Source organism: Tamandua tetradactyla, chromosome 6 (assembly GCF_023851605.1).
Source record: "Tamandua tetradactyla isolate mTamTet1 chromosome 6, mTamTet1.pri, whole genome shotgun sequence".
NCBI classification, from domain to species: Eukaryota; Metazoa; Chordata; class Mammalia; order Pilosa; family Myrmecophagidae; genus Tamandua; species Tamandua tetradactyla.
The window spans coordinates 109,959,782-110,084,060 of record NC_135332.1 but is presented as its reverse complement, the minus strand read 5'-3'; the positions used below and the strand labels follow the sequence as shown (position 1 = coordinate 110,084,060).

Sequence of the window (124,279 nt, the reverse complement as noted above, 5' to 3'; positions counted from 1 at the left end):
CTCTCAGTAAGTCACAGGAGAAGTGAGGGCAGACACTTATTTCTTTCCCTTTGAGAACCCCTTCTTTCTCATTCCACGAGTGAACTTCAGGCACGCTCTTGTGGTGGTTTATTAACGTCACAAACAAAGCATTCTTTGTCTTTATTTGAATTAGCCAAGCAAAAATGTCCTGTACAAGGCAAAACACTTCACCATGGAATATTTAAATTAAAAATAAATTAGTTCCATCCTATATAAATCTCCAGCTGCCATATACAGATAGAGTACATTGGTTATAAATTAAATAAGTTAAAAATAAAGTCTTAGAATACTTTAATGGATATGTTCAGTATAGATCTCCTGTTCCCTAGCTTTGTTCCAGAACCTAAAATCAATATTGTATAAGGCTATTGGATAGTCCACTAAGACTAGCTCTTCATGGAAAGAATACTTGGTGCCCAGGTCTCCAAAAGAACGTTTAGATACAAGGATGGGGTGTTCAGAGTTTAAAACAATGGTTGAAGAACACAGGTCAGCAAGAGGGAAGCCCAGAAACTCAAGACCTTTTATCCTACCTGCCACCCCTCATGCCTTCTTAAGGTTCACCTGGGCTGAAGAAACAGGTAACTTAGCAAAAAGCAACACATGGCCACAGGACAGCTGTCATATGAACAGCGGCTGAGACAGAGACCTATAATATCACTATCCTCTTCTTTCAACCAAGGCATGGCAATTTCTAATAGTTTTAGGTTAATTACACCATGAGGTTTCCAGTTTTATTAAGTGGGTTATATTAATTGAAAGAATTGTACCCCTGAATCAGAAAACAGGACTTCCAAGGCATATGCTGCTAATCCCCTCCCTGGGCAGGCATTGCTAATTGGTCACTGCTCTCTTGTCTCAGATTCCATCTCAACACAGCGCTCCAGGCAGCCTCTACAGATCAATTATGTTTAGTATTTGTGTTTAGAATTATTCTTGCTTTGGTCCTTTTCTATGTTCTGAATTTTGTGTATAGGAGTAGCTGTCACACAGATGTTGAAACCTGACACCTGCGTGAGAGCAGTACCTTCAGACTAGTCATTTAATCTCTTTGAACTAGTATCTGTTAAATGGGTAAGGCCCCCCAACTCAGAGATGTTACAAAGATTGGGGCAATGTATGTAGAGTGTCCAGTTTATGGCTGGCATTTAGTGGGCATTCAATAAATGGTAGCTATTATCATCCTCACTATTATTATTATATAATTGTTTTAAGATTCCTAATATTGACAGTGGAATTGGTAGCAACATTTCCATTGAAAGTAGGAAAGCATAATCTTATAATCTTATATATTAGGTTGAACTATATGAAATTGATATTTGATTGTTTTTGACCTACAAAAGTAGCAATTTCTTCTGGTTCAAACGCATACATAATGATGTTTTTCATTCAATTCCTTTGTGTGTTCCACATTTAGCACACTCTTCCCTTCAAAGGTAGGTTGACCCCAGGGCTATTGTCCCACCAGTCGGTTTGCAAAACCCTCCTCAAATGAGTTGGTGGAATAAGCAAAGCAAGGAGTCTCGTGGAGATGAGGTGGAGGACCTGGTGTCTGGTTCCACTACCTGGTGTCTAGTTACATGACCTCCTTGTGCCTCAGTTTCCCCATCTGCAGATTAGAAATAATTGTGCTTTCTTCAACAGGGACTTGGGGAAGATATGAAGAGATAATGGGTGGGAAAGCACTTTCAAAAGTTAAAGTCATTAAATTGAAGCGAGGAGTTATTATTTCCTCTAGACTATGCTACTTCAGAAAACAACGGCATTCAATATTTATTTTTTAGTTAAGCTTTTCTATAGAAAAACTGCACAGAAAAGAAATAGAGAATTCATGCAATCATGCCAAATGATCATCAAGATAAGTTTAATATCCACACTTTCAGGTGGACATTAGAACTAATAAGTAAATACATCACGCTTTGTCGTTAAAAATCGTACCTCCTCAAGGTGAAATACACGTGATAGCAAGAATATTAAGAACTGCTGGGTCTACAATGCCTCAAACATCTTACACTTACATAGGAAAATCACTCACATTAGAACTCAAGGAAGACAGAGGAATCTCCTTTTGCCTTCCTTGAAGTTCTTTAAAATGGGTTAGGAAAGTTTGATTTTGGTGTGGTTTTGCTTAAATGTAGGGATATAAACCTTATGACCTTCCAAAGTGACTTTCAGACCAGTGGCTTTAGCAATTCTAAGAAGGAACCATTTTATTTTGCCTTCCAAGGAAGTTCCTTTCCTGCGCCCTAAGCCGGGGCAATTTACTACTAGCAAAGCTGGATGTGGCTCAGCCCGATCCTGAAGTCTTCCCACCTTGCTCAGTAGACCTCAGCTGACACCAGACACCCTGGGGAAGATCACCTTTAGTCAGCCTCAAAGGCACTGTTGGTGGCTCCGACGTATTCAGACTTCTTCTTGTGTCTCATCCACATTTTCCGGAGAATGCTGGGGACACCACAGGAAGCACTTCCTGTCAGTGGTAGGGAGGCTTCTGCCCCTTGGGGAAGGGTTGGATACTCTTCCGTCATCTTCTTGAGATGTCTGGATCTAAGGGAAGGCAGAGGTAGGTGGGGAGAACCAGTGTTTTACTGAGCTGGACTTTTAAATTTTGCCCTAGAGAAGAGTGGCCAGAGCTCCTCTGCTCACACAACCTATGCCTAGGCTCTGTGTAGTTGGGGGATCTACATAGGAACCAGCACCCCCACCCCCACCCATGCCATGAGCATTGCATGGGGTGAGGGAAGGAGGAAGCCTGAGCACACTGTCCATAGGATCTCAAGTTCTACTGCTGCCCCCACTTTCAGGGTATGGCCTGCTAAAGGCTCTACTTTACCATCCTCCCGCCTCTTTGCAAACAGTCTTGCTGGAAAGGAAAGATGTGTCTTGAAAGAGCTTTGGGGCCACACAGCCCTGGGATGAATCCTGATTCTCAACTTACTGTGTGACTTTAGGCAAGTTATTTAACCTCTGCCAACCTCAGTTTCCTCATGTGAGAAGTGGGAATAATATCATCTAACTTATAGAGCTTTTGTGAGGAGCAATGAGATAATAAAATCCAAAACATTGTAGGCTCTGAATAGATGTTCATTTATTGAACATTTGGCTTTACTTTTCTTTCAGTATCCGGAGTTAGGAACAAATTGAAATGAGAGTGTCTGAGGACAGAGAAAAAGGAGCCATTGAGAACCCTTTGCCCCTCCTTCCAGGTTGGCACCTCTCCAGGCATGGTGGTATTTTTTCTGGCTTACTCAGCAGGCAGCAACAGCTATTGCCACTCAGAAGATTTTGCTACTGGAACGTAATACAATCCAAATGATTTTTAAAGAACTTTTCTCCAATGAGGTCCTCATAGGTTGAGTGACACATGCATTGGTATTTATGATTCTTTCTAGTTGACTTTCTTTCATTTAAAAGTGATTTACACTGGTCCTTTCCTTCTTTGATCCTCACAGCTTTCAAGCTGTGCACGGGGTTGATATTTAACACCGTGGTCCCTTATACATGCATCTAACACTTTCCCAAGTACACGTTTTCCCAACTACTAAATGGTAAGTTTTTTGCAAAAAAGATAATAATTGGTCCTAAGCTTTTCACACATTAGCTCACTTAATTCTCACGGTAATGTCTCAGGAGAGATACTAGTATTAGCTGTGTGTGAATGTGTGTTTTAATAGATGAAGACACTGAAGCCTAAACAACTTGTCTGAAGTCATGGCAAGTTGGTGGTGGTGCCAGGTCAGAAAGCAGAGCTACCTGAGTCAAGAGCCCACGTTCTGAATCAAATGCGAAACCACCTTTCCGCTACCTGCAGTGTCGAGGATAGCGATTGCGGGTCTAAAAGTACTTATTGAATAAATCCGAGACTCTTGCTTAACGTCTTCTGTCCTAGTTAAATATTGAAGGCTGCGTGGGAAGAGGTTATCTACTCCCGCTCCCCTCACTACTGGTTCTGGACCAGAGTTACTGGCAATACAGAGGTTATACATTTGGTTTGAAAGCATTCTGTTTTGTACGCTTCTTTACCAATGGGCAGCAGTGCTTAACCTAATTCTGAAGAGTTTCTCTAGCCAGCGTGCCTAGGGGAGGCTCTGATTATGTCCCCTGACTACGTTTATCTAATTATCAAAAAACTCCTCCCGAGTGACACTTCTCCAAGTCTGAAAAGCTGCGTTAATGGAGTGGAAACCATCAAAAACACTTCAGCTTAATCCTAGGGAAACAGTTGATGAGGTGCTACAGAGAACCAGAATTATTGCCCTCATTAAAAGGCAATTTACAGCTGGCATGGGTTCTGTCTTAGCATCTTGATAGTCTGCAAACCAGGCCACCTGTTATTCTTCTGCCCCAGGACCAGGACAGCGTGAGAGCCTGGAGGGTGGCGGAGCTGGAGGACCAGCACTTACCCTTTTGTCATAACAGCCCCATTCTCGGAGCCCATGGCTGCCCCCTCCACGATGGCCGGGGCTTTCACTGAAATCCGGGGGACTGGAGGGATCTGTTTTGGCAGAAGAGAGGAAATGGAATGTGATGACGTATCTGCATTCCCAACTCTGGCACTGACCAGAGCCATTTGAAAGGCAGACAACTAAACTGAATAGCAATTAACATAGAGCAAAAGTTCTTACACTTCAGACTCCCCTAGAGGGTTTGTTAAAACAGGTTGCTGGTGGGACCTGAGAATCTGCATTTCTAACAAGTTCCCAGGTGCTGCTGCTGCTGCTGGTCACTGACCTAAAGGACCAGTGACCTAGAGTAAAGGAGGGAGAACAACTCACTCAATCTTACCCAGGAACTTTATCACCACTTACACCACCATGTGTAGTCATCTACTTGTGAAGTTGTGCAGACACATGCTTTGACATATTGCCTAGATTAATACTGTCCCCTCCATTTCCACTGCTGCAACCTTCAAGGGACTGTCCCCTTGGAACTTTTTGTTTCCAACCATGCCTACCAAATTCATCAGGCCACTCTTGCCTTTAGAATTGTAAGGGCTTCCCCACTGTGCACAGACTGAGGCCAGTTGGGCACCCTGCTCAAATTCAGACTCCACCTTATCTGTGCAACTCTGCCTTCTCTGTGTGTATCATCGTCCCAGTGAGGGGTGTTCCCACTGTGCATGACCCCCCAACCCCATCCCACATCTCCCTGAGCACTTGTGCACAGCCCTGTACATCCTCACCCAGGCTTGTCCTATACCATCTGGCTTGAGGCCTCATCTCTCCTTCCCAGAGGCTGTCGTGTTGCCTCCACAGGTCTTAGTGTCTATGGGACATGCTTTGGCATCCCCTCAATTCTATTTATGTTCTCTAGTTGTTTCATATGTTTGTGCAATTTCCCCAGAAAGACTGCAAAAAGCATGGCCAGGATCCGAGACTTGAGTCCTTTGGTGGCTCTCCTAAGCCCTTCCAAAGGAGGTGGGAGGTGCTCAAGAAACACGTTCTGGATTGAAAACTAGGCTGGTCTGACTAGGGCTTAGTCCAGAGGTTGCTGGTCAGTGGACGAACACTATGCTTTGTTCCTCCATACCAAGACCAGTCAAATGCTTACAGTCATCACAGTCCCTGGAATTGCTGGGAACCTCCAGACCAAGGGCACTGTACCCACCTCCTCTGCTCTGGAGCTGGCCACTGTTGTGGGCAGAGCTATTGCGCCACCTGGTGGCCTCTCCAAAGCTCTGCCTCTCCACCGTGCCAACGGCCTGGGCAAGCACGTGCCCAGCCCTCCTTCGCCCTGGAGGAAAGGCCTGTGCTCCCCATCCCTCCCCCTCTCTCCTTAGCCCACTCTCATTCAGTGCATTTCAGCATTGTATCTTATTGGGCTTTGTAGGCTCTGGATTGCTCTCGGGCCCTGCAAAAACAGACCTCTGATGCGTTACATGACCCAGAAGGGAGGGGTCAGTCAGTGAAGCTGTCTCTTCATTAATATTACCTCTCCACTGTAATATGCCCCCATCATCACCTGTCCCATTCCAGGGGCCGCCAAGGGCACTCGGTGGGGGTAGTGAGCTGTCGCCCCCTTCTCTTTAAACTCAGACTTCCTCTGCATGCAGCCTAAGGCAGCTGCTCCATCGCCTGCCTTAACCCTTGTGCAACCACCCAGCCATGCCCACTCTCCCTCCAGTCAGCGCTGGGAAGGAGGCTCCCTTGACAAAGGACATTGTTCCATCTCTGCTGATTTGTGTGGTTTTCCCTGCACAGTGATTAGCACAGCACAGAGATTCCTGAATTAAATTTCCTACCAAGTTCACGAGGGGACACTCAACATCTCCTGTCCAATTTGTTAAAGCAGGATAGGGGTGGGGATGCTAGACAACATAGGAACCAGTTCCTTCTCCCTGAGATGCCCACTGGGTGACACCATCTTCTCCATAAGCCTGTTGGCCTGAAAGCTGAATTTCTGGCAAGAAAAAGGGAAGCACGTGATGGGCCACAAGAACACACAGCAGGGCCAGTTGGTACATTTTAGGAGCTATGAGCCTCCAGTTATGTTTTCCTAAGAATTCTGAAATCCGGAACAAAGGACATTTCATCCCTGTTCGCGGTACAGTAGTAACAGACATGAGGAGAAGTTGAATGCATAATCAGACCATAAACTAATCAGGCTTATTTTACTTACCAAAGATTTTCCATATGCTCGATTCCCACACAGATTTGATGATTTGGGTTCGGAAATCCCTCCTGAGAAGTTGAACAGAGATGAGGTGATTTCTCAGTAGTACTCTGTGTCCTGCCTCCCCGTTTCCACATCAATCATCCCGATAGCCCATCAGTCACAAGCAGGGAATTTCTTAAGGCCTGTGGACCAAGCAGCAAAACCGGGCAGCAGGTTTGGACCACGGGGCAACTGCAGGGACTCACCTGCATCCTGGGCACTCTTCTAGGGGGACTGGAGTAAGGTCTCAAAAGATCCTTGTGAGGATATTTAGTACTGTGTCTGCATACAGCAGGTGTTCAAAGAATGTGCCCTCGCCTCCTCCCTTCCTGGGCTATCCCAAGAGGCACGGGGCAGTAAGCCTTAACAGCTGGCATTAGCTGTTTAATGTGTTGCTCCTGGACAGCCGTCTTTTAGAATGAGTAGAGATGTGGGAAGTGCTATCTCAGGTCCTGGAAGCCTTGAAGTTTATCAGATCAGAGTGCCCAGAGACCGGCACTGTGGAGCACGTCCTTTCCTTTATCTACCATGTTACAGCTCACTTCTGAGTCATTTCAACTCAGAAACCCACAGCATCTATGAATTCAGGTACTGAGCCACGGGGGTGGTAATAGATAGGGGGGAGTCAGCGTCCTACACAGTCCTCTCCCAGGGCAGTGGTTCCAGGCTGAGCCCCCTCCCATCACACTGCAGCACAGAGAAATAAAACACCTCCTCAAGAATATAGCATCTCAATGCTGAGAGTATGAAAAATTATAAGGCTAGCAAGATCAGGCTGTAACGTACAGTGTCCCAGCTTGTGTAACAACTCGAGCAGCTCATAGTTTTGGGTATCCACTGTCTGCCAGGTGCAGAGCTGAGCATAAAGCACATAGCATCTAATGTAATACTCACAGCAACACTGATGGGTAGATAGTATAACAGTCCCCACTTCCCCAATGAGGAAATTGAGGCTTTAGCGATACATAAAAAGTGTGAGGAAGCCAGGCAGGGATGATTTAAGCGATGACAAACTGCCCTCTTTGGTGGTCTTGTAGGGCCAGGGAAGCTTCACTGAGGGACTCCTGACTCTGTCTGGGAGAAAGAGGGTATTTGCCAGGTGAGGAGACCCAGGGAGAATCATCCTGCAGAGAAGAGAAGCTCAGACAAGGACAGGGTGACAGAGTCTAACGGAGCAGTCACAGAATTATACCACAGTGCAGGGCTGCTCTGAGGAACAGAGTGACGGGGGCCACAAGAGCTGGCCAGGGAGAGGTCAGTGGAGGATGGTCTTGGGGACCCTTGGCGTGGTCTGGTGGGTAACGGGAAGCCACGTGACACTTAAAGCCAAGGGATGACGGGGCAGATTTCTACTTCAGAAAGTCCCCTCCTTGAAGAAGGAGGGTAGGCTGGAGGCCGAGGGCCAAGGTAGGCTGCTACAGACAAGAGATGAAGGGAGCCTGAGCCTTCACCCAAGAGGGAAAGACAAGAAATATCTAGGAGCTGATACTGTCTGTGTTTAGCATGTGAGGTGGTGAACTGGGGGGACAGATGGGGATGTTAGGGGAAAATCCCAGGGGCTTCCTGGAATACTGGGCCGTGGCCCCAGCTGAGATCTGTAGAGAGATCTGAACAAGTTGATTTCTGGGGTGCCCGGGAACAGTCTGATGTAGAGGTCCTACATTTTCCACGTTCTCTTAGCTCATTCTCCCAGGCCCAGGGGTGGGGATGCCCTTTTCCAGGCACCTGAGGCTCGGCTGCTTGGCCTCATGGAGAGGATTTCTTAGTCCAGCTCTGCCTTCAGCACCCCTGCGATTTCCATGGTACTTAAGAGCATCTTTCTCCCATGTGAGAAGGCTACAGCCTGCAGGAAAACAAATCTCCAGATCTGAGATCTGCGAATACTGCTTTGTACTTTAAATGTACATCCCTCTGACAGGGCCCTGATGCCCAAGGTCGGTGCTGAGCCTTTGCTTTGAGAGGCGCTGGGGTCTGGCTTGGACCCAGAACTCCTCCCTCTCCTTCCATTCCTTCTAGACTCCATCAGATTCTGGGGAGCGGGAGGAATTGAATCAATGCCCAGCTCAATCTCTCTCTCCTTTATTTTTTTTTAACGTGACTAGCACATCCCCTGCTTGAGTCATGTGTTGAGAACATTTACTGTTCTCATCTCTCAGAATAAAGGGCATTATACATCAGTTAAAGTTTCCATAAATTATCTAGAAAGGAATGAAAGTGACCCTTAAAACTTGACAGCTGGGAGGACAATATTTTCTGGGGGAAACGGTACTTCCTAGCTGGGAAATGACGAGACCTGAGATTTCATCTCGACTCTGTTCCTAATGAGTGGTGTGACCTTGGGTAGGTGGAAGGCTATTATGGTTTCAGTTTCCTTTTCTGTAAGTTGTAAATTGCGGGGCAGAGGGAGGGGGACAGGTTTTTGCAGTAGAGCAATAGTTCTCAAACTTCAGTATGCATCAGAATCACAGGGGCGCTTGTTCAAGCACAGATTGCTGGGCCTCACTCCAGATCTTCTGATTCAGTAAGTGGGGCGGGGCTGAGAATTCACATCTCAGGGAACCACACTTTGAGAACCTCCCCACTGGATCACCTCCAATCCTTGCAGTCATTGTGTTGTTCCTGAACCAGCACCATCCGCATCATCTGGGAGCTTGTTAGAAACATAAAATCTCAGGCTCCTCCCAGCTCTGTTACATAGGATACTGCATTTTAGCAAGATAATCAGGTGATTCTTTTGCACATGAACATTTGAGAAGCATGTTCTAAATTTCCTTTATGATTTTGTAGAGAAGATACATTTTTTTCTCTCTCTTTTTCTCTTTCTACACACATACACACCCACCCACCCACCTATATATAGACACAGAGAAAAAAATCTTTCTCTTCTCAATTTGCATGGCAGATTGTGGTTTTCCTAATGCTTTCACTATATATATATATGCATATGCAATCATTTAACTAGAGAATGTAGTTATGCATTTTGATATGTAGGAACATAAAAACAGGATCAGGGTGTTAGTGATCAAAGAAACCTTAGCAGTCTAGCTCAGTGTCTTGGAAGGAAAAAGAGAAAGAGAAGATGGACAGGTGAACGGACATACTCAATGGAGGCCTATTTCAGCTCTTGTAACAAACAAAACTGTCACTACCCAAAGGGCTTGAGAAGGACACCCCAGACTTTCTATGGGGTCATTTTGGAATTAAAATACAAATATCATTAGGCTGCACGCACAACAGAAATAGACGAAAATGGCAATTAAATGCCATCATAGCCTTTGGTGAGCTAGGCACAAATTCCCGCTTATCTGTTTAGGAAGGAAAGCATTTTTATAAATAGTATATGAGATAAGACTATACTATTCCAAGTTTTCAATACTAATTGTTCCTCAGGTCTTTTAACAGATTGTTGAAATAGCCCTTATTCACATTTTTATCTCTTAATGTATTTTTTTATTAGAGACATTGTAAGCTTATAGAAAATTGTTATTCAAATTAAAAATAAAATTTTAAAATGGCCACTTATGAAGATCCTGTATAATTACACAGATGCATATATTTGTGCACACACATGTCAGTAAAATAACTAATTTAAGCCTCCTTTACTTCATGGGTCATGTCTACAATGGCTAAAGGTTTTTGACTGCCCTAGAGCATAGCAATTTTCATCTCCTCTTGAATACAGCACTGCCTTCCTGTGGAACAATACAGCAGATGAAAGCATCTGTACTCATTCCACATACCCAGAATCGGCCCCTGGAGCTGTGGAATGTTTTATAGGTGGAAGGCATGTAGGTATGGTCCCAGAGTAGGTGTTTTTGCAGTGGCAACAACATTTATTTGGGAAAAGCCTATTCCCCAAGCCACAGGTGCTCTGCTCACCTGGTGTGATTGAAGGCAGCAGGGAGAAAAGGCGGTAAAAAAAAAAACCAACACAAGTTTAATTGGCTTTGAGGGGATAATTGACTTCCTGGGAGGTTTGTGGGAGCTCTTAGCCAGGGCAAACGTACCAGGTCTGGCGGGGGTTTTGGCAGGATGGGGTCCTTGCAGCCGCCCGTTCTGGAGCCGGCCAAACCTGCGGCCCTCGCCATCCCGGCCCAGTGCATGGACGCGGTCGCTGCGAAGTGGGGGCAGCTCTAGGGCCCGGTGAGGGTAGAGGTCCGACTCGATCACCACCTGCAGCCAGGAGGAAGGACACTCAGTTTATCATTGTTGGATCTTGGGACTCATGGCCCAGGCCCAGGAGTAGCTTTCCAGATGGACTTTGTAGTGACAATGAATTTTCGGAATCTTTCCTAGTCTAGTGAATGCTGGGTGCAGTGGGAAAACTTGGGTAGGAAACTGGTCATCAAACAGATGGTTTGCATTAACTTAAGACTGCCCAAAGGTACTGTGGTACCAGAAAGTGAGGGGGCAGTGGTTCCTGGACAGCTGAGCCATCAGGTCAAAAATGGGAGCAAGTCACCTGGTCTCTGGCCTGACATATGGGTTGACAACAGGACAGATTATTTGAAATGAGGACAGCTCTGAAAATCAGGGTCTTACAGTCTCTGGAGCTAAGTGGATGCCCTTTGTCATGCAGAGAACAGCTTTTGAGATGCTTTAGCAGAGGGAGACCACTCAGTTCCAAACCATTTCTCAGACTTTAGAAAGAAGGAGTCTGCTGGCAAAACAAAACAGGTGCAGCCCCTAAGGCTCACATGTCTCCCACACATGTAGAACCTCTGTGTTCACGTGCTGGGGATATTTAGGGGTTTGGTGAGAGAATCCCCATAGGCCATTAGCAGAATGCTAGATGAATGCTGAGGTGTTTTCTGAAGACGCATTTTAGATAATTTGGTTCTGATTACCTGCCGAATGGTTGTTTGGCATAGTACATTCAGGGGAAATACTTTTTTGGGGTCAGGGCCCAAAATGGGCCTTGAAAACTGTAATAAAAATAGCTAAATTGACAAAATAATTTAAATGTCAAAACTCAAGATAAATAGTACTGGCCATTTTATCATAAGGCGGGGAGTTATAAAGAGAATTTAGCAGTTTTCTGGCTCATATCCTGCGTATTTTCATACATACTTAGGACACTGGGGTCATTCATTCGGCATTTTTTCACCCCTGGGAGCTTGTTAGACCCTCCAGAATTGCAGTGAAACTTCACTAAGGTGTGCATTTACCCACATACTTGCTCGCATGTTCCTTCCAGAGATCTGGCGAGGACATTTTCTACCTGGACACACTGAGTGTGCATCTGTGCATGAAGTGGGTCTGTCTCAGCCTTTGCACGTGAGGCTTTCACCACTCTCAGTTAGTCACACATAAGAATTGGGTTAATTTGGGGGGATGCTGAAGTAAGGAAGACTGGACAGGGTGATATTTAAACTCAGTGGAGAAAGATTGGGTCTTCATAAATATCAAAGGACCATTGGGGGAAAGCGAGCTCCTTTCCACTTCTCACACTAAAATGCATACTGGACAGATCAAGGACTTATGTAAAACAAACACTAGAATAGGGCTGAATATAACGTTTGTTAAATATAATGGGGAATAATCCCTATGTACATAGAACTCTTACGAATCAATAAAGATGGAAAACATACAAAAACAGGTCAAAAAATCTGGAACAGATAATTGGTAGAAAAACAGAGGGCCAATAACAATGAAAAGATGCTGAAAAACATTAACAATTAGATAAATGCTAATAAAAAGTAACATTTCCCCCCCCCCTTTAGATTGTCAATATTGAATATGACTCTGTTTGAAGTTCACATCCCATTGTGGACCCTCAGTGCTTTTAGAGGAAAGGGAACTGTCCTCCCCTCGTTGAACGGGGGTGGGGGGCATAGTAAATGCCTGTCAATGGAGATTTGAGTAGCACAGCTGCCTCTTTATTTGTGCAGACACATCTGAGAGAGGCTTCAACTTTTCATGTCTTCCACTGAGTAAAAAAAAAAAAAAAAAAGAGAAGCTATCACTCTTTGCTTCAGTTTACCCCCAATAGTCCTTTGCTTAGAAAATTAATATACACCCAAATGGTCTTATCTAGGTTAGGAGATGAACTCTTCCCAAGTCCATTTCAGAGCCCTGACTCATTCATTCTGCACTTCTGGAGAAGGCCGCCGCATTTAGGAGTGGCCATTGGGACTGAAAGAAAGTTCCAATGCTTGTTGGGTTTTCAGTAACCCTCAGTCCCAGCCGACCGCAGCCCCAGGCAGCCCCCGATCCGCCCCCTGGGGACTGCGAGGTGCAGAGCGCGAGGGCGCCCCAGTTCTGCGCCCGCCCCGGCCCTCCGCTCACCCCTTTCCTTCCTCCTGGCGCTTCGATCTGCCCTGACGTCGCCCAGAACACTGGAATTTCCCAGACTGATGGAGTTTCTGAGTCGTGTTACCCCCAGCCGCCCGGGAATGTGTCTCTCCGGGATTCACCAGGAGAGACCCGAGCTCTCTACTTGACACCTCCTGGGCTCTTTACTGTCGCACTTCCTTCCCAGCTGTTCCTGGTTTTATTTTCATTCTCTCAGTATTCCTCTAAGAGAGGAGCGTGGGGATTGATGCGGTGTGTTGAACCCATTTGGTAGAAGGAGAAGGTGAGGCAGGACCTGAAAGGCTGGGGGTGGGGGTGGGGGTGGGGGAGCGATGGGGAAGAGCCTGCCTTCCTCCAGTGTCCCGTCATCCGGGATAGAGGCAGATGTTCCTTTCTAGGAACAGGAAACCCCCCTCTTCCGACCCCTCCCTGCACTGTGTCTCCCCCAAGGAGGGGAAGAGCCTGGGAGGCTTTAGCCTTTAGTCCAGGGGCAGGATGGAGGAGATTTTCTGGAGTTGAAGGTGAGGCTGTTTCCTTCCCAGGTCAGGGCTGTGTCTTAGCACCAAGTGCCTCTTCAGGGTGGCTTCTCCAGTACCCCCAAGTGTGCCAGTAGCAGGAAAGGAAAGAGGAGAGGGGCCAGCTTTGTACTTGGGTTTCATGTCACACAATAATGGGAGGCTCTGCTTGCCCAGGGCAGTGCATTAGCCCATACCAGGGAATGTTCTGCCGGATGGATGGCTGTGGCCTCCTGACAGTTCGATTTATTTTCTGGTGTAGAGGAGACAGTATGGGCTTGTCGCTGCTGCTTATGGTCTCACAGCAAACTCGTCTGAGAGGAGACTTCTTAGCATCCTGAGTGGGGTCGGGGTGTGTGTGGTGCTGAGGATTGGGGATGGGTGGGTATTCATCGGAAGGGGAAAGGAGGGACAAAGGTGTGATACTGGAATTTTTCTTTTCCATGTTAGCAAACCACCTGCTAAAAGTAGGGGAATGTGCTAGTACAAACAGCTGGACTCCAGTAAACTGATATGCTGCCCTGATGTCTCAGAGAGGCCGAAGGTAGAAACAGCAGAAGACAGAGAGGTAAGCACAAGAGACCCCGGAGGCCACTCACTGACATTTTTGACTTATACATCTGTTTCCCTGGCTAGAGGAAGTTAGAATCCACATAATGAAGAATCTCCATGATTTGGAGCTAAAGAGATCGCCAGAAATCTTCTAGACCAGTCCCCTCATTTACACTCAGGGAAACAGAGGCTGAGCGAGGCTGTGGGTCTTTCTCAATATCACAGAGACCTGGGAGGTATAGAGGCAGAACTTGAACAGTGGTTTCCCAGCTCCCAACTTAGTGCCCTTCTAACACCCAAAGAAGTCCCTATATCCAGATAAAAATTTTCAAGTGCTGACTACTCATTGAGTTTCAGAAAATCAGGATGTCATCAGACAAACACTTCCACCAACAAGGTGGAAATCTGGGGAGAATATTACATATGCAATCTCACATCTCCATCTCCTAATGGCAGCCACATTGCTTTTTATGAAAGGCGGCCGGGAAACACTGTGAAGGCAGCTCCATTAGGCTGAGAGGCTAAAATGACCCACACCTTTCTAAGTCTCTTCTCTTGAGTTACTCTTGTGAGGTTGGTGGGCAGCAGGGTGGTCAGAATGTCAATAAAATTGCCTAATAATAATAATAATAAGGGAGAGGCTGTCTAGATAAGAAACATTGTGTGGCTGTGCCCGGGGTTCAGAAGAAAGTGGGTCAGGTGAAGTCCAGAGAGGGAGGGGGAAGACTCTGACGTAAATGAGAGTTCAGAGGGGAGAGAGAGATGTGCAAAGGAAGGAATCTGACATCCATCTACATGATAGCCCAAGGGGTTGGTACAGGTGCAAATATGAATTTAGGGGCAAAAAGATTGTAAACATTGGCACATTAGCGTAGTCACAAAATATGAACGATTTCCCTAGGCAAGAGAACCAATTTGTCAGACTGCCAATTTAGAGAAGGCAAAAAAGGTGCCCAAATGGAAGCAAAGAACCGGTTGGATGACATAAGAGACCAGAGACAATTCTTTCCTCTTTAGGCCTCACTTTTCCCATTCATAAAATGAGGGGGGGTGGATCTCTCCTCTCTCTTCTGATTTGAATGTTCTGTGCAGCTGGGACCAAGCTTTACAAGTCAAGTGTCTGTGTTAGGCTAACTGCTAGGGGAAATTAGAAATTCAGAGAACTCAAAAAGCCAGAAGGCATTACTAAGCTGTCTCACCTGGAAGAAGATTGAACATTTGAAGATAAGAGCCTAGCTTCTTATTTTTAAATCAAAATCAATTTTTATATGTATTCATAATTTTGAATCATTATTTTTCTCTGAATAAAACTATTTTTGAGGGGAAAAGTCATAGGGCATAAACACAGCAATGTTTCCCCCAAATTTCTACTTCCAGGTGACAAGAGAGTGTGGTTCTAAAGTGCTTACTAAAAGCAGGAGTTCCTTAATGTCAGTGTTTCTTTGTTTTTTGTTTTTTTATGTATAGAATAGTATAAGGGTGCATGGCTAGTTCAGTGGTTAGAATGCCCGCCTTCCATGCGGGAGACCTGGGTTCGATTCCTGGACCATGCACCCCCCGCTAAAAAAAAAATGACTCATAGGATAGTATATTATCCTCAAAATGTTGAAGTAAATTGTATATTCCAGGAGGCTGGGTCCTGGGTCTTGGTGACTTTGCTTATCTCACACTCCCATGGGTTCACATCCATTGCTGAGAGCTATATCCTGTGTTTGGGTTCTGAATCCCCTAGAATCTTTACCCTGGGACCTTATGTAATACTAGAAAGTGTAATGATTTAGTTTGCCAGTTTCAAAGCTTTATACAACCTTGTCCTTGTATAACCAGTTGCTTTTGTATAAGGAGTGATCCAGAGACATGGAGGGGAATGTTATATAAAGTTAGAAATTCAAGGCAAGAATTTTGGTTGGGAACTAAAGATTCCTAGTTTGGAAAAGTGACAGAGTGATGGCTCTAGCCCTCAGCAGCAGCAATCACAAAAAACTAGCAACCTTAGACTAGTGGGAGAACTGGATGTCTAGAGTTATAATCATGCAGTATTCAGAATGTCCAGTTCTCCATTAAAAAATTCAAAGCACACAACGAAACAGGAAAATTTGGTCCATTCAGAGAAAAAAGAAAAAAGAATTGGCCAGAAACCATCCCTGAGGAAGCTCTTACATTGAAGCTGTGAGAGAAGTCTTTAAATCTTAATATGTTCAATGAGCTAAAGGAATCCAGATATAAAGAATTCAAGGAGATGAGGAAGATGTCTGAACAAATCAAAGAAATGGAAATTATAAAAAGGAACCAAACAAATTTTGCAGCTGCTAAGTATAGTAACTGAAATTAAAATCTCATCATATGGTTGTTTCGACAGTAGATTTGAAGGGGCAGAAGAAAGAATCTGTGAACTTGAAAGCAAGACAGTTAAAATGATCTGTGTGAGGATCAGAAAGAAAAAATGATGGAGAAAAATGAACAGAGCTTGAGGGACCTGTGGGACACCATCGAGCATACCAACATACAGTCATTGAAATCCCAGAAGGACAAAAGAGAGAGAAAGGGGCAGAAAAAGAATTTGAAGAAATAATGGCTTAAAAACTTCCCAAATCTTATGAAAGCATGAATATACACATCCAGGAAGCTCAATATATTCCAAGCAGAATAGGCTCTAAGAAAGCCACACCAAAACACAATAGAGCAAAATTGTCAAAATCCAAAGTCAAAGAGAATTTTGGAGCAGCAAGAGAGACGTGACTTGTCATATACAAGAGATCCCAGTAAGATTAACAGTGCATTTCTCATCAGAAATCATGGACGCCAGAAGATTGTGGAATGGCAAAAAGTCCTTAATGAAAAAACAGTCAACAAAGAATTCTATATCTGACAAAACCATCTTTCAAATATGAAGGAGAAATTAAACCACTTACAGATAAATTAAAGCTGAAAGAGCTTATTACCAGAAGACCAGCTCTATGAGAAATGCTAGAGAGTCCTTCAGGTGAAAATAAAAGGACACCAGACAGTAACTTGAAGCTATAAGAAGAAATAAGGAGCACTGATAAAGGTAACTACCTTTGAAGTAAATGTAAAATGCTGTATTATTATACATTTGGTTTGAAACTGTTTTTCCCCTCTGTATGATTTGACAGGCAAACAATATTTTAAATTTATGTTAATAGACATACAATGATAAAAACACAATCTGAGACAATACAAAGGGGGGAAGGAGCTATATAGGAGTAGAGAGTTTGTATACTACTGAAACTACATTTGTACTAGTCAAAATAGGTTATTAGTTTAAGATGTTCACTAAAATTACAAAAATGACCACTAAGAAAATAGCTAAAAAATATAGGGAAAAGAAAAGAATGAAACGAAAATGGTACACTACAAAAGAGCAACTAAATTTTTAAAAAGGACAGAATGGAGTAATTGAGGAATCAAAAACATACAAAAAAACAAATAGCTAAGTGGCAGAAATAAATCCTTCCCTCTCAATTATTTCCCTGAATATCTAGTAGATTAAACTTCCCGTATTGCCAGGCAAAGATTGGCAGATTGCATGCAATGGATTTTTAGATCTTATACCAAAGGCACAAGCAACAAAAGAAAAAAATAGATAAAATGGACTTCATCAAAATTATAAACCTTGGGCCATCAAAGACCTCATCAAGAAAGTGAAAAGATACCTCTATAATGGGAGAAAATATTCGGAAGCCATATATCTGATAAGGGTTTAAATCTAGAATATATAAAGAACTCTTATAACTCAACAACAAAAAGACAAGCAACCCAATTTAAAAAATGGGCCAAGGATATGAATAGATTTCTCCAAGGAAGGTATTCAATTGGTCAATAGGTATATGAAAATATGCTCAATGCCTTAATCAGCCACTAAGGAAATGCAGATTAAGACTACAATGAGATACTACTTCATACCCCTAGGATTGCTGTTACTTAAAAAAATGGAAAATAATAAGTGTGGGAGAGGATGCAGAGAAATAGGAACACTCCCACCTTGTTAGTGGGAGTATAAAATGGTGTAGCCACTGCGGAAAACAGTTTGCTGGATCCTCAGAATTAAACACAGAATTACCATATGTCCCAGTTATTCCACTCCTGGGTATATTATACCCAGAAGAATTGAAAGCAGAGACTTGAACCAATATTTCTACACTAATGTTCATTGCAGCATTATTCACAGTGGGCACATAGAGGAAGCAACCACAGTACCCTCAGCAGCTGAATGGATAAGCAAAATGTGGTCTTTCCATAAATGGAATATTATTCAGCCATCAAAAGAAGGGTGGTACTGGAACATGCTACAACATGGATGAACCCTGAAGACATCACGTTGAGTGAAATAAGCCAGACACAAAAGGACAAATCTATGATTTCTCCTATATGAAATAATTAAAATAAACAGAATTTTAGAGACAGCAGAATAGTGGTTATCTGGGTGGGGGACATGGAAATTATTGCTAAATGGTATGAGTTTTGGTTTGTGATGATGCAACTATTTTGAAATAGTGATGAAAGTACACAGTATTATAACTGTGAATTACAACAAAGAATTGCCTACTTAAAATCGTTAAAATTATGTTAGGTTATGAATATTTTATCACAATTAAAAATAAATTAATTATGGAAAGGAAAAAGTTAAGGCTGGATGGATAGATAGGCAATAAAACAAATAGAAAAATATATTATAGTTACAGAATCTAGGTAGTGGGTATGTGATATCCACTGAACAATCTTTTTAACTTTTCTGCATGTCTGAACATTTTTTTAATTAGTGTTTGGTTATAAAAGGGGGGCAGTCCTAAATTTAAAGAGACCAAGGAGACTTAACAGCCAAGTGTAACATGGGACCTTTATAGGAATTCTGCTTCAAACAAATCAGACATCTTGGGTACAAGTGGGGACATTTGAATATAAAGCAGGGATTAGATGTTAAAGACTAATTACCCTACTGGTGAAAATAGATGTTAATTCATATTTTAAAACTTTAACTTGTATATGAAACTAAAGCAAAAAATGTTTATTTGGTTCAAAATTTATATTTTGACTAGTGCATTTCCTAATATAACTTATATGAACAGTTTAATTGAACACCATAAGTACATGGAACCTTGAGTAGGGCGTGAGATTTTGCAGGTTTGTCCAGAGTGATGTCCCGATAAATCCCAGAGTGGTTTGAACAGTGAATAAAAAAGTATTTGCAAAGTCCCCTTGAGGAAATGGTGAGAAAGAGGGAAATTTCAACTTCCCCATTCGGAGAAGGCCTGATATTGTCGCAAGAAGTGATGATAACAAAATCAATAGGCTGAACCCTCAAACTTGGGGTTTGTTCATGTGAAACTTATCCTCACAAAGGATAGGCTAAGCCTACTTAAAATTAGGCCTACGAGTCACCTCCAGAGAACTTCTTTTGTTGCTCAGATGTGGCCTGTCTTTCAGCCTTTTTAGATCTTATACCAAAGGCACAAGCAACAAAAGAAAAAAATAGATAAAATGGACTTCTCAAAATTATAAACCTTTGTCATCAAAAGACCTCATCAAGAAAGTGAAAAGATACCTTAATTCGGCCAACACGGCAAGCAAACTCACTGCCCTCCCTGTCTCTACATGGAACATGACTTCCAGGGGTGTAAATGTCTCTGGAAATGTGGGACAGAAATCCCAGAATGAGCTGGGATTCAGCATCAAGGGATTGAGAAAACCTTCTCAACTGAAAGGGGGAAGAGAGAGAAAGGAGACAAAATAAAGTGTCAGTGGCTGAGAGATTTCAAATAGAGTTGAGAGGGTATCCTGGAGGTTATTCTTATGCATTATATAGATAACCCCTTTTTAGTTTAAAGTGTATTAGAGAGGCTAGAGGGAAGTGCCTGAAAGTGTAGAGCTGTGTTCCAATAGTCATGTTTCTTTAAGATGATCATATCATGATATGGCATTTGCAAAGTGACTGCATGATTGTGAAACCTTGTTCTGATGCTCCTTTTATCTATGGTATGGGCAGATGAGTAAAAAATATGGATTAAAAATAAATAAATAATAGGGGGAACATATGTTAAAATAAATTGGGTAGAGGGAAATACTAATGGTCAATGAGAGGGAGGGGAAAGCAGTATGGTATGTATGACTTTTTTCTTTTTATTTCTTTTTCTGGATTGGTGTAAATGTTCTGAGAAATGATCATGGTGATGAATATACAACTATGTGATGATATTGTGAGCCACTGATTGCACACCAAGTACGGAATGTTCATATGTTAAGAATGTTCGTGTTGTATGTTGATCGATTTTATTAATAAAAATTTTAAAAAAGAATTATTACCATGCCTTGTGGTTATGTGGGGGACTGTTCTTATTTTTCAGGAATATTTGCAGAAATATTGAAGAGGAAATAGCATATTGTCTGAGACTTGCTTTAAAATACTTCAGATTGAGAAGTAGACAGATAGATGGATAGATAGATGAATTGCTAGATTGATGAATAGAAAGAATGATATGGCATATGTGGCAAAATGTTAAAATGATGGATCTGGATTTCTGGTGAGGGCGGATCAGGCCGTATCGGAGGCCTCTGTATGGGTCTTGTATTATATTTGTAATTATCCTGTAAATTTGAACATATTTCCAAATAAAAAGATTTTTTTAAAAAGCTCTTTTCTTTCTTAATATATAAAAATATTAAAAACTCCTTTAAGAAAGATATACTACTGATAGAAAAGTGGGCAAAAGATATGAGTTAGGAATCTGTAAGACAAAGATATCAAAATGAGTAATAAGTCTATTAAAAGATGAAGAATCACAATTTAAAAATGCCAATTAAAACAATAAGATATTTTCACCTATCAGATTGTCAAAGATTAACAAGATCAGTACCATATAGTATTGACCAGGTGTTCTGAAAAAGGTACTTTAAAACACAGTTGCTAGGAATTTGGCAATGGCGATACAATTTTTTCAGCATTCATATCATCTGACCCAGCATTTTTATATCTACAAGTCGATCCTCAAAAATATTTCCATAAGGGCACAGAAATACATTCAAGAATATTTCTTGCAGCATTATTTGCTACAGAAAAAAAATGGGAAGCCCCACTTATTGATGATTAGGTTAAATAATGGCTCCAGAAAACTTCAGATTTGGTTTGGGTGGATGAATTCTAGTGCTTTCACACATTGACATACTAGCAACCACTTTAAAGAATGAGGTGGATCTATATGTACTAATTGACATGGAAAGGTGCTCAGGATTTACTGTTAAGTGAATAAAGAAAATTACAAAGCAGTGTATATCTGAAAATAAACTATGATAATTATATGTTAGTTTATGGGAACTTTTTACTTAAAAAAAATACCAGCACTGATTGAATGCTCATTATGTATCAGGCTCTAGACCTCGCATCTCAAGTGTGTTAAACCATTTGCTCCTTCCTGTGGTTCTTCACCAGTGCTCTCAATATCCCCAGATTAATGCTAACTTGAGTCCCAGAATAGTTGGGCAACTTACCTAAGATCAGGTAGCTAAAAATTGGAAGAACTAGGATTTAAACCAAGGGAGTTTGACTTTAAAGCCTATATACACTCATACATCAACTTCTCATGATTTTCTATATTATATTTTATGTCTTTGTAATGCTTAAATTTTATAATTAACACAAAATGCATAATGCATACAAACCACCTCTGCAATTTAAAAAGTAATATAAAAATGACAAGTCCCAGCACATTCCAAGGACGTTGGTCTTAAAAATTATTTTTTGAAATGGAGACTAAGCTTTTAAAAATCAAGATACTTGAAAAATCAAAATGGTATTCTATGAAAAGTTGTGATGGTGATAAGTAGGAAGGACCAAGAGGAAACAATTTAGCAGTTGACATTTTAAATAAAGTACAAAGGTGAATTGACAGTTTTTGTATAAAGAAATGTGGCTAGAAAATGAAAAATACAGAGCCTCAGTAGGTTCTAACTAGTTGTAAACTAATTTTAAGGTATTGCACATATTTGTTAAAGTAATAAAACACAATGCAAAAACAAAAAAAGCTGACATTGGTGAGGTCATAGATAGACAGAAAAGCATTGCTGGAATCTCAGAATTTCTAGAGAGCGATTTGGCAATACGTGCTAAAAGTGTAAGCAGAAACCACTTTTTAAAAAAGCACTATTATCTCCTCTGCATCTGACACACTTGCACATGTAGTAGGAATTAAAATATTTGTTGAATTGATGAATGAGTGAATGAAATTTGTTCTTATCCTTTTTTTTTTTTTGTATGCTGTATTACGGGGATCACATTTCATTCTTTTTCCATGTGTGTATCCCATTATTGCAGCACCATCGGTTGAATTTTTGTTTGTTTGGTCTTTTGTTTGTTTGTTTGGAAAGTGCACAGGCCAGGAACCGAATCCAGATCTCCCACATGGCAGGAGAGAATTCTACCACTGAACTACCCTTGCACCCCCTGTTCTTACCCTTTTCTCTGTTAAATCTACTTTGAGGGGGATACATTGAGACATTAACCCAGAAGAAAAAAAATAGTATTTTGTGCAAATAAGTTCATTGAATGCTATTTAAAATAGTGGGGGGAAATGGAACAAATGCCAACAAAAGAACAGCTAGGTCAGGGATGCTATATCCACAGAATGGACTCCATTTAAAAGAAGAAGAAGAAAAGGGTATATAAAATGGGTTTATACTCTTTGCTTGGAAAAAATGGCAGAATAGAGGTCTGCTTTGGGGCTCATTTGGTGTGTGGTTGACATTTGTTAAACATTTCAGGTAAGTGGAGGACTAAAAGTGTGGCAGCCAGCCCATGGGAAATAGACAAGCCTTCTGATTAGTGTCAGATGGGCAGAGAGAGCAAAGAAGCCAGGCATTGCTATTTTAATGAAAGTTTATCAAAGGGGATCAAAACTGAAGTTGCCTTACATTTTTGGTCAGGAGGTGTTGAGAGCTTTTGACTCTTCTTCTGGCTGGACTGGAAGCTGCAAAGAGAGAGAAACAAATGGTTTTATATCAGCTAGTTCCATCTCCCTACCCCATATTATTGACAGCGCCTTCCAACATGAAAAAGTTATCATGGGCATAGCCCAAAAATACCCTTAAAGAGTGTGAGAAAGATGAAAGGTGGTGGTGGAGTTATACAAAGAAGATAGGGTTTACCAAACGAGTATGGTTGCTGAATCATTACAGTGATATTTCTTAGTCTCCAAAATCTTAGGGAAGTTACAAGTAAAACCTAAAAATGTGGAATTGTAACCCATACCAAACTCTGAAATCTGTTCTATAGCTAATTGTGCTGAGCTTTGAAATTTATTACTTTTTTGTATATATATTATTTTTTTACAAAGAAGAAAAAAGTTGATTGTGATGATAAAAAAAAATATTTATTCCTTCTAACCTCCAATGTTCTGGAGCATCTAGAAGGAAAAATCCGAAATGATGGTATGGTAGCCCATAACAAACTCTGGGATCTATCCTGTACCTACTTGTTGAAGAGTGCTTTGAAAACTATTGCTTTTTACTTTCTTTGCTTTGTGTATATGTGTTATATTATGCAATAAAAAATGTTAAAAAAATAATAAAATTAATTAAAAAAAAGAAAGAAATAGTTTTAGAGAAGGCTGTGAGGCTGGGGTTGCTACGGCAACAATTCTTGAGAAGATTGGATTTCTGAGAAGTTCAGGGGCTGGTGTAGAGCTGGGGCATTGAGGAAGGAGTGTGGGATGAAGAGGCCAGGGCCAGTTGCAATTTATGATGTTAGTTGCTTGGGAAATATGTGTACTTTGTTTAAAATGGAGAGACCCAGTCGTCTATTTTCCATATTGTGGCCAGAATGATCTACCTTGAACTGAAATCACACCATGTCGCTGCCCTGCTTAAATTTGCAATAACTTTTTATCACACATCAGATGGAAGCCAGAGAAGAGGTGATGTACAAAGCATGTGCAGGGGCAAGCCCAGTGGCATAGGGCACTGGGTGATAGCTGGGGCCCCCACCTCTGTTTGCTTGGGTGCAAGTCCTGATTTGACCATTTGCCAGTTGTGTGACTTGGAAAAATTCCTCAACCTCTCTAAGTTTCACTCTCCTCATCTTTAAGGCAGGGATAATAATGGCTCCTGCGTGAGAGGGCTGTGGAAGGGATTAAATGAATTATCTTTATCAAACCCTTGGCCCAGTCCCTGGCAAAGAATGAGTTCCCAGGAAGTGGTGGTGATGGGAAGGAAAAGAGGACAGGTCCTGGATAGGGCAGCAGTCAGTTAACATTTCTCTTTCTGGAATGTTCCCTGTTTCCTCCTACTTTTCCATATTCCCCTTGCCACTCCCTCCCAATTGTTGCTAATCCCCAAGGGAAATATTTTGAATGCTGTGGTACTGTTTGCTCCAGAATTAAAGCTACTGTGGTGTACCTCAGGAAATAACTTCTGGTACAACTTGTTGGTAAGACCACAGCTTTTTATCTTTTGTCTTTACTGTGAAGTGCAGTCTTTAAGATCCTTCCCTGAAAGGCTTCTCTCTTCTCTTTCCCTCTAGAAAGTAAAAATATGCACTTATGCTCAGTATCAGATTCAGTCTTTGTCCTGTGCCTTTAAAATACTTAAAGAACACCTTAGCGCTTACTATTATCATATTTCTGTGAGATAAAGATGGCTTGGTTAAAAAATGTAGATATTAGGTTGGACCCCCTATATATATATGTATCAAACCCAATATATGTATGCGTTGGAAAGATAAACAATGGCAACAGCAAATGTAATAACTGCTCAATAATGTTGAGACTTCCTTCGTGCTGGGTATGGCTGACAGCCTATTTTGTCTCATCTCTTTCTTTCTCACAGCTACTCTACATGTTAGGAAGTCTTCATTAGCTCCACTTTACAGATGGAGGTGCTGAGGGGGAGGGGGGGTCCCACAGTTAACGGTGGAGCAAGGACCCGGTGTTTTGCCACCAGGCCATGTTGCCATACTGTTGAGCTGTAGCAAGTGCCCGGAAAATGCTGTCTTTACTGTTCATTACTAGATACAGCTCAACCGCAGCATTTGGTAAAGGGGATACCAGAGAGGATGATAGCTCTTGTTAAATACAATCAAGCCAGAAAATGTTTCTGAACTCAGAATGGGAATGTGGGGGTGTGATGCAGAGTTACCAATCTCTCTCCTGTGCAGCGAATAAAAACACCTGCTAGCACCCCCTTTTCTCACTGAGAGCACTGCTGCTTGATGGCTATGGAGAAAGCAAGATGAGGCAGAGCAAGAAGTGGGAAGAGGTGGACCTCTTCCATTTATAATCTAATGTTAAATTGCAAATACTCTTTTTCTAGAGAACATCTTCCTGAGCAGTGAAATGTGCATACAGACTGACAGACATGTGGTTAGCACCAACAGGTGGCCATGAATAAAAATGGGAAGAAAGGAATATAGGATTGAATGTTTATCTTTCACTGAACATATTCATTGCTTTAAATACAGAGTAAAAATAGACGTTACTTTGTAAGTGGTATATTTAATTTGCTTATTAAGTACCAGGTAATGTTCAAGATGCTTTCTCTATTAACTCATTTATTCCTATAATAACCCTGGAAGATAATGTTTCAGTATGCTAAAGCTGTGGGAATGCAGTATACCAGAAATGGATTGGCTTTTGCAAAGGGATTTATTGGGTTACAGATTTACAATTCTACAGCCATGAAAATGTCCAAATTAAGGCATCAACAAGAGTATATCTTCACTAAAGAAAGACCCACTCCCATGCAGGGTTTCTCTGTCACATGGCGACAACTGCTGGCCCTTTGCTCCCAGGTTTCGCCGCTTTCACTTCCTGGTTCCAGCGGCCTGCTCTCTGAGCTTCTGTCTGTCTCTGAGCATTTCCAGATACCTGCGTCTATGTCAGTGCTGAACTCTTTCCCTCTCTATGAGCTCTCTTAAAGACTCCAGTAAATGAATTAAGACCTACCTTGAATGGGCGGGGTCACGTCTCCATCTAATCAAAGGTCACACCCACAACTGTGTGTGTCACATCTCCATGAGAACGACTTAATCAAAAGGCCACACACACACATGCACAATTGGATGTGTCACATCTCCATGGAAACAACCTAATCAAAATGTCGCACCCTACAATATTGGATCAGGATGAAAAGAATTTGGCTGCCCCCATAAAATTGGATTAGGATTACAAGAAAATGCCTTTTCTGGGGTACATATCAGTTTCAAAGTAGCACAGGTAGATTCTGTTTCTCTCATTTACAGAGGAGGAAACTCAGGCCCAGAGAGGTTAAGTAACTTGTCCAAGGTCACACTATGTGGAAGGGGTGGCAGACTCTTAGTCACTATGCTAAATAAATAAAGCCATAGGACCTTTCTTGAATGATTTCATTCAAGTGAAGTGTGACATTGCTCTTGAATCATATAAGCTTTTAGTTAAAAAGGGCCTTATAGCTTTGACTTTCCCTCCTTTAAAATTTTTTAAATGGAAAAATTATAGACACCAACATTTTCACATTTGCTACCAATTTGTACTCTCTCCATATAAAAGACATAAAAATTCCAGGTGAAGTTGAGAACCCTTTCTATTCTCCCCTAAATCTATTTCCCTCCCTCCCCAGGGCTACCAAGATGACTAATTTTATCTCTATCTTTCAAGCCTGTATTTTCATATTTTTCTGTATGTATGTATCCATAAACAATACATAGTATTGTTTTGTGTTTCCAAATTTACATAAATGCTATCATACATATATAATTCTTCAGTCTTTTTTTTTTCCACTCAACTTTATGCTTTTGAGGTCAATGTCAATACACATAGATCTAGCTCATTCCTGCTGACTACTTTGAATTGTTCTATAGTATGATGACACTACATTTTATCCATTCCCCTCTTTATGGATATTTAGGTTATTGTCAATTTTCCCATTAGAATCAATGTCACTGTAAACTTTGCGTATAAGAGTTTCTTTGGGCTATTTACCCAAATGTGGAACTGCTGAGTCAGAGGGTCGGCTTTGACTCTCCAGGTACATTTAAGAGTGCCCAGAGACAATTCCAAAGCCTGCATGTTGAGCAGACTCCTAGCTCTTTTCCCTCTTTTTTGAATGGCAATAGATGTCTAAAGTTTAATTTATGTTCTGCTGGCTCTTTGTGGCCAGGCTGTCTCTCCCTCCCGCTGAAGCAGTGGCTCTGTCGGAGGCTGACACGAGGGAAGAAAGGAATTGCTTGAATGGGGAGTACAACACCAGCAAACATCCAACCCCCTTCATTCAAGCCTGACAATGAGCACAGGGGCTGAGCCTGAGTCACCGGCTCTCCTGGGAGGCAGGGGCTGCAGGAGAGAGACCCATGCTGGGGAGGGGGCAAGGGGCTGTCCAGTAAACAGATACTTGGCAGTCAACTGAGCCCTCCCCCAGAGATCTTCCTGGGACTTAACACCATGCACAGCTGAGCACAAGGATACTGGTACAGCTGAGATTCTCCTGTGGCACCTTTTTGGTGGGGCTGATTCCAGGTTACGTTTAGGAGGGTGGCTCTGGGGTTCTAGGTAGAAACCAACCCAGGGTCAGGGCTTTATCTGACCACTTCTTTGGACTTCAGGCCGCTGTTGGTAGTATTTCCACATTCATTCCATGGCACAGTTTGTAATTCTGCTTTTGAGCCAGCCGGTTCTCATTTCAGAACTCCCTTGCTCACTGAAGAAGATGAAAAAGTCCATCTAACTGTCCTGGGAATTCAGTTTTAATCTCTGTTCCTGAAACAATGGCTTGCTGTCACTTTCAGTAGGTATATTGCTTTGCTGGTATTGAATTAAGTGAAACAGAGAGTATTTAATTGCCCTCATTTCCCACCCCTGATGGATTGTTACTCAATGACTGATGTTTATCCAAGTACCTCCTTTTCAGGAAAAAAAAAAAAAATCAAATGCCATCAGAACAGAAAGCCCATCGACCTCAGAGAGCTGAGAGTAAAACCTAGTAAAAGAGCATGTGGTTGTTCAGACCCTCCCTGCCTCCAATGCCTCACTGAAGGGACAGTCAAGGGCAGCTGTACTTACCCTTGGAAGGAATCACGGTGGTGAAAACTTCTATATTTTCATCACTGCAGCTGTAAATCTGATGCATGGTTTCTGCCTTCTCTCTCTGAAGTGCCTGGAAACTGGAGGCCTCTCTCTGAACCCCTTGCCGAGAGGGTTCCTAATTCAGTCTGGCTCGGGGAGCATTGTGCAGGTCCACAAAAGACAGGCTGGTGCTGTGATCTCATCTCATTCCAGAGTCTTCACTGCAACATTTTCTAATCCCATCTGTCTTTTTTTTCTAATTTTTTTTTTTTTTTTTTTTTTGTAGTGAATCCTATTATTGCAAACCTTTGGCTGAGCGTGGAGGCTTCAGTCCCCTCCTGTGCTAGGATGTACTTAACATTTTTATTTTGCCGCGTCTGCCGCAGTGAGTTTGGAGGTCTTTTGTGAAATGACGATGAAGTAAAATCGGCTCCCCGGGAGTACCAAGCTGGGCTGGAGGGTTTCACCAAAAAGAAAGCATGAATCTTGGTGTCTGCAATTCCCTACCACAGGAAGGGGCTTTTTTTTTTCCCGCAAGAGAACTGGATATTCAGTAATTTGTCATGTGTTGACTTGGCTTCCTTCAAAGTTTCTATTTTAAACAAAAGGACGGTTTCTCCAAAGCGTTTTGCCTCATGCCAGTACATGACAAGGCTGACATTTCCAGCGAGCTGTGGGTTTAGCATCTTCAGGTATGATACATGGTAACTGGTCATGCTCCAATACCAAAAAGTGCCCAATTTCAAGAAGGTTATGTTTTAAATTATCCTATATCTCATACATGTGTATATTATCCTATGTCCTATTATATATTATACAAGATTCTGTATATATCCTATACATCTTATATTCCTATACATATCCTTTATGCTTATACTATGTAACCTATATATTATCCCATATATACTATATATACACAAAAATATCGTTATGAATAAAACGTATATCATGCCAAACCTATTACCTTTCATTACACCTATACAGCTTTACTTCTTCATGATGATAATTATGTAATAATACTAATAATGATAGTTACCATTTATGAAAAGCTTGCTATGAGCTAGGTAACCTGATATCTCATTTAATGTCTATAACTGCTCAATGAACTAGTTATTATTTTTGCAGTATTACAGGTGAGGACCTGAGTCATAAAGAGATCGAGTAATTTACGCAAAAACAAAATAGCTCGTTTGTGGCAGAATTAGGATTTAATCCCAAACCTGACTCCAAAGCCAACACCCTTAACCACTAAATTGCACTCTTTTCTTCAGCTCCAAAGCTTTCTCAGCTACTTGGAGCCCTAGGTGGACTTAAGCCACAATACCTTAGACTTGGAATTTGAGAACTTGGGGTCCCTTGGAATTTCTATAGTAGACAAATTTGGGGCCCCAATTTACTCATCAAGAAGTTGGGAATATTATACCTATTTCTCTCAGAACTGCACCTGTCACAGAGGATGGTCCTGGGAAGCCAAGTTTGTTCAACCTGAACTTGACCCCTTGGCCACATTTGTTCGGGTCAGTGTGGACACAAACCCGAACCTCTGCCTCTTGGAAACTGAAATTGGGCCTGAGAAACTCTACTCTTGGTCTGGGAGGATACTTGGACAGAGGAAGGTGAGCAGGGGGTTCCAGGGCCAGTGGGGGTGAAGGTGGAGGGGAATCTAACACAAATAAATGGAAACTGGTGGTCTGGAAGGGTCCTGGGCCTGAGTCCACACCCAGTGTAAAGATATTCACCGGGGAACAGGGGAAATACTTTTCACCATGGCCTGCAGTTGGTGGCTCTGCAGCATTTTGCACACTGAAGTGGGAGGGATGGGGTGAGGGGACCGAGGCGGGATTGAGGGGACAGAGACAGAAGAGCAGAAGAGTGTGAAGAGGCAGATAAGGGAGGGAGAGAGTTTTGTCTGTGCTTGATAATTTCCTATTTCCTGGCTTGTCTCTCTCAGGCCTAGCCTCATTCCTTATCTTGGGGTAAGTGAGACACCCCAGTCTCCATCTGATAAAATTCCTTTTGGTTTAAGTTTAAGTAGGTTTCCATCATTTTCAACCACAAAGAGTATTGTCTAAAACACTTCTTTTTGTCTATAAATTTTATAACCTTCACAATGATACAATTTTAGATAATATGAAACTTAGAGGACTATCTAATCCAATAAAAGGCAAGATGAAAAAATTGCGTTAGCAGACTGGAACAGACCTATCAGACGAAATTTAAAAAGCTAAATGTAGGTATCTACCTTTAAATTAAAAAATAAATAAAACAAAACAGCCCAGAGATTGAGAACAGAACTGAGGTGACCTGGTTTAGCAGTAATTTATTTTTTTAAAATCTGGAGTTTCAATTAACCATGTGCTTCATAAGAGGCCATTTTAATGGCAGGGGCTAAAAGACACAACTGTAGTTTCAAGGACCTAGTACTAATCTGAATTTAAGAACTCTCTGAGTTCAGCCAAAAGCCAATCAGGGTTACCAGGGTTTAATCTCAGAGAATCCGACTAGATTAAGTTTTATCTAAGAAAGCTCAAACTTAATCAGCTACATTGTACTATGACTATTGAATGAGCCTGAACCACATAATTCAAAGTGCTAATGCAAGGAAACAAACCCAGAGAAAAGCAGTTCTTAAGAAATCATTTTTACCTGTTTAAAATGTTTTAAAATATAAAAGCAATGAATGCTTATTATAGCGTATTCAAAAATTATAGGTAAAAAGTGAAGCCAATTCTTCCAATCTAATCTCACATCCTAAAAGCAACTGTTTACAGATGAATGGTGTGCCAGTTTGAAGTTGTGTATCCCAGAAAAACCATGTTCTTTAATCCCTGTCAATATTGTTGGGTGGAATCCTTTTCAATAAATTGTTTCCATGGAGATGTGACCCACACAATTGTGGGTGGTACCTTTTGATTAGGTGATTTCCATGGAGATGTGTCTCCACTATTCAAGGTGGAGTTGCTTACTAGAGTCCTTTAAGAGGGAACCATTTTAGAAAAAGCTTTAGAGCTCACATAGCCAGAGACCTTTGGAGATTCAAAAGGAAAACACCTCCGGGGAATTCTTAATGAAACAAGAAGCTAGAAGAGAAAGCTAGCAGACATCACCACGTGCCTTCCCAGTGGACAGAGGTGTTCTGGATGGCATCAGCCTTTCTGGAGTGAAGGTGATCTCCTATAGGTGCCTTAATTTGGACATTTTCATGGCCTTAGAATTGTAAACTTGCAACTTAAAATAAATTCCATTTTTAAAAGCCATTCCTTTTCTGGTATATTGCATTCCAGTAGCTTTAACAAACTGAAACAGGCAGGTATCCTTCCAGATTTTTTCATGCATATTCATACATATATACATGTATATCTATGGGGTTGTTAAAAAACAAAAATGGGGTTACACCACAGACGTGTGCACACACACATATAGTTCTCGTTCTTCTGGTTCCTGTGTGGGAGACCACTGTTTTATGAGAATTTATCTACTCCCTTCCCGGTGGACCTATAGATTACTTACATTTTTTTCCCTATTAGAAGTAATGCTGAAAAATACATCCTTATCTATTTATCTTTATACATATCTTCTAATATTTTTGTAGGCTATATTTCTACTTGTGGGAGTACTGGATTGTGGCATCTGCATGGTAAAAATTGCCTTGTAAAATTCTGCGTCGACACTTCCACCAATAGTGTGTGAGGGCTTACTAGATATTATCAATCTTTTATCTTTTTGCCAAGGATCCTGTTTGGCTTTTGTGCTCTGAGCCCATGTTGACCGTTTATCAGTTAGATGGGGTCCTCCATCCCAGGTACTTTACACTACAATGGGTACTTTTATTTAGGATTTTATATATATAAAAAAGGGGAGCATTTGTTAAGAATGGTTCAGTCCTTATTTTAATAAGGCACCCTCTTTATAATCCACAGGCAACAGTAAGCTGATATTCCTATAAGTCCTGGTGGCAACCCCTGCCCAGGACGAGGCCAGTACAGCCGATTCTTTTCTATCTGGGGTACTCTTCTCCCATCTTCTGATGAGGCTCCTGTTTGCTCCCAGATGTCTATTTACTTCTGCCTTAAAATTTTGTTTCTACACTTACTGAAAGGGTAGTCAATTGATGTGAGGAAAGATCTTCTTTCCCGCATGCTCTGCAAAATGCTTGGTTCCCTCTTTGGCTGATGGGAAGGGCTGTGAGGCTGGGTCTCGCTCTGCTTCTCTTTCTAGTCTGAGAGCTCCAGGGAGCTCTGCTAGCAAAGGTGCTTAGAAGAAGTTCACTCTGGAAGTCATGTTTAGGCTGAAAGCTAAACAGGTTTCTCAGACTGTAATGGGCACGAGAATCACCGTGCTAAAATGCAGATTTCTGTGGCTGTACATTGGGCCTGAGGGGCTGTGTTTCTAATTTGTTGCTGGTCCCAGGACCACACTTGGAAGCTAGGGCAGAGAGTTCACTTAGGGAGACCAGAAGTTCTTAACACATTAAAATGCTAGATCCCACTCTAGACTATTTTAATCTAATGCTCCAGGACCCAGCTTAGATATTTTTAAACACCCCAGTGATGATAATATGCAGCTCGGGTTGAGACACAGATGCAAAGCAGAGTGGTCCCCAGACAGAAGCCTCCATCTTACCTGGGAACTGGGTAGACATGCAAATTCTCAGGCCCTCCTCCCACCTGCCTACCAAACCAGAAATCTGGGGTGGACCCAGCAGTCTTCGGTTTAACAAGCCCTCCAGCGCATGCCGAGAACCTCTGATCAACAAGGAAAACAAGAGGGATCTCGACAGAGCCCTCCCCCAAGATCTGGATCCATGGTTCTTAACCCTGGCATCTCAGCAGACCCACCAAGCATCTTGAGAAACATTTCATGCCTATGCCCAACCCCGGGGTTTCTGATGCTGAAGCTCTGGAGTGGTTCTCAGGAGTACATGGGCTGTGCTGGGGGGATGCTGATTTAGCGGCTGTGCTGGGGAGGTGCAGTTTCTCCACTCCTGCCTGCTGTGGCCTCTGGCTCTCTCTGTAGGGTATTCATGCATTCACCCGATAGTGACTGAACCCTGTCACGTGCCAGACACCACATGGGTGATATTACTGTTGCCCACCTGTGAGGTGCCAGGCACTTTCTACATTAGCTCTATACCCTCCTTGCAAGGTGACTGCCATTTGCAGAAGTGAGTCCCTAAGTCAGAGCAGTCACCTCCCAGAGCACATGGGAGACCCCCAGGCTTTAGCCTCTGAGGAACTACTGTGTTTAATTTCCAGTGACTGCCTTTGTGAAATTGGAGTTCAATTTGTCATTTTAGTAGGCCTAACCTCCTCTCAGTTCCTCTTTGAGAGTGAGAGTGTGTGCTGATCTTTAACTTATGCAAAGTGATGTTCTTTGTGCATAAAAAAGACCCTGATCAGAGGGCAAGTGCTTGAAGTACAGGCTTGCCAAGTAAAATACAGGATACCCAGTTAAATTTTAATTTCAAATAAATGAGGAATAGTTTTTTTTTAAGTATAAGTATGTCCCAAATATTACATGGAATATACTTACACTAAAACTTATTTGTTTACCTGAAATTCAAATCCAATTGGCTAAACCTGGCAACCCTATGGGAGTGGGTTTTCTAAGCATGGTGATGAACATGCCCTACTCTTTGCGGCCAATGATGCTCACACCTAAGAAACTCTTGGCCAGGGCTGAGTGGAAGGAAGAAAGCTCACCTGGTCCCATCAGGCTCTGTAATCACTTAGATGATCAGACAGGGTTGAAATTGTAATAGGATGGCAGGAAAGACCTCATCAAGAGGTCATCTTGAGTAAAGGCCTTAGGGAAGGGAGGAAGTTAATTTGTAAAAATCTGAAGGAAAAGGGACACAGGACACCTAACCTAGGGGTGGGGCTTACAGAGGGCATGGGGAGGCCAGGCAGGTGGGGCGTTATGCGTCAGTTGGGGGAGAGGCTGTGCAAAGGCCCTGGGGTGAGCTGAGACCTAATAATACTTCCAAAAGTTAGAACTTTTCATGTATAGGCACTATGCTATGAACCTTATAGTCACTATTTTATTTTTGCATAAAATAAAATGTTTTATTTTATGTAAAAATTTACATAAAATATTTTTACAGAGGCTGTGTCTTTTAGTAGACATGGTATTGGAATCACCACCTTACATGAGAAAACTGAGACCCAGACCAGCTTAGTGATTGATCTAAAGCAGGGTATTTCAACCTCCACACTAGGACGTTTTTGGCAAGATAATTCTTTTTTTGTGAGGGAATGTCCTGTGCATCGTAGGATTTTTAGCAGCAATCCAGCCTCTGCCCATTAGGGGCCAGTAGCACCCCCCTCAGTTGTAAGAGATAAAAATATCTCCAGACCCCCAGGGGACAAAATCGCCTGGTCTAACATCCTAGAACCGTGGTCTAACATCCTAGAGCCATTAAGATGTCAGCCAAAGCCTCTGCTCCTAAACAGTGCTACAGTTTTTCCCTAGGGAATAGTTCAGGAGGAAGCACAACCTGTCGCATGACGTTTATTTGGAAGAAAATAGTTTGAAAATGAGCTGCCGAGTGTTGGCATGAACAGTTCTCGCCACCTGATTCACTCTTTGGGGCGCTGGCACTGAGCTCCTCGGGCCTGTCCCTAACAGGCATTTACTCAAGTTACTGAATTACAGCTAAGTTAGAGGACAACAGGGTTGCAATGTGGCCACAGCAGAGGGTCTTCCTGCCTGGGAAGGCGATTGGATTTGAACATAGTTCTCAGTCTGTCCTGCTTGGCCTAACTAAGGAGTCCACGACCCCCACCCAGCCTTTGCACTTCCAAGGTGGTGAAGCCCAGACCCAGCCAGCCTCAGCATTTCATTTGTTCTTTTTCTTTTTTCTTTTTCGCTTTTTCTTATTTGAGGTAAAATTTACATAACATGCAATTAACTATTATTTATATATATATATATTTATATGTATACGCACACACACACACAAATCAGTGGCATTTAATATATTCACAATGTTGTATAACCACCATCTCTATCTAGTTTCAAAACTTCAACACTCCCAAAGGAAACTCCATACCCATTCCCCATTTCCTACAGCCCCTGGAAACCATTAATCTGCATCCTGTTCTATGGATTTACCCATTCTGGACATTTCGTATCAATGGAGTCAAACTATATGTGACTTTTGTGTATGGTTTCTTTCTCTTAGCATAATGATTTTGAGGCTCATTCACGTGCTGCTCATTCATTTTTTTCAACAGGTCTTGAACACCTACTATGCATTAAGCACTGGGGATGATAAAACACAAGCTCATGGAGCTTACATTCTACTGAGTGATTCAGATGATAGATAAGTAAAATGTATTAGATAGTGATAGCTTAAAGAAGGAAAAAAAATAAAGTAAGGACAAAAGATGCGAGGGGTAGGATGGAGGGTTGAAATTTTAATAGGATGGCAGGAAAGACCTCATCAAAAAGTGATCTTGAGTAAAAGCCTAAGGAAAGGGAGGAAGTTAATTGGTAAAAATCTGAAGGAAATCATCTTAGGCAAGAGAATAGCAAATGCAAAGGTCCTGAGGCAGGATCTGTTTTTTAATATAGGCATTCATTGCTATAAATTTCCCTCTGAGTTTTACCTTCACTGTATCCCTTAACTTCTGCTATGTCTTTGTTTTCATTTGTGTCTACGTATTTTCTAATTTCCCTTGTAATTTCTTCTTTAACCCATGAGTTGTTTGAGTGTACTATTCAATTTCCACATATTTGTAAAGTTTTCAGTGTTATTCTTGTTATTGATTTACTGATTTTGTTTTTGTTTTCATTTTGGGGTGCACAGTTTGGAAATTGAAACTGTTATTGATTTATAACTTCAGTGTGGTCAGAGGAGTTACTTTTTATGATTTCATTATTTTGAAATTTGTTTAGACTTCTCTTGGACCCTAACATATGGAGAATGATCCTTGTATACATGGAAAGAGTGTGTATCCTGCAATTGTTGGGTGAAAAGCTCTACATATGTTGGTTATATGTAGTTGGTGTATAGTGTTGTTTAGGTCCTCTATTTCTTTATTGATTGTCTGTTTAGATGTCTGATCCAGTGTTGTAAGTGGTGGATTGAAATTTCTAATTATTGTAGAATTGTCTATTTCTTCCTTCAATTCTGTCAATGTTTGTTTCATATAGTTTGTGCTCTGCTGTTATGTGCTTATATGTTTATAATTGTTAAATCTTGTTGAATTGATCCTTTAATTGATATATAATGTCCGTCTTTGCCTCTTATCATAGTGTTTGACTTAAAGTATATTTTGTCTGATATTAATATAACTATTCTTGTTCTCTTCTGATACTATTTACATGAAATATTTTTTTCCATCCTTTCACTTTCAACCTATTTGTATCTATGGATCTAAGATGGGTCTCTTGTGAACCACATCCAATTGGGTCATGTGTCTTTATCCATTCTGCCAATCCTGCCTTTTGACTGGAGAGTTTAATCCATCTATGTTAGAAAAATAACTAATAAGGCAAGATTTACTTCTGCTGTCTTGCTTTTTGTAAGTCTTATACCTTTTCCCCTCCATTACTCCTTCCTTTTTGTTTATATACTCGTATATAATTCTGAATCCCTCATCCTTTCCTTTTGTATATATTTTTAAGATATTTTCTTTATGATTACCATGGGGATTACATTTAGCATACTAATTCCATTACAATTTAGTTTGTGGTGATTCCAGCTTGACTTCAGTAGTTTACACATACACAGAACCTACATTCCTCATCCCTCTCTCTTATGTTATTCTTGTTGCAAATTATATATTTGTGTATTGTGAACCCAATTACAAAGATTTATGTTTGTTTTTATGCATTTGAATTTTAAGTTTTATAAGAAGTAAAAGAAAATTACAAATGAAAAAATGAAATAATATTGGCCTTTAAATTTTTCTTTGTTTCACACTGGAGATCTTTATATATTCATCCAGTATCGAAATTCTGCTAAAGTCTTTTCCTTTCAACATGGAGGATTCCCTTTACCATTTGCTGTAAATGGTAAGATCTAATAGTAATGAACTCAATTTTTGTTTCTCAAAAAATATTTTCGTTTCTTCCTCATTTTTGAAAGACAACTTTATCAGGTATATTACTCTTGGGTAATAGATTTTTATATTTCAGCACTTCAAGTATAACCTCCCACTGCCTTCTGGCATCCATAGTTTCTACTGAGAAATTGGATATGAATCTTATTAAGCATCCCTTACATGTGAAACACAGCTTCTCTCTTGCTATTTTTAAGATTCTATCTTTGTCCTTGGCATTGGGCCATTTGATCATATGTGTCTTGGTATAGATCAGTTTGGGTTCATCCTGCTCAGTGTTTATTAAGCATCTTGGATATGTATATTCAAATATTTCATCAGATTTGGAAATTTTCTGCTACTGCGTCTTCACATATGTTTTCTGATCCCCTTTCTCTCCTCCTTCTGGGAGTCCTAAGATGTGTATATTGGTACCCTTGATCGTGTCCCACTGTTTCTCAGACTCTGTTCATTTTTAAAAAATATGCTTTTCTATTTTTTCTGCTCCTCAACCTGGACAATTTCAGTTACTGATCCTTCTGCCTTCTCCAATCTGTTCTTGAGCCGAGCCTCTCTGCTGAGTTTTTCACATCAGCTATTATACTATTATACTTTTGAGTGCTAGAATTTCCATTTGGTACTTCTTTATTATTGCTGCCTTATTACTGAAGTTCTCATTTTGCTCATACATTCTTTTCCTCATTTTGTTTAGTTTTTTTCCCCCATATTTTCCTTTAGTTCATTGATCCTATTTATGAGAGTTGTTCTAAAATCTTTGATTAGCAATTGCAGAAACTGCACTTCCTCTGGAATATTTTCCATCAGATTCTTTTATTCCTATGACAGGGCCATACTTTTCTATCTCCTTTTATGTTTTAGAATTTTTTTGTTGAAAATAGGACAGGCTGAGTATTATGTTGTGGTCACCCTGGAACTCTACCTCTCCACTCTTCAGTCTGCCTGACTAGGAATAAGAATAAGCACAGAAAAAGGAAAAAAGAAAGGAAGAAAAGAGAGAGGGAGGAAAAAAAGTTAAGAAAAATTCTAACAGAGAAAATGCAAAAAAATGAGGGAAAACAACAACAATAACTAAAAAAAAAAATGATGTGCACTGCCTTTCAAGGGTTTCTTTTTTTCTGTGCCAGTAGGAAGTCAGAAGCCACTGTTTCAAAGCTGAAACCAAATCAGTGCCCCTGCCCACCCCTCAGAGCTCTGCCATACCCAGAAACATAAAACTGAAAAAAGTTAAAAACCAACCAATCAAAAAGAAAAAGAAGTGCACTGGCTCTTGATGTCCCTAGTTTAAGGTCAAAAGATGCTGCTTCTGGTAGAAATTGAGGCTAGCATCTGCGCTGGGCCCTCAGGGATCTGCTAGACTAAACAATACAAGAAAGAGAAAGAAGAAACCCAGGACACTGGGTCTTTACGTTCTAGTAGATGTTGATGAGAAGCCAGAAACAAGGGCTGGGCTAAGGAGAGGGCTTGAAACCATGGCCAGAGTCCATGCTATGCCCTCAGGGGTCTGCCAGACCAGAAACAACCACACACACAGAAGGGATAAAGAACAACACTAGCTCTTTATACCCAGGTGAATGCTGGTGGGAAGCTGGAAACACAACTGCTCAGAGGCCAAAACTGAGGCCAGCTTCCAGGCTAGTCCCTCTGGGATCCCCCAGACCGACTTTGACCTGCAGATCCAACTTTTAGAGGAGGAGGCTTTCTCTCCCAGCCCTGGCCCCTGTTGCCTGCAGCCACAGCTGTTTCTGCAGCTGCTGCCTGGGTGCTGAGCAATGGGGGATGGTCCCCCGGTGGTGCTTCCATTTACAGAAGGTGAACTCTTGGCAACATCTCACTTCCTCTGGCAAGCCTATCGTTCTAAATGTCCATTCTGGTTTCAGGGTTGCCACCTAGTTAACCCCTGTTTCTTTTTCCAGTTCTTTCATTTCTCTAGTGAAGAAAGTATTTTATAAAATGTCCTACTCTGCCATTTTGCACACACCCAAACTGGGCTACTTTTGAGAGAGAAAGTGGTCACTACTGAAAATTATGCTGGGACAACTGGTATAAACTAGGACTATCCCGGATCACTCACTCACTGTGGCAGTGCTGAGGAGGGTTGAAGGTAGAATCTATAGGCTGTAGGTATAAGAGAAAGGGAAGAGCTAAGGATGGCACCAGAAAAATACTGAAAGAGAAAGAAATTTGGGAAGAAGATAGTGTTGCAGGTCAAGTTCCCAGGAAGCAGACTCTGGAGATTAGCTTGCAGGAAGGAAGTTTACTGCAGAGTGCGCCCAGGTCAACACCCGTAGGAAGGTGAAGGAAGCGGAAATGGGCATAGGAAGCTGTTGGCTCACAGTGTGGTCCCAGCGAGGGCCCCCTGCCAGCCCCACAGGGAGCTCTGAGGCTGGGCAGAGTTATCCCAAATTGGGGCAAGGTGGTCAGGTCTCCCGATTGACTTCCTAATGGACTGTCCCTGGAGGGAGGCTGCCCTGGGAAGGAATGTGACCTTGGGCAAGGTAGTTCTCATTCATTCAGGGCAGGTCTGAAGGGGTACCCGGCTATGAGCTGGCAGTCGCGGCACTCTCAGCTTTTGCGAGAAGGGGCACGACCTGGAGAGCATCGGCTATGGTATCCACCACTGATCAGGAACTAAGTTTTGGACCCATGCAGTTTGAGATGGCTACTAGATATTCAAAGGGAGATGTTAAATAATCCTTATCCCTTTCCTGCTGACTCCTGAGGACCAATAGAGCTTCTGGGCTCCATCCCAGCAGCCCTCAATCCATACTACTCCCTGCCTCACACTTTTAAGTTCAAGCCACAGTGAACTTTAGAGCAGCACTATTCCATAGGAATATAATGTAAGCCACCTCCATAATTTAAAATTTTGTAGTACTCACATTTAAAATGTTCAAAGAAATGGGTATGATTAATTTTAATAATACATTTTATTTAACCTAATCTATCTAAAATATTGTTCAATATGTTATCAGTATAAAATCATGAGTGAAACATTTTGTTTCACTCTAAGTCTTTGAAATCTAGTGTTTGTTTGCACTGACACACATTTCAGTTTGCACGTGTAACATTTCAAGGGTTCAAGAGCCGCTTGTGGCCAGTGGCTACCACATTGACCAACACAGGTTTAGAGGTTCTCTGACCTGCCAGATCTCTCTGTTGGTTTCTGAACTTGGCACTCAAAGTTCTCAGCTTCAGTGTCACTTTGGAAGATTCCCAAGATAGGGTTAGTGATCTCAATATGGTGACCCCAGTGCCCGGCACAGTTATGGACACAGTGTAGGCATGCAAATGTCTTCTCTTGAGTAAATCATAGCAACGCTGTTTGTATAGAATTGGGGTGGGGGAGGTGGACGGGCAGGGGCTCTGATTTTCCTTTTTCTCTGACAGCATCAGGATTAATGAAGCTGTACTTGGAGCTGCCAGTTGGGAATCGAGCTGAACTTGAAATGAAGTACCCTGGCTGGCTTTAAGAGGATTTACTCATCAGCAGTGACACTAAACAGGCCTTTCACACAAGGTATTGGCACATCCCTTTGTTTGTTTCCCTTCCAATTGTTCTTTCGTTTTCCATTTCTTTGGCAACAGGCCATAATTAAAGCACCTAAAACTGGGCATCCATGAGAAGAAGCCATGCGATGCCAAAATATGGCAACGGTAGTTATCTTACCCCCTGGAAAATACTAGGTGGGGGGTGGGTCTTTTTAGGCTGTCCAAGCACACTAATCTCCCAGCCTTTGGACTTGGTCTGTGAGTGCTGAGTAGGTCCCTGTAAAACAGTGGGAGGTGTGGCCTGACCTTAATCCTCGGAATATGTGTTCCCTTCTCATTAGGTGGCCATGGCTTGTTAAGTGTTTGCACTGTTACATGGGCATGATTTTTTAAACTTTTCTTTAAGAAAAGATAGCATTAATATGTTAAGAATGCTTGTGTTTGCATGTTGTTATTTATTGTCAATAAAAAAATAAAAAAGAAGAAGAAAAGATAGCATTAAGAAAAAATGCTTACGTTAACCATCGGAAGTTCTCATTTTCCAGTGAACTTTTAAAGTTGTCTTAAAAAACTTTTCATTGTCAATCATTTTAAGCATATGGAAAAGCAAATCTAATAGTATAAAGAAACCCCAGGTACCAGTCACTCAACTTTTGCAATTATCAGCTCATGGCCAGTCTTGTTTCATCTATACCTCTATCCTCCCTTCTCGTTCCATGTTTTGTTTTGTTTTGTGTATGCTGTATGGTGGTGGCCACATTTCATTCTTTTTCCATGTGAGTATCCCATTATTGCAGCACCATTTGTTGAATTTTTGTTTGTTTTTTGGGGGAGGTGCATGGGCCGGGAAGCGAACCCAGGTCTCCCACATGGTGGGCGAGGATTCTACAACTGAGCCACCCTCATACCCCCTCCATTTTGTTTTGAAACAAATTCCCAAGCTTCATATCATTTCATCTGCAAATATCTGAGCATACATCTGAAAGAGTATGTATTTTTTTAAGTTAGAAAATAATGAAGAATGATTTTCGGCTTCTCTTGCTACCTCTCAGGAGGTTTTTCTGGTTGGATCAGACTTGCAAATCAGGCCTCTAAGGCTCAATGTTCTGGTAAAGTCTTGGGTATTTAACGGTTGGCGAGTTAATGACCTGAGCAACCAGAGTTGCTGTTAGCTTTTGATTTATGAGCCACATGTTTGGCTTGTATGACGGATGTCATTAACATCAGGTTTGGCGGGTCCATTCATCTGTCCCTGCACAGCTCTCTTCAGTCATGAACGCACTCAACAGATGGGGAATTTCATGGCCACAAATGGATTTGTTTATCTCCTCATTGTTCTCCTGTCAGCAAGCAGACCAAATCCATTACTCACCAATAAAAAGATCAGCCTGCTGCCAGTTCAGCTGTGAAAGGAGCAGAAGCTATGTTGAGGGGATTTCGAGTTTTAGAAGGGATAAAGAAAGTAATAAAAAGCCACATAAAAATTAAGACCCCAGAGAAGAGTTTGAGTCTCTCATTCTAAAGCTGAAGGTTTTAAGGGATTTAAGAGGAAAGCCTAGTAATTCGATATTTTCTTTAGGATAAACTTGTACTCTAGAGACCCCTGATTATAAATATTGCATAGCTTTTATTGTGTCTTGATGGCTTTATTATCTCATTTCAAAAAATCTCAAGCACTTAAATTGGGGTTAGAAGAAGGAAATGTCAAATTCATAATGGAAAAGCTGCTGAGATGTTAATGGCCTTGTTACTAGCAGGAAGATTTTCTTTTCTGTGGATAAATAGTTGTCTACTCTTTTTAAAGTTTCTCCCCATTGGCCCAGTGTATAGCTCTTTACTACTGATGTGGAAACAGAGGCTCCACACTTCTGTGGACCTACCAGGCTGCCCTCCCAACATTCTCAATGGATCAAACTTTAAAAAGAAGATCCTAGAACTCTTTTTGCTTTTTGCCAGGTTGTTTTTGTAACAGGATATAAAATAGGCAACAGATGGTAGTTTCGATATTTGTTGGTTTAGCCAAGGACCTGGGGCACAAAGATTTTGTATTTTCTCACTCAAAAAGTTTAAGACTTTGGCCAATTAAAAATCAGATTAAGTAGGAAAAAAATCAGACCAGTTGTTTCATTCTTTCATTTTCATTCTATTCTGCAAATACTTATTGGTAACTCGCTGCTACCTATACCAAGCATGATGCTAGGTGATAGGGATTTAGGAATGATCAAGACGAAACCTTTTACCCTCTGTTAACATATTAGAGGGGGAGATAGACAAGAAAATAAATAACTCTTCAGAGTGATACACGTTTATGATACAGAGTGATACATAGAGCCCTCATGGAATGTTAGATGAGTTCAGCGTGGACCTCAAATTAGGGCCCTTTGTCTTCAGTAAGGAGAAGGGTGGTGGAGAGGTAAAAGGACCAAGAAGTGAAATATGGGTAAGTGAGCAAGGAAGTTTGGAAGGCTATTTCAAGGCACGGGAAACTTCCTAAACAAAGCTATGGAGGCTTGAGACAGTTCCCTGGGCCTGGGGCACTGAATGGTCCGAGTGACTGCAGGGAAGGGTCTGTGGGAAGACAGATAGCTGGACAGGCAGGCAGGGGCAAGACAAATGACCCTGTCTGTCTGCTGTAGGAGTGTGCCTTCTCTTGAAGATCTGAGAAGCTGCTGGAGGATTTTAACTAAGGGACACTCATGACTAGACAGTTTGTGTCTTATGAAAACCATCCTGGGAGGTAGAAAGGAGAACGGTTTGGAGAGAGTCAAGAAATGGAGGCCGGGAAACGCGGTCAGGAGGTTACTGCAGTCATCCGCGTGCTAGATGGTGGGTCTGGAGCTGAACCATGTGTGAGTGTGTGTTTGGGAGTGAAGAGGAAGGAAAACTCATTTTGTTAAATGATAAAATTGAAAAATATATAAAGTGCTTAGACTAGAGTCAGTGTTTCCCTCAATAATTGTGCCAGCTGATCAGGCTGGTTGAGCTTAACAGACTTTTCTGAATCTCTTTTGCATACAGTATAATCAGTGTTAGATCTGTTCAAGAAACCAGGATGATTCCGTCCTTTTTTCTTTCCTTCCTCCTGCCTTCTTTCCACTGTCCAGTCAACAAATAATATTGGGTGCTTCTACTATAGGCAAGGCATCTTACCAACTTGGAACTGCTCTTCAAGCACCAAGCTACTCATTTGCTCATCTGTTTCCCCTGCTGGATTATGACCTTCTTAGGCGGAGGGACCATGTCTTATTCGCTTTTGTGTCCCCCAGAATTTGGCACAGAAGTTGGCCTGGGGTGACTGCTATAAATAAGACCTCTGTCTGGATATAAACCACTTGCTACAACCTGCTAGCTGTGTGACCTTGGTCAAATCAAACAACCTCTAAATGTTGGTATTAACATCTGTAAAATGGGAATAATAGTAGAATCTGTCTCATCAACTTGTTTTGAGAAAAGAATGACTTTCTGCATATAAAGCACTCATGGTACCTGGCACATAAAGGTTTGACCATATCATCAATATTAGGTTTACAATAAATGCTATTGAACTAATACCCTAGGACCTAACCTGAGTTTTCTGATTTGCATGTAAATTTGGGCAAGTCATTTTCCCTCATGGAGTCTCTATTTGAAAAGCATTTATCTGACAAATGGAAGTTATAATGTCTGCATGGGTACTTCAATAAGATTGAGAGGTAAATGGAAAAAGGTTGCTTTTCTCCTTGATTACAAAAATAAAACCTAATTCCAGTAAATTATCTAAGCATAAACAGCAGAGAATAATAAAAGCTGCTATGTTATTATAAAATTTTAAAAGCTGACACAGTTTTAACTTGATGAAAAGACTTTACAAAATACCCATAGCTAGCATCATGCTTAAGGTAAAAGACTAAATGCTCTTCCCCTCGGACCAGAAACAAGGCATGATTATCTGCTCTTACCCTCTTATTCAGCATAGTGCTAGAAGTTCCAACTAGTGTCATAAAGCAAGGAAAGGAAATAAAGGACATACTGATTGGAAAGGAAGAAATAAAACTGTTACTCTTTGCATACAAAAGGATTGTGTATGTAGAAAATCCCACAGAATCTCCAAAATAAATAAATAAATAAATAAATAAAATAAAAAACAAAGCCAAACCTCTTGGAACTAATAAGTGAGTCCAATAAGGTTGTAGGATACAAGATCAACATACCAAAATCAATCACATTTCAGTATACAAGCAACAAATGTGGAAGCCTGAACGAAAAGCACAATACCATTGGCAATTTTTCCAAAGAAAATGAAATACTTGGATATAAATCTAATGAAATATGTATAGGATCTATGTCCTGAAAATTACAAAATACTGATGGGAGAAATCAAAGACCTACATAAATGTAGAGATAGGTTGTTGAGGATTGGATGACTCAATATAGTAAAGATGTCGGTTGCTGCTGAATTTTCTGTAAACTTAATGCAATTCCGATCAAATCCCTGCAAACTTTTTTTTTTGTAGACATAGACAAGCTTATTCTAAAATTTCTGGTGGACGGCACAGGGCCTAAGATAGTCACCCACAATTCTGGAAGCTAATGAAGTGGGAAGAAACACTCTGTCCACTGTGGAGGTTTACTATCTCCTTTTAGTAATCAAAACAATATGGTTATGACAGGGGGCTAAAGACATAGGTCAATGGAACAGAACAGAGAGCCCAGGAATAGACCCCCACTGATATGTCCTATTGTATTTTGGCAAAGGTGCAAAAGCAATTCATTGGAAGAAAGAGAATCTTTTCAACAAAATGGTGCTGGAGCAAGCAGACATCTATAGGCAAAAAATAAAAATAAAAAAAAAATAGAACGTCAACCTTGCACATTTTATATAAAAACAAACTCAAAATAGATCATGGATTTAAACATAAAACTAAAACCTTCAGTGAAAACAAGGAAAAATATTGAGGATCTAGGAATAGGAGAATTCTTAGACTTGACAACAAAATTAAGATCTGTAAAAGGAAAAATTGATAAATCGGACTTCATCAAAATTAAAAATTTTTGCTCTGTGAAAGGATGTAAATTCAACCTAACCTACATATTGGGAGGAAATATTTGCAACCCACACATCTGGCAAAAGATTTATATCTAGAATTCATAAAGACCTGTCAAACCCAATAGTAAAAAAGCAAGTAATCCCATTAGAAAACGGGCAAAGACATGAAGAGACATTTCACTGAAGAGGACATACAGGTGGCAAAATAAGTTGGTGAAAGGGTGTCCAACATCATTAACTTCTAGACAACTGTAAATTAAAACCACAATGAGCTATCATTACACCCCTCCTGGAATGGATGAAAGGAAAAATAGCAGTAACACCAAATGATAGCAAGGATATAGAGAAATTGAATCATTCATGCACTGCTGGTGGGAATGTAAAAGGGTCGGCCCCTCTGCAAACAGGCAGTTTCTTAAAAAAAAATAAATAAATGAGTGCTTGCCATATGACCCAAAATCGCATTCTTTGGACATTTATGTCAGAAAAAAAGAAAATGTACATTCACCCCAAAACTTGTACGCAAATGTTCATAGCAGCTTTATTGATAATAGCCCTAAATTGGAAACAACCAAAGTATCCTTCAACTGGTGAATGGCAAAAGAAACAACTGTATGTGCAGACTGTGGGATGCTACTCAGCAATCGAAAGGAAAGAACTATTGGTGCATGTCCCATCTCGGAAGAATCACCTGAGAATTACACTGAGTGAAAAAGCCAGTTCCAGAAGGTCACATGAATCTATACACGCACTAAGTACACCCCACCACACACACACACACAACTGCATATAAAACTGGTGATATCGAAGTCGGATGGGTGGATTGCCTCACGGTCAGAGTCCTGCTTGTGATATTGTCCTGTAATTCTGCAGAACGTCACCATCAGGAGAAACTTGGAGAGGGTATTCAGGATCTCTCTGTGTTATTCTTACAACTGCATGTGAATCTATGGTGATTTCAAAACAAGAAATGTTTGAAAAGATGACAGAGAAAGATTAAAGATGCATTAGTTTATTTATAATTATCTTTTTCACTACTCTATAATTATCAGTCACTACCTAATATAGCATCTCTTGCAAGTAATTGATCAATAACATGGACTTGTCTCTGGCATTCCAGCTCATCCCTGAGGATGACCCTGACGGTTTCTGCCACCTTCCTGGATATGTTCTAAGTTCCAGCATGCTCCAGGCATGGCCCAAAGTTGCCTTTCCGGCCTCAACTTGCCACTCATTGCCTGCCACCTGACACCCCAGCAACCCTGAACTGTTGATAACTCTTTGCACACAACCCTGAGAGTTTATAACTCTTTATCCTGTGCTGATGTTCATATAGTCCCTTCTATCCAGAACGCTTCCCCAACTTCCTTCTTCTCGGCTACCTCCTACTTTCCTTTACGGTTCAACCAAAGAGGAGTCACCTCCTCCAGGAAGTCTTTCATGACTTGGTTGTTTCTTTCCTCAGAGCATAGCTTCATCACCATACATACTGCATCATTTTAAAATGATAACCTTAGCTTAATTATAAATGTATACTCTTAACTTGAAGCCAGCCTTAATTTGGTATTGCATTCAGACATCCAGAAATAATTTTAAAATAATGTGTACCTTTATTGGCATCCCTTGAGAACTTCCAAAGGGAGTTCCATTCATAACACAACAGCCAAACTTTAAAAGCAAAAGAAGACAAAACCTCTCTTCCCTGTTTATGTTTTAATGTCCTGCTTGCCAGCTGCCCCTCCTTCCTCTCCTTCCCCGACGCCCTCTCCTCACTCAGCTGTGGTGCCTCCAGCCTTTTCTTCTTTTTCTTTTTTGCTAGTAGTCACCCCTTTCCAATGTGCATCCTTCAGGTCTGTCCCTCACAGAATATCCCAATTCTGCCTAGGGGAAGCTGGGGAATCAAGATGGCAGAGACAGAATTATTTCTGACAGCCTGGGCTGGGAAGAGGCTATGAATGCACATTCACCTCCACCTTTCCTTCTATCGCACAACTTCCTGCTTTTGAGCCGCTAAGAGAAGGGGCCCCTTGAGTGAATTGGCTGGGTCTTATTTGTCTGCCAGCTCCCACCACAGAGCCGGGCCTAGCGGGCAGTCAATAAAAGTTGAGCCATGTTCCATCTCTCCCTCCCCATAGACAAAGGTACTATCCTTTGTGTTTCTACTCTATTTGCTTTTTTGTTTTTGCTTCAGCTGACCAAAGGGAAACTTTATTGAGGTTTCAAGGCCGTGAAGAGGGGTCCTGATTTGACCTTCTTCTTGGGGCACAGGTTGTTGGTGTGACCGCACTCCTTCTTGCGGCAGTTGACAGCACGGGGGCGCAGACAAGCTGGACCCTCACTGCGGGTGGACTCCTGGGTGAGCTGGTGGAGGGAAGACTCCATGATGCTGCCCCAGAGGCGGAGGGGCAGCGGCAGGGGGGTCTCTTCCTGCATGTTCTAGTCTGCGAGTGTGCGGCCATCCTCTTGGCTGTTTGCCTGCCCAAAGCAGATGCTGCTGGTCAGGTGGGTGTGCTGGTTTGAAAGGATTTAAGTACCCTAGAAAAGCCTTGTTTTAATCCTAATCAATCTTGTGGGAGCAGCTTTTCTTTTCATCCCTATTCAGTAATGTAGGTTGGGATCGTTTGATTAGATTATCTCCACGGAGATGGGACTCGCCCACTTACGGGTATTAAGCTGTCATTAGAGGGAGATGTGACTCCACCCATTCCAAGTGGCCCTAGTGCTTAGTGTACTTTTTAATAGTAACATTGTGGTTGAAGCAAATGCTGTGCCCTTCTTCATGGCTAGAGTCACAAGTAGGCCAGCATCCCCATCTTCCTTGGGTTTTGATGGGCAGAGCCTCTCCAGGCCTTGGAAAGGCCTCAGCCTAAAAAGAAGTGAAAACCACAGAAGCAGGGGCAGAAAGGTTGAGTCTGATATTGAAGGGAAAAGACCTGGCAGCATGTGCCCAGGTACTGGGGGGAGGCACGTGATCTCCTTGTGTTCAGCGCCAATACCGCACTGTCCCACGTTTAGTGCCATGGTACTGTGAAGTCCTGTAGTCGGTGCCGTCACACCTGTCCTACTTCTTCTCACCCAGCTCTCACTCCTGTTGCACACAGGGCAGAGCTAATTCTAGAAGAAACCCCCTAAGCCAGCTGAGTTTGAAATGTAAGAAAATTGCAATTTTCGGGTTTGGGGGTTCTCAAGCATGGTTCCAGGAGCAGCTGCAGCGGCAGCAGCAAGGCCCAGGGACTGGCTTGAAATGCAAGCTCTGAGGGTGGGACGCAGCCACCTGTATCTGACAAGCCCTCCCAAATTAATCTAAAACTTGCTGAAGGTAGAGATTACAGCTCTGGTTCTCTCACCACCTGTATGGGTAGGAAGCTGTCAAATCAAACTCAACCAAACTCGCCCAATAACAGGAATCTCCTGGAGCTCTGGTTAAATACAAAGATTCCCACGCTGGCTGATGGGATCTGAATTTTTCAGGGGTAAGGGGTAGGACCTTTAACTAGCACCCCAGGTAACTCCCGAGGGAGGGGTAGGAAGCCCTTGGTGGCTGGCTGGCAGCATCACCGCGATCTTACAGTCAGCTCCTGGAATGAAAGGCACCCATGCTCCACCTTGGTGAATGGAAGAGAACGAAACTTTACTGAGCACCGACTGTGTACCAGGCAGGTTCTAGACATTTAACCCATCCCATTTCTTGTAGGTATTTATAACAGCCCTATCAAGTAAAGTTTGTGCTCAGAGAAACGAAGCAATTTACTCAAGTTTCCACAGGTGATGAGGCAGAGCTGGGCTTGCCCTGTCCCCTTCCAGGCTAACTCTTCTAATAGACTTTCCCACTGGCCACCAGCTTGGCCAGCCAGATCTCCCATGGACTTGTCAAAAGCTTGCAGAAGCTTCTTCTTCTCTTTCTTCCTCCTTTAATAAAATACCTTCTTGGGGCTGGAGTCCTGGCTCTGTCACTTATATGATATGTAAGTTGGGCAGGTTTTTTTGTTTGTTTGTTTGTGTTTTTGACTGAGTCTTGATTTCCCCATTGGGACCAGAAGGATTATAGCGATGCCTCCCTGATGGTAGGTAAATGAGATCATCCTTGGCCTGGCCAAGGGTTCAAAAACGCTAGCTGTTATTGTTAGTTTGTTATTGCTATAGTAGATGTAGTAGATGCCCAGGTAAATACATCTCTATGTTTCATTAGAGTTGATATTTTTATTTATAATGCATTAATAGTTTGGTTTAAAAAAAATAGTTTTATATGTCATGTCCCTGTAATCATTCCCTATTCTCCCATCACCTACTCAACAGAACCCCTGCCTGCAGAACCCCTATTCCCCTCTTCCTAAATCTATGTTCCTCCAGCCCCTTTGGGAACCTACTTCTTCAAGGTCCAGAGCTATGCACTGAGTGTATAACGGTTAAATGAGATTTTTAAACAATGAAAGCATATTAGCCAGGTGGGCACACCAGCCAGTTGGTACTTTATTGATGTCTCCTTATTTACATGTTGCCTTGCAAACATCCTTTTCTCATGTGCCATGCTTAGTATAAAACTCACCTGGGCCCCCAGTAAAAGCTGCTAAAGTAAAAAGTGGGGCCGATATACACAACGGCAAAGCTTTAAGTGGTTAGAGGAGCGGCTTAGATGGGTAGAAGGGATTTCAGCAGGGGTGGGGCTGGTTCCTTGGTCTCCTCACCTGCTGCCCGGGGTAGCAATCCTTTCAGTCTCAGGCCCCGATGTTTCCAGAGCATCCTTGTAGAAAAGGACATTCATATGTTGCTCACTTGGCTCTTTTTTTCTTGGCCAGCCAAACCGAGGACTATAAATCTATAAATGTTAACAACACAGGTCCATGCGGGGGGGGGGGGGAAATGTGAGAAAAAAAAAGTGTAGGCTTGGTGATTTACAGTTTCATTTAAAAGACAATAATATAAAAACTTAAGTGTCATTATTTTATTTGAAAAATTTAATCTGTTGATGTGAACTGTTAAGATATACTGACTTGAAAGGAAAACAGCAGTTAAATTTGCCGTTCTACACCAATAGTCTAATTTACAGATCATCCACGTGAGCCTTGCTTCATTTCACATTTGCACTAGTATTTATTTTGAAGAGAAGATTGAGGGAGATTGAAGGAGAAGGGGAGCAACACCTGAAATAATAGTGCAAAGTTTATGATTTGACAATATGAATCAAAAGCCATAAAAATGTCCATATTCTAATACAAAAATTTAATTTAGGGGACCTAAACCTAAGAAACTAATTTAAAATATGCAAAAAGCCACATACCTATTATTCATTTATTCATTGCAATATTACTGATAGGAGTGAAAATTTGGAAGCAGTCAATGATCTGTAATAAGGATAAATTACTCAATTACTATTCAATAAACTCTTGTGCAGTGGCTAGTTCTGATACTTTTATTCTTCATGTATGGTATGAGTTAAATGGGCTTTTGTTGGTATAGTTCTAGAAAGTACCTATCAAATATAATGTTATATCTATGGGAAAACTGCATTCAGAATTCCAAATTAAATACTTGTACAAATAGAACTTTGGAACACTGCTATTTATAAAATGAAATACAAAACAAAACAAAAAATAAACAACCATGCACCTTTTAAAAAGAATTATCATGAAGGTTTTGTGGCAACATGGAAGAAACTTAAAATGTAATGCTTTAAGAGAAAATAGCTGAAGATAAGAGATGACACCATCCAAAGAAAAACAGATTGAAAGGAAATGTGTCAAATGATGGCAGCTGTTTGGGTAATGGAATTATGAGTAGTTTTTATCTCCTTTCTCTCATGATTATTTTAATCACTTTCCAGTTCCATAAATTGGAAAACCAATGAAAAGGATTGAGATAAAAAGCCAATATTTAAAGCCAGAGGAAAGAAACAGGTTTATTTGGAAGTTAGCTGTCCTGTACATAGCTTCATAAGGGTTTTCACATGAGACAAAAATCTCAAACAGATAAATGAACAGAAAATATTTCTTTTAAAAAAAGACATCAAACAGTTACTGCCATTTGCAGAAGGGTTGCATTTATTCTGAGAGTGATTTGAGCAGTTGAAAAGACGGTGGAACCCCCCTGCCCCCCACCCTCCCACCCCTGCCCTAGTCCCCAACTCCCAGCCCCCAGCTGCCAGTAATTCAACCCAAGGCTTCAAGAACTGATTCCTGTCCATTCAAAGTGTGGCTTGTCCGTGGAGACTGCCTCCCCGCAGGCCATTGTGATGGTGATTGCAGGGATGCTGGACTGGCCTCCTCAGCGGCTCCCCGAGGACCAGGCACTTCATGGCAGAGTCTGGGCAGCTGTCTGGTTTGGGGCTGCTGGCCACCAGGGACCGGGTAGCATGCACAGTGTTGACCTGGAGGTGAAAAGTCCCCCTTCTCCTACCCGCTCCCCAGAGGCGACAGTTCCTCATTAGGGGTACAGTTTCTAAGGCAAACAACCATTAATCTTTCTTAGGGTTGAAAGGCCAGAAAGGCAATTTTTGGTCTCTTTATTTTGACACTGTACTTGTTCTTATTTTACAAGGGCAGACTGGCTTCATGGACCGCTTGAAAACACCCCAGAGCTGTGTCCACTGCTCCATAAACAATGCCAAGCTCAACAGAGCGCCTTCCTGTGCTCAGAGAAGGGACAAGAGCACAAAATGAGTTGCCTGTTTATTGTGACGCTTGACAATAACTGATAGAAACACGGTTTACTTGGACTATGAAAAAGAATGAGGCAATGTCTATATGAATTGACATTAAGTGAAAGAAAGCAGGTTCTAGAATATGTGTAGTACTATTCCCTTTATGTAAATAACAATTACATATGAATGTGTTCAACCATTCAACATAGGTTACTAAGCACCTACAATGTGCCAAGTACTATTCTACCAGGGTCAGGGGATACAGAAATGAGCAAAATAGAGAAGGCCACTGTCACCATAGACCTTATTGGGGATAGCAACAGACAATAAATAAAACATTAGTATTTTGTATCACAAAATAAATTAGGGATGCACATATATCTTAAGTGACAATGCCACCATATATGATAGTTTCATGAAAGTAGTATTATACAAACTTTTTCAATACTATTCATTAGCTTTTCCTTGCCTCAGCAAGCAAATTAATCCATATAACTGGAGGTATGACTCCTAAGAATTTTTTTATCTTTTAAAGAAAATCAAAAGAAAAATAAGATTTGACTTAAATATGTGCACTTAGTTGTCATCCCTGAAGCATCAAAGTGTGAGAGCTACCTGTGTTTGATGTTTAGAAATGGGCCTAATTTCCTGTTTCAGACTCTTTTAATCTCTGGTAAATCAAGAAACACTTCTTTTGCATATTCTCAAACTGTAAGGACCAAATCAATGGGTATTAAGAAAAAAAAATCAAGGCTTTCTAAGTCTGTTTCTTCATGCTTGGCCTTTGAATCCCTCCTCTACAGAGATATTGTCCATGTGAGCACCACACACGTCTTCTGGTGAGTCACATTTAGGCATCTGGCTACCGTTATGAAAGGCATCAAATATTTGAGAGATGGAGAATGCAGCTTTTGTATTTCATATTACTTTACGTTAGATTTCCCAAACGCACAATCTCACATTAAAGGCAAGGATGTATGCAAGAGCCAGTCATAGCATTTTCCAGCTGGACAGGGCCTTGATTGACTCAATAAACATTCAGACAGGTCATGGGGCTATAGCAGAACCCAGGGCCCCATCCATAGTCTAATGCCCTTTTTGTGATGCCAGAACACCTTGCAGAACATATATATATATATATATATTTTAAAATATGGAACGCTTCACGAATTTGCATGTCATCCTTGTGCAGGGCCATGCTAATCTTCTCTGTATCGTTCCAATTTTAGTACATGTGCTGCCAAAGCGAGCAAAGAACATATTTTAAGAGTCCTATAATTTACCTGGACTTTTTTTTTTTGCTGGGGGAGGGGGGGGGGCGGAGAAATGCATATTCCTCAATGTTTTGCAGTTTTTGCTATGCCAAATGTATTTTAAGACATTCATTAATGACTTTTACTGAAGTTTCCTGAAGGATCTCAGATTGGCATTGAGTTTGTTCTCTGCCTCATTGGTACAGCTTCTGCTCTCTGAATCTATGATTCTTCTGAAAACCCGGAGGGAATTTTAGCTAGATATGGTCTGCGAGAGACAGTTGAAACTGTTGGCACCATCTTATGCTTGCCTTTTGGGCACTTGGTATAAAGATTTTGAATGTTCTATAGGAATTAAAACTATATTTAATGATACCATTTCTAAGTAAGTATATATGTATATATACACACGAAGTTTTTGTGCCTAGACTATTACTAGAAGAACATAAACCAAATTTAAACAGTGGTTATCTTTTGGATACTGCGGCATGAACAATTGTTTTATTTCGTGTTTATCTTCTGTATTACCAGGCTTGGGTACTGAACATATTTTACATATGTAATTAGAGAAAAACCCTAATAAACATTATTTAAAACACTACATAATCTCAACAAAATAAAGACCTTTATAGAGACAAAGGTATGTTGTAAGACATAATGCCTTCCTCATCCAGTTTTTTTAAAAAAATCCTGATATAATTATATATGCAATATTTGTTTATAAGGTTAAAAATTCAGTTCAATTTAAAGCACGAGCAGTCCCCAAGTACAGTGAGATATATACTGCAAAAGCTTGAGCAGGCAAACCTCAGCATGGATACCTCTGTGAGGAAAAATGGGCCATGGAAGTTTCCAAAGGCTGGGAATAACAGGGAGGCGGATTATCCTGCTCCTTGGAGTGTATTTACAAGGTAATGTAAACCTGCTTGGTTTTGAATGAATTTATTCTGAGCATCACAAATATTTTTCCAAAGAGGGAATTACCATGTAGGATGTTGTGTTTGCTTCAAAACAGCAATCTATAGATCAATCCTTTTAATATTTTGCCCCTTTGGATTTACTTTTGATTAGTGTAAAATTTAAAATGGTCAAGTGATATACTTCTCTTTTTCTTCCCCTTTTTGAAAATTAGAAAAATACATGCAAACAATGTAAGCATCTATAAAGTAACAAGTGAAAGTTTTCTCTTAATTCTCCACTGATAACTTTTCATTCTTTGATGCACACCCTTCTGGGTCTTTTGTATACATACACAGACCAACATATTTAAATATAAGTGAAAAAGAAAAAGTCAGACCAAAATCATACACAATTGTTCTGCAACTTGTTTTTTTCCTAGTCAGTAGTCTGTCACAGACCTCTTTATTAACAGCACTAGAGTATTACATTGTTGTATATATTATGATTTAATTACCTATCTACTATTAAGGAATAAACTGTTACAAATTTTCTATTATTAGCAAATTGCTGCCACAAACATTCTTGCATATTTCTTTACATACTTGTGCTAGTACTTCTATAGGATAAATTTCTAAACATGGATTCCTGGGCATGGGTTGTGTGCAGTTACATTTTTGATAGATACTGAGTTTGATAGATACTGAGTTTTTGCCCATTTGATACATGCAGCAGGGGCAGAGTGTTATATGGGTTTGGGCAGGGAGTTTGACCCAGGGGTTTGACACAGCGGGCATTTGATGTTTTATGATATCTTGACTCCAAAGATCAGGGAATCTTCTGCAGGATAAATTTATTTCACATTCAACCTAGTAACAGACGAGTTAATATGTAAGAGATGAGAAGACAGAGCGCTTGCCAGACCAACTCCTATTTCCAGAATTAGGATGATCAGTGGTAATTCTTTCAGTTAAAATTAATACAGTGTCATGGAAGCTTCAAAGAGAGCAGACAGATCCTCTTCTGTCTGAGGACGTGGTGCAAGCTTGGTGACCCTTTCCTGGAAGAGTAAATCAAAGGAGTTACCTGGGGTTTTGAGAAGACAGTTTGTAAATCTTCATATTACATAAATTAACTCGGCCATAAGAAAAAGTGACTTAGTCATAGTCTTACCTTTAAGCATTGTATTTGTCTGCCTGGTGCTACTTGATCCCCAATGGAGAAGCATGTATCAGGTAATGCTTCTCTCTCATGAAGCTTTTAAAAGCCATCACTCCTTGCCTTCTGCCCTTGCAACAGCCTTCTGTCCAAATGTAAGGAACCAAAGCAACCACACACACCTCCAATAATGAGCAGACTAAGTTGGCCTGCAACCTTGGCCAGGCTCTCTGGGTGTGGAGAGCACGGCCCAGACATGTGCTGCCAGGGAAAACAGACCTGGGGGCGTTCTGGACTCTGCAGACCATGCAGTTTGCAACTTGGACTTAAGGTATCCAAAAATGAGACTTCATTAATATATCAAGTTCCAGGCTACCTGCAACAAGTGACTCCTTTAAAAATTATTATTAAATTAACTGAGGCTTTATCTCTACCTTCCCCAACTTATTCAGGGATTGGCCTAATTTCTTCAATGATTATTATTAGTCGAGCCAGAGAAGACAGCCAGCACATCCCACTGCTATTTCTATTCCTGTCAGTAGGAATCTTTATCTTTCTTGGATAGGGGATTAGAAACTATCTACTATCCAGTGTAGTGGAAAGATGACCACCCTGTGTCCAGATTTCTGGGCCTAAAAGAAATTGAGGTAGAGAATGTGCTGTGCTCTGGGTTGCATTTTCATGGGTCTCTCAGTCTGTTTCCTTGTTATCAGCGCTTGCTTGGGAGCCTCTCGGGTAGAAGAGGAAGGTTCCGTGAGGACAGGGGCTTCTCCTTTGCTCGCTGCTCTGTGCCCAGTGTCTACCAGAGTGATTGACACATAGCAGGTGCCCAGTAGTTATTTGCTCAATTCCTGAAGATGGTGGGGATGGAGATATTGGCGTCTCAAGTTCACAAATAGAAAACAGAACCCCGACTTTCCCCTCTGCCTCCCCATCTTGGTCTCTTTATCTCAGAAACGATACCCAGTAACTCAGGCAAAAACCTAGGTGTCATCCTCGATTCCCCTGGCCCTTCATGGGCAATCCATCAGTGAGTCTGTCAGACTTACCTCCAAAATAAGCCCACATCCAACCACTGGTCACCTCCCACTTTACTGCGTGAGACCAAGTCACCACTCTCCTTTGCCTGTCCCTACTTGAACAGCTTCCTTGGTGCTCTCGTGCCACTTTTGCTCCACTCTTATGTGGAGCACTTCATTCTCCCCTCAGCAGGCAGCCAGAGTGATCTTTTTCCATTAGACATCTGATCCTACCATTCCCTTCCTTAACACTCCTCAATGACCTTCCACTTCAGGGAGAAAAAAACTCAAACTTCCTGCGATGGCCTCTAACCTCTGACATGGCCCTGCTCTCGCCCCTGCTCCGACTCTGCCTTCCATTGGTGTTCATCACTTTCAGTCTCATGAACGTGAAGTTGGTCTTGTCCCAGGTCCCATCCCCATGCTGTCCCCTGGCCTGGAATGCTTTCCCCACATCTTCAGCTGGCCAGAGAGGCCTTCCCTAACCAGCTTGACTGCAGATGCCTCCCCACCACCCAGGGACCCAGGGCATGCTCACTCACTATCCAGTGACTTCCTGCCACTAATCATCCTCTGAAATGATCTCCCTTTTATCTTTTTTTTTTCACATGGGCAGGCACCGGGAATTGAACCCGGGTCTCCGGCATGGCAGGTGAGAGCTCTGCCACTGAGCCACCATGGCCCACCCTCTCCTTTATGTCTTATTTAAATATTTGTCTCTCCTCCAGATAGAACATAAGCTCCATGAGGGAGAAAGGACTTTGTCTCTCCATTATATTCTGTACACCACCTGGTATATATAGTAGGTTTCCAAAAATAGGTATTAAGTAAAAGGGTAAATGAACAGAAGGAAGCAAGGACAGATGGACAGAAGGGAAAAGGGTAGGGATCATGAATGGGGGAGGAAAAGGTACGTTTTGAAATCTTAGCAAATCTTTCAGAGACCCTAAAGGATTTTGAAAAACTGTGGCAAGGCAGAAACTGGTTGATGGTATCTGTAGTAGTTAGTTCAGGTGTCAACTTGGCCAGGTGATGGTGCCCAGTTGTTCTGTTATTGTGGGCTTAAATCATCAGCATGTGAAATTTATCTATGGCTGATTACATCTGCAGTTGGCTAAGAGGAGTGCCATCCACAGTGAGGGAGGCTTAAAAGAAGTCAGAAGCGAGAGAAACAGCTCAGTACAGCTCAGTAGTCCAGCAGCCCAGCAGCCCCACACCTTAGCTCAGCTCAGCTCAGCTCAGCACTCAAAGCAACTCAGACTCAGACATTTGGAGATGCAGAAAGGACATGCCCTAGGGAAAGCCATTTGAACCCAGAAGCCGGGAGAGAGGGCCAGCATGTCACCATGTACTTTCCCATGTGACAGACAAACCCAGGTGAAGGTTAGCTGTCTTTTCTCCAAGGAACTGTACATTTGTAACTAAATAAATCCCCTTTATAAAAGTCAGTCTATCTCTGGTGTATTGCATTCTGGTAGCTATTTAGCAAATTAAAACAATAGCCTTTGTATATGCTTGAGGCAGAGCAAAAAACTGAAGTTCAGGTCTGCTGAGGTTGAAGATTATTGCCACACGATTCTTTTTATAACAGGACAGAGTCTCGTCTGACAGCTCACAGGCCCTTGCAGTGACTCAGTTACAATGATCTTTGCTAAAGTAGCTCAGGGCTCTTAGAAGTCCTTCAGGCCAAGCCTGAGCTGTTTCTCTTCACATTTTTAACCCTAGTGAATGGTTAAACAGGGTAAGGACATCAAGTTATGGATTTTTTCCTACACACATCAACTATATCATATAAAAGTAAAACTTCCTCAGATGGCAGTTCAGCAATGTGCTATTATTTATAGACATGTAAGACCGAAAAACAACTGATTAATTTGGACACTGAAATAAATCCAGACAACTACTTTTAGCACATCCATAAAATAACATTTTAACTGGCTTGTCTGCTGGGGAGTGGAAGTGCTCATTTTGGTAGACAGCTCTCCTTGGTAATGAAATATTGATTTGAAATGTAAATGTTTCTTTCCAGAGGTTTTAGAAATCCAGCTTCAAAGATTAATTTATTCTTGTCTGTTCCCTGGCTCTGGCAGTTGGAACCTCTGTACACAGGGGTGCTATTTGCTGCCTTCAGCATGGGCAGTGGTGTTTGATCAGGGATACTGGACTGCCTGTTCTTTCCAGAGAAAACCAATCTCGTGTTGCTGAACATAAAAGAACCTTTATCAAATGTCGACTCTATGAAATCATTTTTTTTCTGGCAATGTTCCTTGCAGGAACTAACATATCCCTCTCACTACCTTAAATTCTGCAGATATGAATAAGTGAAGATTAGTTTACCACATGTGTAAAATTCTGAAGTTGCTATAGTATTCCTGTAAAATGCTCAGTGCTGCAAACCAAACCAAACAACAAAACCCCACATCTTATAGTTCTTTATCTGTAAAATGGACAAGCTTATTTCTAAGATGCTTTCCAAAGTCCTATGAATCTATGAAAACGTACACCCAGGCATGCACAATGCACACATCATATTGACTCCAACTGGAACTAGATCTATGCAGGTTAATTAAAATTAACTCTGTTTTCTTAATCATGAAAACATGACCAAAGGAAAGAAGGGTAGCTAACAAGCTGCATTGTGAAAACAGTTTGAGGAAAACTTGGCTTCGTACTTTATAGACATGCCTTGTATTCAAAAGATTCAGTTTACCTACAACCTTTTATCAAACTAAGACATTAGTTTTGTCTAATTAGATTGGTTTTGCTACCTATAATTTCCCGGCATGACGTATACACTCAGGCATCCAGAATGATATCTAATTAATTTGTGATTTTAGTTGGACGGTCGCAAATGTTAGTCTGAATCTATTGCAGTTGAGAACAGCTTTTGAAAATGAGAGTTGGAGCACAGTAGAATTAAAGTAGTAAACACTTGCCAATTTTTGCCGACGGCAGGAAGATGCATTGACGTCAGCAATTAGATGGCCAAGAATATCATACAATCTTATTGGAAAATCATGGAGTTAGATGAACACATTCTCCTGACCACTTTCCTGGGCTGAAAAAGCAGAGTTTTTCCAAAGTTCCCTTGCAAAATGTACCATGTGCCCGGCCCCATGCTGTAACAGCCAGAGGCTGCATTAAAATTGTGCCAACCACAGGGTCCTGGTGTTCCTGGACAGGCTTTATGCCTTCCCCATCCTTGCTTGAGTCCTATTCAGCCTAAGGAAACTTTTCAAAGAAATTACCATCATTCAGCTCCCTTGGGAAGAAGGAGGAGTAGAGGGCTGCAGGCATGGGGACACAAAACCCACGTTTACTGAGTGTTGAGGGCCTGTGTAACAGGTTCCTACCCTCATGGAACTTACAATCTAGTAGCTTTGGACTAAAGTAACTGTGATGGTCTTTGTGGGTCATGGTTTTTTTTTTTTTGCATATTTAGCACCTTAACTTATAGGTAAGAAGCAAGGGGTTGTGGCTTAGACCAGGGGCTTAGAAAAGGCCCTGCTGGACTCTGAGACCCCTCTGCATCTCATTCATTTATATATCTAGATGCAAGTGCATTGGCTGAGTCTGAATCTAAATCAGGGGTTGCAGACTTGTAGCCCATAGGCCATGTTTGGTTTATACACTAGAAAATCAGGGAATTCAATATAAACATCCAGATGGCTGATTTTTTCTTGAGAATCGGAAGTTCTGTTAACACTGAGACCTAGATTTATGCTTGGCAATAGTAAATGGTAGCTGAACAGCTGCTCACCCAACCAGATGGGTCATGTGCTTTCAAGGTCATGAAGTCCCCAAACTTCCCATGGCCTCACATAACTTTGGTCATTGATAACACCTATCTGGCCCCATGTGAGTTGGTGACCTCAATCTATACAAATATTATCCTATACAAGGGGAGAGGTCTATAGCATTTTTTTTTTAGGTCTATAGCATTTTAAGCACTGTCCAAGTGGGGAAGAAACAGCTCATTCGAGGCCCTTGCTTAAATTGAATGGAGAAGGGAAAAGCACGACTATTTATGGCTAGCTGGACTTGTTACAAGTCTGTTGACACTATTCCAATGTCAGGGAGAGATCCATGAATGCCTTCATCGTGGGAGAAGTGCTTTATCCTCAGAGTTTTACCAGATCACTGCCTGTTCCATTTTGGGTAGGAGAACTAAGTGAGTCACTGGGTGAGTACTTGGGCTGGTCCACAAGCCAAGTGCTCATGGCTCTGAGCGCTCTACTTTATGACGAATTGCAATGAACGGGATCTTGGCCTATTAGGATCTGATGCTACAGCACAAGGATATCTGATGTTAAATCAAGGAGAGCTCCAATGAGGGATAAACTGTCTTCATGAGAACCTTGGGAAGAGGAATTTTAAATCCAATAGCCTTCTAACCAATAAAGGATGGCAGCTCAATGTAAATTAAAGCAGCATTTAAACAAATAAGACTTGAAGTGACATAGATATGTATAAATATACAATCTCTTAAAGTGGTTGAAAAGAGATTTTGTAATAGTCTTAATTTAAAGGGCATGCCAACCCAGGTTGGCATTCTCCTTGGCAACATGTGAAATGAATCCCAGGGATGAGCCTGGCCCTGGCACCGTGGGATCGATAATGCCTTCCTGATCAAAAGGGGGGAAAGAATTATACAACATAAGGTATCAGTGGCTTTATCTGAGATTCTACAAAAGTCCCATGAACTATGATTATGTTCTAGAAACCTACAACCTTCAGATGGGTTCCTAGGCCACATAAGTCCTGAAACCTGGAGGGCCAGCCTCTCCAGAACCTCAACCCCTATCCCATATTATTAACAACCCCTTCCAACATGAAAAAGTTAGAATGGGCATAGTTTAAATGTCCTTAAAGACAGGAGAAAGAACAAAGGAAAAGAGGAGTTATAACAGAGAAGATAGATTTAACAAATGAATATGACTGCTAAATAATTATATTTATATCTCTTTTAATCTCCAGTGTCTTGGAGCAGCTAGAAGGAAAAACCTGAAATTGCAGAACTGTAATCCATACCAAACTCTGAAATCTGTTCCACTACTCCATGCTAAATGTACTTTGAAATGTATTCCTTTTTTGTATATATTTCATAATTAAAAAATAGTAAAAATAAATAAATAATAAAAAGCCATGTCTAGTCTTCGCAAAATAGAACTTTGTAACTCTCTATCTTGGAAAAGAATACCAGTGGCCCTTTTGAAACAGTTTCACATAGTTTTATAGGAGACCCTTAAAAGAACAGACATGGGGAAAAAGGAAATTTTGCCATCACTTGAAATAAATTAGGCTGTTTTGCCTTGAACGTTTATAAAGAGTCCTTTCAGTTGCATCATAAAAGCATCACATAAACCACAGTTTTATGGAAAGACATAAGTGTGAAGGGGCCTTGGCACCTTCCCATTGGGTGGGAAGCCCGTGGAGGACCTCTGGGTTTTCACCCACCTAAAACACACCAAATGGACCATGCAGTTCCTGAAAAGAAATGAAAAGGTTAGCTCTGTGCTTGTGGAGGGGTGTGAGGAACACGCTGTGTCTCTCTTACCTGGGGTAGAGTTCCCTTCACTAAGGCGGGGATGTCGGCCTTGGAGTATCCGATGGCAGCGAGGCCATCATCAACATTCAGGTCGAATAAGAATTTCCGGAGTGTGTCTGCCAAGATAAGCCCAGCATCTTGGATCCTGGCAGTGTGGATGTCGGCTCCTGGAAGACATAAAGCCCCAACTGTGCAGGCAGGAGGGAGCGTCTCTGGGTGCTAGTCACAGTATCAGCAGAATGAACCCACGATGTGCAGATACTGGTCACCTCCCTCACTCCAAGGACAAGGCACCGCCATACCCCACACGGGGGCGGTGGAAATGACCAATCTCCAGAGGACAGAAGGGCCAGGTGGCCATGAAGGCACACAGAGAGCCGGAGAAGTCTGCTGGGGAAGCAAATGTCTCTCTCACCTTTCTAAGGAACTGCCATTTCTTAAATGTTTGCTCTTTCTTTGGAAAGGAAAAACAGAGCAAAGAAAAGAGGCACAGAAAGGAGACTGAGAAAGAAGGCTGGTGTTCGGATGAAGAGGAATGGGCATTTGGAGGAGAAAACACAGCTTTTGTGATTTCCATGGCATGGAATTTGCTGACATCTAGAGGTTTATGTGCTTAATGTTTTTGTTTTTTTTCTCACAGCAACATCAGACGAAGGAAAAGAAAACTCCTTTGTGAACGCTTTGTGAAGCAAAGATAGAGAGATACAAAAACTCCAAAACAAACCTCCAAAAAAAAAAAACTAGGAAAATAGGTATGACAAAAATGCATTCTGTGTGGTTGGGAAAGGAATTCTCTCTGCCATTATAAAATCTTTTATTTCGGACTCTGTTGCCAAAGGGCAAGAACCAGTAGTGCAGAACCAAGAACATGAAGACTGTCAGAAAACAATGCTTAACAGCTAGACAATAATGGCACCAGTGAAATGGGAAGGAGGTTGTGAAGTGTCGAGATGTGTAAGGCAGAATTTTTAGTCATTAATAGTTGCATAAATCACAGACGTAAATCTGGAAGAGCCAGGGCGTTCTGCCCTTAGGCAGGGTGGCAGTGAAAGTTCCCAGACAAAGGGAACTGCTTCCACCTTCCATCCTCGGCAAACCCCTGTCTGTCCTTGTTGAACCCATTCACCAACAAGAAGCTAAGCATTCTGCCAACAGCATGCAGCAGCGTCCAAAAGGTCTCACACTATAGTGTGAGTCCACTTTCTCTTGTTTTGTTCAATAGGAGACCGGACTGTGCAGTTAAAACCTCCCATATACTAGAAGCACATTATGAAATCAATTCTAACCTTTCTCGTCTACCACAGTGAGAACCATTTTGAGACATCCTGGAAAAGGTATACATAGAACAAGATTCGGGGTAAATCGGGAGAACAGTGGGATGGAAGGTAAACCTCGCTTGACAAGACGAGTCTGTATTATCTGGCGGCAGCTAAAATACGGACCAAGAGGACAGGTGATGTGTGACGCAAGGTTTATGAGACTTTTATGTTTTTTCGATGGCTGCCATACGACGCACTATCAAAACCCTGGGTGTTCCTGTGAGCTGCTTTAGAGGGATGTTAGGAAAGAGAATAAATTGATCTAAAGCGAAGAAAACTAGGATTACGTAGAGAAGCAAAATATTTTAATGGCTAAGTATGGAATAATAAGATTAAGCAGAATTTCCCATTCAAGATGAAAGAACTGTGGATTCTTCCAGCCCGAAAGTCTTTGCCTAACAGAGGAATTGCTTTCTTAGTAATGTTGTTGGGTGCCTGGAGTTGTTGCCTTTAAATTCTCTGAATATTGCCCCATTTCCTATAAGTCTACTTTTCTGTCTTCCCCTCTTTACAAAGTTTGCATATTTACAAAGGCATTTGCGTCCCAACATATTGCTGAATAGCAGCCTAGTCAGAAAGGGAAAAGGGAAACACGAGCCCTGGCAGAGTTGTATGATGATGTTTGCCACAGTACACACTGGGAAATCAAGCCTGGGGCATGGCTTCTTTGCCCTGGGCCCCTGTTATTAATATTCCCAGCACATCACCTGGAACTAGGCGAGAAAACAAGCATGAGGATGTGAGAGAGAAGTGGATGTGACATGGTACCTGCAGAAGGATGTCTGTGGTTGGGCCTGCCTTCTTGGAAATAATCTTTCCAACGGCTGCTGCTAGAACAGCATAATGAAGTTTTCTTTTCAGCCTTTCCCTTCCTACCTTGAACACACGCAGGGGGGAGTGAGATGTTTTAAAAGTTAACCAAATACTCTAGTCCACCCACAAGAGTTCTTGTGTATAATAAGTGGTTTACCGTTTTTAAAGAATTAGAAAAATACCAAAATATTACTTAATGCTACCAGCTATCCTAACTATAATTTTCTTTCTTTTAAGATTCAAAAGTCTCTCAGGGCGTCTTATTCTTTAGACCTCATTTATTCTACAGTATACCAACAAACTGTTCTACTGGGAACATTTTGAAAAATTTTTAGTTGTTTAGATTTACCACAATTAGGTATTGACTGCTGGTTCCTGATTTGGATTCTTTTTTTTTTTTTTTTTTGGTGCATGGTCCAGGAATCGAACCCAGGTCTCCGTTATGGAAGGCGAACATTCAACCACTGAACCACCCATGCACCCTGGATTCGTTTTTTGTCTATTAAAAACATAGCAAAAGCCATTTACAATGTTAATAGTATATAAAGAGTTACGCTCTCCCCCACCAGAGACAAAAATAGAAAATACCATTACTATAGACTTAACATAAGCAATACATGGCTCCCTTCCATTGTTAATAGACTCTCCGGAGCATCAAATGATAGAATTTTAGTGCCAGATAGGACTTTGGACACTGCATTGTTTCACAACCTTAATGCAATTGAGGGCATTTTCTTTTATGGCTTATCTTCAAAAGCAACACTGGGAGATGCTTACATCTGTGGGTCACAGATTTATGAGTAACAGCTCATACCCAGGATCTCTGCCGTCTCCAGGTGCCGCTTGGGATCCATCTGTGCCGTGAACGTGAACACCGCCGGCGAGGTGAGCACCACCGAGAGGCCGTGAGGCTGGGGGAGAACCACACACAGTCACGTGCATGCCCGGCTGTGCTTCGGCCTGCGTATTCAAAATGCTACTCCAAACAATCAAGAAATTGCAAAGAACATGCAATTTGATTAAATCATTTATTATGATGATGATTTTACCACCAGTGGGTGATCCACATTGTAATCCTTTGCTTTATACGTCTTCACTAAACCTGAAATTGGGTAAGACATTCCATGGCTAGAAAAGAAAGAAATTGCTTAAGTTGACATAGGTTTCTGGAATTCAACTTAAAGATACATACACAAAGATAATCTTTAAGGGCGGCAAGTTCAGTGTGGCGACCTCACAAGGTTATTCGTTCTTGCTTTTCTCTGATCGAAGGGTATTACACACTCGACATTTAGTGTGTTCATTAACAAAATATTGGGAGTGTTCAAATGCAGATGTTCATAAAACTGTATGCCATTAAAAAGCATTGATCCAGAAGTTGGTCCCTCAAACACATCAGTTAATCTAATTACTTCTAAGAATCAAGAATTCACTTTGAGGTTTCTATATGTAAGTTTTGAGGTAGGCATTTTCTATTTTGCCCTGATACTGTGCTGGGGAGTTTTGCAAGTCAATATGTGCAGTCTTGGCCTGTCAGTGATTTGTCCTGCCAAAAATTGATACATTTTTTAAAATGTTAAATAGTTGAATAATAAATGATTATTTTAGCTTGAAAAGCTATGTTCACCGATTCTAGTTTCACTGATTCCCTTGCCTGAATTCTACTTTGAGTATTTATTTAAATTTAGTTGTCATCAAGAAAAGGTGCTTTTTTAACTGAAAAATTATTTAAATCCTCTTGAATTTTTAGTGAACAAACAGGAAGATATTATAGTTTACTACATGATGCAGAAGATAAATATTTTAGCAACTCAATATATTTACAATCAATATATTGAAAATGAGGACTTTACAATGGTAGAATGATCTGCAAATCTTTTTATGGATGACTTGGCACTGATTCACCAAAAGATCTGTATTTCATGGAAAGATGGTGTATATTGGTGAATTGTACAATTACCTATCAAAAAAACCAGTGCACCAGACTTTCCTCCTTAGTGAAGCAGATGGGAAGCAATCTGTTTTCTGAGTTATTAGGTACTTTGGAACCTGTTTTCCTTCTCTCAGACTCCATAGTACTAAGAAAATTATTACTTAGTGTGCTTTCATGATGTGAAAGGGTTTATGTAGCTTTCAAAGGTATATTTCTAACAACTAATCAATAGGTCATTCAATATTTTAGGTTAATTTCTTTTATTTTAACAGTTTTATATGTTCTCTGCAGAAAAGGAAAATTAACCATAATCTTATTTGCTAGAGATAACCATTATAGAATATTTTCCTCTGGTCTTTTTAAGCATATATTGAATTTTGTATATATATAGTTTTAAACATTGCTTTACGTAACCCACATTTTTAATACACATATACATTATTACCCAATATTCTTCGTAAACAATTTTCCCATGTCATTTTCTATTTTTTTTAAATATTATTATTATTTTTTTTTTTTTTTTTTTTTTTTTTTAATAGGAAAGACAGAGAGAAGGAAGGAAGGATAGAAGGAAGGAAGGAAGGAAGAAAGGGAAACATTTTTAAACATTTTCTTGTTTTATTGTATTCTGTTTCTCCGTTTTTGTTACATGGGCTGGGGCCGGGAATCGAACCGAGGTCCTCCGGCATAGCAGGCAAGCACTTTGCCCGCTGAGCCACCGCGGCCCGCCATTAAATATTATTTTTAATGGCTCCTCTTATTTTAAAATTTCTTCTTCAAGTATTGTACCTGAAGTTAACCATTTCCAAACTGTTAGAAATTTAGGTGGCATCCAACTTTCTCAATTATAAATAACACCTAGGTGAACAATCTTATAAGGAAATTATTTGATCATATCATGGTGACTTCTTCAGGCTGGATTCCTAGGAGTGAAATTAGTCGGTCAAGGGCTTTAAACCTTTTTAAGGCTCTGGGTGCATTTTGTTCCCAGAGCCTTTGCTGTTTGGAAAGGTGATACCCATCTATCTATTCTCCCATCACAGTCCAATGGTGTCCATTTCATTGCAATCTCTCTAGCAAAGATCTCTTTTAATTCTTAGTGTTCACTGTTTTAAAATTTTAAAATGACATACCAATGAAGTTTTGATCAAGAAGATTAATCCTATTCTCACAAGGAGTGGGGGCAACCAAATCAATAGGCCAAGCCCGCAATCTTTGGGTTTGTTCATATGAAACTTATCCCTGCAAAGGATAGGCTAAGCCTACTTAAAATTAGGCGTAAGATGGGCAGCCCACAGTGGCTCAGCAGGCAGGGTTCTTGCCTGCAATGCTGGAGACCTGGGTTCGCTTCCTGGTGCCTGCCCATGCGAAAAAAAAAAAAAAAAAGGAAAAATTAGGCCTAAGAGTCACCCCCAGAGAACCTCTTTTGTTGCTCAATGTGGCCTATCTCTCTCTCAGCCAACATGGCAAGCAAACTCACTGCCCTCCCCGTCACTATGTGGGACATGACTCCTAGGGGTGTAAACCTCCCTGGCAACATGGGACAGAAATCCTAGAATGAGCTGGGACTCAGCATCAAGAGATTGAGAAAACCTTCTAAACTGAAAGGGGGAAGAGAGAAATGAGACAAAGTGTCAGTGGCTGAGAGATTTCAAACAGAGTCAGAGGTTATCCTGGAGGTTATTCTTACGCATTATATAGCTATCCCCTTTTTAGTTTAAGATGTATTAGAGAGGCTAGAGGGAAGTGCCTGAAACTGCAGAGCTGTGTTCCAGTAGCCATCTTTCTTGAAGATGATTATATAATGATAAAGCTTTGGCAATATGACTCTGTGATTGTGAAAACCCTGTGTCTGATGCTCCTTTTATCTACGGTAGGGACAGATGAGTAAAACATATGGATTAAGAATAAATAAACAATGGGGGAACAAATGTTAAAATAAATTGAGTAGATTGAAATACTAGTGATCAATGAAAGGGAGTAGGGGTATAGGAAAAAAAATAGAGGAAACAAAGGTTAAAATATGTTGGGTAGATGGAAATACTAATGGTTAATGAGAGGGAGGCATAAGGGGTATGGTATGTATGAGTTTTTTCTTTTTATTTCTTTTTCTGGAGTGATGCAAATGTTTTAAGAAATGATCATGGTGATGAATATACAACTATGCGATGATATTGTGAGTCATTGATTATACACCAAGAATGGAATGTTCCTATGTTAAGAATGTTCCTGTTTGTATGTTCTTATGTTTTGTCAATAAAAAATATATATATATATATAAAAGAAGATTAATCCGGGGTATTGACAAAAATTCTAATCCTTCTTTTCATGACAGAATAGGAGGGGAAAATGTGCATTCAGGGTTTTAAAAATCCATGACACATGACAAGAACATGGAGAAACTGGGACCCTCAAACACAGCTCTTGGGTCTGTAAAATGGTGTAATCCCTTTGGAAAATGGTTTGGCAGTTACTCAAAAAATTAAATATAGGGTTACCATACGACCCAGCGGTTTCACTCTTAGGAATATACATGAGAAATGGAAACATATGTACACACAAAAACTGTACATGAATAGTCATAGTAGCATTATTCATAATAGACAAAAAATGGAAACAACCCATGTATCCATCAATGGATGAATGGCTAAATAAATGTGGTATATTCATACAACGATATAAAAAGAAATGAAGCACTAGTACATGCTGCAACATGGATGGATCTCGAAAACATTATTCTGAATGAAATATACCAAAGACCACATCTTGCCATATACTGCATGATTCTATTTATTTGAAATATTTAGAGTAGGCAAACCTGTAGAGACAGACAATAGATTTGTGGTTGTCTAGTGCTGCAGGAATGGTAGATTGGCAGGTGAGTGCTATAGGGTACTTTTTAGGGTGATAAGAATGCTCTAAACTTGGCTGTGGTGATGGTTGTAACAACTCTGGGAATATACTAGAAACCACCTATGCTGGTTTAAAACTGTTATGTACCCCAGAAAAGCCATGTTCTTCTAATCCAGTCTTGTGGGTGCAGACCTATGGTGGGTGGGACCTTTTGATTAGGTTATTTCCATGGAGGTGTGACCTGCCCAATTCAAGGTGGGTTTTAATCCAGTTACTGGAGCCCTGTATGAAGAGAATAAAAGGCAGAAAACAGAGAGAGAGCTCAGCGCTGACACAGAAAGCAAAGAAATGAAACCAAGTGAAGGACACAGAAAGAAAGAAAATGCCCCAGTGGAGGTCAGAAGGACCCATAGGAACTGAAAGCCATTTTTTAAACCAGCCCAGAAAAGAAAGGCCTGCAGATATTATCACGTGCCTTCCCATATGACAGAGGAAACCGGCATTTCTTCAGTGAAGGCATCCTCTTGTTGATGCCTTAATTTGGACATTGCCATGGCCTTAAAACTGTAAATTTGTGACTTAATAAATCCCCTTTGTAAAAGCCAATCCATTTCTGGTATACTGCATTCCAGCAGCTCTAGCAAACTGAAATACACTACATTGCACATTTTAAATGAGTGAATTGTATATGTGAATCATATCACATTAAAGTTGTTACCTCTAAAAAATCCATGACCCAGTAAACTATGTTTCCCCCCCCCATAAATTACATTTGAATTATGAAAATATTTAGGGACCTAAAGTTAAATTTCTATTTTTTATAGCATATTTAAATTTTATCACTTATTCTAAGTCATAAACATTTTTTAAATTTAAAAGCAATGGCTTGGGCAAAAAAAATAAAATCTCAAATTAGCTTACCACAGATGAACACCAGCATTTCCAAAGCCAATGCCAGCAAAAGCACTCGCCAAGTGCATGTTAGACCTCGCTTCAAGATCATCAGGATATCTGACAGCCCTATGAAAGATAAAAGTAACTAACAATAACATATCAACACTGGCATTTCCTACTGGAGAAAGAGAAGCCTTAGGGAAAGATCTGGGAAGAAGAAATGCTACTTCATAGGAAGAAAAATTAGGCAAGTTATTCAAACGACGTCTTGTCTTCTCAGCGAAAACCAAAGGGAAACATATTTTCTCATCAACAGTCTCAGCAAAGGCACAATAAATACACTGTCAGTTACTCATGTGATATACGAGCACCAGGGGGAGCAAAGCAGTGACCCTTGGATTTTGAACACTGCTCTAGGAAAGCACCCCAAGTCGCATTCTTCTCCATTTGTCAGTGACCGTGACTAAAGCTGCGAATGGACTTAAAGTAAACATTTCTCAGAACACACAGTGCCGTGACTGGCCCCAGCACCTGGGTCTCCCCGGCAGGCTGAACGCAGCCCGCCCAGACGTCATTCTCTCTGTGACACTGCCTCAAATCGGGCCCCAAACTGCACATGGATTCCAACATTTATGGTTGTGGAAGTGGGATGTTATTATAGGCTGAGGCTTTGCTTACTCTATATGTCCCCAGTACCACTTCAGAAAAGCAAATTCTCAAAGGCCCCCTTCAGAGGCGGCCCAGCCTTCCTTCACAGACTGCTTGAAAACACTGCCCCAGGGAAGATGCCTGAAGACTGCCAAGCATACCCACTTCTCCCTTGGCTTGTGGCGATTTTGCCTTGAGCAAGAGTTTGTGTTATGAAACAAAAAGGCCACAGCCTTTTCCCTACTTTCATTGTGAAACTCTCAGGCATCTGTGTCTCCTTTCCAAAACTCACTCTTTCTTATTCATCATGAGATGAATACAAGCTAAAGAAGCATTTGATAGGGATTCCAGTCTTTCATTGGCTCATTTTATCCCCTTGCCTCCAGCTACTGCTGGGCCAAGCCTTCTGTTTCTGTCAAACAAATTGGCTGACTAGACCCTGAGTCTGCTCCTGCCTAGGGAGATGGTGCTGGGTTTCCCTGGTGGTCCCCACAAGGGTTCTGTTTCCCATCCCTCTTCTCTACTATACAATACAGGTCCAAGCTCACCTCTCTGGTGGAACCTTCCATCTCAAGGCCAAATTGAGACATTGAGCTTATAGGCTAGGCCTAACCTACCAGTGCCCTATACCTCCATTATATATAAAGACAATAAATGAGTTTGACTTTGTATGTGTTTTAATGTCTCAGTCACCCACCTTTATTCCTATGTATATCTTTGCTATCACATGAGCCTATTACGGCTATGTCATTCATAAATCTTTCAAAACATTTTAGGAGTCCTTTTATATTTTATGCCTTGACAACCTCCTGGGACAGTGAACTCTATGCATTTATTTCTTAAATTAAATTTACGTGACTTCGTTCAATGGGTAGATTCCAGCTGCCTTTGGGTGGCCCTGTATGAGCACAACCAACACCAGCCTCTGTGGTTCTCAGGTCTGCCCTGGGAGACCAAATCTCAAATGTTTCTCCCTTCACCTTGGCTTTGTTTTTTTTTTTTTTTTTTATTAATTAAAAAAAAATTAACTAACACAACATTTAGAAATCATTCCATTCTACATATGCAATCAGCGATTCTTAATATCATCACATAGATGTATGATCATCATTTCTTAGTACATTTGCATCGATTTAGAAAAAGAAATAGCAAGACAACAGAAAAAGAAATAAAATGATAATATAGAGAAAAAAATAAAAATAAAAAATACAAAAAATATACAAAAACAAACAAACAAACAAAAAAACTATAGCTCAGATGCAGCTTCATTCAGTGTTTTAACATAATTACATTACAATTAGGTAGTATAGTGCTGTCCATTTCTGAGTTTTTGTATCTAGTCCTATTGCACAGTCTGTATCCCTTCAGCTCCAATTACCCATTATCTTACCCTGTTTCTAACTCCTGATGGTCTCTGTTACCAATGACATATTCCAAGTTTATTCTCGAATGTCGGTTCACATCAGTGGGACCATACAGTATTTGTCCTTTAGTTTTTGGAGAGTCTCACTCAGTATAATGTTCTCTAGGTCCATCCATGTTATTACATGCTTCATAAGTTTATTCTGTCTTAAAGCTGCATAATATTCTATCGTATGTATATACCACAGTTTGTTTAGCCACTCGTCTGTTGATGGACATCTTGGCTGTTTCCATCTCCTTGCAATTGTAAATAATGCTGCTATAAACATTGGTGTGCAAATGTCCGTTTGTGTCTTTTGTTTTAAATAAACTTTTATTTTGAAATGATTTTAAAATTATAGGACAGTTGCTAAAAATAAAACTACCAGAGAACTCCAATATGTCCCCTACCCAGACACCCAAATCTACCAACATTGACATTTTGCCACATTTGTTCTTCCTCCGTCTCTCCCTCCCTCCCTTTCTTCTTTCTATCATTTATCTCTATCATTAATCTGTCCATATTTTCTAAACATTTGAGAATAGGTTGTACACATCATGCTCCTGAGACATTTAACACTTTCATGTATAATTACTAAGAACAAAGACAGTCACTTATCCAACCACATTACTGACTTTGGTTTTAAGGATTTGATGAATAAATCTCCATTTATTCCGTCTGCATCCTTCATCGTTGTAGGGATCATTTGCTCTCCTTGCAGACTTCACCTTTTTAGATTGAGGGATGCAGTGTCCATCTGTCCTCACATGGCCCTCGCCCCAACCCTCCTATCCCTTTAGAAGCGAGTGGCCTCTGGCACTCCTCCATGTCCATTGGCTAATCTCCTGATGGACTTGCCTGTTTGAGATACTTCAGGAACAGGCATGCCATGTTTTATGTAAGGGGGAATGTGTGTTTTCGGTTCTGCTTCTATGCCCTTCTGGATAACCTACCTCTTCAGATACTTGGCAACAATCCTCAATGCATGGATGGCCCAGATGTCGCTGATGGGGTTGCTGCCTTGGTACGCTGGCCGGGCGATGGGGTTTGAAGGGCAGGGGCTCCGCAGGTGGTAGGGAAGGGCCGTGTAGGACTCGAGGGCATGGCTAAGAAGAAATATTTAAAATACATAGATTTTAAGTGTTGTCTCCAATGTGATTCAAGGACTTCTGGAAAGACGACCAAATAGAGTAGCTCGAAATTAGCCCTGCTCCACGGAAAAGTTAGAGAAAGGAGAGGAGGGTGACTGAGGCAGTGATTCGGAAGTGCGGCTGACCTGGGAGAGTCTTCTGCACCACGTGGGGCAGCCCTGGTTGCAGAGGCCTAGGAACTGAGAGGCAGAAAGCTGGAGCCTGGTGTGGAGGCACAGAGCCCATGGGAGTGCACGGACAATAGCCAGGGACTAGGAAGTAAGCCAGGCTGTGTTCCTTGGGTGCGCTACCCTCACCAGTGCAGCCCCATGACCGGCGGCTCACCCCACACCCCATGCACCTGAACCTCATCACCCACTCCCATTCCCTGCACTCCAGGCACCCTGACCCCACCAGCCCCCAGTGCACATACCTGACCCTACCCCCAACCCAAATGCAGCCCAATCCACCTCTCCTGCACCCCTCCCGAGCACTACCTCCCCCTCCCTGTCCCCTTTAGGCTGTTACCAAGGCACAAAGCCTGCTGGTACTAGCCTCCATACCCAGGCTACCCCTTCCCCCCTGCCCATAGTGTCGAATGCCTCACCCGACCCCCTCTGAGCTCTGTGCCTCAATTTAAGACACTCCTAGGCCCACGCATGTGCACAGGCCCCCAATCACATCATTCAGCTCTGGGAACTGCACTTACAGAGCCCTAGAACCGTGCATGCGCACGGCCCTCAGCCACACTTTCCAGATCTCAGAAAGTGTGGACCTGTGCAGCAGGGTCACATCAGTCCCCAATCTATGAAGGCATAACGCCAACCTGCTGCCATAGCTCTTCGCATGCATACAGAGGCCTGTGCCTTAGACCAGCACACACCAGTGTTATGCCCCCCAGACCGGTACACCTGCACAGCTACATCCTCCCTGGCTGCTGGGCGCCCACGTTCACAAGAATCAGGGTAACATCCCCAACCTGTGCCTATACCTGCCCTGAAACAATCACTGCACTGAGTGCCCCACACCATACCCTGCTCCCTGCTGTACAACCATCCCGCAAACACAAGGCCTTAGACTACAGAAAGAAATCAACTCCCCAAATAAATCAATCAAGATATTTACATGCCATGAAGACAGCAGAAGATCACTAAGCATATCACAATGTAGACAGATATAGCCCTGCCTAATGACCAAATTAAAACACCAGAGGAGACACAGACATTGGAACAACTAATCAAAGATGTTCATACAACTCTACTTAATAAAATAAATGGGATAGCAAATGACATAAAGGAGATCAAGAAGACAGTAGAAAAGCATAACGAGGAATTTGAAAGAATAAATAGAAATATAGCAGATATTGCTGAGATTAAAGACTCTGTTGACCAAATAAAAAACATACAAGAGGCACACAACACCAGATTTGAAGAGAAAGAAGAAAGAACAAGGGATATAGAGAACAGGATAACTGACTTCAAAGATCCAAAACAGCAAATAGCAAAAAAAAAGATGGAAAAAATTGAATTGGATCTCAGGGAAATGATAGACAAAACAAAGCATGCAAATATAAAAATCTTGGTGTCCCAGAAGGAGAAGAGAGGAGCAAAGGGTTAGGAAGAGTACTTGAGGATATAATGGGGGAAAACTTCTCAACCCTCATAAAGGGCTTAAATAAACAAATCAAAAGCCCAATGAACCCAAATAAATAATTTGAATAAATCCAAATAGGCCTTCCACAAGGCACATACTAATCAGTCTGTCAAATGTTGAAGAGAAGCAGAAAATCCTGAAAGTGGCAACAGAAAAACAATCTACTACATACAAGGGAAATCAAATAATACTGAGTTCAGCTACTTAACTAACACCCTGGAGGCAAGAAGGTAGTGGCATGATATATTCAAGATCCTGAAAGAGAAAGACTTCCAGCCAAGAATTCTGTACCTACTCAAATTGCCCTTCAAAACTGAGGGAGAGGTTAACGTTTTCACAGACAAAGAAGTCCTGAAAGAATCTGTCAACAAGAGACCGGCCCTACAAGATATATTAAAAGGAGTTCTGCCAGCTGAAAAGAAAAAAAAAAAAAAAAAAAGACAGGAGAGGGAGGTCTGGAGGAGGGCACAGACTTGAAGAGTACCACTAAGGGTAATTTAAATAATACAAAGAGAAAAAGGGAAAAGAATATACAGATCTGACAAATAAAATAAAAATATAAGATGGTGGAATCATGAAATGCCTTTTCAGTAATAACTCTGAAGGTTAACAGACTAAATTTACCATTTAAAAGATACAGAGATTGGCAGAATGGATTAAGAAACATAATCCAGCTATATGCTGCATTCAAGAGGCTCATCTTAGACACAAATATGCAAATAGACTGAAACTAAAAGGATGGAAAAAGATTTTCCATGCAAGTTGTAACCAAAAGAAAGCAGAAGTAGCTATACTAATACCAGACAAAATAGACTTTAAATATAAAGACATCATAAGAGTCAAAGAAGGACACTATATACTAATTAAAGGGCCAATTCACCAAGAAGATATAACAATCATAAACATTTATGCTCCCAATCAAGGAACTCCAAAGAACATGAGACAGACATTGACAAAACTGAGGGACCAATATATGTTTCAACAATAATAGTAGAAGACTTCAATACACCACTCTCCTCTATAGATAGAACACCTAGACAGAAGATCAATAAGGAAATAGAGAAGCTAAATAACTTGATAAATATTAGACCTAACAGGCTTATATAGTTCATTGCACCCCAAAGCACAAGGATATACATTCTTCTCTAGTGCTCATGGAACATTCTTCAGGATAGATCATTTGCTGGGGAACAAAACAGGTCTTTATAAAGTTAAAAACAATGAAATTATTCAAAGTACTTTCTCTGATCACAATGGAATGAACCTGGATCTCAATAGCCACCAAAGAACAAGAACATTCACAAATATATGGAGATTAAATAACACACTCTTAAACAACTAGTGGGTCAAAGAAGAAATTGCTAGAGAAATCAATAGCTATCTGGAGATGAATGAATATGGCAATACAGCTTATCAGAACTTATGGGATGCGACAAAGGCAGTGCTGAGTGGGAAATTTATTGCCCTAAATGCCTATATTAAAAAACAAGAAAGAACAAAAATCAAGGACTTAACAGCACACCTGGAGGAACTTGAGAAAGAACAGCAAACTAACTCCAAAGCAAATGGAAGAAGAGAAATAACAAAGATAAAAGCAGAATAAATGAATGGAAGAACAAAAGAACAATAAAAAGAATCAATAAAACCAAAAGTTGTTTTTCTGAGAAAATCAATAAAATTGCTAGGCCACTAGCAAGGCTGAAAAAGAAAAAAAAGAGAGAGGATGCAAATAAGCAAAATCAGAAATGAGAAGGGGTACGTTACCACAGACCCTGAAGAAATAAAAGAAATCATAAGAGGATACTATGAACAACTATACACCAACAAACTAGACAACTAAGATGAAGTGGACAAATTCCTGGAGTCACACAAACAAGCTACACTGACTCAGGAAGAAATAGAAAATCTCAACAAACTAATCACAAGTAAAGAGATTCAATCAGTCATCAAAAATCTTCCAGGGCCAGAAGGCTTCATAAGGGAATTTTATCAATCATTCCAAGAAGAACAAACACCAATCCTGCTCAAACTCTTCCAAAAAATTGAGGAAAAAGAAACTCTACCTAACTCATTTTATGAAGCTAATATCATTTTAATACCAAAACTGGGTAAAGATGCTATAAGAAAGAAAAACTACAGGCCAATCTCCCTAATGAATATAGATGCAAAAATCTCAATAAAATATTACAAATCAAATCCAACAGCACATTAAAAGAATTATACACCACAACCAAGTGGCGTTTCTACCAGGAATGCAAGGATGGTTCAACAAAAGAAAATCAATTAATGTAATACAGCATATTAGCAAATCGAAAGGGAAAAACCACATGATCATCTTGATTGATGCTGAAAAAGCATTTGACAAAATTCAGCATCCTTTTCTGATAAAAACACTCCAAAAGATAGGAACCAAAGGTAAATACCTCAATATGATAAAGAGAATATATGAAAAACTGAGGGCCAGCATTGTACTCAATGGAGAGAGACTGAACACTTTCCCCCTAAGGTCAGGAACAAGACAGGGATGCCTACTGTCTCCACTATTATTCAACATTGTGGTAGAAGTTCTAGCTAGAGCAATCAGGTAGGACAAAGAAATAAAATGCATCCAAATTGGAAAGGAAGAAGTAAAACTCTCATATTGCAGATGATATGATACTGTACTTGGAAGATCCTGAGAAATCTACAGCAAAGTTACTTGAGCTAATAAATTCAGCAAGGTGGCGTGATATAAAATTAATGTGCAAAAATTAGTAACATTTCTATACATAAGCAATGACCTAGCAGAGGAGTCTGTTACAGAAAAAATTCCATTCAAAATAGCAACTAAAAGAATCAACTACTTAGGAATGAACTTAATTAGGGATGTAAAGGACTTGTACACAGAAAACTACATAACATTGCTAAAAGAAATCAAAGGCACTCTAAATAGGTGGAAAGACATTCCCTGCTTATGGATAGGAAGGCTAAATATAGCTAAGAAGTCAATTCTCCCCAAATTGATCTTCAGATTGAACACAGTACCAATCAAAATTCCAATAACTTACTTTGAAGATTTGGAAAAGCTAATTACCAAATTCATCTGGAAGGGAAAGAGACCCCGCCTAGCTAAAAGAATCCCAAAAAAGAAGAACAAAGTCAGAGGATTAACACTCCCTGACTTTAAAACCTATTATAGACTTCCGGAGAAGATGGTGGCTTAGTAAGGCGCGTGGGTCTTAGTTCCTCCTCCAGAACAACTACTAAAGAACTAGAAACAGTACAGAACAGCTCCCAGAGCCACGACAGAGACCAGACACACAGTGTATCCCATTCTGGACACTGGCTGGACCAGCTAAGAGACTCTGCTGCGGTGAGGTCCCTGAGAGGCGCGCGCTTCCCTGGGCCGTGGCGGCTGGTGGCTGGAGCCCCTCCCTCCCTACTTCCCGGGCCGGCTGGGAGCTTTCGATCGGCGGTTCCCCAAGCCGTGGCGGCTGGCGCCCCTCCCCCACACGCGGCTTCCCGGGCCAGCTGGGAGCCTCGGAGCAGCGGTTTCCTAAGCCGCAGTGGCTGGCGACCAGAGCCCCTTCCACACACACGACTTCCCGGGCCGGCTGGGAACCTCGGATCGGTGGTTCCCCAAGCCACGGCAGCCCTCCCACACACGGCTTCCTGGGCTGGCTGGGAGCCTCGGAACAGCGGTTCCCCAAGCCGCGGCGGCTGGCGACCCTCCCCCACAGGCGACTTCCCGGAGGGAAAGGAAAGAGTCTCCAACAGTAGTAGAGACTGAGCCCAACCTAACACCAATAGTGGCATTAATGAACAACTTCTGACTACTAAAAATAGGCCCTCAGCTCAGGCGAAACTGATCAAGGCAGAAGTCGCCGATTGGGCTAACTGAAAAAGAGGAAAGGGGGCGAAACAGAGCCTTCTGCAGCTGTTTCAATGGAGGCTTCGTTGCCTCTGGGCTCAGCACTGGGATTACACAGGTTGCAACTGCCCCAAACGCAGAAACAGGCTGCTTTCAGGGTTCTCTACCACCTGAACCTTCCCCACGGGAGGGGTGAAATGCAACTCAGGTGGAATCCCTCTCTCAAGGAATTCAGATTCCAGGACTTCACAATTTGAAGCCATTAAAACCAACCTACAACCTTTCCTCTGTCTCCACCACACATCCAGCAGCGAGAGTCTTCCAAAGTTAAAGAAGCCACAATATCTTTTGCTGGTGGGACCTGCAGACAGACAAGCACCACATACTGGGTAGGATAAGAAAAACAGAGCTCAGAGACCTCACAGGAAAGTCTTTCAACTTGCTGGGTCCCACACTCAGGGAAATCTGATTAAATGCCCAGACGCCAGCAAAAAATAACAAATCACACCAGGAAAACTGAAGATATGGCCCAGTCAAAGGAACAAACCAATAGCTCAAATGAGATACAGGAGCTGAGACAACTAATTCTGAATATACGAACAGAAATGGAAAACCTCTTCAAAAACCAAATCGATAAATTGAGGGAGGACATGAAGAAGGTATGGGGTCAACAAAAAGAAGAAATGGAAAGTCTGAAAAACAAATCACAGAACTTATGGGATTGAAAGACACAGCAGAAGAGATGAAAAAAACAACGGAAACCTACAATGGTAGATTTAAAGAGACACAGGATAGAATTAGTGAACTGGAGGATGGAACATCTGAAATCCAAAAAGAAACAAACTATAGGGAAAAGAATGGAAAATTTTGAGCAGGGGCTCAGGGAATTGAATGATAATATGAAGCGCACAAATATACGTGTTGTGGGTGTCCCAGAAGGAGAAGAGAAGGGAAAAGGAGGAGAAAAACTAATGGAAGAAATTATCACTGAAAATTTCCCAACTCTTACGAAAGACCTAAAATTACAGATCCAAGAAGTGCAGCGCACCCCAAAGAGAATAGACCCAAATAGGCGTTCTCCAAGATACTTACTAGTTAGAATGTCAGAGGTCAAAGAGAAAGAGAGGATCTTGAAAGCAGCAAGAGAAAAACAATCCATCACATACAAGGGAAACCCAATAAGACTATGTGTAGATTTCTCAGCAGAAACCATGGAAGCTAGAAGACAGTGGAATGATATATTTAAATTACTAAAAGAGAAAAACTGCCAACCAAGACTCCTATATCCAGCAAAATTGTCCTTCAAAAATGAGGGAGAAATTAAAACATTTTCAGACAAAAAGTCACTGAGAGAATTTGTGACCAAGAGACCAGCTCTGCAAGAAATACTAAAGGGAGCACTAGAGTCAGATACAAAAAGACAGAAGAGAGAGGTATGGAGAAGAGTGTAGAAAGAAGGAAAATCAGATATGATATATATAATACAAAAGGCAAAATGGTAGAGGAAAGTATTACCCAAACAGTAATAACACTAAATGTTAATGGACTGAATTCCCCAATCAAAAGACATAGACTGGCAGAATGGATTAAAAAACAGGATCCTTCTATATGCTGTCTACAGGAAACACATCTTAGACCCAAAGATAAACATAGGTTGAAAGTGAAAGGTTGGGAAAAGATATTTCATGCAAATAACAACCAGAAAAGAGCAGGAGTAGCTATACTAATATCCAACAAATTAGACTTCAAATGTAAAACAGTTAAAAGAGACAAAGAAGGATACTATATACTAATAAAAGGAACAATTAAACAAGAAGACATAACAATCATAAATATTTATGCACTGAATCAGAATGCCCCAAAATACGTGAGGAATACACTGCAATCACTGAAAAGGGAAATAGACACATCTACCATAATAGTTGGAGACTTCAATTCACCACTCTCATCAATGGACAGAACATCTAGACAGAGGATCAATAAAGAAACAGAGAATTTGAATATTACAATAAATGAGCTAGACTTAACAGACATTTATAGGACATTACACCCCACAACAGCAGGATACACCTTTTTCTCAAGTGCTCATGGATCATTCTCAAAGATAGACCATATGCTGGATCACAAAGCAAGTCTCAACAAATTTAAAAAGATTGAAATCATACACAACACTTTCTCAGATCATAAAGGAATGAAGTTGGATCTCAATAATAGACAGAGTGCCAGAAAATTCACAAATACGTGGAGGCTCAACAACACACTCTTAAACAACAAGTGGGTCAAGGTAGAAATTACAAGAGAAATTAGTAAATATCTCAAGGCGAATGAAAATGAAAACACAACATATCAAAACCTATGGGACGCAGCAAAGGCAGTGCTAAGAGGGAAATTTATTGCCCTAAATGCCTATATCAGAAAAGAAGAAAAGGCAAAAATTCAGGAATTAACTGTCCACTTGGAAAAACTGGAGAAAGAACAGCAAACTTACCCCAAAGAAAGCAAAAGGAAAGAAATAACAAAGATTAGAGCAGAAATAAATGAAATTGAGAACATGAAAACAATAGAGAAAATCAATAAGACCAGAAGTTGGTTCTATGAGAAAATCAATAAGATTGATGGGCCCTTAGCAAGACTGACAAAAAGAAGAAGAGAGAGGACACAAATAAATAAGATCAGAAATGGAAGAGGAGACATAACCACTGACCTCACAGAAATAAAGGAGTTAATAAGAGGATACTATGAACAACTTTACGCTAATAAATACAACAATGTAGATGAAATGGACAAGTTCCTAGAAAGGCATGAACAACCAACTTTGACTCAAGAAGAAATAGATGACCTCAACAAACCGATCACAAGTAAAGAAATTGAATCAGTCATTCAAAAGCTTCCCAAAAAGAAAAGTCCAGGACCAGACGGCTTCACATGTGAATTCTACCAAACATTCCAGAAAGAATTAGTACCAACCCTGCACAAACTCTTCAAAAAAATTGAAGTGGAGGGAAAGCTTCCTAATTCATTCTGTGAAGCCAACATCACCCCCATACCAAAACCAGGCAAAGATATTACAAAAAAAGAAAAGTACAGACCAATCTCTCTATTGAATATAGATGCAAAAATCCTCAACAATATTCCAGCAAATCGAATCCAGCAACACATTAAAAGAATTATACATCATGACCAAGTAGGATTCATCCCAGGTATGCAAGGACGGTTCAACATAAGAAAATCAATTAATGTAATACACCATATCAACAAATCAAAGCAGAAAAATCACATGATCATCTCAATTGATGCAGAGAAGGCATTTGACAAGATTCAACATCCTTTCCTGTTGAAAACACTTCAAAAGATAGGAATACAAGGGAACGTCCTTAAAATGATAGAGGGAATATATGAAAAACCCACAGCTAATATCATCCTCAATGGGGAAAAATTGAAAACTTTCCCCCTAAGATCAGGAACAAGACAAGGATGTCCATTATCACCACTATTATTCAACATCGTGTTGGAGGGTCTAGCCAGAGCAATTAGACAAGAAAAAGAAATACAAGGCATCAAAATTGGAAAGGAAGAAGTAAAACTATCACTGTTTGTAGACGATATGATACTATACGTCGAAAACCTGGAAAAATCCACAACAAAACTACTAGAGCTAATAAATGAGTACAGCAAAGTAGCAGGTTACAAGATCAACATTCAAAAATCTGTAGCGTTTCTATACACTAGTAATGAACAAGCTGAAGGGGAAATCAAGAAACGAATTCCATTTACAATTGCAACTAAAAGAATAAAGTACTCAAGGATAAATTTAACTAAAGAGACAAAAGACCTATACAAAGAAAACTACAAAAAACTGTTAAAAGAAATCACAGAAGACCTAAATAGATGGAAGGGCATACCGTGTTCATGGATTGGAAGACTAAATAAAGTTAAGATGTCAATCCTACCTAAATTGATTTACAGATTCAATGCAATACCAATCAAAATCCCAACAACTTATTTTTCAGAAATAGAAGAACCAATAAGCAAATTTATCTGGAAGGGCAGGGTGCCCCAAATTGCTAAAAGTATCTTGAGGAAAAAAAACGAAGCTGGAGGTCTCACGCTGCTGGACTTTAAGGCATATTATGAAGCCACAGTGGTCAAAACAGCATGGTATTGGCATAAAGATAGATATATCAACCAATGGAATCGAAGAGAGTGCTCAGATATAGACCCTCTCATCTATGGACATTTGATCTTTGATAAGGCAGTCAAGTCAACTCACCTGGGACAGAACAGCCTCTTCAATAAATGGTGCCTAGAGAACTGGATATCCATATGCAAAAGAATGAAAGAAGATCCGTATCTCACACCCTATACAAAAGTTAACTCAAAATGAATCAAAGATCTAAACATTAGGTCTAAGACCATAAAACAGTTAGAGGAAAATGTAGGGAGATATCTTATGAAACTTACAATTGGAGGCGGTTTTATGGACCTTAAACCTAAAGCAAGAGCACTGAAGAAAGAAATAAATAAATGGGAGCTCCTCAAAATTAAACACTTTTGTGCATCAAAGAACTTCATCAAGAAAGTAGAAAGACAGCCTACACAATAGGAGACAATATTTGGAAACGACATATCAGATAAAGGTCTAGTATCCAGAATTTATAAAGAGATTGTTCAACTCAACAACAAAAAGACAGCCAACCCAATTACAAAATGGGAAAAAGACTTGAACAGACACCTCTCAGAAGAGGAAATACAAATGGCCAAAAGGCACATGAAGAGATGCTCAATGTCCCTGGCCATTAGAGAAATGCAAATCAAAACCACAATGAGATATCATCTCACATCCACCAGAATGGCCATTATCAACAAAACAAAAAATGACAAGTGCTGGAGAGGATGCGGAGAAAGAGGCACACTTATCCACTGTTGGTGGGAATGTCAAATGGTGCAACCACTGTGGAAGCCAGTTTGGCGGTTCCTCAAAAAACTGAATATAGACTTGCCATACGACCCAGCAATACCATTGCTAGGTATCTACTCAAAGGACTTAAGGGCAAAGACACAAATGGACATTTGCACACCAATGTTTATAGCAGCATTATTTACAATTGCAAGGAGATGGAAACAGCCAAAATGTCCATCAACAGATGAGTGGCTAAAGAAACTGTGGTATATACATACGATGGAATATTATGCAGCTTTAAGACAGAATAAACTTATGAAGCATGTAATAACATGGATGGACCTAGAGAACATCATGCTGAGTGAGACTAGCCAAAAACTAAAGGACAAATACTGTATGGTCCCACTGATGTGAACCGACATTCGAGAATAAACTTGGAATATGTCATTGGTAACAGAGACCATCAGGAGTTAGAAACAGGGTAAGATAATGGGTAATTGGAGCTGAAGGGATACAGACTGTGCAATAGGACTAGATACAAAAACTCAGAAATGGACAGCACAATACTACCTAATTGTGATGTAATTATGTTAAAACACTGAATGAAGCTGCATCTGAGCTATAAAAAAAAACCTATTATAAATACACACTGGTCAAAACAGCATAGTACTAGCATAAAGATAGAAGCATTGAACAATGGAATTGAATTGAGAGTGCAGAAATAGATCACGAAATCTATGGTCAACTGATTTTTGACAAGGCCCAAATCCTCTGAACTGGGACAAAACAGTCTTTTCAATAATTGGGCATGGAATAACTGGATATCAATAGCCAAGAAGATGAAAGAGGACCCCTATCCTATACCCTAAACAAAAATTAACTCAAAATGGATCAAACACCTAAATATAAGAACTAGTACCATAAAGCTTCTAGAAGAAAATGTAGGGAAACATCTTCAAGACCTAGTAATAGGAGATAGTTTCCTAAACTTTACACTGAAAGAACAAGCAACAAAAGAAAAAATAGATAAATGGGAACTCCTGAAAATCAAACGCTTCTGCACTTCAAAAGACTTTGTCAAAAAGGTGAAGAGGCAGTCAACTCAATGGGAGAAAATATTTGGAAATCACATATTGGACAAAGGTTTGATTTCCTGTATATACAAAGAAATCATTAAACTCAACAACAAATGAACAAATCCCAATTATAAAATGAGCTAAGAATAGGCATTTTTCTGAAGAGCAAATGCAGATGGCTCAAAGGCACATGAAAAGATGCTCATTTTCACTGGCTATAAGGGAAATGCAAATTAAGACTACAATAAGATACCACCTCACACCTATAAAAATGGCTGCTATTAAACAAACAGGAAACTATAAATGTTAGAAATGTGGAGAAACTGGGACACTTATGCACTGCTGGTGGGAATGTATAATGGTGAAGCCACTATGGAAGACTGTTTGGTGGTTCCTTAGGAAACTAAACATCGAGTTGCCCTATGATCTAGCAGTAGTAGTACTACTTGGTATATACCCATAAGAGCTGAAAGCAATGACACAAACAGACATTTGCACACTGATGTTCATAGCAACATTTTTCACAATTGCCAAAAGATGGAAACAAACCAAATGCCAATCAACAGACAAGTGGATCAACAAAATGTGATATATACATACAATGGAATATTATGTAGCAGTAAAATAAAATGACATCCTGAAGAACATGACATGATGGATGAGCCTTGAGGACATAATGCTGAGTGAAATTAGCTAGACACAAAAGGATAGATATTTTATGATTCCACTTTTAGGACCACATAAAGGTATAATCAGAGGCTTAGAATATAGAATATAGGGGACTTAGAGATACATACAAGCTAGAGATGGGTGAACCGTTAGCTAATGAGGTTGAACTCCAATGTAAGGGAATAGATAGGAATGAAGGTGGTTCTCTAGTGGGTCTATAAGCAATATTACCATATTGAAGATGAACAAGATTGAAAGGGATTTTATAGACCTACATATCCCACTGATTCACACTAGAAATATGAATTAGTTCTCGCAACAACTTCAAGGATATGATTCTTGTACAAAGAGTATTCAAGTCCAGGGTACAGGGGAAAACTACTGTTGCATACTATGAGCTATGTTCAAAAGGGAACCATCAGCACTACCACAGCAACAGCAGAGGTAAATAATGGGGGGGAGGGAGAAGAGTCAAGAGGAGGTTTAGATTTCCTATTTGACAAGGGTGTGTTTATTGGTTTTCTTTCTCTTGGGAACAATGAAATTATCTAAAATTGAGAATGTTGATGGACTGTGGACTTTGGGTCCTCTACATGATGCCCGATGAATGCAGGTGGCTGAAGGATGCACTGACGGAGAAGTAGATTGGCGAACTATGTTGTATATTTATGAATGACGGTTGTGCTGCTACAAAAAGGAACAAAGTCGTGAGGCATGCAACGACCTGAATGAACATGTGGGATGTTTGATGAGACAAAATAAGCCCAGCAACAAAAGAACAAGAATGGTATGGTCACCTTTAGAAAATACTTATAAGAAAACAGGGGACTAGATTGTAAGCTTTTAGAGCAGTCACATTAAGTCCGGAGTGGTGATTATTATTTCTGGATTTTGAGAGGCTATTTTATATATATAACCTGATATTTAGAGATAAGAATGAAGCTGAACAGGTTGGGGTTAAAGTAATTCAGAACATAGGGGTAAGGAAGAGAGTGTCTATATTTTAGAACCATACATATTCTTTGAGATCAATGGAAGAAAGGCTTGTTTAGTCTGGAACTGAAATTTTCTGTAGTGCATAATCTAATTCAACCTATCTGTATCACTCATTTGAACAACTGAAACACAGGGAGCACAGAAAGAGGTCTTTAATACTGTGCAGATTATTGTAATGCCTGGATACATCCTAGAGTATATTAAGCAGATAATCAAAAAGTATTGGGAAGTCCCCTGAGGGACAGGAGAAAGAATATTTAACTATTAAACCTTACCATCAGGGAACCCCCTGATACTGTGTCAAACTTCAGGGACACCCAAATCAATAAGCCATGCCCTCGATGAGGAGGCTTACACTTGTGCAGCTTATGTAGGTAGCGGAGAAGCTTAGACTACCTATGGGCATACCTAAGAGTTACTTCTGGAGGACCACTTCTGTTGCTCAGATGTGGCCTCAGTCTCTCTAAGCCCAACTCTGCAAGTGAAATCATTGCCTTACCCCCTACGGGGGACATGACATCCAAGGGTGAAAGGCCCCCCGGGCAACATGGGGGATGACTCCTAGGGATGAATGCAGACCTGGCGCCGTGGGATCAACAATTCCATCTTGACCAAAAAGGGGAAAAGAAGTGTAATTAATAAGGTTATCAGCGGCAGAGAGAGTTCAAATAGAGTCGAGAGGCTACTCTGGAGGTTGCTCTTATGCAAGCTTCAGGTAGACTTTGCTACCTATCATAACCTGCCAACCCCTAACCAGGACCATTCCAGCCAATCCTAAAGAACACTTACGGCAATATATAAAATTCCACAAGGGTTCCATGCACTAAGAGTAATTGTTCAGAAATCTACAACCTCCAGATGGGTCCCTGGTCCAGATGAGTCCTGAAACCTAGCCCAGCCTCTCCAGAACATCAGATATTTCCATCTCCCTACACCATATTAATGACAGACCCTTCCAATATGAAAAATTTAGAATTGCCATAGCCCAAACACCCCCAAAGAGAGGGATGGAAAGACCAGAGGTGATGGTGGAGTTATTCAGAGAAGACAGGATTTAACAAATGAATATGAACGCTGAATCATTAAATTGATATCCTTTTAGTCTCCAGTATTTTAGAGCTGTTAGAATTAAAAACCTAAAATTGTGAAATTGTAACCCATGTCAAAGTCTGAAATATGTTCTACAACTAATTGTGGTGCTGTACCTTGAAATCTATAGGCTTTTTGTATATATGCTATTTTTCACAAAAAAGAGAAGGAAAAAAGTTGATTATGATGATCGAATAATATATAAGCCCTCTAGCTTCCTATATTCTGGAGCAGCGAGAAGGAAAAATATGAAAGGATCGTATGGGAACCCATGACAAACCCTATGATCTGCCCTGTAACTACTTGTGGAAGAGTACTTTGAAAACTATTGCTTTTTAATTTCTTTGCTTTGTATGCATGTTATACTATTCAATAAAAAAGTTAAAAAAAATTAAACTACAGAAATATGGATGAATGAAAGAAGCTTTACATACAAGGATGCATACTATATGATTTCATTTCTATGATATTCTACAACAGACAAAACTAATATGTAGAAGGAAAAATCAGAGCATGGTGTGGCAGTGGGAGTGGGGATTAACTGGGAACTTTCTAGGATGATCATATAGATCCGAATCTTGATGGGGTTGGGTTGCACAAGTATATGCATTTATCAGAACTTATCAGATGGTATACCTACGGTTTGTTCATTGTATTATTTGTAAATTTTACCTTAAAAGAAGAAAAAACTATTTAAAATGATAAACATTGAACTCTGGTTAACAATATGCATACTGAAGTATTTAGGGGGGAGTGTACTGATGTCTTTAACTTTGAAATACATAAAAAATAAGATGGATTGATGGATGGTTAGTGAATTAATAATAATAATAATATAGTAAATGGATTTGGTTTTTTTTTTTGCATGGGCAGGCACTGGGAATTGAACCCGGGTCTCTGACATGGCAGGCGAGAATTCTGCCTGCTGAGCCACTGTGGCCCACCCTGTAAATGGATTTTACAAAGCAAATATAGAAAAATGTTCATGTTAATTGTCAAATTTAGATGGTGGGTGTACGAGTATTCTTTCAACCTTTTGGTACATTTGAAATTTTTCAAAACAAAATGTTTTAAAAAATCTTCGTGATATCTCTAATTTGTTTTTAGAATAAATAGCTAGATGTAGAATTTTCTGGGTCAAAGGCAATGAAATTTTAAAGTATATTAACCAAATTTCCCTCCAGAAAAGATGACCCAATTTATACTCCCACTACCAGTGTAGAAAAGTGCTGGCTTCTCTGAACCTCTGTCAACATTGACTATTGTCTTTTTTTAAGTCCTTAACAATGTGACAAGTGGGAAACAAATTATTGTTGGTCTTATTTGTTCTTTGATTAAATAAGATGAAGTTTTTCTTATGCTTATTGGTCCTTTTTCCCATTTTGAAATCTGAATGTCTTTTTTTTATTGATAGCAAAAGCTCACTACAAAGTGAAGATGTCCTTTTAGCTACCAAATATGTTACAAACAGAAACTGCCTTTTTAAAAAGTGCATCCTTCCCTCCATTCAGATGAAAAACTGTCTGTGAAATGTATGGTACGCCCTCCGTGGCTGATATGCTAATTAGCACTGATAATCCCAGTACGTTCCACCAGGCCTCCTCCTGTCCACTGATAGCCATCACTTATTGCAGAACTCCATCCTGGGATGGTGATATGAACAACACGACACTGTGTTTGACCAGCATGTGTAAAATTACCTTATGGTCCTTTGACAGTATAAATAAACCTTCATGGTGTTGAATTATTAAACATTTGAGCCATGAAAAAAAGCACTGAATCTGAAAAAATGACTTGTAGGAGTCATTTTATACCTTGCATTGATCAAATACCAGATTACTAAAGGAGGGTCGTAGGTATACTGGACTCCGTTGAGCCATGTTTCATTAAGAGACCAGTGGAGGGATCAGCACAGATACCTAGGACTCAGCTGCCAAAATGTAAATATTGGCACCTGTGCTTCCTGCCAGAGATCCACTGCTAGTTACTTAACCTCCCTGTGAGTCAGTTTCTTCATATCAAAACAGGGATAAATAATAGTTTCCTTCATGGTATTGCTGAGCAAATTAAATTATTTGACAAATATAAAGTACTTAGAACAGTGCCTGGCACACTGTAAAACTTATTAATGAACTTTGATGATTTTTTTTTTCTTGAAGTGCCCCAAATTCAGGACACTAGCACTTTCAAAATCCAAGCTCTAAAGCTTCCTCTACCTGCTGGCTCTGCATTAAGTGTGGGTAATCATGCAGAAAATGAGAATAAACATTTTCTCGTTTGTTGACCTCTAGGTCAACGATGCATTGGGAACACAATATAACATGACCTATTTCTGCAAAACTATAGTTTTCACTCTTACAATGGAGAATTTTCCCTTATCTACATCTGAGAAGCAGATAACATCTCTTGAGCAAGGCATTAGAAAAAAAAATTTTTTTAATCTAGCTGGTAGATGGATACTATAGCTTTGCGGTTTCAAACAGAGAATGTGTTGGGCAATTGTATGAATGAGAGGTCCACCTGGGAACGACAGGGTGACCATGTTGGTGAAGCCACGGTGGTCAGAGTCTACCCTCCGCCTTGCAGCATGTCTAGGCTGCATCCAAAATAAGAGCCCATCAGCAGATCTGTTTCTCAGGGGCAGATTCATTGAGCTGAGCTAATGGAAACAACATGTAAAACTTTGTAAGTCAGAACACTGATTTATAATGAGAAATGTCACTGCCGAGGAGCACAGAGACCTAGTTTTCCAGACAGCAGCAACTCTCCCTATAGGCAAGCTTTCTGGTGGCCAACTGGTGATTAGAAGATGTATGGAGTTCTAATAAGGAGAATCAACTCTAATGTCTATTAAACGGATGTGTCCATCTTAGAACAGGGCACCGGGCCTAAAGGACAGTTTCCTTGGGCCAGGCATTCCTGTCCCTTGGTCAGTATGTGAGAGAGCAACTACCTTTCTACCAAGCCCTCCTCCTGGCTTTGATTGAAAGTTAAGTCTCTGAGCCTGTGAACGATGCATACTGTATATTAAAGGTGACCATCTTGATCCATTATACATTTAGTTAGGGAGAGCAGTCTTATTTCCTTTATTTGCAAGTTATTATGGGACAACTAATCAAAGGACTAACAGCAATGGCCAGGATGGGTTTGGACCCAGTTTTGTCTGGTTTCTTGGAGGGGAATGTAATGCAGTGAGAAAAGCAGACCATGGGCTTGGATAGACGGATGTCATTCCTAATTCTGGCACCTACTGGTTGGGTGGACTCCCTTCAACAGGTATTTGTTGTGTACCTGTGCTAAGGAACAGGGATGGAACACAGAGGGAAATGGCCCTGTCCTCACTCAACTTACAGTGCAGTGGGGGAATGGACATGCAAAGGGAGAGGAGTCTCGGTGACAATGCACAGGCACGGAATGGGGCCCAGAGAGGACAGAATGGTCAGTTCTATTTGAGGGAGGAGATGGGAGGATCAGCAAAGGCTCGACAGAGGAATGAACACTCCCACAGAACTGAAGATAGCCCTCCTAGCAGATAAAGAGCTGAGCTTTGGGTACATTCCAGGGACAAAGGAGCTTGGCCAGTAGGTATAGAAAGCCACTGAAAGACTTTGAAGGTTAGGGGCTTGTGTGTGTGTGTGTGTGAGATGATGGCCCTTTTGGAAGTTTGTTGAGGCCAGTGTGGAGGACACATGGAAGGACTGTGGGATGAAAACAGAGAAACCACTTAGTAGGCTACTGCAATAGTCCAGCTGCTGTTGCTGGGCCTGAAACAACACAGAAGCAGTTCAGATTGAGAAGAAAAGGGCAAATATGAAAGAAGTTAAAGCAAGACAAGAGATAGTATCTGTAGGATGCTTGCGGTGATGGGGCCTTACTTGCTAAGCCAAGGGACTCAGGAGGTGAAGCTACCAAGAACGGGGGGATTAAGAGAATAACCAGATTTCATTGAATTGAAGAGGCTGTGCAATTTAAGATGCACCATTTTTTTTTATGTGCCACTGAGAAAGAAAAAAATACTACTATACCGCAGATTTTAAGATACATTCTGCTTTCAAATGCTGAAATGTGAAAAATGTGCATCTGCAAATGATTGAAGCAGGGTAGTTTGGGACATGCTGAATGTGAAGTGCCCCTGGGACCTCAAGGGCCCTGGAGTCTGGGACCATGGTCCCAGGCGGAAACACTGAGTGGAAAGCCACCAGCACATTGCAGTTGCGGCCAAGGAAACATGTGGTGGAAACATGAGTCAACATTTCAGACTCAGTTTTCTTAATCAACAAAAGGAAGGTTTCCATCTCCCCAGGCTCAGTGCTGACAGCTTGCATGCCCACGCTGGTGCTTGGTAAAGAAATGTCAGCTCTTTGCCCTGCCCTTTTCTGTGCTACAGCAGCGCTTGGTGTTCTTTAGCTGAAATGTACTAGGAGACACAGGAATTAAGGTTCTGAGAGATGCAAACCTGCCCAGACCGCTCTTGTAGCTGTGTTCCTGTGGTCTCATCTGCTAGCTGGTGTGGTCCACCTTGACCACCGGGCACATGGCTCACACAGGACCTCCCTAGTTCCTGAAACTTTTATGATGTCAATATTTCACAGAAAAGAATAATAATAGCCAAAGGCAGGGTAGTTGTAGAGTGCTGATTGATGACTGTTTATCAAGGAAGTAATGAAGTACTGTCTACAGACCTGGAAAAGACCCTCCAGGTACCACTGGTACCTACCAAAGCACATCGAAGCCACTGTTGGCAACCACCCGGTCAGGCATGTGGAGGGTGTGCTGAGGATCCACTAGTCCCAGGGTGGGTTTGATGGCTCGGGAGGCAATGCCTGAAACATAAGGACGCTTAATGGAGGCCAAAGTTTCAAAATATTTCAAAAAAATTAAATAACTTTAGGGTAATAAATCATCCTAGAAAATAAAAGTACAAGATAAGATTTATTCTCATGTAAGGAGTACAGCGAGAAGTGATGGAAAGAGATTTGGAGTCAGAAATTGGGGTTTTCAGTGGTGTGCTGGAGCTGGTGCCTATTGGTTCGAAAGAGCCAACTGTGAGCAAATCTCATTGTGGAATGAACTGCATCTCCCCAAAATAGAGATGTTGAGGCTCTAACCCCCAGGGACCGAAAATGTGACCTTGTTTGGAAATAGGGTCATTTTAGATGGCCTTATATGAAAATAAGGCCAAGGTAGATTCAGGTGGGCCCTAATCCAAAATGACTGGTCTCCTTAGATGAAGGGGAAATTTGGACACAGACATAGGAGAGGGGAGACAGCCATATGATGATGGAAGCTGACAGTAAATCCCAAGGATCTCCAACAAGCCACTAGAAGCTAGAAAGAGGCAAGAAGGATTGCTCCCTTAGATTTCGGACTTCCAACCTCCAAAGCTGAGATGATAGATGAGTCTTTGATAGATGAATCTATCAAAGATGATGGATTCCTATTGTTTAAGCCACCCAATTTCTGGTACTGTGTTATGAAGCCCTAGAGAACTAAGATAGCTTCCCAAATCCACGCTGGGTGATATCATGGGCCAAGGTAGGAGTATTTACACCATGGGAATAGGCAAATACTACAAATCAGGGCTTTTAAAAAATGTATTCATTATTTTTTTAATCCAGAGAGCTGGTTTGCCAGCTCACCACTCTGAGTTCCCTCATCTATAAGGGTGGACTATTTTAGCACAGTGCCTTCACCCCTCACAGGACTCTTGCAAGGATTCATGAGATAATATTTTATAAAAGTCTTTTAAAAACTGTAAGGTAGAACTTAAATGTTGGCCACTGTTATTAAGACTACCTTTAACAATGTCAAGGAATAATGCAATCTAATTTTAAAAAGAGAAGTTACTGTAAATGCTAACAGCTGAATGCCAATTTTATTCTGTTACTAATGCTTGAAAGAAGGATATTGAGGCAGGGTCAAGGAGAGGGACATTTCTACATTAGCTGAGAGTGAGAGATAAAGAAGACAGGCTAAAAATGACTAAGCTGTTCTAAAAAATGATCATGGTGATGAATACACAATTATGTGATAATGTTGTGAGCCACTGATTGTACACCATGTATGGACTGTATGTATGTGAAGATGTATCAATAAAAATATATTTTTTAAAAATGACTAAGCAGAACAGGGGTGATCAGGGGGGCTGGGGGGACAGACTGGGAAGGAGCATAAGGGACCTTTTTTGGGGTGATGGAAATGTTCTCTGTCTTGACTGGGGTGCTGATTACATGCGTGTAAATATTTGTCAACATCATCAAACCAGACTCTTAAGATGTGTTCTATTTTATTGTATCAAATCTCAATAAAGTTGATTTAAAATGTAATAAAAAAAGATGATTGAGAAAGGGAGCAACCATTTGTCACTGATATACAGTGACTAACCTGGGCAGGAAAAAGATCAGTTGAGGTTCACGCATTTCAATATGCTTTTCATAGGTACTTCTCAACGTGAAGTCGTCAGACTGCTTCATATTTTTATATGAACTTGGAAAAAGAAAACATATAAATGTACATACTCTTCCTTAATTCCATACAGAACTCTTTAACTTTTAAATATCAGAGAGAGCTAAAGAGTCAGAGGGAGGGTTAATAATTTTAAAAACACCCAAACTTATAGGCAAAGTTCTTACCAGTTTTAACTTTCAAGTGTTCATAGTCAAAAATGGCAACTCCAGTGGTCTCACTCCCAGTTCCGGAGGTAGTCGGGACTTGAACAAAATAATGTAAATTATAATAAGGCGTCTAAAATAACGGTCAATGGAGGTACTTAATTCAGCCTGGGAAAATGAGGAATAAATTTAGAGGGTGAAGGAGGGCAAAGCTGCTCATCGATGGGCTCCGGTCCCCCGCCCCCCCAGCACCCTTGCCCCCCCCAGCACCCCCCCGCCCCCGCCCCCAGTGCCCCTTCGTAAGCAGCTGCAGCTGGGTGTTCAAATGCAGGCCGCTCGGTCTGTTCTGTAAGAAAACTCATATTTGTCATCTCTGAAAGACATCTTTATTCCCATCTGGCAGTAAGCACAGCAACGTTCTGCCTCTGCCGGGCTCCGCGGTTTTGTGCTTCTGTCAGGTTCCTAAACTTCACTAATCACTCTCTGTGTGCTGCTGACACAGTTTCACCAGAGGGTTCCATTTGCCAGACATCAATTATGCTGCTCCCTGCTGGTTCCTAATTCATGTCAAAACAGTTTATCTGCCGTCAACTAACTCATACCCCATCATGAGACCCCTCCACAATAAGGAAGAGAACAAAACTTTAAACCGAGAATATTTCCCAGTTACCAAAATAGTGCATTTTAGCTATAAAAATTTAAAGCGATCACACGCTAGCGGCTGATGATGGGAAAGAAGAAAAGACCGGAAGGTTCCCAATTCCTAGTGGAACAGACAAGCCATTCTTTTAAAAATTTGCATGTCTGCACCCTGGGCAACCACAGAGCAGATGTTACCCAGAGCAAGACCTGTCTCAGCCAGAGACAAAGCCTGAGGTCAGTTGAAGAGCCATTATCTGGAATAAAGGGTTGGGTCAACACCGGAAAAAATAATAGCCAATGTTCCCCTTGAACTCTATACCAGCTGGCAAAATGGGACAAAGCAGAGAGGGGTCTAGAAGACAAATACCTGCCAACAGAGTGATCTAATAATATATAAGTGATGACCTTTGTTTTCCCCACATACTGACTTCGGAGCTTAAACTGCAAACTTTCCTGCTGTTGACCCATATTGTCCTCTCTGTGCAACAATGGAGACCAGAAATTTAAAACATGAATGAATTGCTATCTGTTTTGGTCTCCAAACAAATCATTACACTGAGATGAACAAATCAGAAAGTGTCAGAAACATATGCCCTACCAAGTCGAGAGGCTGTCCTGAAGATTATTCTTATGCATTATACAGATGTCTCTTTTTAGTTTATGGTGTATTGGAGTGGCTGGAGGGAAGCACCTGAAGCTGTCGAGCTTTATTCCAGTAGCCTTGATTCTTGAAGATGATTGTATAATAACAAAGCTTTTGCAATGTAACTGTGTGATTGTGAAAACCTTGTGTCTGATGCTCATTTTATCCAGGGTATGGACAGATAAATAACAAGATATGGATAAACTGTTAAAATGTACTTGGAAATTTATTGCTTTTTTGTATATACGTTATATTTCCCAATAAAAAAAGTTAAAAATATATATATGGATAAAGAATAAATAATAGGGGGATAAAGGGTAAAATAAGTTGGGTAGATTGAAATACTAGTGGTTAATGAGAGGGAGGGGGTAGGATATGAGATGTATGAGTTTTTTCTTTTTCTTTTTATTTCTTTTTCTGGAGTGATGCAAATGTTCTAAAAATGATCATGGTGATAAATACACAACTATGTGATGATATTGTGAGCCACTGATTTATATCATATATGGAATGTAGGTGTGTGAAGATTTCTCAATTAAAAAAAAAAAAAGAAAAGAAACATATGCCCTGGAATTTTTGACATCCATCCCTCTGAAGGCTTTTTTGCCATTTGCAAAAGGGAAAAACCTAGGAGTCTTTACCTGCAATCAGAGGCTTAAGAGGTACAGACACAGGTTTGCCCTTCCCAATGGGGGCATTGACATAATCGAGGAAATCAGAATGAGGACTGGATGCATACAGGTTAGCAGCTTTACAGGTGTCAATGGTGGAGCCGCCACCCACAGCGACGTAGGCATCAAAAGCTCCCTTTTTGGCAAACTGAATGGCCTCCATGAAGCTTGGAAAAGGAAAAACAAGTATTATGTAATATCCCTCAGAAGTCAGTTGCCATGCCATTAAGTAAGTCTAGGGGTAAGTTTTCAATGCAATGTGTTGGCTTTTCCTGAAGGGAACTGACCATCACCACCCAAGAATACCTTGTATCCGTTGGTTCCACCCTCACGTTATCATAAACCTGAAAGTTTATGCCACTCTTGATAAGGGAATTCATAACTACTTCTACAGGAGGGAGCTGGGAGAGGTTCTTGTCTGTCATCAAGCAAACATTTTTAGCACCCATGTTTTGTAGGTCCTGCAATCACAAAATAATGTGTTAGGTTTGAACGCACTACAATTACATAATGTGCTCTTCAAACTTAACAGTGTGCATCTTTAAAAATAAAGGACCTGACTGTTGTCAATTAGTAACTGTTTTAAAAATGTGTACATTTACAACAGGAGACAACTCCAAATACTTGCCATGCCCACTTCCTTTGTAACTCCTGCTCCATATCTAATATTTGAAACAGCCATCTGAAAAAAAAAAAGATTTAAGTTTTGGGTGTATTAGAGTTGACCACTCTATTTCTAAAAAAAACACAACAACAAAACCCTGAAATGGTTCCTCATTGTCTAGAGAATAAAGTATATTCTCCTTAGTGTGGTCACCCTGATCTGGCCTCAGACTCCCCACCCCCTTCAAGGAGACCCTGGTTCCAGTCGCATTGAAATTACCGACTTTCCCCTCAAATACATCATATGCTTTCAACTGCATCTCACCTTGAATTGCCTGCCTTCTCCACCCCTCACATCTAAATTCCCTCTCAAATTTCTTATGTGCTATTGCTTATTTAAATGTTTTCTCCTCCATCATTCTTTTCAGCCCATCATTCATTCATCCAACTATCCAGCCAGCCAGCCATTCACCCACCCTTGCACAGGTGCACTATCCGGCCACCTCCTACTGAGCATGTGCCGTATTCTAGGCACTGTGCTAGGCTCTGGAATATAACTACGAATGAGAAAACGTGGTCGCATGAAGTTTAAAGCTGAGAGAAGAGCTTTTAAACTGATGGATGATGGGTCACCTTTGGGCAGAAGCCATGTTTCGTTTGATCCATATTATATTTAAATTTCTTTTTTTTTAATTGGTTAATAACTTTTAAAAATCAGGATAAGAAAATATAGCCAGCGTGACAGTCTGCATTTCTATCTGTCTAGACTGCAATCTAACAACACTGGGCCTGCGTCCCACGTGGCAGCCCTCGTGTGGCGTGCAGACGGCACCCTTTAGGCAGGGCCTGGGTATTCAGGAATCCCAGCATGCCCTCACCCAACTTGCTCACTCAATTCACTGTCTGGCAACATTTCAATTGGTGACTCCTTGGACTAGTAGGAGACAGGGATTTAAACAGCTGATTACAAATAATGACTTAATTAGAGTGGGATAAAAATTCATCTTGCTTCAGTAGATTACTTTGACCTCTTTTAGAATTCTTATAATTACAAAAGTACAGGAGATTTCATGTATAGCATGTACAAGTTGGAGAGTCTGTCATATTTTTTTTTCACTATATTGATATTTCTGTTGGTCTCCAGTATCTCTGAGCAGAAGTCTGTCATATTTTAATGACAGTACCGAAGATAGTATTCAAGATATTGCTCACATTATCAGATGATTTATATTCCACCTAAAAAAGGTACTTGGCTAAATAGGGCCTGATTGGTGCAATATTGAGATGTCAGAACATCACTTAATAACAGACTTGAAGGGAAATAATAATGCATTAGCAAAATAATTGTATTTTCTCAGGTCATTCAAAAAGGAAAGGAAGAATGGATTGATTAAATGTACCTCAAAGGCATAATCTGTTGTTTTCCCAGAAGGTGAAAGTCCAGGAGCTAGAAATGTAAAAACCACCATTAGAGTAGTCCTCAAAAGTAGAGCAAAAAAAAATGCTATTTGATAATATATTCGTATGCCAACAGTGAACATAAGCATTTCCTTGAAGGCTTATCTTAAAATATATTTGTTTTTCAGGTTTCATTGTTGCACAGCAAATCAAACTTAAAATCTGCATATTAAAGGTAGAATGTAATGTTGTCAACACTGATTTTGTGAAAAAGAAAAGCTAAATATTCTTTTCATCGAAATTGATATATTTTATTTTAAAAAATATAATGTGCAAAAATCCTTTAGAGTCTAGACAATTTCTTCAGGGTTGTTTTGTTACTTAAGTCTTGGTGATGAAAAGCAAATAAAAAGCATAGCTAAGGCCCAAATTGTTATTGTTTTAGAACAATTATTATTAAATTCACTAATTAGAGTCTTGCTTACATTTCTTACAACTGGAATAATTTGTTTGAATTAAGATTTTTTCATACAGGTAATTTATCACAGTGAGATATTTACATTTCTCTAGTACATCAATATAATCTACTTGACTCACATCTGTCCTAGTAAAAATCTCCAGAATACTTTTCACTACCATTTTTTAAGTAATGAGACAACAATCTACTTTTGGCTTCTCAAGACAAAAATACAAAAGTTTTGGGTGCCTATAAACTTTAAAGAAATAAATCTATTATTCCTGCTACTAAAGTTCAGGAAAAGACATAAATTGGATCCTAGAAAACAGTGAGATTATCTTTCTCTAAATTATTAATTTTAACTTTCCTGGAATAGAAAATTAGTGATTCTTTGTTAAAACCAACTCAGAATGGGAGGAAATAAACTGAAGACAAAAATTCTGCACATGTTCATGGGCCCCTTAGCTTCCCCTGAAGGGGAAGCCCTTCCCTGGCAGGAAGAAGCACCAAGATAGTTCAACTCCCCGCAACCTTCTCTGTGGGTTTCTGCTTAGGATTGTGTTAGGACAGGCATCCTTCTGTCCATCCCTTCAGTTTTTGTGTCAGTAATTCAGATGACATTCTGAGGACCCGGAAAAGCTACAGCGAGCTTCCTGCTGTTCTGAGAACAATGGAGTTCGGTAAGGATTAAGAAGTTTGTGGGAAGTGAAAGTTACTGCCATTGCTTTTTGTTATTAAGGAATAGAATGTTTTTTTAAAAAAATTGATGCCAACAAGTTTTTCCTTGTAGGAACCGCTTTGCTTTTCTGCCCTTTCTTTCTTTTGAGATTTATTACAACCTTCCAAAGACTGTTTGATGAACTTAGATGATTTTAAAATCTTACCCGTGCCACCATTTTCAGCATTGGCAAATAATTCTATTTAATACAGAAAAACATTGTAAAATAGCTTTGAATATATACTTTAATCAAACATTTAGTCAGTAGCATACATTCAGCAAACACCATACAATCAGAACTATATATTAGGAATTTCAGAGTGAGAAGGTAACCATTTTCATCAACCTCCCTCTTTACATGCACTGATTTTCTGGCCCAACTGTATGATAAAAGCCAACTGTAGAAACGGTGATTGTGGCTGGTTCAAAAACATAAAATGGATGATTACCTTGGGCATAAGTATGAGAATGAGTTGGGCACTGGCATCTAAGGAAAGGGAAAAAAAGAAAAACGTGAAGTGAAACAGGTAAATCAAAAGACAAGAAGCCTTCTTGCATCCTAGAAGCACATTGCATCCTAGTCCTAAAATGTTCTGGAAGGAATCGTTGTTGGCAAAATACTGGACAACAGAAAACAAACAAACAAGCAAAAACTCCGAATCATTGCCAAGGCCTTACAGACTCTGCAGGTCTGTAGGCCCATTATTTCAGAATTCACCTATTCGCCCAGCACCTAAATAAAGCCTGCGACAGCTGCGATGGGCCCTCTGGGGAGACCTCCCCCGGCCACCTTGAGGTCCTGGCTAGGTAGGAGCGTCACCAAACTAACCCGAGTCTCTCCCTCCCAAAGTTAACCGCCTTATCATTTTCCGAATACTTCCAAGGAGTTTAACTTTTTTTCAAGCAAGCTCTGGACCCGTTCCTCCGGAAAATCCTCTCCTGCTCGGCGCTCACCCCGGCTACCTCCTCCTTGCCCGCCTCCACCCCTCCCCTCCTCACTGCGGTTTCCGCGGATTTCCCGCGTCCTCGTTTTTGAAACGTTCCTTCTCTTGGCTTCTGTTTCCCTTCCCCGTCCTGGTGATCTCCTGTTCCTTCGGCCACCCTTTTCTGCACCCCCACCCCCTTCCTCCGCCCGCTGCCTGGCTGATGGACAGGAAAAGGCTAGTAGGTTGCTATTTAGTCCCCAGAGGACTTTTGTCATAGTGGAGTCTCAGAGAACTTGGGTGCCGTAATCCTCTTCCTCTACCTCCAAAGTTTGGGATGAAAATGGAGCAAGGGGAAAACGGGACAGATTAGACGACCGAGATGATCGCAAACACTCTGAGGATTAAGAAATTCAAAACATCTGGACAGCTGGAGGAGACCCTAGGGATCCCGTGAAGCCGGGCTGCCATCTAGTGGTAGCAGCTGGAAACGCAAGTGGGCCGTTTCCAGGAGAAGCCCAGCTAGTCTAACAAATGCCGCAAGGCCCCTGGGGAAGTGCAAGTAGGCAATGCCAGGACTTTGTTCTTCACGGGTGGACTTTATTTGGGGAGGCTTGTCCTGCCTTACGCCCTCCGAGGACAAGAAAAGAGAGACAGAGTGAAAGAAATATTCAAATTCAAGCTTACAGTATCCTCTTAGCTGCAAGTGGGAGCATGTGCTCCTTTCCACCACCCCCTTTTCATTTTTTTTTCCAAGCAGGGAGGCTACCTCGATTTTTCATTTCGACCCTTTCTTCTTTGTGGTTTGAATCATGCCCCCTCTTGTCTGCTTGGACCTCCTTCTGTCCTGTTATTTCCTAGTTTCCCTCTACACCTGATCCTTGCAGTTAGATTTTAAAATAATTTCATGCTGGAAACTCTTCAGCCTCAGGTCCCTATAGCTCATCCTCTGGTTCTTCCCTCCCCGTCTACATTTGCCAGCTCCATCTCATTGCTTCCCACACCCCTGAAATCAGACCTCTGCCTCCACAACCCCTAGCTCTCAGTGCTCACTGCGCAGAACTATACAATGCTGGCCATTGCCTCCTTCTGGAAACAGGACACCATACTCACCTGCGTTTCCTCTATCTGTTCTGTCTGGTTTTCTGAATCCTCCACCCCGATTCCTTAAATGTTGGCTTCTGCTCTGGACTGCTTTCAGCTATTCTGACCTTCCTTCTCCTTCACACTGTAAAGTCAACCAAGCACCAAGACCCCAAATACATCTCTCCCAGAACACCCATTTCTCTCCAGGACCCCTGTTCTGGAGTCATCTCTCATCTTCTTACTACCAAGTTCCTGGTTGACATCTCTTAGCTCCACCTTAGCCACCTCTAATCCCTACAACTGTGGTGAGAGGCATTTTTCTAATGATGTCACTCCCTTGGTTTAATCCCTTCAGTGGCTCACCATGGCACTTGGGTTAGAAATGGCCTGCTTACCTGCCAGCCTGGCCTCTCACCTGGGTGGACACCCATCTCTGAGGTCCATTGCACTGGGACCTCCTCATTAAAACTTTTATCACTCCGTCTTGTGAGTTCCGTTTTCTTATTGTCTTCTGCCTCTGAATTTTGTGATGGCAGGGTTAGAGCTACCTTTTCTCCAAAATCTAACCTTAGTGCCTAGCACAGGGCTGGGCACAATGTAAGCCTTAGTATTGATGGAATAAATAAATAGATGTAGGTGCTTTCTTTCCTTGAACCTTTTTTTTTTTTTTTTTTTGCCTACTGTGCCTAGAAACAGAGCCTAACCTGGCATAGGGATAGCGAGGTGGGGTTCTCTCACCTTCTTAGAATGGCCTGAAACCACTGATGGGCTTCTTCCAGACTCTCTCTAAGGAACTAAGCAGCTGAAGAAACCAGTTAGAGCAAGGACATCATCTCCTCACCTTCCTGAAGCTGGTCTGATGCTTCTGTCTTCCCTCCTGGTTTTATTGATAAACTAGTCATGCTCTTACCATGCTCTTACTAGTCATGCTACCTATCAAAACCTGCCAACCCCCAACCAAAATCATTCCTGCCAATCCTAAAGAATACCTAGGGCATTATATAGTATTTCATGCACTAGGATAACTTTCCAGAAACCTACAACTTCCAGATGGGTCCCTGGACCAGATAAGTCCTGAAATGTAGAGGGGCCAGCCTCTCCAGAACATCAACTAGTTCCATCCCCCTATTCCATTCGACAGCCCCTTCCAACATGAAAAAGTTAGAATCAGCATAGCCCAAATACCCCTAAAGAGTGGGAGAAAGATCAAAGGTGATGGTGGAGTTATACAGAGAAGATATAATGCAGATATCATTAGCTTGGCTCTTACCAAGGCCAACCACTCCCCTTTTAAACTGCAGCCCTTCTCATCTATTTGAAGACATTAGCAGTTCTTCCCTTTCTCTCCTGAATCATCAACGTTTCCCTTATGAGTTTAATCATCAGCATTAAAATTACATTTCCCCTTATCATATTAAATTATTAAAATACTATTAAAAATAAAAACAAACCTTTTCTTGTCCCTCTTCCTTCTCCCACAGCTTACCCCACCTCTCTCCTTTCCTGTAGATGACCATATGCATTCTCTCCAATTCCTTTTCTCCCATTCTCTCTGGAAATTTCTACAATCGGCTTGTGCCCCCATGAGTCCACCTTGCTAATACACTGATCAAGTCTCAGTTCTGTCCTAGTCTTATGCAATCTGTGAACATTATGTCACTCCCTTCTCTCTGGAAACATTTTCTTTCTTCCCTTGACTTCCAGGATCCCACACTCTGATTTCCTTCCTTGGCCCTCTTCCCTTCCCTATTCTGCCCCCAACTTCCCTGACCTTTTACCCCTCTCACTCACTCTGCTTCAGTGAACATGCCAGCATACTTCAGCCTTGGGGATGCCTTTCCTACATAGCTGCATGGTTTGCTCCCTTCTTCCATCAGATCTTCTCATAAAAGTTGCCTTCCTAAGCTTATGTATGTAGTGGAGAAACCTAGCCTACCTATAGATAAGCCTAAGAGTTAGGTCCAGAGGACCTCTTTTGTTGCTCAAATGTGGCCTCTCTATCTCTCTAAGCCCAACTCTGCAAGTGAAACCACTGCCATCCCCCTACATGGGACATGACATCCAAGGATGAAAGTCTCCCTGGCGGTGTGGGAGATGACTCCTAGGGATGAGCCTGGCCATGGCACCATGGGATCAATAATGCCATCCTGACCAGAAGGGGGAAAAGAAGTGTAACAAATAAGGTATCAATGGCTGAGAGTTCAAATAGTGTCGAGAGGCTACTCTGGAGGTTGCTCTTATGAAGCTTCAGTTAGACCTTGCTACCTATCAAAACCTGCCAACCCCCAACCAAAATCATTCCTGCCAATCCTAAAGAATACCTAGGGCATTATATAGTATTTCATGCACTAGGATAACTTTCCAGAAACCTACAACTTCCAGATGGTCCCTGGACCAGATAAGTCCTGAAATGTAGAGGGGCCAGCCTCTCCAGAACATCAACTAGTTCCATCCCCCTATTCCATTCGACAGCCCCTTCCAACATGAAAAAGTTAGAATCAGCATAGCCCAAATACCCCTAAAGAGTGGGAGAAAGATCAAAGGTGATGGTGGAGTTATACAGAGAAGATATAATGCAGATATCATTTTACTGATATTTCTTTTAGTCCCCAGTACCTTAGAGCAGATAGAAATAAAAACCTAAAATTGTGGAATTGTAATCCATACCAAACACTGAAATCTGTTCTACAACTAATTGTTGCAATGCACTTTGAAATTCATTGTTTTTTTAAAATATATGTTATTTATCACAAAAATGAAAAAAAAAGAGAGGTATAACAGAGAAGATAGGATTTAACAAATGAGTATGACTGCTGAATCATTATATTCACATTTCTTTTGGTCTCCAGTGTCTTGGAGCAGCTAGAGGAAAAAAATGAAAAAATTGTGGAACTGTAACCCATACCAAACTTTAAAATCTGTACTATAACTACTTGTTAAAATGTACTTGGAGATTTATTGCTTTTTTGTATATATGTTATATTTTATATGTTATAAAATATATGCTTTATGTTATAAAGCTTAATTTTTTTTCAAATTGAAAAAAGTTGCCTTCCCAGTGAATGTGGTAGGCTGAATAATGGCCCCCCAAATATCCAGGCCGTAATTCCTGGAACCATTGAATGTCACCTTATATAGCTAAAGAGAATTTGCAGATATGGTCAAATTAAGGATCTTGAGATGGGGACAGTATCCTGTATTATCTGGGTGGCCCTAAATACAATCACAGACGAGGGAGGCAAAGGGAGAAGACCCAGAAGAAGGTAAACTGAAGCAAGATGCTACTTTGCTGGCTTCAGAGATGGAGGAAGGAGCCATGAGCCAAGGAATTCAAACAATGTAGACCTGCCCCTTGATTTTGGCCCAGTGAAACTGATTTTGGACTTCTGAACCCCAGAACTGTAAGAGAATCAATGTGTGTTGTTCTAAGCCACCAAGTTTGTAGTAATTTATTACCTTAGCCTTGGGAAACCAGTACAGTGAAGTCTTCTCTGACCATCTTCTCCAAAATTATACTGCTTGCCCAATATCCCATCTACCTTCCCTGCTTTATTTTCTTCTTAATATGTACCAGCATTTAATAGACTCTAAATTTTACTTGTTTGTTGTTCCCCCGCCCCCCAATGCACATATAAACTCCACAATGGCTGGGATATTAGCGTGTTTTGTCCCTTGCTCTACCCCTAAGAGGCACTGCCTCCCTTTCGCCTCTCTGGTCATGCCTCTGGATCCTCTAAAGCTGTTTCCTTTTCCCCTATTCAATCTGTAAATCGCAAATCGTTTGCAAATTTCTACACCTAAGGAGGCTGGGCAGGTGAAGCAAACGGTGTAGTGTGTATGCTACCTGGGGTGAGTGGAGGGCCATGGGCTGAAGTCTATCAGGAAATGGGGGTACAGGTCTGTCCAAAGGAGGCAGCTGCCACCTCAGCCCCAGCAGACTTTTTTTCAGACTGAAATGTGGGCCCAAAGACTCCATTTCCCAATTTCTCCAGGTTTTTATGTGAATCCTATAAATTTTTAAATGTTGACCCATTTTTTAAAAAGAAAGACATCATGCAGAACAAAGCACCATTTCGCTACTTCTGCTCTAACAGGGCTGCTCCTTGGGACTTCTGTCCTCAACGCTTTTTCCTTCCAGGTTGACAGTTTTGCAAGACCTTTATCACCACACCTGGAGGTGTGTACACCTCTTTGAACCTGGATGAGGTCCTGAGATGCTCTTGCGCTCCAGAACAACACATGCAGCTACCTACTGGGGGTCTTCATCTGGTCTTGTCAGAGGCATATCTAGCTGGAAATGTCCAAGACTGATGTTATACTCTTCCTACTAAAGCTAACAATCCTACAGACCCTGTCTTTGTAAATACCCCTGATGTTTACCCCAACACTGAACCCAGAAACCTCAGCTCCTCCCTCTGCCTCAACATCCCCCAATTAGATATTGATTGATATCTAATCAATCAATACAGAACCTGTTATTCCAGCCAACTGCATATTTCTTACAACCACCTCTCAATCAATTGCCTCTACCTTGGTACCTGAAGCCATCATTTTAGTGAGGCACTAAAAAATGATCTCTCAGCGTTTTCTCTCCACTTCACTGTAGCCAGAATGCTTGAACAATTCTAATCATGCCACACTTGCTTCTCATGCAACAATACCAAAAAACTGTTCTGCATTACTGGTTTCAAGAAATATCATGTTGTTTACTGTGTGATGATATTGTGATCCATTGATGTATATACCATTTATGGAATGTTTGTATGCTAAGATTTATCAATAAAAATATTTTTTTAAAAAGAAATATTGTGTTGCTTGATAAAAATAATTCTATGAGAACACAAGTTTAGAATAGTTCAAACACAGCTTAACATTTCTGCGGGATTTCTCAGAGCCTTTCATGTCCTGATGCTAATGTATATCCTGAGTCTCTGTAAGGGAAACACAAGAGAGGGCAGTCTCTCCAACTTCTTTTGGCATGGAATTTTTTTTTTCATGGCACATCTCAAGATATCAGTGTTTCACTGTGAGAACTACTGTTTTCATAGCTTTCTATTAACTATAGGACACAATTCCTAAGCATAGGCTGTGAAGCTGGAATGTGTGGTTTCAAATGAGGGGTGTGTCACTTGCTAAGCTATATATTGTGGTGGAAATTATTTTTCTTTATTTCTTTATCTAATATATGAGGAGAATAATGCCATATTTCATAGGATTGTTACAACTTTCGTAGTGTATATAAAGTATGCAGGGCAGTGCTGGCACACAGTAGGTGACCAGTAGTGTAGGCCATTTTTTGCTTATGGTTTTTTTCCACCTGTCTTCTCTATCCTCATCTCATCTTAGGAAGGTAGGCCCAGCCCTTACCTACTTCTAGATCTTGGCACTACAAGTTCTTTTCCATTTCTAGATTCCTGGTGCTGCTCTTTTTCTGCTAGAAATTCCTCTTTAGTCCTTCTTTCCCCCTATTTATCTTCAACCTTTAGCTCAAACGTGTCCATGTTTTTCCAGGCCTGGTGCACTTGTACAATCAACAAGCATTTATTGAGTGGCTTCTATGTATCAGGCCTCTCTGGAGGGGGCATCAGATACATATTATTTAATTTCCTTATTTAACCATTTGTCCTATTATTCAATGCCCCTCCTTCCTGTGCAGGCCTGAGGAGTGGACGCCTTGTCATTTCCAGTACCCACCCCCACCTCGCTCCATTTGCTGTGCTCCATAGACCTAAATTAAACCTGCTCCACCATCTGATCCCATAGAACTTTTCCATCCCAGAGCCTTCTATTTTTGTGTCCTCAGCACCTAGAATAGTTTCTGTTATATAATATACACCCAATAAATGTATTGATTGAATAAATGAACTTGATTAGGTCACTGTGCCAAGCTCCCCGCTGCCTGAAGTAGGGCGAGACAATGTTCTCTCTGGGCCCGAGTTTTCTTAATGGTAGGACAAGCAGGGCAAAACTGCCCCACCGCGCACCGTGACCACATTGTCACGCCCGGGCCCGCTGGGGCAGCCTCTGCCCCAAGTTCTCCAAACTAGACGCGGGAAGAACGCACCGAGCAGGACCGGGCGCCGCCGGGGGGCGGGCCGCGGCTGGATCCTCCCGGCCCCTGCCCGCCCGCCCACCGGGCCCGGTACTCACGCTGCGCTCTGCAGGTGCCTCAGCAAGTGCGCGACCCGGGCTCTGCCAGCGGCGGCCATGGCTGCGCAGTCCTGCTCCGGTCCCTCCCCGCCCCCGCCGCTGGCCAATCCCCGGCCCGCCGCCCGCCCCCTCAGCCACACCCTCCTTCTCGCGTTCTGCACAGGTCACCTGGACAAGCTGCTGCTCCTCAGTGGCGCAGAGCCGTTCCCACGAGGAGTAAAAGTCACAACTGCTCCAGCTGCAAAGTCCTACGACCCAGTTTTGAAATTGCTGTAGAAGATAACTGCTCTTTCTATAAGGCAACTGGGAACTTTCTACTGCCCTATTTTTCACACTGGAGGCTCGCGCAAAAGGGACAGGAACAAGGGTACTGTTTCTACTCTGAATCCTTTAAAATACTCTGCCTTCTTTAAGTATTTTCGGAGTTAAATTATTAACACACTGCATTTATACTGTTTTAACAATAAACAGGAGCCCAGCAAAAAACCCGAGAGAACTTTTTCAGGGCCAGTGCTGAATCCCACTGGCTAAATCAAGAAAGCCTAAAAAGAAAAATCCTGTAACAACTCCAAAACACTAAACAAAAAAATCTCAAGAGTTGGGATTCAAAATGTGTTAAATGCTGTGAACTGCTTGGGTTGATGTAGTTCATGGTATTATCATTGGTTTCATTAACCTGGAGACATCAGTTAACTAAAACTCTGGAATATACCACATCCTGGCTTAGCAGCACCATTCACAGCTACCATGTACTAGTGGAAAGACCGATTAATGATGGCCCCAAGTTCTCCAAAGTAGCACCGGGCTCAAGTTTAAACAGAAAGTACCCGAAGATGGCAATATCTGCATCTTTAATAAACTTAGTATACATCAGCAATGATACCTGAATTAATGTTTTAATAAATAGAAACTTCTAAAAGTAGCCTTATAAAAAAGAGACAATATTGAAAAAGTGAAAAACAAAATCTATTTCCAATTTTAATCTCCTATCAAATTGTCAGACCAAAAAGAGCAGGGTCTTTCAACTCTCCAGCAGGACAGGCTCTCTAAATTCTACATCTATCACGAACCCTTTTCAGGAGATATTTTTAACAGACGAGATTAGGAAGAGACTGATGGGCAGGAAAGAGCCCTAGGACAGCCATAAACATTTAACTTTTGAACAAAATCAGCTCAGGCTTTGATCCAGAAGATATTAACGGTCCAAGTAAGGATTTTGTGGGTCTCTTCCTTTCCAAAACAGATCTTACTGAGAGTCAAGTTTGGGGGGGGGGGGGTGAGGGAACATAAATGCTGAAACAAATTTAAATATTTTCTGCATCAATGAGAATTACCATGATTATTTAGTGAGACCCAAGTTTATCATTTACATCAAATTAACCCGTGTTGAAAAGCATGAAATGTACATTTGAAATAGCGTTATATTACATCTTCAAATATCATCTGATACCAAAAGTGAGTTTTTCTAACTAAAGTGGTTTCTCTGAAACCATGATAATTTAGCTGCTTTATATCTTTTAGAAAGTAAATAAAACACTCTGTACCTGGTATCCATGTCACTGGACTTCACTTAAGATTTCTACCAATAATTGCAAAGTTATAAGCACTTTTATTAAATAATCTTTTCAATAGTTAGCTGTAAGTACAGTTGTGAAAATGTAATCTTTCCTGTTCTCCCCTGCTTTGGTAAACACACAAATTTGTTACAAAAATAATGCAAAAATGTATAAATTAATTCATTGTGAGTCTCTGAAATATGACCAACTCTCCCTCACCCATATTCAAAGTCAAAAAGAAAAAAGGTGGCTATTTAAAAACAGAAACTCGTTCCTGGTTTCCATCAAGTTCTTCCCCTAATTTTTCATCTCCAGCTAAAAAGTCTCGGTTGTGGGAAAAACAATTTGTAGAGTCCAACACTTACTTTCTTGAGGTGAGGTCAGTCCTGTCCCTTCAACCCCAAGCTCGGTGAAGATAGTGGCCACCTTCTTCTATACCCCCTGCTCTATCTAGAATTTAACATTTAGTAATTTAGTATGTGTTTTCCGGTTTACAGAGCAAGTCCGAGGGTGCCTCTATTATTTCCTCCTCTTTCCTCCTTGGTGCTGCCCCCCTTTTCTCTTACCACCCAAGCCAGGCGGCCCGGAATGCATCTTGCCCCCCAAGCCCCCTTTCCTCTTCCCTCCCTGGCTGGGCGGGCCCCCTTTCCTCTTGCCCCCAGGACCCTGTCGGCCCCCCTTTCTCTTGCCCTTTTGGTTCATTTTTCTCCTTTTGGCGGCTTCCTCCTGGTCCTCCTCCCTCATTTGCTTATTGGTGGCCCTTGTTACGTCCAGCTGAGGCTTCTTGCTGTTCATGACTCGCAATAGCTCTAACTGGTTTTTCTTCTCGGCTGCAAAGTCCCCAAAGAGGGGTTGAAACTTTCTCTTCTTACCGGAGCCCCGGGGCGCCTTCTCCTTGGGTAGGCGCTCCTGGAAGCGCCCCACAGAGGCGGTTGAGACCTTGGCCACCTGCATGGCGCGACCCAGCTCCTCCTTGCTCTGATGTCCAGTAGGGTGCAAGCCGGCCGCGCTGGGCAGTTGCGTCTTGTGCGCGCGGGCCAGGTTACGCAGCCGATTCAGCTCGTTCTTGGCCACCCGTTCCTTTTTGGCCTGAATCCGCTTGGCGAACTGATCCTCCAAAGGGTCGGCACCGCCGGGCACCTCGATCAGCCACTCCTTGGTGTCGTCGCGGGCGCGCTGGTAACCCCAGCGACGCCGCCACTGGCCGCTCACCTCGTCCCACACCAGATTTGTCTTCTTCTTGGGGCGGATGCCCTTGAGGCGCGCGAACTGCTGCCAGCGTGTAAGCGGCCGCGGCCGGGGCACCGGCTTCTCGCGCGGCAGGCGGGTGGTAGGATCGGGCAGCCGTGCCACCACAGCTTCCTCCACGCGCTCCGTGGGCAGCTGCCACAGCTGGTTGATGAGCAGCTGAGTGTTGTCTCGCGCTAGGGCCCGTAGTTCGGCCTCCAGCGTGGGTCCCACGCGCCGCAGACACGTAGGAGGGTTCCGGTCGGAGGCCAGCAGGTTACCCAGATCGAACTCCAGCTCCAGTTCCTTGTGCACCGTGATGCGCTGCAGTTTCTCTGCCTCATCCCGTTCCGCCTTTGCCAGCAGCTCCTCCACGCTTTGACCGTCCATAGCTCGGGCTCGTTTAACGTGCTCAGAACTACAGTTCAAGTTACTTTTCCGGCAGTGTCAGTTCTAAGCCGGGTAACGAAGCCACGTGCTGACGCTCAGACCCTCGATCCGGAAGAGAATGATTCACTTCCGGAGCCTCCGGAACCGACTCTCTGTCTACATTACCTTTTCTCCATAGGCCGGCAGGGGGCGGTGTTGGAAAGCCTGTGGGTTTAGAAGCCCCCCCCCTACCTCGGGCGTGCACCCGGATGTAGGCGGAGCTAGCGCGAAGAGCCCAGACTACAAGTTCCAGGGCCTGATTGAGGTCGAGGTTCCCAGAATGCAGCGGGGCCAGGAGGCGGGGCAGTTCCAGGGACGAATTATTGGGGTCGCAGCTTTAGGGGGTTTCCGGAGCCCCTGTGTTTCAAATTCACTGTACATGCCTTGTGAAGTTGTTTAGTGAAGCATCCCTAGTTGGGCTACAGAAATGATTTCACCACGGCCCTAATGGTGGGACCTAATGTGTGGGCGGGGAAAGGCATGTCCCAGACAAACGTGAAGTTGAGTGCTGGAGAAGGATCTGTTTGGTTTGGGAGCGAGCGAGTGTTGGTGCTTCAGAGGCCTGAAATCATGATCTCTCTTGGTCCGGGGCAAGACGAGCGTCGGGCACTGCAATTAGATTACTTGTGCGCTTATCCCGACTGAGCCATCTAAGGACATTTTAATCTTAGGCAATTTAACTTTCCTGGGCCTGTTTAAAAATATACAAAATGTAGAAAATAATAGTACCTATGGCTTGGGGCTTTTGTAAAGATGAGGGCGTTAATATACCCCAAGGGGGAGTTAGAATAGGGCCTGGGACGAAAGAGTGCTCAGTAACTGTTAGTTAAATTAATACCAGTTACTCTATTATGTTCATAACAGCTCTTTCACTTTCATAACAGCTAAATTGAAGACACCAGGTTCTTGAGTCAGACTGCTTAAGTCAGATGTGGGTTTACCATTTACTGTACCTACCTTGCACAGGTTATTTAGAGGAGTCAAATAGGTTGATAAATAGGAAACAGTTCTGGTACTTAGTAAGCACTCATGTTAGCTCTTGTTGGTATTAATCATATGCCAGTGATGAAACTCAGGTGAAATGACTTGTGCGAGGTCATGTACCTACGAAATGTGGGGGCAAGAGGTGTCTTAACCCAGCGTTAAGACTGCGGTGTCTACCAGGCTCTTGATACTCTGGTCTGCTCATCAGCAGCATAGCTTCACCTGGGAGCTTTGAGAGGCAGACTCGCAGGCCTGCCCCAGATGTACAGAATCAGAACCTTCGGTTTAACAAGCTCTCCAGGTGATCAGTATGTACATTCACGTTTAGGAGGCATTGCTGATTGTGGGGTTTACAGGTTTTGTTTTCCTTGATCAGGGGATTGGAAATAATGAAGTAGGGGTTATGCTGGAAGATTAGGCAGTAGAAATTAATATAAAAAGTTTAAGAGATAGACCTATAGCCTGGGGCCATATCCTCTCCTGTCTTGGAACAAAAGAGCTCCAGGCTCTGCAGTTTGCCTGCACCCTAATTCTGATTGTGTACTCAAGTTAGTCTCAGGCTCACTATCTTCAGCTGTTCTTGGTTCACTGATTTACCAAACATTTATGGAGCACATTTCATGCACCAGACATTGTATTAGACCCTCCTTTCTTCCTCTAATCTAAAATAATTGTAGTAGTTGCTGGGGTTTTTCTGAACCTGTGCCTTAGTGCTCATCACTAAGTCTTTACTACCAGTCACCTTAGGAGGCCAAGGTTAGGCCAAAGGCCATATTAGATAACTGCCTTGAATCTAAAAGCTTTTGTGGTTTGCCAGAGAAGAAGGTTGGAATGTTGATACAACTCCTGGTGCTGGCTTGGTTTATGATTCATTCATTTAGTTAGCAAACATCTAACTGAACAGCTACCATGTAACAGACACTAGATACAAGGTGGGTTGAGACCTTCTGGAACACCAGGAAAGAACACAGGTAATGAGAATTTTACAAAATAGTGTGATTGAGCTTCCAATAGATTGTGCACCTATGTAGGTTTTAGCTCCTCCATCAATCTCCTGGATTAAGAAGGAGGTGGACAGGTATTGAATAGTGTGAATCCTCACTGGATAAATGTTATTTGGTTAGGATTATACAGATGAACACTTAATTGTTCTTTAATTGTTTTATGTTTATTGGTTTTTCACAGTCCGAGAGTATTTTAATTTCCTTGTTGGTTGGAGACTGATATTTACTTTCACTTTGCTGAACTTAGTACTGGATACATAATAGGTACTCAATACATGATTGCTTGAAAGAAAAAAACGTTACAGATTTCTCTAAATTAAAAAGGTATTCCTGTTGGCTGTGTTAGATTCAGGGTAAGCAAAAGTAGTGAAGAATGGGGTTTGAATGAAAAATAAAATAAAATTGAGCCAAGTGGGTAAGTGATGGACCCCAGGCATTTGTATCATTCTCATGTTAGGCAAGACTGTGCAGTGTCAAGAAAAAAGAAAGCCTGCCAGGTATGTGCAGGCATGTGGATATGTTTAAACAGTCTGGCAAATGGCTGTACATGCTGTCTTTTCTCTTTGTTTTCTTTTTCTTCTTTTGGCCCACAGATCCCAAATCTGGTCCTCAGATCTCACTTCTTTTCTCTTAATACCTGCTCTGTGTGCCATTTCATCCACTTGCATGATGTCAGCTGCTGCTTTTGTGCAGATGGTTCTCAGTAGTACAGATTTGATCCTTTCCGTCCACTCGGCTCTTCCACCATACTGTGTCTAAAACTAAATAATATATCATCTTCCCTCAAATTTATTTCTTCTTTCATTCCATTCATCCATCCATCCACCCACCCACTCTTTTTTCAACAAATGTTTGTTGAAGTTCCTTGAAGCCTGGAGCACTGTGTCAGGCGATGAGAAATCCGGTGTTAATAAAAACAGGCTCAACTGATGTTATCATCATTCCAGTCTAGTAACTGGGACTTGAAACTATAAAGTCATTCTTGACTTTTCTTTTTCCATTTCCAAATCCAATCATTCTAAAAGTCCAGCTGAATTTGTCTCTGTATTCCATCCCCCCCATCAGGATTGGACTGGATCTCTTCCTTTGTTTCTCCAGATCCTGTCTCTACTCTGTTCTGTACCCCTGACTTCCACTGGGTTTGGCCAGTGGGAAGCTTTGCAAAGCATCAGAGGATGTGAAGAGAGTGAGGTCAGGGTACAAATGCCCCCAGCCCTCTGCAGATTGCCTTGGGGTGGCTGGTGCCTCTAAAAGGTCACAGCTTTCTTTGGGCAGCCTTCTTGCCAGCCTAGGATTGCTTATATCTCTCTGCCCTTTAAGGATTACTCTTTGTGGGTCTCCTTAAACCTTGCGCCTGTCTTTATAAATATTTCCTTTGCTAGTATGTCTTAAATTACCCAGTTTGGTGGCAATTTATGACCCTGCCAGGAACCTGAGGAGTATCCCAGGAACACCCTAACAGGTTTCTTGTCTCCATTCTCTCTTCAGGTCAGTCCTTAAGATTTGTTCCACAGATCTGACCAAACCACCTTTCTCCTCCCTTGTCTAGCTAACACACAATGCTTGTTCTTGGACTTGGCAAGGCTGTTCATGATCAGACCCAACAACTCTTTGCTTGTGTGTCCTGATATTTTTCCTTATGCTTGTCCAAATATTTCTTCCCCAATTTTCTTTCCCATCTTACCTGTCTTTCCAGAGCATTAAGAAAGGTAAAAATGAGACACAGAATAAAAAAAGCAGCATTGTATTCTTGTAGCAACTATTGAGAAATTTTTCATTGACAAAAGTGAACCTGTGGGATGCTTCTTCCTCCCCAGGGACAAGAAGGTTCAAGATCGAGGGCAAGTAATTCCTTTCATGCTCCCTCAAAACACAGTTACTTTGGTCAGTAAAATTTTTGTATGAAATTTCTTTCTTCATTTTTTTGATACTGCATTATCTTAGATTTGCTTTCCAGTCGTTTCTCAGTTGCCTCTTTTTGGCAGCGGAAATTGTCAGGGGATTGACTCAACCATTCTTTAATTCTGCTGAGAACATAGTTATTTTGAGTATTTTTGTCTATGAAATTCATTGTGCCAGTAATTTGATAAAATAGCAAAAAAATGGCCCTTAAAGTACGTGCATTATTTCTACATGGTTCATTTTTACTAATTTATAATTTTGATTTGAAAGTACTTGAAGGGAAAATTTAATTTTGAAAACTTCTCAATCATAGACATTGTAAGAGTTATGTATTCATGTACTTCAGTTTTCATCAGAAACCTGTACTAAAAGTCCGTGATTTTATTTTAAAAAGGGACAAAGACGATATAGCATTAAGAGTTGTGCAGTTAGTGTAGAAGCAGGCAAAATAATGTCTAAACATTGTATGTTTGCCTGCAAAGAACTTTGGATTTCAGAATCGTAAGATTGATGGTAGTCTTTTAGAACTGATTTAAGTTGTTTCACTCTCTGTAAAATTTTCAGCAGTAATTGTTTTCAAAAATTGTTTAAATTTTTTTTGAAATGTAACTTAAACATTTCAAAACTGTTAAATTTGCCAATATTATCGTTATCTGTAAGGCAGGCAAGCATGAAATATCATCACCAAGCCCTGAGGTAATAAGATTGTTGTTAGACTTCAGATTTTTACTTCCATAAGGAAGTCAATATGTGAAGGAAATATTGATGTGAAAAGGGAAAATAAAGTTCATGAATTTTAGGGATAATTGCACTCAAAGAATCAATAACAGAAAATTTAGATTCATAGATTAAACTTATTAGTTTTCTATTATATTTTAATTTATGACAGTAGAAGTGTAATGAGCAAGAAATATTTTTGTGTTTTTCTTAATAAATAAAATTGGGACAATTTTTGAGGTAGGTTTTAAAGTAGATTTACTCAGCTGGACCACTTAGCCCTGAGTAATTTTTCTGTAGGGAAAGCATACACCCTTTAAGATGACTTTGCAGTTATAGACCATGCGTGAGTATATATTAATCTTTTCTACATGAGGTACTTGTCAACCGAAATTTTCTTCTTCTAAATTTCTCGCATGAGCAATATTAAGTGTACACAAGAAAGTTACTGCCATTAGTTCTTGGTCCCTCAGCCTAGAGTTGTTTCCAAACAATTTTTTTAGATTGTATCTATGAAAAATATTGATAGAAAAACTAAAAATATGAATACATATAAGTCTTGTACCTATGCTTTTATTTTTTAGATGTTTTTACTTGCCAGAAGGAAGCTAGCAAAGCAAAGAACCTCTCAGTGGCAAGTAGGTGTCACTGCTTCCTTATCAGCATCCCTTGAGTCTCAATATAGCTCCCAGAGTTGCTTGTTAATGCGGAAGATCTAGTTGTTAGTGGCTTATTTACTTTCTTTCCCCCAAGGCCTAAGTATGACTTGTTATTTAAGATGTATAAATGCAGTTCTTGGCCTTTTCCAATATTTATTTCCCTTGCCTCATTATCCAAAATAGTATGACTATTTGGCTGGGGAAGCTGACTTGTTGTAGTGGGTCCCAGGTTCCCTTTTCAGGAAAGCCTGTGGATTTCAAGGGAAATTCAGTTTAGTTCTCAGGCTTCAATTTATTCATCTGGTATATGAAGGGGTTTCACTAGGCAGCCTTCATGAATTATCTCTGTTATCTTTTTCTTTTGTTAAAAACCTGTGCTCTTCAGGTGCCTAAGAATTGTTTTCTTATAATATACTTTCTTTTATGGTTGTTGATTAAAGTTTTTCTTCAGTATATCGCATTTTACAAACCTCCCCCTCTTCCTGAGTCACCTCACTCATTTCCTCGGCTGGTTGTATGACTCCACATGGTGAAACAGCTCCTTGTGTTCGCAAGGAGATTATGACTTCACAAGTGTCAATCAGTTTTTAATTATATAAAGGCTGCTTATTGTGTAATGTTGATTATTTATAATTCTTTTGTTTTTTCTTTGCTTATCATTAAACTTCTTCAAGAATTGGAAGGTATGGTAGAGAATGAGCTGGGAATAAATCTATTTTAATATTTGTTGTTCTGGAAAAATATTTCATAGGGAAGAAAATGGAAGATACATTTATAAATTATTTATATAAATATTTTTATTTATAATATTAAGTCTGAGAATTAAGTGTGGATTGACTTTGTGTCTTTCCTGGCCCAAGATCTAGAAATGGTGATATTCTTTGACTGTTACTTATAGAAAAAGTTTTAAAGAAAACTTCAAAGTTAACCTATCCAAATAATAAAGTTGGGGCAGTTTTATGCCTCCCACTTTAGTACTGTTTCAGAGAAAGTTAGTGAAGGAGTTTATTTAATACAAGGAAAGTAGAATAAAATATAATGACATAGCTGGCACATTTGCAATCACCATTCTGAAAATGAGTGTTGGTAATTTCTTGTCTGGTAACCTGAGGACATACTGCACAAGGGATCATCACCCCACCTGAAAAATGGACTGACATTACTTCTCAGTTTTAGAGTTCTGTGAATCAAAGAGAAGAAATAATTCAGGTTTACTTTTATAGAGAATATTAGTGGAGTAGTCAGGAGACAAGTTCTGGTTCCATCTCTACCACTACATTCTTAGGCATGGCTTTGGTAAGTAAGTAAGGCATGGCTTACTTACTTTTTTTGGTAAGTCACTTCATCTGTCTATGAGTCAGTTTCCTCATCTGTGAAGTGAGTCTCTCTAGCTTCTCTATAGGGTTTTTCCAGTTCCTTGTAGCATTCTGTGCTTTAGCTAGAATAGCCTCAGGAGAAAAGGGTGGCTGATGGTGAACTGTAACTCCTAGTCAGGGTTGTTCTTTTTTTTTTTTTAATTGTGGGTTTACAGAACAATCGTGTGTAAAATGCAAGATTCCCATACGTAATCTTATTATTAACACACTGCATGGACATGATACATTTGTTATGTACCATGAAACACATTAAAAAAATTTTTGATGAAAACCCAATTTTAAAAACTTTTAATCATGTTTTCCTTTTAATAAAAGGGTTGTTAATCAAAAGTATAGCTTTGAAAATCTCTGGCTTCTTGTAAAAACCAGAAAAGCCAGGGTGCTACCTCGCTTTCAACACCACCACATAAAGCTATGGGTCACTTGTTTGTTTTCAAGCTCCTCATTACCAATGGTGGTAATCAAATGCACCACTTTAAAATTAGAGCCAACAGTTAAAATTAGGAGGATGATGCAATATCCTACTTTAATTTGAAGAGAAAGGACAAGTTCTTACTACAGTAAAATAAAACACAAAATGTAAAAAAATCTTTAGAAATCACTAAGAATATGTGTGTATATATATTTATATAATTAGGATTATCATCAATATTTAGAATTATTTTAAAAAGGATTATCATCAACATTTCAAATTAACAAAAAAAGGTTGCCACCTTACCTTTCTTTTGCTACTAGGGTGTTTTTTGTTTTTTTTAAGGGAAAAACTAAAAATAAAAAGATTTTACCTAGAAACTCTAAAGTTTCTTAACCCAATCTCATTTTCTGCTGTGCAACGTCCTCATTCATGCTGAATTTCCAGAGTCCTGCCATCGACTCTCGTTGTCAGGAGGCAGAGAAAACTTTAGTTTTGGTCATCAAAATGACAGGCCAGCAAAAGCACAACAGATAGAGGAACTGAATTCTTCCCCAGAAGAAAATACATTTGCCCACAATAGGTCTGCAGAATCTTCCAAAGGCACCTCTTCCCGCTATGGTGGTTGTGGTGGTGTTGAACCTGCATGTTTTACCTTGAAGCAAGAGGGCAATCTTTTTTTTTTTTTTTTAACTTTTTTATTGTGTAATATAACATATATATACAAAGCAAAGAAATAAAAAGGCAGTAGTTTTCAAAGCACTCTTCAACATGTAGCTACAGGACAGTCCCACAGTTTGTCGTGGCCTACCACATGATCAAAAGGCAATCTTAATCAAAAATGGAATCTAGATTTTTAAAATAACTTTAAAAAACCATTTTTATATAAAGCAACAAAAACATGTCTTCCTCTCTGCAGAAAGAAAAATGTTAATGAGGAAACAAAGTGATGTAAATGGACTATTTATAAACTTTTGCTTAACTGAATTTCCCAACAGATCAGGTGTCATCTTAGAGCTATTCCTTAACTTTATCAGTTCTTTTTGAAGAAGATTTCTTTGGCATCTCCACTCACTCTTTACTTTCTTCCTGTTTTAAATTTTCTTTTTCTAACTTGGTCCCGTGGGCAATAGAACATTCGCCATTTACGAGCCCATTTTCTATGTTACTCTCCTTGTATTTGGGAAGTGGGGCCTTTTCCTCCATCTGTTTGCAGAAGTATTCCTGACTGACAGCTGCATTTTTAACTGCTTTTTCCAAAATTTCCTTTTCACCTATGTGCAATTTGATGGCCGTGGTTGCGCAAATGGAAAGGTCATGGTTTTTCAAGAAAGACATCTTCCTCAATAGTCATTTTGTATGTTTTTAAAACAAGCAATGCCTTATCTTCAAGAAATATCCAAAGTTTGACTTCATTGTTCCAGCTAACTGGAAGTTCAGTTACACAAGATGAAGATTCTATCAATAGCATTTTCTCCTACCAAATGTTCTTTCAATGCACACAGAAGACTCAGAGAAATGCCAGGAGTTGGGCAGAGATGGGTGGCTCTGTAAAATGCAATGCAAAGACACCAGAAGTTGGGATGCCAATGTAAGCCAAGACCTTGGCTTTCCTTACGTAGAGTTTGTCACTTTTACTCACTCCAAGCTTTGTTTTCACTCTGTTGTGTGAATTACTGTAAAAGAAAAAAAACATTGTGGATCACAAACTGCATTTGACTGAGTACCATAAAAAATGTAAATCTGCTCCCAAGCCCTAAAGTCTTACAGAGCCACAAACTCATGGCGGTTGTCCTCTAGGTTGTAGCCAGTGGTGACCACTCTGTTGGTGTGATTACACATGTCCCCTTAAAGAATCAGTGCCAGTGTTACTGGGAACTGTCATCTGTGGGGATTTGGTTTTGTCACGACATAACAGCAGAGACTGGCCACCTGTTGTCCTCATAAGTGAAAGAATCTTTCAAGGGCTATTTGTTGACATGAGGGTAGGTCTGGTTAGTTTTGTTTTTATATTGGCTGAAGATATCATGTATATCTTGTGTTGACTGAAGATTCCAAACTTCATCTTCTTCAAAGTAGAGTGGAGTATTGTATTCACTGGGGAGCGTCTGAATATAGGGCTGCCAGAGTTAGGGTTGGCTCACTCACACAGCAGATGAAAGGCCAGTGTGATATTTCCCATGGCTTGAAGAATTCCATCTTGAGAATATAAGGGCCCTGTTTTAGTTTGTAAGCTGTGGAATGGAATGGCTTTTAAAAAGGGAATTTATCAAGTTGCAAGTTTATAGTTCTAAGTCTGTGAAAATGTCCAAATTAAGGCATCCAGGGATAGATACCTTAACTCCAAAGAAAGGGCTGATGAAGTTTCGGGTTTCTCTTTCAGATTTTGGAGGGCACATGGCAATATTAGCTAGCTTTCTCTCCTCCTTTTATAAGGCTTCCCTGGGGACGTTTCCTTCTGCATCTCTGAAGGCCTTTGCCTGTAGGGGGCTCTGTCAGCACTTTGAGCTCTTTCCAAAATTGTTCCTGCTTAAAGGGCTCCAGTAAGCAACCTCACCTTGAATGGATGGAGACACATCTCCATGGAAACCATTTAATCAAAAGTTATCACCCTTAATTGTGTGGGTCACATCTCTATGGAAACAGTCAAAATGATCTCATCCAGCAATGTTGAATGAATATTTAAGAACATGGCTTTTATGGGATCCATGACAGTTTCAAACCAGTACAGGCCCCAACATTGAACTTTTGGCAGATTCAACAGTCATTAGTAATTTTCGTGGAACCCATAAAAATAATTCTGCCTTGATATCTCTTCTTGGTCTCAAACCAAAGCCCTCCTCTTTGAAGTTAACCATTTTAAAACCCTTAACAGGAGCTCCATTTTCAGCGGCCCATTTCATTTGATCAGGAAAATAAGTAACAGAAAGACCTTTTGGCTTTTTTCGTATTTTCTCAACTAGAGACTGGATCTGCACCTACTCCTCCTATTCTTTTTCCTGAGTCAGGTGTAGATTACTGCACTCTGCCTGCTTCCCCCTGCACATAGTGGTGGCGCCTCAGGCACCGATGGTGGCTTGATGGGAGAGTCAGGGTGGCAGCCCACAAAGCACGTTTTAGTAATTGTGCTATTTGACTGTAGTCCAGGGTTAATCTTAGGGTTCACTGTTTGTGTTGTGTTGTTCCATGGATTTCTTTTTTTAAAATTTTACTCTGATAACAAATATGCAACCTAACATTCCCCTTTAACCACATTCAAATGTATAATTTAGTGCTGTTAATTACATTCACAGTGTTGTGCTACCATCACCACTGTCTATGACCAAAACTTTTCTATCATCCCAAATAGAAATTCTTTATATTTTAAGTCCTAATTCCCTATTTCTACCCCCACCCCATCCCCTGGTGACTTATATTCTAGATTCTGACACTTTGAGTTTGCGTATTCTAATTAGTTCATATTAGTTGAGACCATATATATTTGTCCTTTTCGTGTCTGACTTATGTCACTCAACATGATTTCTTAGTCTTTTATTCATGGTGTTGCATGTGTCAGAACTTTATTCCATTTTATGGTTGAATAATATTCCATTGAGTGTCTATAACCACATTTTATTTATCAGTTAATTGGTTGATGGCCATTTGGGTTGCTTCCATCTTCTGGTAATCATGAATAATGCCACTATCAGTGTCAGTGAAAATATCTGTTTGAGTCTCTGCTTTCATTTATTTGAGGTATATACTTAGAAGTGGGATTGCTGGTTCATATGGTGATTATATGCTCAATTTTTCTGTGAAACTGTCAAATTGTCTTCCATAGCCACTGTACCATTTTACATTCCCACCATCCATGAATGAGTATTCCTAATTGTCCATATCCTCTCCAACACTAGTAATTTTCTGTTTTTTTATATAGTAGCTTTTGTAGTGGATGTGAGATTGCTATTTCATTGTGATTTTGATTCAATCTCATGTAATTACTGATTCAATCTCTTTACTTGTTGTTGGTCTGTTGAGATCTTCTCCTCTGTGTCAATGTAGGTCCTTTGTGTGTTTCTAACAATTTATTCATTTCATTTAGGTTATCTAATTTGTTGGCATACAGTTGTTCATTGTATTCTTTTACAATCCTTTTTGTTTCTGTGGTGTAAGTAGTAATGTCCCCGTCTCATTTCTGATTTTATTTGCCTGCATCCTCTCTTTCTTTTTCTTTGTCAGTCTAGCTAAAAGTGTGTAAATTTTCAAAGAACTAAATTTTGGTTTCATTGATTGTGTTTATTGTTTTATTTTTAATTCTCTATTGAATTTATCTTTGCTCTAATCTTTGTTATTTCTTTTCTTCTTCCTTTGGGTTTAGTTTGCTCTTCTTTTTCTAGATCCTCTGATTGTAAGATGTCTGATTTGAGCTCTTTCTTTTTTTTGATGCATGCATTTACAGCTATAAAATTTCCATCTTAGCACTGCCTTTGCTGTGTCCTATAAGTTTTGGAATATTATGTTTTCATTTTCTTTTGCCTCAAGATAGTTCCTAATCTTCTTTGTGATTTTTTTTTTACCCACTGGTTGAATAAGACTATGTGGTTTAATTTCCACATATTTGTGAATTTTCCAGTTCTCTATTATTGATTTCTGGCTTCATTCTGTTGTTTCAGAGAAGATATGTTGTATGATTTCAATATTTTTAAATCAGCAAGACTTGTTTTCTGATTTAGTATATGATCTAGCTTAGGGAATGATCCATGTGACCTAGGGAAGAATGTATATTCTCCTGCTGTTACGTAACGTGTTCTATATAAGTCAGGTAGATCTAGTGGGTTTATAGTATTGTTCCAACTTGTATTTCCTTATTGATCTTCTGTCTAGATGTCCTATCCATTATTGAAAATAGTGTATTGAAGTCTCCTGCTATTAATGTAGAACTGTCTATTTCTCCCTTCAAATTTTGCTTCATATTTTGAGATTCTGAGGTGCATATATATTTATAATTTTTATATCTTATTATGGAATTGATCCTTTAATCAGTATATTGTGACCTTCTTTGTTTCTTGCAAACAGGCTTTGACTTAAAGCCCATGTTATCTGACATTAGTATAGCTATTCCAGTTCTCTTTTGTTTACTATGTGTGTGATATATATCACTTTCAGTCTGTGTTTTTAAATTTAAAAGCAAGTCACTTGTAAATGTCATATAATTGGGTTATGCTTTTTTCCTCCTCCATTCTGACTGTCTTTGCCTTTTGCCTGGAGAGTTTAACCTATTGATGTTTAAAGTAACTCCTGATAATGCAGGACTTTCTTCTGCCACTTTGCTACATGTTTGTATGTCTTATGCATTTTTTATCCTTTAATTCTTTCATTAGTGCCTACTTTCATATTCTTTTTTTTTTTTTATTAGACTGTTTGAGTCCCTTCTACTTTCTTTCTGTATATATTTTTCATATATTTTCTTTGTGGTTACCATAGGGTTTAAATTGAATATCCTAAATCTATAGTAATCATGCTTGATTTTATAACAACTTAATTTCAATATGCATATTGTTCCCCTGCACCTCCATCCTTCACCTTTTTTATTCTACTTGTTACAGATGATATCTTTATACCTTGTATGTCTAAAAATGTAGATTTGTCATTACTTTTTATGCATTTGCATTTTAAAACCTGTAAGAAGTAAAGTGCGAAATTACATACCAAAAGGTACAATGCGATTATACTGTCATTTATAATTACCCATATGGCCACCTTTACCTGAGGTCTTTGCTTCTTTATGCTGCTTTGATCCACTGTCTAGTGTCCTTTCTTTTCAGTGTGATAAACTCCCTTCAGCATTGCTTATAGAGTAGGTCTGGTAGCGATGGACTCCATTACCTTTTGTTTATTTGGGCATGTCTTAATTGCTCCCTCTTTTTTTTATTAAAGAAGTTGTAAGTTTTCAGAAATGTCATGCATAATATACAGAGTTCTCATATACCATCCTATTATTTGTTTTTCTCTCAATTAAAATGCTTTATTACTGAAAAATGCTAACCATCATGTGAGGTTTTAGTGAGTCATAATCTTTTTGCTGGTGAATGGTCTTCCCTCACTCTTGATGGCTGCTGACTGATCAGGGTGGTGGTTGCTGAAGGTTGGAGTAGCTTTCACAACTTCTTAAAATAAGACAACAATGAAGTTTACTGCTTTGATAAATTCTTCCTTTCACAAAAGATTTCTCTGCAGCATATGATGCTGTTTGATAGCACTTTTTTTCTTCAAAGCAGTTTTATTCATACACCATACAATCCAATCCAAAGTGTTCAGTCATCTAATCACAGAGCTGTGTTTTTATCATCACAGTCAACTTTAGAACATTTTCATTGCTAAAAACAAACAAACAAACAAAAAAACCAAACAACCCTATGCCCCTTATACCCTCCTATTATTGATGTTTAGTTTTTTGCTTTTGTTTTTATTTTTGTTTTTGTTTTGTGCATAGTCCGGGAATCAAACCTGGGTCTCCTGTGACAGTTAGTTTAGATGTGGTAACTTTGTCACCACTGATGAAAGAACATTAAGATATTATTAACTATAGACCATAGTTTGCCTTAGGTGTATTTTTTCACATATATCTCCCTATTATTAACACCTTGTGTTATGGTATGAAATTGTTATATACTCCAGAAAAGCTGTGTTCTTTTAATCCAATCTTGTGGGTTCAGGCTTATTATTGGTGGGCT

The 124,279-nt window shown here is 40.7% G+C and overlaps 3 protein-coding genes, 2 non-coding genes and 1 pseudogene across 6 annotated transcripts; 1 reads left to right on the top strand and 5 right to left on the bottom strand.

Moving 5' to 3' along the window:
- Positions 1 to 1,938: 1,938 nt before the first annotated feature.
- Positions 1,939 to 28,142, bottom strand: VXN (vexin). 2 transcript variants are annotated; one of them, XM_077163206.1, is made up of 6 exons: positions 28,076 to 28,142; positions 22,959 to 23,014; positions 10,683 to 10,848; positions 6,640 to 6,701; positions 4,425 to 4,516; positions 1,939 to 2,568 (listed from the first exon to the last, which is right to left on the bottom strand). In XM_077163206.1, exons 1-6 carry the CDS (start codon positions 28,140 to 28,142, stop codon positions 2,385 to 2,387), a joined length of 627 nt encoding a protein of 208 aa, XP_077019321.1. In that variant the 3' UTR covers positions 1,939 to 2,384. The 2 variants fall into 2 exon arrangements, 1 of the variants encoding a protein (XP_077019321.1); XR_013176999.1 differs by lacking the exons at positions 1,939 to 2,568; positions 10,683 to 10,848; positions 22,959 to 23,014; positions 28,076 to 28,142 and adding an exon at positions 6,882 to 7,085 and having other exon boundaries at positions 4,470 to 4,516.
- Positions 15,518 to 15,589, top strand: TRNAG-UCC (transfer RNA glycine (anticodon UCC)). Its single transcript has one exon. It is a non-coding gene; the product is annotated as a tRNA-Gly (tRNA).
- Positions 28,143 to 51,790: 23,648 nt separating the features above from the next.
- Positions 51,791 to 107,382, bottom strand: ADHFE1 (alcohol dehydrogenase iron containing 1). The gene is made up of 14 exons (XM_077166904.1): positions 107,301 to 107,382; positions 99,591 to 99,628; positions 97,969 to 98,015; positions 96,594 to 96,647; positions 96,272 to 96,426; positions 95,936 to 96,132; positions 94,031 to 94,108; positions 92,116 to 92,221; positions 72,989 to 73,141; positions 70,013 to 70,111; positions 65,355 to 65,433; positions 65,120 to 65,216; positions 62,183 to 62,340; positions 51,791 to 55,508 (listed from the first exon to the last, which is right to left on the bottom strand). Exons 1-14 carry the CDS (start codon positions 107,357 to 107,359, stop codon positions 55,425 to 55,427), a joined length of 1,404 nt encoding a protein of 467 aa, XP_077023019.1. The 5' UTR covers positions 107,360 to 107,382; the 3' UTR covers positions 51,791 to 55,424.
- Positions 53,446 to 53,551, bottom strand: LOC143689168 (U6 spliceosomal RNA). The gene has a single exon (XR_013178631.1). It is a non-coding gene; the product is annotated as a U6 spliceosomal RNA (small nuclear RNA).
- Positions 107,383 to 108,893: 1,511 nt separating the features above from the next.
- On the bottom strand, positions 108,894 to 110,600 carry RRS1 (regulator of ribosome synthesis 1). The gene has a single exon (XM_077166905.1). The coding sequence runs from the start codon at positions 110,471 to 110,473 to the stop codon at positions 109,376 to 109,378; it is 1,098 nt and encodes a 365-aa protein (XP_077023020.1). The 5' UTR covers positions 110,474 to 110,600; the 3' UTR covers positions 108,894 to 109,375.
- LOC143686797 (actin-histidine N-methyltransferase-like) lies at positions 110,514 to 120,613 on the bottom strand (annotated as a pseudogene).
- Between the last annotated feature and the right edge of the window lie 3,666 nt (positions 120,614 to 124,279).

Excerpts from the sequence above, each read along its gene's own strand:
- VXN (XM_077163206.1), bottom strand. The coding sequence starts at position 28,142 with ATGCATCAGATTTACAGCTGCAGTGATGAAAATATAGAAGTTTTCACC. Across the intron at positions 6,702-10,682 it reads CAAAACCCCCGCCAGACCTG|GAGGGATTTCCGAACCCAAA; the intron begins GTACGTTTGCCC and ends TCAACTTCTCAG. Across the intron at positions 4,517-6,639 it reads GAGCATATGGAAAATCTTTG|ATCCCTCCAGTCCCCCGGAT; the intron begins GTAAGTAAAATA and ends CTGCCAAAACAG.
- ADHFE1 (XM_077166904.1), bottom strand. The coding sequence starts at position 107,359 with ATGGCCGCCGCTGGCAGAGCCCGGGTCGCGCACTTGCTGAGGCACCTG. Across the intron at positions 98,016-99,590 it reads TTCTCATACTTATGCCCAAG|CTCCTGGACTTTCACCTTCT; the intron begins GTAATCATCCAT and ends TTACATTTCTAG. Across the intron at positions 73,142-92,115 it reads AGTGGCTTCGATGTGCTTTG|CCATGCCCTCGAGTCCTACA; the intron begins GTAGGTACCAGT and ends ATTTCTTCTTAG.
- RRS1 (XM_077166905.1), bottom strand. The coding sequence starts at position 110,473 with ATGGACGGTCAAAGCGTGGAGGAGCTGCTGGCAAAGGCGGAACGGGAT.